At 39.7% G+C, this 144,179-nt stretch overlaps 1 protein-coding gene across 3 annotated transcripts; it reads left to right on the top strand.

Annotated features, from left to right (window-relative positions):
• Window positions 1–8,518: 8,518 nt before the first annotated feature.
• PIK3C3 (phosphatidylinositol 3-kinase catalytic subunit type 3) lies at window positions 8,519–75,024 on the top strand. 3 transcript variants are annotated; one of them, XM_079330155.1, is made up of 26 exons: window positions 8,519–8,674; window positions 10,664–10,852; window positions 11,323–11,466; window positions 13,819–13,948; window positions 17,832–17,918; window positions 19,808–19,903; window positions 25,722–25,793; window positions 26,220–26,309; window positions 26,894–26,998; window positions 27,424–27,516; window positions 27,703–27,888; window positions 29,169–29,323; window positions 30,543–30,630; window positions 31,841–31,908; window positions 34,893–34,998; window positions 35,844–35,960; window positions 37,464–37,595; window positions 39,611–39,739; window positions 40,074–40,143; window positions 40,754–40,818; window positions 43,072–43,156; window positions 44,241–44,315; window positions 52,058–52,226; window positions 57,719–57,809; window positions 70,347–70,472; window positions 74,295–75,024. In XM_079330155.1, exons 1-26 carry the CDS (start codon window positions 8,607–8,609, stop codon window positions 74,307–74,309), a joined length of 2,751 nt encoding a protein of 916 aa, XP_079186281.1. In that variant the 5' UTR covers window positions 8,519–8,606; the 3' UTR covers window positions 74,310–75,024. The 3 variants fall into 3 exon arrangements, with proteins under 3 accessions (XP_079186281.1, XP_079186282.1, XP_079186283.1); XM_079330156.1 differs by lacking the exon at window positions 26,220–26,309; XM_079330157.1 differs by lacking the exons at window positions 70,347–70,472; window positions 74,295–75,024 and adding an exon at window positions 63,962–64,081.
• The last annotated feature ends 69,155 nt before the right edge of the window (window positions 75,025–144,179 follow it).

The following is a 144,179-nucleotide window of genomic DNA, read 5'->3' on the forward strand; positions in this document are numbered from 1 at the left end:
TGGGGTCTGACTGCTCCTCTGGATTTTGCAGAGGCACATGAGACTTTTTTCCCTTTGTAGCCAACATGAGCACCCACTGGAGTGAGGCTTATACCCATACCATGTCACTGCAGAGGCGATGTGCAGAGCCTTCCACATAGAAATGGGATCTGTAGTAAATATGGTTTGGTCACTTAATAGATGGCCTCAGCTGCATGCATATAACCACAGTGAAATCAGCAGTGGATACTTAAATGGGACCAAGAGCAGAATTTGTTCCACAACCCGAAGAAATACAGCTTAGGCAAACACACATATTTATTTTCGTATCTCCCTTTATCAGTCACTGCTTCATTTGCATCTCATCCTGAATAAAAGGTTAGAGAAGGCATTTGTAATGCCTTCATTTGTAATGCCATTTTAAAACATTTAAATAGTCTGCAGTATAAATTGCATATTCTAACTGACTGATCTGGTGTAAATTTCTGAGTCCACTGAAAGGAAGAGAGGCAGCATTTGCTGTGTTTATGCAACAACTTCTTTGCTTAATACCAGATTTGTCTGTGTCACAGCTAAACCAGGATTAGCAGCAGAAATGCTAAATTATGTTAGAATTCATACACTCTGTCTAGCCAATGTAAAACATGGAAATACTGTAATGTCAAACAATCAAACAAACAAGAAAACCAACCAACCAACAAACAAAAAATTCAAATGTCATCAGTCCAGTATCTAAAACCAGGAGTTTAAAGATAGTTTCTGTCTAATGTCGGAATACAAACCTTGTAATAAAGACTTATCATCCCTGTTCCTAGCTCAGCTTGTGGTTCATATGCCTGGAGATCGCTAATTAAAGCTGAATACTGAACATCCAGACTAATGAAACCCAGTGAATTCTCTAACCTTGGGTTTTCTGAGCAGGGACCCCCACAACCTGCACCTGAACACTTTAGGGTCATTTACAGTTTTGTCCTTAATGTTGGTTGGAGAAGAAAACATTGAGCTTCATATTCCCAGCTCCTGACCATCTTTCCTCTGTGGCACAGAAGATAAAAAAATCCAACACACCCTGAAAAAATTTGTACATATCTGGTGCTTGGAGAATTAGCACTTCCAGTATACCCTTTAGTGATGTGGAGGTTACAGTGAAAATACATAAATCTTAGCTAAAAGAGGGGATTCACCCCATTTAACATTAGCTTATAAATGCAGGGTTTAATACAAGCAGGTCATCTAGGCTCCCTTTACAAGCTCTCTGACAAAAACAGGACTGAATGGTGGTACATCCTGACCTCACACAGTTACTGAGTGTGACTGTACTGCTCTTGAATATTACTGTCTCCTTCCTTGAATCTAATCTGAGACTATCCCAAACTAGGGAAAGTTATGTATCCCAACATAACAATTTAATTTTAAAGAAAATAATAATATCCTTATTTGGATTTGGATACTATGAAAATGGGAATCTTCTGTAACTGGATGGATGGACGGATGGATGGATAGCCTTAATTTTTCTTTACTGTATGGTCAAAACCTATGTTTGTGGGTTCGATGTTTGTTATTTTTTAGAAGTTGTTATTATTATGCTTCTTATTTTGAACAAACTAAAAGAAATGTTCAGCTACTTAGGGGACACATGGGGTGCAGAGTCAAACTTGTTTTACCTAAGTTAGTTGAAAGTGATGTGCCCTCATTCCCATGGTAAAGAACATTTCCTTTAGCTGCTGACAAGTTTTTCAAGGTGTTTCTGTACATCCCGTAGGGAAAGCAAATTGTCATCAAAATTGAAAATTCAGAATATGTTTTTTTTTTTTTTCCCTGAAGGTCCTTAGGGCTCTTGAAATGCTAAGCAGAAAACTGAGCTCAATGCATATGGAGGAGATTTTCATATTTTAAAAGTCAGACAGAGTGTCAGGCAGCAGACACAGCAACTCCAAGGATCTTCAAAAAGGCAGAAGCAGAAAAGTTTACTGCTTGTTCGATGGACACATTATTTTAGCCTGTGTTCTGCAGATTGAGAGGCAGATTGCCTAGGGTCAGAGGGTGACCCTGCCCTGCAGCATGAGTATTATTCCTCCTTTTTTTTTTTTTTTTTTAAGTGCAAATTTACATTTGGCTGCAACCTGCCACCTTAATGATGGATCAGCCTTTTGTGCAGGTATAAGCTCTGATTGATGGGGCACAGGGATAGGAGAGGAGAATGGAGAAAACAAGTTTATAAATTTGACATAAGATTTGAATCTCAGCAGGAACTCTGCCAGTCTCCTTAGGCATAAAATTGGACTGGCTGGAGATATGTACTGCATGTGTGATGTTTCAGCACTTACTGCTTTCATTATATCTTTACTTACTCAGTTAACAGACTACTGAACATGCAAAATCTAGCAGACTGGTTTTTTATTTTTAAACAGATTTTATGATGCAGGCAGGGGAGAAAGAACTGAAAAAACTAAAATTACGTACAGATCATATCATAGGATATGATCTGAGGTAATTTAATACAATTTACTTGATTTCACTGAACTTAAATTACATCGATTTTCTCTAGGTGATGACCTGACTCCTGAGTATTCTGGTTTGGTTTCAGCTGCTTTTTTTTTTTTTTTTTTTTAATATTTTTTCCCCTTCTGAATTGGCTGTGTTGACATTTCATGTTTCCTATTATTATTATTATTCCTTCCTCTTCTTTGTTTTGGGAATTATATGACTTATTGACTAAACAGCATTAGAAACCTAAAGTTAATGGACCCAACTCTTCTCTAGTGCAACTTTATTGAGTTCCAGTTATACAGAGATGAATGAATTCAGGAACTCCCCCAAAGAGAGTTATTTCAGATGTTTATAATATAACAAAATGTAAGTCCAGAGCTTTGTTGTAATTTCAATGGAAATTAAAAGTTTAAATAAATCCAGTGCTTCATATTCAGCTGATGTGATGTGACCTGAGAGTATTGAGTACAAAAATGTAAAATCATACCTTGTTTTAATTGATTAGGATAAATATCTCACTATTATCAAAAATTCACTTAATAATACTCTTATTCATGTCTACTTGTTCACTGGAGAACTCAAGCTGTAAGTGTAACTCAAGTGCATATCTTCTCCATCATTCCCTTATTTTTTGGAGGGATTTTAAAAGACATGGAGTTGTGGTACATGGGGACATAGGCTAGGATAAAGCTTGGCATTGCTGGGTGAATGGTTGGACTTGATTTCAAAGGTCTTTTTCAACCCGAATGATTCTACAATTTTTAAGTTCAATCAATGGCAACTGAGGGCAGGGCTGACTGACTGTTATGACAAATGTCCCAGGGAGCAAGATAAAACTGTGATGATTGGGCTCTTAAAATTACCAAAAATGCACTAATCTGAATTAGGGTCAGATAGGGGGAGGGTCAGAATTGGGAAGGGAAGGGAAGGGAAGGGAAGGGAAGGGAAGGGAAGGGAAGGGAAGGGAAGGGAAGGGAAGGGAAGGGAAGGGAAGGGAAGGGAAGGGAAGGGAAGGGAAGGGAAGGAAGGGAAGGGAAGGGAAGGGAAGGAAGGGAAGGGAAGGGAAGGGAAGGGAAGGGAAGGGAAGGGAAGGGAAGGGAAGGGAAGGGAAGGGAAGGGAAGGGAAGGGAAGGGAAGGGAAGGGAAGGGAAGGGAAGGGAAGGGAAGGGAAGGGAAGGGAAGGGAAGGGAAGGGAAGGGAAGGGAAGGGAAGGGAAGGGATGTTTTCTAAATCTCCATTCTTATCCATTTTAAAATGACAATCATGTGCTAACCACCCCTCCACTGTGGCTCTGAAAACCTGACCATCACTGTGGTATTTGAATAGCAGAAACTCTCTCTGCTGTACATCCAGCATGTAAAGTCTTTCCCAGGATATTACTAGAGGGAAAAAGGCAGTTGCCAAGTCAGTTTTGTTCCAGTTCATTAGTGAGCAAAAGTCATTATCATCTGACAGATGCACTAAGAATTATGTATAGCTCCTAGTTGTCTCAGTCCAGTTTTTAGTAGACAGATGTCAACATTTAGGAAAGATAAAACTAGTCTGACAACACAGCTACTTTCAACTTTTGCTGAAAGTCTTTACAAGCAATGTGGGATACAGCTGGACATCTTATCAGTGCTCTTCCCTACCGTGGTAGTTCCACCAGCAGAAAATAGATGGTGTATGAGGAATCAGTGTTGTCCTCTGGAAGATGGTATATATTTTTTGGTGGGATTGAGAGGTTACACATTTCTCTGTGCCTATCAGTGGAATGTGAACTGCAAGTGACACTTCTGCTTTAAAACAAGAAAAATAGCTCCATTCCCTCCAAAGAGAATTGTGTCAGCAACAGACCTCTCTATTGCTCCCACTGTTTTCACAGTGCTTCACCTCATCAGACTTCTGGGAGCTGACAAACTAGCACACTGAAAAACAGAGGAGGGGTAGGGGAGATTCTAATACATGAGCAGAGCAATGAAGAGTGTCAATATCAAGCTTGCTGTATTTTTTTCCAATTACAAGAATGGCATACTGTCAGCAAGTAACTAAACAGGTGTAGCTAGCCAGTTACTTACAATCTTCATGAGTTAAAAATAGATTTCTCCTGGTGTACCTTTTACCCAAAGAAATTTTAAACACTTACACATGCTAAGTTAAATTGGTGTTTCAAGATCAAACAGATAAGTAAATGTTAGAGCACTACAAGAACATGTTTCTGAGCTGTCCTGGGGCAGAAAGCCAAGGGCTCTCCCCACTGCATCTCCCAGAAAGAAGTGAAGACTTGTAGTGTTGCCTGGGCAGGTCCAGACCAAGGCATCAGGCACATCTGTGGGGACAGGACATCAGTCTAAGAATGGGAAGTGGAGTCCACGGCTGGGTCAGGCAGGGCTGTGGTAGGGAAGGAGACTGATTTCTGTGGCACTGCTTGGACACAAAGCTCCCTGAAATGGGATTGTAGGCCATTAGCAGGAGGGACTGGCCACCAGTAAGTCTTAAGAGTCCTTTATATCACTCTCAGCTTTATTCCAAGCCTAGAAGGGATAGATGCCCCGTCTTCTGTTGGCATAATGAAGGTCAGAGTTTGCAGCAGGAATCTTGACACTCTGGTTTGCTTCCAGAACATGTTCCTGCTATCAACATATATGTAGCTGCATACTCATTCGCTCCTGGGATCTCTTGTGGTATATATCTATTAGTCTCCTTAGGAAGAAACCCAAGCAGAGCTGCCAGGAGTTTGCTTAAGGGTGTGCTACAGATCAGCAACAGAACAGATGTGCCTCGTTTGAAATGCAAACACTTGGAATAATCCTGCCCTGCTTCAAGAGGCCGAAACAAGAAACATGCAACCACCACAAAGTGCTGTCATGGTGTCACACCACAAAAACCTTCCTGCAGGCAGTAAAATGACCCTTAAGTCGTATGATCAAAGAACGGTTTGTATTGGAGAGGATCTTAAAGATCCTCTAGTTCCAACTTCCTCCTCCTCTGCAATGGGCAGGAACACCTTTCACTGCACTATGCTGGTTCATGTTCCATCCAGCCTGGCCTTGAACATTTCCAGGGACACAGCAACCAAAACCTCTCTGGGAAACCTGAGCCAGCACAGTCTGCTACTACATCAGGCAGGTTGAGCTGGAAAACACATACATAAATAACCACATCTTTTGGCCACAGGAGTGGTCACTGAAACTTAGAAGAGAGAAGAGCTGGATCAGTTGGGATATGGATGGGCCACTCTGCAGGGGCCAGATCAAGAGAGGGCAGCCATGAGTCACATAAACTGACTAAGGGGCAACAGCCCATGGTGCTTGCTTTCATCATTTAGTACAGATGTAGCCACAAATGTTTGTGTGCCCTGAAGGACACGGAGATGTGGCAGCAGAGAGTAAAACAGCAAAATGTCCTTATCTAGCTCTGCATCTGCTCCACAGGGAAGGCCCCATTCAGCTTTTCTAGCTGTAGGTGTGTGGCAATACAGACACCAATCCAGCCAGAACTATATCAGAGCACAAGCAATGGCTCTGGATGTTCATCACTGCCTCTTCCAAGCACCTCAGGACCCTTCAAGGTGAAAAATACTCTTTCTATCTGCCTCTGTGGCAGTATCTGAGGACCTAGAAATGTAAGGTTATTAATATAAGAAAGTGGTATAAAGTGACATTTCTGATTGAAATAGCACCTTTCTTCAATTTCATTGTCAAAAAAGTCTCTCCTGATAATTTTTCTCTTCTTTTGCCCCATCTAATTTACTTATCTAGTTAGACACATCGGAATCTGAAAAAGTTGAGAGATAAACCACTTCAAAAACTTTTTAATGCCTTTTTCGAAGGCCTTCTGTAATTTTTTCCCTTAGCTTTTTTTTACTTTCTTTTTTTTACACAAAGCTTTAATAATTACCTAAAAATGCTTGTAAGTGGTGCAATAGACTGCAATATTATCAGAGTGATACTACTAATTTCATTAATTGAGAAATAACCTATTTTTTCCTGACCAAAAAAATCATACCAAAACAAGTATACACATGTGAATGTACTTATTGTTTGTGCACAGAGACATACATTGCTTAGCTTTAAAACAGTGAGATTTGTCTTTTAATTTTTTGCAGATTTATGTTTTACTTTTTCTACACACCCAAGGAGAAAAATATGTTTGCTTATTCCTGATATGGAAAGCAGAGATTTTACATTTAAAAAAAAAAAACAAACAAAAAAACAAGGATGGGATCAAAGTAACCAACAAACAGAAATCGTTAAAAATTATGAGGCAGGCAAAAAACAAATGGCAGCTGCTGAAAATGTAAATGCAACTAGAAAATGGACAATTAAGACAGAAAAGGTGAATAAATTATCACCTTTACTGTGCATAGGAATTTGTTAATTTAATTATACTTAAGTTTTGCACTCATGATACATGCCAGCATGGTAGTGGTGGAAAGCAAAGACATAATCTCAGTGATGTAGGTTCTGGGTTATGGACTTCTCTAGTTTCCTATTTGCTTTGGAAAAAAAGTAAGGAAATACCTTCTAGTCACACCACCTGAGGGAAAAAAAAAATAAAAAAGGGTTGAGGTGAAAAAGTCCTCCTTCTCTTAAGAGAAGCATTGCTCCCCTGCTTTGGCCTCCTCCCTCATACCTGCTGACTTGCAGAAGAAGAGTAGCTGAGATGTCCTTCCACATGCACCTGTTAACCCTGTCCTGCTGTAAAAATGGAACAGCAAACACTGTTTCCAGGTGACAATTATCTTTTTTTTTTTTGAGCTATGACGTGAGAGAGCACCTGTCTGGATACTTTCTCAGGACGAACAATGTTCTAAGTACAGTGAGCTAGTGCAAAATAGCACTTTTCATGCTTTTGTTCAGCAGTCCTGAGAAGCTCAGCATTTATGGTGGATCATAAAACACAAAACTTCTGTTTGTCAGTACTGGCTGCTTCGCCTACATAGAGAGTATAAAGTACAGGATAATAAGAATGTAGTGCCTGTATTTTCATCACTTAAAGGTGCTCACAATCTGTATTAATTCTCAGAACACTAATTTATTTTCTTTCTTTCTTTTTTTTTTTTTTTTTTTTTAATCACATGTTAATTTGTAATATTTTAGTTGTGGGTAGTTTCTGACTCCCTGTGTCAGATGAAGAATTATCCTGTGATTCCTGCCCTGGTGAAGACAATTCCTTGAGCTGAGATTACCTAACTTGTATCAAAACTACTTAATTAATCATAATGGAGGAGCTTTCCTGGAAAAGTTATTAACTCTGAAGTTCTGTGTATAAATAATAGTGTAGTTGGATGGAGCTCTGAGCTCTGGGGGGAGCCCTGGTTTAGAGGAAGGTGCATCTGCCCATGACAGGAGACTGGAAATAAAGGAGCTTTAAGTTCCCTTCCAAGCCAAACTATTCTATGAGGATCCACCTTCCACGAGGATGTGGAAGGTCTGGAGGTGGAGCATTAAGAGCATCAGCAGAGGTCACTTGGTTTGTTAGGCCTGGAGGAGAGTGAGGGGTCACCTCAGTGTGTTCTTTGAGATCCTCATGAGGGGGCGAGCAGGGGCAGGTGCCGATCTCTTCACTCTTGTGACCAGCTATAGGTTCTTAAAGAATGGCATAAAGCTGAGACAGGTGAAGTTTAGGCTGGATTTCAGGAAAAGGTTTTTCTCCCACAGGGTGGCTGGGCACTGGAGCAGGCTGCTCAGGGATGTGGTCACAATACCAAGCCTGTCTGAATTTAAGAAGCCCTTAGGCAATGCTCTCACATGGCTCCTACCATGTAGCTGGGGTATCTTGTGCAGGGCCAGGGTCCGGACTCGATAATCCTTGTGAGTCCCTTCAAACTCAGGACATTCTGTGAGGCTGTTGCCAGGCTCCAGCCCTCTCCGCCCCCAGGCGGCGCGGGAGGCATCCCGCGCGCAGCCGCTACCATCCCCACCATCCCTCCGCTGGGCGCTGCCGCCGCCATGCTCCGCGCGCACCCACAGCGCCGGCGGCGGGAGGTGGGAGAGGGGGCGCGGGCTGGCGGCCATTTTGGTCAAGGGCCGGCACCGCTCCTTCCTCCCTTACTCAAGATGGCGGCGGCGGCGCATGCTCGGAGCGCGGGCGGGGAGGCCGGCGCTGCTGCCCGCGGGCGCTGAGGGGGCGGGCGGGGAGCAGCGGCGGCGGCCATGGGCGAGACCGAGAGGCTTTATTATGTGTACAGCTGCGACCTGGACATCAACGTGCAGCTGAAGATGTGAGTGAGCGGCGGCGGGGCTCAGTGGGAAGCGGTCGCTGCCGCCCTGGGGGGTACCGGGCCGCCCGCTCCTCGGCGGGGTGCGCTGGTGCCGCAGCCCGGCGGTGCCCGGGGACGGGCGGTGCTGGCTCAGCTCCGGCTGCCGCGTCCCTGCCAGTGTCCCGGCCCGCCGGGAGGCGACGGGACGGGGCGGCGAGGGGCCGGGCTGGAGCTGTGCTGTGGACGCGTGTCAGATGTGCCGTGTCCTCAGGTGCTCCAAGGCAGCGATTGTCAGTGCTGCCTCCCATATGTCCTCTTATCTGTCATAGAATCACAGATTGGTTTGCGTTACAAGGGACCTTTAAAGCTTATCCTGTTAGACCCCTTGCCATAGACATCTTCCACTATGTCAGGTTGGTCCCAGCCCCGTCCAGCCTGCCCTTTAATGCTCCCAGGAATGGGGCAGCCACAGCTTCTCTTAGCAGCCTGTGCCTCACTGTAAAGAGGTTTGTTTGCTTTCTAATCAATCTAAAGCTACGCTGTGTGAAGCCGTCTCCCCCGGCCCTGTCACTGCATGCTGTTGTAAGTAGTCTTGCCTATTCTTTCCTGTAATTTCCTTTCAGGAACTGGAGGGCCAGCACTGTGTCACAGCTCACTCCTGAGTGTTAAGGGAGGGAGATAAACTGGTGACACTCTTCCTGCTTGTTTCCATGCTCTTGTGAAAACACGGGGCTCTTAATAGGGTGTTTTACTCTAGGAAGATCCAGGTGCTGCAGCATGTAAATATAGTTCTACTCGAGTATGTGGAAGCACTTTTATTGGAGCTGGAGTTACCACACAGTGACGTCATTTTTGGTTTGTTTATAAAGTTACTTTTCCTCATCACACCAATGAGAAGTTTTGCATAGGAGGGATGTGGCTGATTCTGGAATGGTGATACATTAAAGTATGTTCCACTTTTCTGGAAAAATAGCTTGGAGAAGCTTATTAAGGGTTGTTTAATTTCTGAACAGGTGATGGTAGTGGAAGGTGGTCCCATTCATGACAATTATGGATGATCTTTAAGGTCCCTGCCAGCCCACACTGGTCTGTACCAGCAGGAGTCAGATTCTTGTGACCTCTTTATAGTTCATTCCACTAAACAAAATTAAAACTAGCTTTTGTTTGTTTTTTTTAGCACATAGAAATGTATGTCAGCCTTAGAATATGCAGTGCCAGTTCAATGCAAATAACTTGTTCATCTACTCTGAAATGGTTTTGTGGAAACAAATTGATTTTTGTTTGGTGGACGATTGGTCTTATGTGTTTTCCCATCACCATCACCTCAATTTTTGTTTTGTTTGTTTTTTTAAAATTTAGGCATCCACAGACAGATATCTAATGTACATGACTGTTTTCATTGTGGTGTTCCATCAATTCCTCTTAACTGTAACAATGTGCAAAGTGTTGCAAGTCTTTAACCAAACTTTATTTGAATAGTCTGCTTAAGTGAACTTTTATTTTGTTGTGGATTTGATAGATGATTGACTTCCAAAACCAGTCATATGTTTCATAGATCTTAAAAGTTAAGATTTACGTACCATAGTTTTGCGTTTCATTTTTCCAAATAGTATTTGGAGCATATATAATCTGTTATTTGTTTTATATTTTTTAATAATAGCAGCATATGTCTTCTCATTTATTATTGCCCTACTTAAGGTCTGTCTGAGAATCCACAGGTTGTACTAGAAGTTACCTCTATTTAAAAGACAAACAAGTGATTCTTACCTTCTCTGCTGTTCCCCACACCCCTGCCTAAATCAGTACAGCCACATATTCTGTGTTTGCTCAGCATTTCACATCCTGAGTTCCTCTCTGGTGTTTGGATTTCACTACAAACAGATAATGCAAAGTGAGAACAGCCTCAGTAGGATAGCTTAAATATAAGCTACAGAAATGCATTAGGATTTCTACTATAAGTAAAATAAATTCTGATTTGTTTATGTTTTCTCCTTTTCCTCTCTCCCATAGAGGAAGTCTGGAAGGGAAAAGAGAACAGAAAAGCTACAAAGCTCTCTTGGAAGATCCAATGCTGAAGTTCTCAGGACTGTACCAAGAGACTTGCTCTGACTTGTATGTAACTTGTCAGGTGTTTGCAGAGGGGAAGCCTCTTGCTCTTCCAGTTAGAACTTCCTACAAGGCTTTTAGCACTAGATGGAAGTAAGTGACTTGCCTTTTATTTCATATTCCTCATGGTTAGTGGGACATCAAGTATTTATTTCTGTCAGAAAGATTTGTTTTCTGTTGTCTTGTTCAAATGACTTATGTTTCTTCAAGTGTCCTTACGGTTAGTGTTATCCAGCCAGCACAAAACCAATGTTTTTGTGTTAAGGGTAAGTGATAAAATTGTTACTTGTGTGCTTGGGCATGTCTTGCTGCATAAATAACTTCTGGGGCCTGGAGTGATTTTTGTGCTGTCCACTGACAGCCTGATCCTTGCTACTCAAAATTCTTTTCTTTTGGTCTGTGGCCTTTTAGTCATGCTCCAAGCAGGTGTTTGAATGGTTAAAGCCCTCAAGTCCATCTGTCCTAAGAAATTTTTATTCTGAGGAGAATCTGGGTTGTATAAACTAATAGACAATACCTTGAATTGTAAAGCTTTGTGACTAATAGATAATGTTTCTCTGCAGCTGGAATGAGTGGCTGAAGCTGCCTGTGAAGTATCCAGACTTGCCTCGAAATGCTCAGGTGGCTCTGACCATCTGGGATGTGTATGGACCTGGTAAAGCTGTTCCTGTGGGAGGAACGACGGTCTCGCTCTTCGGAAAATATGGGTATACAGCTTCTTCTTCTCTGGTGCACATCTGAAGCTCACCTGTGAATAGTAATGTGGCACAGATTATGAGAGATAGGTTTTAAAATATTTTATAAGCTAGATTAACTGTTCCATGTTTGAAAAATCAGATACATAGGTGATTTGCTCCATTTATTCCTGGGTGTGATTTCACACATGCTGCAGTGTTGTATAAAAGAAGTCTTCTGTGTAACACCTTTTTTTTTTTTTTTTTTGTTTTTTTTTAAACTATATACAAGCCTGGATTTTAAGGTGACTAGTGCTGAAATAGCTTCACAACTACACCCTTGTAATGCATGAATGCCAGTGAACTGATTACTTAAAAAAATTATTTCATTTGCTTGCAGTTAGGCTGTGAATTCACTGTTATTTCTAGGGAATAAAATGTTACTCAGTAAATCAGCACTCTTCAAAGTTTATATGCTATGATCCAATAGAGAGTGTATTCAGTGAATTTGTAGATGGTAAGACTAAGGTGGGAAGGATTGTGAGTGTGCTGGAAGGTGAACAGTACCTCAAAATGGTCTCACCTAAGTGCAAAGGAGACTGAAAAAGTAGTTTGTGGTCTAAGCAAGATAATGAAGCATGAGTACATTTTTCACAATTGATTGTTATCACATGTAGGGTAGGGAGCAACTGCCCAGGAAAACAGGATCAGATTTGTTGTTTGGAGTGAGTCTTAAATTTTGTGTGGTTGAGCATCATGGTGCTCTTGTAAAATGTGCATGCAACATTGGCTGCATAAATGGTTTACAAGTATGTGCGTCAGAGACACTGTTGTACCTTTTCCTTTCCTTTTCTTATCCTTTTATTTTCCACTCATCTGGGGTGTGTTTTGTTCTTTCCAACCAAATTCAGTCAAATTTCTGGCTACTGGGAGTCTTTATCATTGAATGTCTAGCAAATAGGTGTAATGGAGGAAGTGCTATGGCTAGTCAGGCTGGAAAAAAAAAAAAAAGTGGGAACTTTTTTCTAGTATGTACATACTGTGGAAAAATGGGGAGAAATAGCTTGTTTATTCTTGCCAGTGAATGAGAAGTAGTAAGGTTAGACTGAAGTGCAGGAAAAGTTTAGATTACCATTAGGAAAGCTGCTCTAATGATGTTTGAATGCAGAGAGTGACTGTATAGAGATATTGTATCTCTCCCATTGAGAATACTGCTTTAATGAAAAAAAAAATGACGCTGCCTTAAGATAAAAAAAATGAACCTAATCAATTGGACTGTGCCCCAAATCTGCTGGTACCTGTTAAAGCCTAAAGCACAGAACCTGGAAAAAGATAAAAATAAATTTCATTTCTAAGTCTTATTTCCAGCATGTGGAATTTAGATGAAATAGAGGGAGAGAAACTAACAAAAAATTTTTGAGATACATAATTTTTAAATGAAAAGCCTTGTAGTAGTATTCCACTAAGTGATGTGTAAATTCAAGGTGAGGTGGTCTTTCTAATTGCTATTTCTCATTTTTAATGGTTCACGTTTTTGAATGTTGTTGTCAGTTGTATTTACTTTAAGTTGTTAGATTTAAATGATCAGCAAAGGTGATGTACTTGATTCGTTGGGGCACCTTTATGGGTTGATCAGCACAAATATGCAAGGTGAGCAGGGTTTTGCAGAGAAATGATGTGGTCAGTTGCCCTCCAAAGTTCTGTGCACTGCACACTTCCAATTATCAATTAAATTTCACGCGTTGATAGAGAAAGTGGTGTGTGGAGAATTGTGGCATTTTTTGCTTGTTTCTGGTGGGTTTTTTTTTTTTTTTATCTTTGTTTTTTGTGGGTGTTCTTTTTTGTTTTTCTGCGTGGTTTTTTGTGGGGTTTTTTGTTGTTTTTGTTTTTTGGGTTTTGTTTCGTTTTTTTTTTAATTTGGCAGCTCAGAAGGCTGCTTTATGTCTGTTTACATTCAAATACAACTTAGGTAGTTTGCTGACTTTTTTTTTTTTATAATGGCAGACCTAAGGTTACTGTTATAATTTGTAAGTCAGGCGGAATACTTTCTGCTTCATTACAAACAGTAAAATTATGAAGGTCAGACTTTCTCCTCAGTTTGTATTTGTACTGCCCCACTGACTTTGGGAATGGCCCATTTTTATTCCACTTGCCAAATAAGTTATCTCTGACTTCGCAATTTTTTTCTGAGTTTCATGTGCTGGCAAAATAAAGGCTGTAGAAAATGCAAGGTGCAAGGCACTTTTGCAGTAGAGTTCAGTTATGCCATTTTGAAGTTTTGGCAAAGGAAGCCATTTCATTTTCTTGCAACTGCTACTGAACTTTGACTCCTGACAGCTGTATTATTTTGGATTTACTGAAGTGATTCTGCATATTTCCCTCTAGTATGTTTCGGCAAGGAATGCATGACTTGAAAGTCTGGCCCAATGTAGAAGCTGATGGCTCTGAGCCCACCAAAACTCCTGGGAGAACCAGCAGTACAGTCTCTGAAGATCAAATGAGCCGCTTGGCAAAGGTAATGGAATAGCAAGTAACCTTTAAAATGTATGTGACAAGCATGCACTTCACTGGAGAGAAATGAAGAGAGCTTCTTGTGCTGTTTTCTCACGTGAGAGCTCTCTTCCTTTGGTTATTTCAATGTTTCACAGGATTTATACAGAGGAGTAAAGCAGATCATATTTATTTGCTTCTGAAGTATTTTTTTAAAAACATTATAATACACACAGTATTCTGTTAGAACAACATAAGATCTAAATTCTTGGTAAAGAATGAAAACATGAATATACCTTGAGGATGCTTAATGCCAGAATTCCATCAGGTTTAATAGAGCATTTCCTAACAGTGACTTGTGAGGACAGTCTGGTTTCTTTCAGAAGCCATCCATTAGCTTTGAGGCTTACTGGCACAGTGTTCAGAAGTGTGTGACATACCTCTAATATTAGAAAGAACTTGAATAGAACTGCAAAAATTAACCCAAGTTTCATTCATTTAAGCTCATGAATATGTGTGTACTAGTATTATCACCTTCAAGCTTTCAATGGCAGAGTATGTTCTTGCCTCTAAAACTACTGGAATTTATCAGAGTGTGTTAGTTACTGAACTGTTTTACTGGCTGACCTGTGATTATTCAGGTAAGCATACCCCAAACTTTCCAAACTGCTCAGTACACTTACTCAGTGAGCCTTCTCCTTAATCTTGGTCTTCCAGGTTTTGTGCAGGAGTTTGTGGGACTCCCAATGAAAGAACCATTTTCTCATCTAGAGATTTATGACAGTGATAAATTAACTTTCATTTAAGGGTCTCTGTTTTATTAGTGCAGTTAGCACTGAATTTATAATGGAAAGCTCATTAAAGCTCATTGATCATAGTAGAATAAATGCCCTCTGGCGAAAAGAATCTCTGTAGAGAGACACTAAATATCAAGTCTTACTTCCAGTTCATCACGTGGTTGTATGATGGATGCAGTAGGTTTCTGAGAAAGGCTTTGAGATTGTAGGCCACCTCTTTCATGTTCTGTTACACAAACATTACCATTTACTTTCTTTAGCTCAAAGAGCACAAATACAGTAGAATACTTCAGTCTTAAAATGGCTCTTCCTGTCTTAGCCTGTTATTTTGGCATTGCGAAGATGATGCCCAAGGCCTCTGAGGAACAGGGGGGAATTCTTTCAACATCCCTTTTGAGAGTTGTAGTTAATGTCTAATAGAAAGCTAATGTCATCACTGCCCCCATTTTTCTCTTCTGAAAGCTATTTTGGGAGATGCTGATCTCCGAAGGAGGAGTGTTTTCACTGGTACTTTGTTGTGGTCCTTTTCATAAAACCATTTTGCCATCAGATGCTAGGGAAATTAGTAGGGTGTCTGGGTAGTGTGTCTCTGGGAGCTTTCATTTTCACAGCTGTTTACACAGCAGAGGAGGTTCTTGTGATGTGTCTTTCCTGAATAGCCATTGTTCAAACACAAACAGCTTCAGTTGTTCTGTGACTTTTTCATCAGTTTCTGAATGGCTCCTCATGCTACTCTGTGTGAAGGTACATTTAAGTACAGGTAAAAGGACTAGGACTTAGGTACATTCATGGCGAGTTTGTGTGGGGTTTGTTGTTCTTGGCTTGGTTTTTTTTTTCTGTTTATTGAAAAGACCTTTTCCAGTGTTGATTGGTGTTTCGTACCAGAGCCCAAACTAGAGTCCTCCAGATAACAGGTAACTTTGCAGAAGATCTTGTGAAAGATTTTTTCTCCGTCTGAAAGAAAGCTCTTTTCTTGACATGGTTCTGAGTTTGTCCGTATGTGTTTTTTGATGTTGCATGGAATCTGTATAAAACCAGTGACTAGGTGGTCAAGGAGTTGCATCCTTTTACCCTAATTAATTGATGTTGTGGCAAGTCTCCTCTTTCATGTTGAGGTACCATATGGTTGTGCTCTCACAAAACACATGAAGGTTGCTAGTAAAACTGCTAGTGATGAAAAAACACATGGTTTTGCATTCTGGAGGCATTGTGAATGCAGATTTTTTGTGTACTAAGGAATATTAATGGGAAGACTGTGGAAGATTTTAGCGTGCTCAAACATGAATGACATTAAGATGTTTCTCCCACGAGTGGTGTGTTAATTTATTCTACTTAAACTAAAAGTACTTTTAAGTTCTTTTTGATCCATTCATTTCCCTCACACCTTCTGCTGGCTGAATTAAATTAAATGATAATAATATTGAGATATTATCTAAAGGGATGCATCTTACTTAGCAGCAGATGATGAATGCTTCTTTCCCTGAAGGGGATATACTAGCTTCTCTCTTACTTTAGACTTCAAATATTAATTCAAGACAGCCATTCTTCATGTGTATCTCTGTGCTCACAGATCTTTCAGGTTTTGTATGCAGACCTAATTAATTGTTGTATTGCAACTTTTTTCCTCTATAAGGGAGGTTTGAAGGTTTAAAATATTAATAATTTTCTTCTAAAACACACAAAATTGCTTTTATTTTCTTTATTCTCTGGTGCAGTGAACAAGAAAATGAACTAAGAATTTGCAACCAAGTTTTTTCCCTCAAGGCTTTGATTAGACAGACTTTAACTCAGCATACTTGTGCCTCCTGTACTGTTCAGAGAATTTGAGAGAGAATAATGAAAGTGTACAATTGGTGCAAACTCTTGAATTCTCTATCTTCATATCCACTTTTATTTTTAGTGTACCTCTACTTGAGCTATGGAAGGTCTGATGCACATATCTGACAGATTGTGTGACCTAGACATCTCCCAGTCCCAAATATCCCAATTCTTAAATCTTCTGCATTGTTGTTCTGTACTAATGCCATCTCCAGATGCCATCTCCAGTTCTGTGTGGAAGCAGCAGGCTGCTGTTGTGTTTCCCTGCATCCAGTACCTTCATTCCTGCTATCCCAGGTCTCTGCATCTTGCCTGTCCCCTAGCTGGGCAAGGAGTGACAGTTTGTGTCAGTGTATGGCCTGTTCACATTCAGCTGCTCATGGGTGGGCAGGCTGACCACAGAACAAAGTTAATGAAAAATGGTTGTGACCTTTCCCCTAGTAAGAATAATTTTGAGGGGTTCTCTTTGCTAACACCAAAAGTGAATGTCTTTTCTAGACATTCACTACTTTCTTTGGAGATGAGGGAACTTCATGTCTTCTAGTCCCTCTGCATCTCTTGCGTTCTGCAATAATTACTGATTTTCTTAGCAGCTGAAATATGATCTTCATATTTGTGTGATCTACTGCTGGATGTTTCATAAACAATTGTGTTAGTGTATCTGAAACTGCAAGTAGCATGCACTCATCTTATCTGGTGTTCTTAATGAGTCCGTAAAACAACTTTGTTGCTATTGCTACACAGTTTGTAAACATAGGAATAAAACTGGAGCTACTTATCAAATGACTGAAAGAGAGAGCAAGCTGCCTTTAGCTTTCTCTAAGATCTTCTTCTGACCTAGTTATAGTCCCAGTCTGGAAACCTGTTTAGGTAAGGCTAACACACAGGCAGAATTATTCAGTATGGTTCGTTTTTGAAATACATGTTTTTTGTTTGGCTTGGTGAGTTTTACTTTATGAAACATAGTCATATAAAAAATGGCATATCTTTCCTAGATGACTTTAGTTAAGAAATAAGTTCTTGTTTTTGTTGTGTTAAAAATGCAAAGATGATCTGCTTGGATGGTTATTATGATCTTTGCTGGGATTGGTGTTTTAGATAATAGACTTATTTTTATGGCATGTTTTGGCTGTTCACAATGTGTATATTCTGTTACTATGTACAAGGTGAGGGATTTTTCGGTTCCTTTATTTTTTTTCCTCTGATTTCATATTAGTATCTCTTTTATAACTTTGGTGTTCTTTTTCTTGCTCAGAGCAATTTAAATGTTACCACTGTGTTTTTTTCATGTAGCTCACCAAGTCTCATCGGCAAGGTCACATGGTGAAAGTGGATTGGCTGGATAGACTCACCTTTAGAGAAATAGAAATGATCAATGAGGTAAGTCATTGTACATCAAGTTTGGAATTTTAGGGGGTTTTATTGTGCTAATATGAACCTTCACTTGTTTAGGAGACTTAACTCTTAACTGCTTGGATTTTTTTCCTTCAACTGCCAGTGCATATGGTAAAGGGAAAAGTAATTCTTTGGAACTTGAAGTTGATTTTACTTTAGCAATAAGGAGGATCACAGAATAGATTGGTTTGGAAGGTATCTTTAAAGATCATTTTGTCCAACCCCTCTGCAATGAGCAGGGACATCTTCAATTGGATCAGGATGCTCTGGGTCCTGTCCAGGCTGACCTTGAATGCTTTTGGGGATGAGTTTTCTACGATCTCTCTGGACAGCCTGTGCCAGTGCCTCAGCACTCTGACACTAATGTCCTCTCACTCCATGCCCTTGTTTCCAGCTTTCTTGCAGGTCTCCTTTAGGCATTGGAGGGGCTTCTAAAGGCCCTGGAGCCTCTTCTTTTCCAGGCCGAACAGCCCCAGGTCTCCCGGCCTGTCTCCAGAGCAGAGGTGCTCCAGCCCTTGGGGCATCTTAGTGGCCTCCTAGATTCCCTCCATCAGGTCCCCATCTTTTTTGTATTGAAGTCCCAGAGGTGGATGCAGCTCTGCAGGTGGGGTCTCAGAGTGCAGAGGGGCAGAGTCCCCTCCCATGGCCTGCTGCCACCCTGCTGAGGAGCAGCTCAGCCCAGTTAGTTCTGGGGCATGGCCAAGTCGGGTCCAGCGTTTTATCCACTGTGGTACAGAGCTGTCTTAGCTGTATTCAGCTTCATGTGAACTTGACCGTGGAAGACAGACTTGATTAATAGTTTGGAACATCTTGGACAGCAACTGTTAGGCATGACTAACTTAGCTCTAGGATTTTAGGTTGTGATGGGAAGCTTTTTGGACATTTAGCTCGTACTCTGTTCAGCTTTATTTTTTAACTTTGAGTGCTGAGGACAGACATTTGTAGTTTTGAATCAATATATTTTAAAAAGAAAATAATCTGGTAGTTTAATTCATAAATGAGATTATAACCCTCATTGATCAAAATCAGCTCAAACTGTTTAATTTGTTATACTCATTTGCACCAAAGAACTCTGTTTTTTTTCTGTGCCCTGAGATTTTTGTTGTCTTACTGGTAACTCAAGCTTTGGAAGTCAGATTCTTTTTTTAGCCAAAATCTCTGTTTTTCTAAACCTTCATGAATATTTTGATGCTTTTTAGAAATTACCCTATCATCTTTTTTAACCTTTTTTTTTTTCTTTCATATTTCCTCTTCACTGATGGTAAAAATAAAATGAAATAAAAGTTTCTAGACCTGTGCTTTAAACAGAGCTGCTTTGTCTGTGGTACAAAGTCAAACCATTATGAAATTACTCATTGTTAAACTTCTTTCTTGTTTCCCACACCTCTGAAGATGAATAAGCTGCCAATCTAATCTTGTAGTCCAAGTTTATTTTGTCTAACTTATGGTGTTGGTTTAAAAAGATGATTTTTCTTTATCTTCTCTTTTTTTTTTTCTTGATGTGCATAATTGTAAATAGTGAATTCGGAAAAAAAAAGCAAACACCAACCATCCAGTGGCCAACTGATTATTCTGCATTGCATTTCTTTATACCTAGAGCCCACAGCTGAAAGCTGCTGATGAAAACAGGTTTTCATCTGTTAAATGTGAATGTGTATCATGAAGTGGGAATATGAGGTAGAAGGAATGTCAGAAAGGAGGTGATATGGTCTCAAGTAGTTCTATGAAATGATTAACTAAATAATTGCTACAACAGCTGATAACCTGATTAATCAGTTACAGCACAAAGGAAGTAGGGTAATTGCTGTACTGAGAATGCTGAAGATTAATGCCCTGCAATAAATGATACACATCTGTGGTGGCTCTTTCCTCAGAGGGAAAAACGAAGCTCCAATTTTATGTACCTGATGATTGAATTCCGTTGCGTCAAGTGCGATGATAAAGAATATGGAATAGTTTACTACGAAAAGGTATGTGCCCTGCAGGCTTTATGGTTGTCTTTAAAAAGCAGCATATGCACCTAAAATGAATGGGGTTTTCTGCTGAGATGAAATATTCTGCTGCAGTAGAACAGCAGACAGCTGTCAGTGGCAACTGTTTATGTACATACAAATCAAATAGTATAGATGCAACAAGATTGCAGATGTCAGTCATTTCTGTAATAGAGTTCAAGATTACAGAATTTAACAAGTGTGAGTGATTAAAAACTTTGTGATTTATAGTTCCTTTAGTCATCCAGCAGTACTTTTCGAGTAGCTGTATGTAAAATTATGACTTAGATCTGGAGGAAATGTACCTGCATAGAGCGGTAACTTTATAAAATATGAGTTATTAAAACTTTGCACAGGAGCTCTGCTGTTGAACATTTCCTGTAAAATGAACAAATACAGAATTTTAAGTCTTTCATACTGAAAATGCTGTGGAGTCATTAAGTAAAAGACTTCTGGATTGGAATGTCTTACATCTTGCTCTTTATGAAACTAATCTGCAAAGCAATGCCTTCAGTATTTTTCGACAGTTAAAATTTATTGGGGTGAAGGGTTAACAGTGAACTTGGCAGACAATGTGGTATTGGAAGATATTATCACTCTTAAGGTCCTATATATTGTGGAAAGACCCACTGAGATGAAAAAAGCAGGATCTGTAATCTGGTTTCAAATAAAATTGTTTCTTAGATTTTTCATCATGTTTAGATTCATAAGAAGTCAGAAAGTTACTGAATAATTTAGTTTCATTGGAAAGAGAAAGAAGGTGGAAAAATAAACTGGAGTATTCATGAGACCAAAGACACTAACTTTATGTAGCATTTGTTCTGTGAATTTTAAAAAGCTTAATTCAGTACACAAAATGTTGACGTAATGGAAAATGAAGATTACAAATATTTCTGTGTATGTGACTCTTGCTGATTGACCTAGACCAAAAAAGATGTGACTTAACTTAAAATTCTTAAAGGAAAGCAGTGAAAAATACAGTAATAACAAAACAAAACAAAAAAAGCAAACAAAAAAGAAGGAAGATCGGAATGTGCTTCATCTGTTTGATATATTGAAAGTTAAGTCTTGAGTTTTTTTGGCTTTTTCTGAGGGCACGGTTTGGTTGGAGCTGTTTTGTGGGGAGAGGCAGTTGGTTTGATTTCTTTTTGTGACTTTGTTTTGCTTGAGTTTTTGGTGAATTTTGGTAGTATGGGTGAAAGTCTGCTTAAGCAGCTGTCTAGGCTACCTTTTAAGCATTCTTTTTGAGGACTGTAGTTGACAATGAGACCTCTCCACACATTTCAAATTGTTTTGCCTTTAGAACAGCATTTTTCATAGCGCTTCTGTACACTTATCCTAAAATCAGCAATGGTAGAGGGTTGTGCTGTTGCCAAACTATCTTATGTTGCAAATCACAGTGAAGCCTACAATGTATCAGATTTTCCCATGAACAAGATAAAGTTATTTACATTTATGGAAATAAAGAAAATGCTTGTCTGGAGGGCATAACTCCATATATCATATGATCAAAATACTGAAACTTTTTACTAACAGCTAGCTCTTTACATGAGAAGGTGCTATACTTTTTGCAGGTGCAAACATAGGAACATGTAGCTTTGTGTCCTCTTGGCTCTTTTCTTTTTATAAATGAACTTGACATTCCTAAAAATTACTTCTCTCCCTTACCTCCAGCAACCTGCCATTATAGGTGAATTATTCCTGATGTACACATGACTTCGCTTTTTTTTTCATCATTGTGGTTTTATGATATGCATGATACAGGAAAGAAGATTCAGACTCCATGCATGCATCTTTCTTTTAACACATGTTTCTGAAAGATATTAAAAGTGCATGGAACAGAGTAACTATGAATTGCCTGCTTTTGAGGAAATAAAGTAATTGAATCTGTAATAGTACATATCAGAGCTACAACTAACTGCAGTTTGAAGGATTTGTTGTTACAAAGTGGCTTTCCAACTAGTTCTTGACCCTTTTCTGACAGCAGTAGGAAATGGTACATAAATTAGTGCCCGTTTTCTCAGTTTTGTCATGCTTCCAATTACAGCCTGCAGTCTGTGTGTCGGGCATCGCTAGTCCAGTGCGCTGAGCATAATGAAAGAGGCTTCTGTTGTCACCTGCCTGTGACCGATAGTCAAAGTGGAGATTACTTGTCACAGTTTTGTTGATGTATTTGTTTTCAGGTGTTTAGGAAGAGCTAGCCTGTTAAACAGCGACTGATAGGATTTGAGGTTCTTTGACTTGACATTCAATTACAATGAAGTGAGGTGGCAGTGTCTCTTCCCGTGTTCTGTGTTAACTTCATTTAAATACAGCATTCAAGACGTGAGAGGTATGTTCTGCTAGTAATGACAGCATCACTTTTGATTCTCCATTTAGGCTGAAATTCTGTGTGACTTACCAAGTACAAATAACAGCAACATTTATCACTAATGGATTTTTCTGGAGATTTCAAGGGAAACATGTCTATGGGTAAATGATTGCACTGCTACATCCTGTTTATTTAAGCAGATAGATAAATTTGATTATCAGAGATCTTTTCATGGATTTAAAGAAGAAGTAGTGTCTACACCACTGATTGTCTGTCTGTTTTTGGTGGAGGAGATGTTGGTTTGCATTGGTGTTACTTTAAATGGTGTTTTGGTTAAGGAATAAGATAAATAGAATCTCCTTGTTTGTTTATGCTCTGAAACTGATTTTTGGGAAAGTACAGAGGAATGTTGCTGGTTTGGAAAATTCTACAAATTTTTCTAGTATTTCTATAAACTCACACAAACTGACTTTTTTGTAGTGAAATATCTGCAGAGCTCTGTAACATGGGAGTTGAAAGCAAGTTAGTGCTGCTTAATATTGATGTTGCTTTTGTTTCCTGATTGCAGAGTAGCAGATTGTCTCAGGTTCTACCTGTGCTAGGAAGGGTTGCAGCCAAGAGGAGCAGATCACTGAGGGAAGAGGCTGCTAAAGGCCCAGTGTTGGCATCATGTTCTTGTCCTCTGGTCTGTCTTTCATCATATCCACGTGGCTGTTGGCAGTTAGAGGATGTCAGGAATTTCTGAGATTTCCATGACATGAGCTAATGCTGCTACATGGGCATGATCAGGAAAGACTCTTCTAAAGCATGCACTGGGCCAAATTCAAGTGCTAATTTAGGCACTGGTTTGGTTTAGTAAGTTTGTATGGTCAGGGTTGTGGTGCTGCACATGTTGCTCTCAAGGTATAATGGAGAATTACAGGGTGGTGATTAAACAGCTGACATCCTTCACAGGACAGCTAATTTCATTGTGCCTTCTTGAGTATTTCATTGAACAGTTTGTTTCAAAATGTTTGTTCCTGGCACGTAACTTGTCCCACGAATGCTTGGACAAACTTTATTTCATGACAGGTTTTAGTTGAGCTTAAGGCTTTGTTCTGTCATGTAGTGAAACACTGGGAATGATTTTCCTGATGCTTGAACTGAATAGCTAGAACTTTTCAGCTTCACTCTGCAGCATGATCTGACTGCATTCAAAGACGTTAAAATAAACAGACATTATTATGATTCTTTTGAAATGTTCCAAAAAGAGTTGCCAGCAATGTGTGTACCAACAATTAGTTTAACATTAGTCTTGGGGAGAAAAAACTCCTTAGCCTTCATTTATAAATATTTTGGCATGACATACTGGAAGACTTTGCTCTTTTAATTTTATTTTTTTTAATTTGTAAATAAGCAAGCTTTAGACAATAGTGCTTTTGTCATTCTCATCCTAGTGAGCTTTGAATTTTTTAATGTCTGCCTCAGACTTCTGATTGGTGGGGTAAGTGCTCCACTTCTACCAGTCTGAAGCCTTTTCTTTTTCAGTTAATGTATCTGATTTTTTTTTTCCCCCCACTGAGGGAAAGATACAGCAATGGTCGTTACTACTGCTTATCCCTAGAGAATCCTGGTGGGACCTGGATACCTTAAAGAGTTTGAATGCTTGTTACTAGCAAGTTAGTAGCTTGTTGCTACTGAAACCCTGCCTGTGTCGAGTTTTTCATACACAGTTTTCATGTGAAGATTCTGAAAAGAATGGAGTCATATCACTGGGACACTGGAATCTTTTTTTTTATAAAGGCATACTCAGATTGTAGTCTTATAGTTTAGAATTGGAAGATAGAGTATTGGTAGGTAGAAATCCTGTCTGTCATTAGATGTGTTTATGTAAAGAAGAATTCCTCCCACCTGCAACAATTTCATTGTTTTTTATGTAACTTGACTTTATGAAACAACTGTGACGTGGTCTGAGCATTCTTCCTGGTGTACTAAGCAGAGGCTTAGTACAATGTGAATGCTGATCTGTCACTGTGACTCCAGCCCAGTTCAGTCTACTGTTAGTGATGCAGCATGTTCTGTTATTGTGGAGATACTTTGATACTGTTATTTCTGTTCAGTGAGGTCAGAGCTAAGTTTGTTATTTGGGCAGTGTGCTTTTAGAGTAGAGATAGTGTAAGCAAATGTTATCTTTGCCTCTTCAATATTTGCATGCACTTTTTTTTTAAAGACTAATGAGAAAAGCAAAAGAACATGGGCAAATTCTGTTCATGTTCTGGGTCTGTCACCAGCCACAGGCAGATTGTGTTTATTTCCCTTAAATAGGAGGGATATGTGTGTTTTGACTGCTTTTGCTTTAACTTTTGTCAAAATTGTTACTTCAGAAAGGCACGGGACTCTACTAAATGCAATTCAAAATGTCATTCAGAAGAAGCATTTTAATAATAAGAGGTTTGTTACTGCAGCCAGCAACACAAAATTTATGTAACTAGAAAAAAAATACGTCTCTTCTGAGAGGTTAATGGCAATTTTAACTCACGTATCTTGTTAGTTACGAATTTTTCTCCCCCTTGAAACAACTTCTTCTTTGAAAGTAACATTTGAAAAGTATGAAAGTAAAGCTATGGCAAAGAACATATGTGATTGAAAGAGTAGAGGAAACAAAAAAGAGGGTCTGGGGAGAAAGAAACCTGAGCAAGTTACCTCAAAACTTAGTTACTGTGGAAAATATGGGTATGTGAAAAAAAAAAATTATTCTAATCTCAAATTTACAGCAATATAAATGAAAACAGAGTAAGTATAAATATAGCAGATTATGTTATGCTGAGCTTGTTTTGTTCTGAGTTTGACTGTTTTATTCTGTATTTTAATTGAAATGTCCTTTCATAGCTTTTATTAATGCTTGGTTACCCTCTGGAGGTTTCAAAGCACAAAACCACACTCTTGTGTGTCTGGAAGACAGAGCTGCTAGTTCTGTAATGCAGTGGCAGGCTTTTAATTTTGTTTTCTTTGTGTCTGGTTCAAACAAGAATCTTTCAGCTTCTCCCTTCCTTATTTAGGCAGCACACATTAGACTCTAAGCATGTAAAACCTGTGATAGATCATGTTACATATATCTTGCCATATTTGTCTGTATTGAACTTTTAAGAGATATTTTCTGCAAGGTGGTGGTTTTTTCTAGAATACTGTTTTTGTTTCTCTTCATGTCAGAAGACATGTGACAGTGGTGGCAAATTTTTCCACTCAGCTGTGTGCCAGCATAGTAGTGAGCTGTCAAGCTGTGTCTTCTCTGGCGGACTTCCATCTGTCTTGCCATATCATTTGTCATCTGGGAAAAACACAAACAAGAAAAATAATCTGGGTTTTTTTTGGTTTTTTTTTTTCACTTAATACTCTCAGCATTTGAATCATTCTTCCACTGTAGTAGAGTTCACAATGCCTAAATATGGTACATTTTCTCCATAAAACTTGGAATGTTTAATATGCCTTCAACTTTTTGTCATTCAGGATGGTGATGAGTCATCTCCAATTTTAACAAGTCCCGAAATTGTTAAGATTCCAGATCCCCAGATGTCTATGGTAAGCATGCTCCATGTAATGCCATCTGTATTACAGAGTTACTGTTGAACTTTTTATAAATGTAGATGAAAGCTTGCCATCTTAAATGTTTTTAAATTCCAGGGGAAAGATATATTTAACCAGCTGAGAAATATCAGTGGGTTTGAAATTTTTTTTTCCTATTTCTGCTGCTGCTAGATTAAAATACAAGGATTGATTTAATACTTAATGTACACCTCCTCCTTTCCATTTCTAATGTGCTTGCTTCTGAGGTGTAAGAAAGCTGAGAAAGGGCATTGCTGACAAAAAGAGGTCAGAGGGTGGGAAGATAAGAGGGAGCTGAAGAACAGGAATGTAGAATTTAGAGACTGGTGCAGTAACTCTTGGTCATTTCCTCTGTTAAAATATTTTCTCCCTACACTCTCTTGTATGTTGTCTTTCATGTAGACAGTGCCTAAGTACAGTTCTAGAAAAGATTTCCATTATTGTGGATGCCAATTCAGTGGGACTGGTATTGGCAGCTTTGGGAACCTTAATGTAAGTGGGCTTGTACTGGCAACACTGTTTGAGCACCGTGTAATCTAACACTGCAATAGCAAGTCTGACAATGCTGGAAACTGCCTTGGCTGCTGAAAACTCGTTGGCACTGTGGCTCCTATTGTGGCTCCTACTGTTGCTAACATGGTATTAACAGTGGGACAAGTTTTTGAGATGTTTTTTCTTGCATACAAAGCTTTATGCTGCAAACGTCATTCTAAAGGAAATGTTTATAAAGTGTCTAGCACGTTTGAGTGCTGTCAATCATGGATGTGTTGACTGAAACGCTTACATTTTGAGCAATTCACCAAAGGCAAAGTGGGGTTTGTTAATGTTAAGTCTTAAAGCTGAAACAGACCCTCAAAACTCCCAACAACCCTCCACATATTAAAGGAGTTTTTTTTGTAAATAAACGAACGAAACGAAAACAGAAGATGCCAGAAGATGCTGTACTTTCAGATTTGAATTTTCATTGTCATGCATTTTTCATGAGACTGATGAATCTTCACTGGATGGTTTTGTTTCAATAGTATTTTTCCCTGAAATTTAGTGTTTATAAATACTGACTTATTGTCTGCGTTTAGGAAAACTTAGTAGAAAGCAAACATCACAAACTTGCTCGAAGTTTAAGAAGTGGACCATCTGATCATGACCTGAAGCCTAATGCAACTACACGAGACCAGCTTAATGTAAGTCAGTCATATGATAGTTAAGGTCAGGTTTATTAGGTAGTTGGTGACATATATGTTGACTGTTTAAGGAAAATACAGTTAATTTCAGTCCATAGAAAATTATGGATTGAATGTTACATAATTCTTAGAAAAGAGTACAAGGTGCTTGTTCACTGGCATTTTTGAAACCACTTAGGGACGTTAAGAATGTGCATGTCATGTAGGTGTGAATGATATACTTAAAGCAATTGTGTTTGCTTGCACTGTCAATTCAATCAACCATGCAACTGGGGATCATAGCTTTGTGTTGTTGAAAAGGTTTTTTTTTTTCCCTAGCTACTTTTGTGTTGTCAGTGTTGTGCTTTCTCGTAGTATACTTTGTTAACTTGTTGATTATGCCTGTTCACATTTTTAAACTCACTTTCTGACTGTGTATCAAATAGATCATAGTGAGTTATCCACCAACAAAGCAACTAACATATGAGGAGCAGGATTTGGTGTGGAAATTCAGATACTACCTTACTCATCAAGAAAAGGTAAGTTGAGTCATTGAACAGTTTGGGCTGGAAGGGACCTTGTCTCTTATATCAGTAAACTTTTCCAGGTCTGTGCTTACGTAAATACAATTTGAATCTAGTTCTACTTTTGTGTGAGACATTAATTTTTGAAATAATTTCTTTTGGCTAGTGTTTTACTGATGAACTGTCCAATCTCCTGTTTAGGCCTTGACAAAGTTCCTGAAGTGTGTCAACTGGGATCTACCCCAAGAGGCAAAGCAAGCACTGGAGCTGTTGGGCAAATGGAAGCCTATGGATGTGGAAGACTCTCTGGAACTTCTGTCATCTCACTTCACCAACCCAACTGTGCGGCGCTATGCTGTCGCCAGGCTTCAGCAGGCTGATGATGAGGTATTCACTGGTCTCTGGGTATATGGAAAAGTCAGCTGGTCTTGGGATTTTTGAGTCTCGTTGAGTGCTTGAAATGTCTGTTATTCTTTACAAAGTTTTAGTGAATATTGGTAAAGGAAACCAAAGATTGTTCCCCAGAAACATTACAATAAATAGCAACACAGTGAACTGTCTTCACATTATTAAGCGTCACACATTGATAATTGTTTTAGCATGAACGTCCAGTAGTAGCTGGTTTGGTTAAACAAGGTAAAACTGTGGTATGCTCTCACCAAAAATCAGTGATAAATTTTGAGTGTTAGCCTGTGAAAGTGCTCTGAACTTAAATAGTCAATGGAAGGATTTTCTGCAGATCCGTCTGGTAAATTGAAGCATTGTATCATCATACTCTTTTGCTAAGGAAAATTAGTAGAAGATCATCTGTGGAAATGAGGTCTTTCTAATTGTATACTAATTAGAATATGAAGAGCTGCGATTATGAATAGAGCCCATTTAATAGAATCTAATATGTTAAATATCAATGATTATATATTTTATTTTGACAATTAAAAAAGAAAGCAAACCCACATTTGAATGTATTACTACAACTTTTGAATCTTTGGCAATCAATAGAGTTTAAAATGAGGAGTATAGAGATATTTTTTCAAGCCTAGTTCAATAGCCTAGGTCATACTGCTTTTACATTAAAAATGTACCTTTTACAAAGTATAAGGAAAGTAGCTAAAAAGAAGTTGAACAGTAACGGCAACAAGTTGATTTTAAACAGGAAGTGGTTAAATTCTGTTCTTGAGTCAAAAACAGATTAGATATGTGGTTTTTCTGTTAGATCCTCAGCTATACAAAGGATAAAACAAGTAGTCCATAAGAGATAGTCTATATTCATTCTTGATACCATAGTCCAGATTTTATGCTTGAGTTTTCAGTTTTCTTCTTGTGAGACACAAATGGAAAGCTTTATTCTGTGGATGCTGGAAGCAATTAGGGCAGCGTAACTAAAGAGAATTTTAAAGTAGTAATTGCACTTGAATATTCACTAAATTAGCAGAGTCAAAGAATAGTAGAATAGTAATTCAGTGGTTTTTGTATGTCAAACTGCATCCAACACCAGTGTTGCTATAGTATATTGCTTGTTTAGGGAGACCTCAGTTTCTCTGTTGTTAGAGGTCACTAAATCCTGACTTAGTTTGTCTGTTAATTAGAATTTTGTAAACAGAAGGTGTTCTAGTTTTCTTTGACTGACACTCTTATTTCACTTGGATTTTTTTTTTTTCCTCCGTAAGGATTTGCTGATGTACCTGCTACAGTTAGTCCAAGCATTGAAATATGAAAACTTTGATGACATAAAGAATGGCCTGGAGCCTAGCAAGAGAGACAGCCAAGGTTCCATGTCAGAAACGATGACAACATCTGCATCTAATGCTGCAGAAATAGACAGGTAAGAAGTTTAGACTTAAAGCAGAAATGCAGAAACATATAACATTCCTAAGGCATCAAATTGTTTCTTCTTTTTAGGGGAGCTTTGCATATTCAACATGTTATTTTATAATCTGAACATTAAAAAAAAAAAAAGCAAACGCAAGAATAAAAGCAAACCCAGCAAATCCTGAGCATTCATATGAAATGTCTTTCCTGATTATACAGTTTACTGAGCAAACAGTGTTAAAGTTGTGGCCTTTGATCTTACTACACAAAAGGAAGAGAACTTTTGTAGATCAGGAAAGCCACTGTCTTGCTTCCTTCTGTATTTGCAAAAGTTGTCTCCACCAAAATTATATGAGATCTCACTTCCCACTTTCATCAGAGAATGTAAATCTAGAAGTCCAATCAATTTGAAGTGGAAAGAAATGTCATCCTGCTTCTGCTAAAGAAGGTGTAGAGGAGACTTTTGGAAGCATATTTCTTATACTTGTAGGAATCCAAAAAAAAAGACTGAGGTAGGTAATAAGGTATTAAGCAAAGTGCAAACAGACTTGTTAACCAAAGTCTTCTGTGACTATTTGTTACAGATTTTCAGGATTTTTAGTCTTAAGCTTCTAATGGCTTGTAACACGAAGGTGTATTTTTTGTGTTACTTTTCATTGATATTTCTGCAAAGCTGTAAAAGTGGGTGTGGCGGGAAAGATGGTGTATTTTGACGCTGCAGTGCTGCTTAGGAGAGTTATTTGATTACTTCCTTTCAGGTAAATTTACCATCTGAAAACTTTGCCTTGCAAATAAGCATTTGTCTGCTCTGTGTAACTGCATTCAAAAGACTAGTACTTGCAGGTGTTGTGTATTAGCAGTTTCATCTTAGAACATTTAAGAAAGCTTCGGAAAATGCAGGTTTGTTGAATTCCTATCTATGTCTGCTTATTTTGTATGGAAGATATAATAAAATGCAAAGTTTGTTTAAGAGAATGTCCTTCACAGGCATAAACTGTATAGCTCTCCAGGCACAGATTTTTGCTGTTTTCAGGAACTGCAGCTGTAAAAGTTGCTGTTCATGCAGTTTGTTCTGAAACACAGTTGGAATGCTACCTTCAAAGATACTTCTCTTCCAGTTTTCTGAATTTATTATGCTGTAGAAATGAAATTCATTGTGGTTTCCATGCATGCTGCTTGGCCCCTAAGCAAGAAATTTGAATCATGCCAATTATATGCTTTCCTTTGTGTAGTTCCCAGATTATGAGTCCTATTCCACCTGTTTCCTCTCCACCTCTTACTTCTAAGACGAAAGAGCTTCCAGAAAATGAAAACCTTGATGTAAGTCACACTATCTACTTGGTATTTATTATACTTTTCTAGTGACCTGGTACTGTTTCTTGCTTTTGTTTGTGAATATTTGGATCCTTTGGGTGTATCTTACTGAATATTTAAAGTTCCCAAAGAACATAGATTTAAAGCAAATGCTAATAAAATAGCAATAGCCTAACTGAATTACTTTATAGGGCGTCTGTTTGTGCACATGATCACAGTATCCAAAACTAGGGGACTGGAAATTGAATTTTTCATGAAATTAAAGTACTCTTCTGTAAAGGAGAAAATTATTATGTGATAGCAAAGGCTGTCACACATTGATTTGACACTGACAACTGCATGTGTTTGAGGTGTTCTAAAATAGTCTTTTAATAGAAAACAGTTATCCAAATATTTCAGTCTCTGCAATCTGTTCTTTCTGTAGCCTATTCTTTGGCATGTCATCTTTTTTGAACCTAAGTGAGACACTGTGTTGATTTACTTCTGCCAAGGACTATATTCAGTTTATGCCAGAAGTAGACGAGTAATAGGAATGGGACTGGAGGAAGGGAAAGATAGAAAGTAAAGACATTTTGAAGGAATCTGATTTTAATCTGATATGTGGATTGATTGGTCGTTGAACTAAAGATCCATTCCCCGTTGCAAACTGTCGATTTTGAGTCTTAATATTGCATAGAAAATACACCTCAAATTGAGCATATCAGTAAAGATATACAGATTTCTTACTACCTGGACTATTAAGCCTGAAAGAAGCAGCTAAATGCTCTGTATCCTATACAAATTTGTTTTCTTGAAATGTAGAACATCTTCAAGATGGCTAGATGCTGTGGATGCAAAACAGAGTGGGAAATCTCTTTGGGAGTTAAATGTTATGGTATTTACAGCAAGATGTAATTGCATAGGAGGGAAGAGTAACATATTATAAATTGAAATTACATTAAAGATGTCTTTTTGGAGAACATCGTGTGCTTTTTGTATGTTGGTAAATACATCACTGGAGTAGGAGACCTTTCCCTTTTAGTGGTGTTGCTGGATTTAAAGTAATATTTAAAATAATGGGTTTTAAATATTAAATTGGATCGGCTTCAGATTTTAGAAGGGCATGTAACTCTGACAATTCTTGCATTGGTGCTTTTCCTTAACTTTGTCTCTCTCTCAGATGCTTAGATTTCTTTATTATTTAATTTGTTTTTTGCTCTTCTTAAATCCCTTCCAGCAAGACCTTTGCACGTTCTTGATATCACGGGCATGCAAAAATTCCACACTGGCAAACTACTTGTACTGGTATGTTAGAAACTGTTTATTTCTACTGTATTAACATACAATTGAAATCAAATCTGTAACGCCCAGAAGGATGCTTATCAAAAGATGACCTGTCTTGAAAGCTTCAGAATCTCATTTTTTCTCAGAGTAAAGTAGTAGATTTAAAACAGTATGCATTTAGACATAGTAATTTCTAAACAGAGGCTTATAAAATGCAGAAATGCGCTTTTCTGTTAGATAAGAGGGTGATGTCTAGGACATTAGGTACAGTGTCACAAAAAGCAGCCTGTGTTAAAAGTTGTCATTCAAATTAGTTATGGTGTTTGGGAGGACATGAGGTTCACCTTTTCTCTGTTTTGCTGTCTGTGTGGATGTAATTTTTGTGCTTATAATGTTTGACAGTATTGGCTGGAATATTGAAGCTATAAACTTAAATACTAATCATAGTTTTATGTTAGGAAGATTCATAAAGCTTTCTCTTTTTTTGTTGTAACCTAATTTTAGTTTTATTCCGTATATGGTTATGAGCACAAATGAAATCTCATTGCAGATGTATGCATTCTTAAGGGACAACTTTAGTTGTAAATATTAGTTCATCTATACAGTGGAGAGGTAGAATTGCTTAGCTTCAGATCTTAGCTCAGCGGCTTAAGTGTAAAATTAGATGCCTAAGGTAGTAATCTGCAGACCTTCTGAACAAGCATTTGCAGGTAGGGATTTTCTCATTTGAAGCAAGGTGAGTAGAGCTGTACTGTGTGAATGTGTGTGTGTATTAGTGCACAAACATCTGCATATGTACAACACTCATAGGTATTTGCTTGTATATACACATGTATTTTAAAAGCAAGACCTTGGGTGTCTTTTACCTGGCTGTGTCATGATTCTCATTTATAACCTTTGTAGCTGCATCAAATAACTAAAAACACTCATGCATATGATCATATCTTAGTGTGCTAAGAGCATTAACCACAGATACATTGTAAATTGGGAACTAAGTGTGACATTTGATGTAAACATAGCAAAGTGCTTTTATAAAATTCTCACAAGAAACCTATAAATTATGCTGAGAGATTCCATTTATAACTTTCTAAGTTTTATTGTGTAATTATTTCTAGTAGGTTGAATTTTAAGATAGTTAACTGAACGACTTAAGTACATTTGCAAGCAGTAGTTACGTCTGTTGCAGTGGCCAAAGATAATGTTCAGCTTCATTAAGAATTACTATTAAATATAAATGATTAAAATAATTATAGGCTTTATTGGTGTGAGTGTAAACCAAGTGCTTGACTGATCTAATATTCTTCATTAAGATAAGTGTTGGTAGCTTAGCTTGTTTCTATCAGGTTGATAGAAACCATTCTCTTACATTTCAGACAGTCTACAGAAAGTTCAAACGTCCATAACTCTGTGAAGTTTTTGACTTATGACTTAAAAAAAAAAGTAAAAAATCAACAAAACAAATAAGAAAAGTCCACCAAGCCAAAAACCCTAGTCAATTTATTCTTTGTTTTCTTTCCAGACATCTCAATTTCTCAGTGACAAAATACAAATGTTGCAGCCACTGTTTGAGCTGACATAGCCATAAATCCTCATGGCTGCTGATCAATTGTATGTTTCAACTATCCAGACACAGCATGCAGCTAAAATAATCAATGGAAAAAAGTACAATAACCCTTAAAAATGAAACCTTCTGTGCATTCACTTGTCACTGTAAAGCTATCCTGTGGCCTCAGAAGGCAGTGCTGCTGCTTTTTCTGTCTCCTCTTTGGACATACAAGATACCTGCCCAAGCATGAAGCATTGCTCTTACTCATTGTTTGAAGATAGCTTTGAGAAACTGTTCAGGGCTTTTTAACAAATGAAAATGAAAATGGAGTGTTTCAGCCCTTTGCTTTGAAGTTTAGGTGCACAGACTTAGGACCTAGTTTATACACACATTTGTGAGAGAACAGTCTATAATGCTGCATTAATAAGGCCCTAGAAGGAATCTTTAGTTCTAGATTTCATTGGGGTTGTACACATGGAATAAGTTACGTATGCCTTGTTACAGTGGGTGTAATGTGTTACGTATTTATAAATAAGACTGCTCAAATCTGATCAGCTGCAAATGACAGACCTCTAGTCTTGTCTCACAGTTATTCTGTCACAAAGGGATTCTGCACAAGTACACATGGAAAATGTAATTCTTGCTGACAGTGTAGTGTCCAGAAGACTGTCTTTAATTCGTCACTTTTGAATCCAAGTGCAGTGTTTGAAAATTTACTGATATGCTAATTTCTTCCTTTTTTTAAATAGTGTTTATTATATGTTTTTAGTTTATTATATGTTTATTTCATGTTTTTGCTGGGTAGTACTAAGAGATACATTGACCAACAGACTGAAGATACATAATGTGTCTTTCTAAAAATAGCTACTTTTTTACTTGTCAGTGCTGCAAATAGAAATTTAGACAAAAGCATTCCAAGCGAATGCTTAACATCAGACTACATTTTCACTTTACGTGTTCCAGATTGTAGTGTTAAGTTTTGTATCTGATTCATAATTCAGAAATGGAAACTCTGGCGTGTAGATTCTGCGGAGCTGCTTTTCCTTCTACCATTTCTAATGGTAAAATAGGAAGCAGGTAGGGTGAGATTCTCCTTGTATTGCAGGTGCTCTTGAATAGCAAGTTTGCAGCCACTAAATTATGTAGCAGGTGGTATCACAGTGGAACACATGCTTGGTTGTACTTCTCGGCCAGTGTTCATATGATTTGGACTTCAGGTGTGTCCTCTTGAGTGATGGCACTTCACAGTAAGTGAAAATCCACAGACACTATGATAAACTCTCCTGATACAAATGGAATTGGGAACTATGCAGTTTTGAGAGTTCAGCTGTTAGTTGAGGTAAAGGTCTCAAAGATCATCTTCATTTTTTGTTCCTCATCTGTAATACAGGGCTACTGTGTTTCACTCAAATCATGTAGCTCCAAGCGTATGGCATAACTTGGGTTGTTTTTATTACAGGTATGTAATAGTGGAGTGCGAAGACCAAGATACTCAGCAGAGGGACCCAAAGACTCATGAAATGTACTTAAATGTGATGAGAAGATTCAGTCAGGCTTTGCTGAAGGTAATGCCTCTGTGTAAGGAAGTCCATAATGATTTGGGATAGTCCTTCCTCTAAAGGGTGCAGGTGTCTAGGAGAATCAATTGGGTTTTTTGTGTATGTGTGTCACATGCATTGAAATTTTACAAAAGCTTCCACTTCTGCTTAAACTGCCCAAATACTGAGAACTCTTTCTTCTTTTTTTCTTGTTCCTGTTAGTAACACACTGGTTCTAAAATACTCTGCCTTACATTGGGTCTAAAACCTTATAAAAGCCTTGTGTAATCAACGTGATTTATTTACTATTTATTTATTGTAGACTCTTGTCCTTGAAGCGCAAGTGGAGGGAGAGATTTGGAACTCAGAAACAGCACTTGCTGTTCTGTTTGTCAGCAGCAGAGGGTGCTGGGGCAGCGGGTAAAAAAGCTTAAATCAGAAAAAAAACTGTGTATTAGAAGTTTTACTGTATATCAGATATGTATTTTTTCCTGGATTTTCACATATCTCACACTTAACATTATTTCCAATTTTAGAGGGGCTTTCTTGAGTCTGACTCTTGTGCTTCTTAAGAATATTTCACAGATATCCTTGCTAACTTACTTTGGCTGTGTGAATTGGTTTGTCATGCATGGCTGTTCACCACTGAAATTGTTGAAGCAAATTGAAATGCACTGTTAGGTCAGATAATTGATTGCCAGCTATAGTGACTGTGATTGTGTTTTACAGAAAATACCTTTTGAATTGACGGGAAATTGATCATTATTCACTTAACCTCTTAAAAGCCCAAAGGTCTAAGAACAAAGGAATGATTTCTAGACAAAATAATTACAGAATGAGGAATTAATTCTGTTTTTTTTTCATTCTCTTAGGGTGATAAGTCTGTCAGAGTGATGCGCTCGCTTTTGGCAGCCCAGCAGACATTTGTAGATCGGTTGGTTCATGTAATGAAAGCAGTGCAGCGTGAAAGTGGGAATCGTAAGAAAAAGGTAACTAAAGGATGGAAAAGCCTGTCTGTGGCTTAAATTTGACAATGGGTAGGAATGTTAGCTTTTCATTACAGTTCCTTAGCTCTGAGATCTGCAGCAGATGTCCATCCTTTTGTAATAATTTTGGTTAACTGTGAACAAACTTTGGAAAGGTTTAGTTCAAAGTTCCAAAGGGTGTTCAAAGTTTGTATATAGAACAAAAGAAGAGGCCTTTGAGAACACTCACGGGGTGTTTTGGCCAAAGAAGGATATGAGCATAATTAAATAATTGGTGATGTAACTGAACATGTTGGGGGGATGTGGGAGAGTATCAAGTTGTTGTCATGTGAGCGATATGCTAGGATAGATAGTGAGAATCAATTCACAGCAAGGCTTCATTTGTTCCAAGAGCAACAAAACTATTCTTCTATAAGATACGATTTTACCAGAGCTCAGCTTTCTGTTGGGTTTTCAGGAAGAGGCTTTCTTTATACATTCTAAGCAGCTTTGTCCTTCTTAGTTAAAGTGTTTTAAGTCACCTGACAGGCAGGTGTGGGAAAGAAAGGGGAAATTGCAGAGGGATTTCTATTTGTGTATAACCTTTTCCTTTGACACACATCAGTATTTTCAAACATGAGGTTTTCAGTGTGACAATTTCTTTCAATGTATAGAGTATATTTATGCAGAAAAATAAAGCACTTAGTAACAAAAACTGAGGCAACTTTTCTGTCTATCAATAACAAAGGCTAAAAGAAGAGGAGATTTTTTCAATTTGTAAGATTCTGTTTCCTTCTTTTTCATTGATAGTGTTCAGTTGTTTATTCTTTTAGAAAATTTCTGTAAAACTAAGAAACATTGCTTTTACTTTTAGATTGTGATCCAGCTAGCAGCAATTAATCTCTAGAACTATTCCTAATAGATGTGGGCCTCCTTGGTGTCTGTTTGTGTCTGTTATATTCAGCTAGGGAAAAGGCTAGAGACTTTAATGTATTTGACCTTTATTATGTAGGACACCGAGTGTACTCAAAAAATTGAAGAGTTTTGTGTTTCTTATAACTACAGATGTAGAAATGCCAAGCAAGTCTGGAAATCAGATCAGTTCAAGCTATTGGCCATTTGGTTCCTTGGTGGAATTGAGGGATATAAAATTTCTGAGTTGGATTTCAATCAATTTCTGAAACATAACTAATATTTAATTTTGGTATGGAAAACAAATCATCCTGTGCTTTGTGCCGGCAATTTAGAAATTAGTCTTCTTAAAGACTGTTATATTTAAAATTTATAAAATTGCTTGACTATACTAACACCAGATGTAATATTTCCTTTGTTATTCAAATTACTGCAAATTGAGAGTTTTTATTTCCCTGGGTAGTATGAGTGAAAACTTGATTCTTTGTACGGATAAAGAATTAAATAAATTCAATATTTTTTAGTAATGCATCCTTTGTTTATGGACTTCTATATACTTAGTATGTGTTTTATGTTTTGTGAGGTTTTTTCTTAAACAAATTTTAATTTTTTTAGAATGAGAGGCTTCAGGCACTGTTAGCTGATAATGAAAAGATGAATTTAGCAGATATGGAGCTTATTCCACTTCCTCTGGAACCTCAGGTGAAAATTAAAGGAATAATCCCTGAAAGAGCCACACTCTTCAAGGTAAGTGAAAGCTTCTGAACAGCTGAAAAACAAACAAGTCTTGTGAATCCTAATCTTAGAAACATCAGTTGAAAGATTTAAAGTGACAGGCATAGTCAAGACAAAATGCAACTGTGTCATGCTCTGAAAGTGGTTAAATAACTCCTTATTTTCTGTTGTTTTTCAATTTAATTTTTTAAACTTTAAAGCAGCTTTTATAATAGTGATACAGAATTACAAAGTTCAGAATTTCCCAGAATTTTGTTCCTGTGTTCAACAGAAGTACCACTTTAAGATCAAAATCATGCAAATGAAGGCAGGTATGCTGTGTCTCATTTAGATCTGTGGGTCTATTCCATTGCTTTAAAAAGGTTCAATTAATAGAGAATGGAAAGCACTATGGTGGTCCATTTCTTGCAGTTGCAGTCAGCCTGACAGGTAAACCCTATATCCCTGTGGTTGATAAAAAAGATGTCCTGTTGAAAGGGCTTATTTTGTTTATTTTACTGCTTGAAATGTAAGTTAATGCTTGCAGCGTTAAGTTATTACCTGTGCTCAGTGGTGTTGGACCATTTTATAAATTTGCATTCAATTCCTATAGGTGACTGCAGTCTAATTTTAGAATAAGGAAAATTTGCTGTACAAGTCAAGCCTGTGTCCTGGAGGCCTTTGTCTGCCAGTTAAAAAATTCATGCAGGCTGCTGTGACAAAGCAGTGTTAAATCTGTCCTCTCTAGTAGGTCCTAGATTTATTATGCACAGTAGTTTCATCAGACTTCTTGTTGACTATGTTGTAATTTGAGTTTACTTAAAATCAGAGATGAATAATTTTTGCTTATTTTTCTACCAGTTTTAGCTTGCTTCTTCCTATCTCAAATTAATTCCTTTGAGGCATAGGCTTCTGCAGTTACATGCTCTTGCACCTTTGGTTGGAGGCACCATTGAAAAGACTTTATCAGGAAAATAAACTTTTGCAAACTCAAATCATCATTTTGTATGAGTATGATTTAAGAGTCGGGGAAAGAATGTAGAGAAGAAGATTGCTGGAACAGCAGCTAAATATTTCCTATCAATAATAATAGCTGAAGTTCTTTGGGACAAACTCAAGGCAGTCTTTTACCTTTTGGTCTTCTGTAGCTATGTAAAAAACATAGGACCAAAAATGTGAGATGTAACTTGTTTCAAAATCAGAGAGTTTTTTGCTTCTCCTAATTCTGACAGTTTACATATTTCCATTTAACATCTCATTCTGGGCTATGAGATAAAAACCAAACAGACTTGAAAAGGGAAGACTTACTAATTTTTGGTGCCCTTGGACATGACATTAGCTTGTGTAAGACTATGTAAAGAGTAATTTTGCCTTTACTTGTGGCACTTAAAAATTTTGTGGTATTAATTTGAAAATCTAATCTAACTGCTCAAGATTAAATTCTGTACCTCGATTGTTTTTGTTTGGTTTGCTGTGGAGGGAAGTGACTTGGTCAGTTGCAATAGGTTATATAATTTATGTAGGTAATTGATCCCCATTGATCCATTTTACTTGGAGAAATTGCAAACAATTAAATGGGCTTTCTCAAATAATAATGTAAAAAAGCATTTTTGCTTTTGCTAAATAGATTTAAGGAAGCAATTAATTGTTTAAGATGACTTGCCCCTAGGAATTCTTTGCTGCTTATCCTTTAATTGTGTCACTTTTTGATCTGATCAGTTTAAATTTGTTTTGTTGTGACCTTTTGCGTAGTGCCTCCTTTTTGATTGGAATTACATGCACACAGAAAAAAATTGAATACTTCTTTCCTCTTCTGCTCTTGTGGGGTGCAGGGAGGGAGAATGTATCCTTGATAAAAAAGGAAGGAAAACATTAAGGTATTTTTCCTTTTGAAATACAGTTGCACTGTTGGTAATTGCATTGCCTCAATGGTATGGAGCATACCAATTCCAAATACAATGCAAAGATTGTGTTTCTGTGCTGCATTGTAGCATGTGTTAATATGAGCACTGCTGTGAACCAGCTTAGTAGAATATTTCCTTTTCCAGAGTGCCTTAATGCCTGCTCAGTTATTCTTCAAGACAGAAGATGGAGGCAAATATCCTGTAATTTTTAAGCATGGCGATGATTTACGTCAAGATCAACTTATTCTTCAGATTATTTCACTCATGGATAAGGTGAGAGTTACTAATCTACATCCTTGTCTCTCTGTTTTCTTGATTTTCCTTGTCAAAAGCAAGTCTGTTAAACACCATTAATGCAGCTTCTATCACTAATAATTCCTGAGTTCTCAGATCTCTAGGTGTCTTTTTTTCTTGTCTATCTAGACATGCAATTATCCTGTGTAGCTTAAGGGAAAAAAAAAAAAAAAAAGTATTGCCTAACAGGCTTTCACTCATTATCAGTTTCAGTGAATAACAGTGGAGATCAATGTCCAGCACACATCCTTTTAGTAATAGGATTGCCTTTCTGTTGCATTCATCTTTGCTTTTGTGTATTGTTTTTTCCCAGCTGTTAAGAAAAGAGAATCTGGATTTGAAGCTGACACCCTATAAAGTGCTGGCAACTAGTACAAAACACGGTATGAATACATTAATTTCCTTAAAATACAGTATGGAGAAGAATGTCCTTCCTGTGTTCTTAGTATGTAGAAAGACTTAGAAAGTCTTAGAAAGTCTTATTAGAGTGTAAGCCATGGAAGTAAACAATGTGAGTCACCACACTGTTCCATAGATGACGCAAATATCTTCATAAAAGAAGCGTGGTCTGGATTCATGAGTTTGTGACAATCAGCAGTTACCAATCTTTGGTGCTGGCTTGCAGTGTGATTATGAATAAATAACTGAAGACTCCTATTTAGAGATCTTTGCATGAAATTGAGAAGAAAAGCAAAAAAATCAAACTTGGCTGCATTTGGATACAATGGATAAATATTTAGGAAGCCATCAAAATACTTTCATCTTGAAATCTTGTAAAAACGCACCTTTTGCAAGTCAATTTGGTGATAATGACAAGTTGTTGTCAAAGTATGGAAGGCAGGAGATTAGAAAATGGGACAAAAAAGTGGTTTTTCCTATGAGAAGCAGTAGCATGACTGTGTATTAGTTCTGTCCATTCATAAACATCTATAACAGAGTATCTTGAAAGTCAATGTGTTGAAGATTTTCTCTTTTATCTGTTTTCTGCCATAGGCTTCATGCAGTTTATTCCATCAGTACCAGTTGCAGAAGTTCTTGCTACTGAGGAGACTATACAGGTATGTGATGGGGGAGCTGGAAATTGTCTTCTGATTAAGCCATGTAAGCTGAAGGGTTAGATCTAGTGCAAAATTCTCTTACCTCTCAGCTGATTTTTTGATCTGTTAGATTACAAATTACAGCTGGAAACATTTGGGGTTATTACAGCAGATATTTAAAAGGGTATACATAAATGATGACTGGAATATCTCATGTTCTAAAAGTAACACTATTTAAATAAATTACAGTGGAGTTTAGTTATGATATTGAAATCCTCAGTTTGCTGTGATGATGAATGGAACATACCTGACACTTTTTGCTACATGTTTTGTTTCAGAGTGTCTTTCATTCGAGATTGTCAAAATTGTTTTGATTAGTTCTCTTACTTTTTTGATGAAACAACTAAATAATTTGTTCATATAATTTATGAAGCCTGTTTCTGCTCAATAGTGGATGTGTAGGTACTGCAACTTGGTTTTGTTAGCAGATTTTCTTAATTCTCATGGATTTGACTGGGGACACACAACTGAATAGTGGCACATATAAACTCATACTGGTTTCAAGCATAGCACACAAGCTAGGTAGCAGAGCTCAGCTGGTTGAGATAAATATATCTGGATAAAAACATACCAAATTGCTATATAAGGTGGGTAGCTAATGGGTTTTTTAATGAAAGCAGAGCATATTTATTTGGGTTTGATTTGTCATGGTAGCTTTTTTCCTTTTTTGTAGATGATATTAAAATTTGCATTTTTTTTGTAGCTCGGCAGCTGTAAGTCCAGTCACTCTAACTCTCAGCTCTTATTGTAACATATATTAAAAATTCGAAGATTTAAATTATTTATAATTTTTGATTATCATTTACTTGACAAATAAGTTCACCAAGTACTTCTCACATATAAAAAAATGCTTATCACTAATCAGTGACCAGCATCGATGTATGTAAGTTGGAGTATTTTTATCTTTCCATTGCATAGAGGTTTAATAAGGTACATCTGCACAGTCAATACCTTTACAGATTATAAAGTGCTTTCTTGACAATCCTTTGTAATCTTGGAAGTGTACTATTCATAATTTTAGTCCATTACATGCTTTTATCAAATAATATGTTTAGAAATGCCTGTAAAACTGTTATTTTTCAATTACTTATGACATCATATTATGACTGGAAATAAGTGCCCTATTGTTTCAGTTTTTATGCAGACACAGGGAGAAATTATACCTATGAAGAATTATTAAACTAAATAGACAGTACACCAATAGACTAAGTTTTTCTGTGCTGAAACATGATAAAATAGCAGGACATTGTAGGCCCAGGAAATGAAAAGTAGTTGAGCACTTTTAGGTGTTGTGGAATTTTGGTTTACCTTTTTTGGAAACGTTGATTTTGGACTTCACAGCTGTTCTAGTCAATGTGAGCACTTTATATAACTTCTGTGTTAACAACTGAAAAGATTTAAAGCCAGTAAACCAGTGCTGGCTGGTGAAATGCAGATCTGCAGAAAAGAAAAGGTGTTTTTGTGTTTCATGAAATTGCATTTCATGTTAATTAACATAAGGGTCTTAGTTTTTCATTATGATTTTTAGTAGCTTACATGCCATCCAGAGGACTATCATACTCCTCTCACAGTGTTTTCTTGGATTGTACTTACTGGAAGAAACTTTGCTTAGACTTGGAGATATAACTGAGTTTTCTCTTAGTTAAGAAGATTAAGAGTTTTCTTCTGGCTGATGGGAGGATTGTTTGGTCCTGTCCACATTGCACAGGAAATTCGAATTTTCCATTTGATGACTTAAGCTTTATTTTTTTTTTTAAAAACTCTCTATCAGCAGTAGGTTTGATTGAGGACAGGGACATATAAGGATGATAAACCCTGTAAGAGCATGCTCCCCAAATGTAGTTATAAAGCAGGACTGTTAATCCTGTTTGAGTTTTTTGTTGATAAGACCTTAACAGTTTGCTTTGTAAGTATTGTCACTTGTAGTTACTGATCAGCAACTTTTGAGCGCATTGTTAATTTTCTGAAGCCTTTAATAAAGGAAACAGCTTTTCAGTTTCTGTGTTGAGTATAAGATTGTTGAGTATAAGACTGAGACAAAATATAAATAAAGTGATGTTAAATTAGATCTTACAAGGTGTTTTGGGGGTGGTTGTTAGTTTAACAAATTGTCATAATAGCCATGTGTAGTCTTGATTAAAATTTTTTTTTTTCCTAAAGACCCAGTTTCGTATAATGTGGAATAACTAAATATCTTCATGGCATTCTCTCCAGAACTTCTTCAGAAAACATGCCCCTAGTGAGACTGGCCCTTATGGAATCAGTGCAGAGGTGATGGACACATATGTTAAGAGCTGTGGTGAGTTACAGTCTGATAGCTGGTAACTTCTTAGGGAAGTCTGTAGGGTGTGGTGGATGAGGTATTAAGATATTTCAGTTTAGATGGCTGCAAACAGGGCACCATGCATGTATGTACTTGCTATCAGAAATGCAGTGAAAAGAATCATTTTAAGTCTGGCATGTCACACACAAGTCTGCTCTTGGTGGCTCTTAAAGGAGAATATGAGTTAAACACTCTCTGCTTTCCAACAATAATCTTATCTCTGCCCTCTCTATGTCGTCACTTGAGATCTTCATAATGCAGACACATGAAAAGCATTTAAATGATAAATCATCTGTATCAAATTCTAATTGGTTTTGAAAACATAAGGTTTTTGGGGGGCTCTGGCTACATTTGTATGTAAAGAGAAAGTGGTAGTTTAGTTCACGTTCAGTAAACTGATGACCGTGTTAAAATATCACGTTTGCTGTCCATAAAATTAAAGCATCCCTTCATTCTAACAAAAGAAAAAAAACCTAAAAGAGTATTCAGGTTCGACTCCACAATATCTTCTCCTTTGCCCTTCTCTTTTTGATGGCGCAATCTTGCTTGAACTTGTTTGGTGCTTCAAACTCTTCTGGTTAGTGGGTGAAAGCAACAATTAAAACAGTTGCTCTTTATCAATTATGATCTTGTGAATGCTGCTGACATGGTTATCCAGGCTCATATCAATGCCTAATACTTGTTTATGGTGGCCTTAAAATAGCTTCAGTTCAAAATGTATACATTCACTTTATTCAAAATATTTCAGCTTTTGAAGTACCTTTATCCTAATACTGAACTAATTTAGTCTTTCAGTGTTAGGCATGTAATTGTATAGTGAGAAATTAAAATCTGGACCGTAGTGAAAAAGTTCCAGAGTTTTAGTTCTTCAAATATTCTTCATAGTGCTGGTAATCTTGATTATTCTTCACCAGAACCTCTCCTGCCCCAGGTCTCTGTGGTGTATTTATTGCTAGTGAACTAGAACTAAGATGATGTAATATGCTGTTGTTAATTGTGTGGAACTTGTTGCTCTCCAGGAAAGGTACTCATACTGATGTTTACAATTTACTTGTTACAGCTGGTTATTGTGTGATTACTTACATCCTTGGAGTTGGAGATAGACATCTGGATAATCTGTTGCTAACAAAAACAGGTAATTCTTTTTAGCAATATAATTTTATAGCAACAGTTGTTTAATTTCTAATGTGTTGATACTTTTTTGTTGCATTTTCCTTGTGAATATAGCCCTCTGAGTATTGCAGACTAGATTGTATTTTACAATATAAGTTATATTGTCTCATTTAAGGTAATATTTGCTCCAGTGTGTAATCAGAAGATGATTTCTTAACTAGAGGAAATGAAAGATTTGAAAATAAAGCTTCTTCAACGATTATAATCACTGCTTTGGGATAGAGGGAATTTCAGTTGTTGTCATTGAAAATGAGTTTATGCGTAGCTGCATAAGCTTCTCAAAGTTTTGACAAATAACATTTCTTGTAGAGGAAAGTCTTTTGGAATTTTTATTTGGCTTATTTTTACTTGCCTGCTTACTTTTGAACTACAGCTTCCCTAGGAGTTCTGATTGCTTGAATACCTTCATTGCATAGTGGTGGAGAATTAAGAGTTACGGTTAAGTGTTTATTATGAAGTGAAACATTTATTGAATGAGAAACATTAAATAAAAAATGTTATTTGGAAAAAGAGACCCATCCACATGGAAGGCTTGTTAGTTACAGGTAAGGCTGAAGCATAAACTGCTTTTAACCATTATAGTCTGTCTGAAAGGGCAGAAAATTAACATTGGCCTTGATTTCTCTTAAGCTCATGAAGGAACAACTAAAGCAAATGTATTTTACCTTATCTGTTTGAAAATATACAGACAGCCATTTAAAGATCTGTCTTGAGAGGTCTCTCATTTATCTCTGGTGGTGGTATAAACCTTTCCAAAGTGGGCTCTGCTTGCATGCTGAGAGTAGTAATAGTTCAGTGTTTTGGTTTGGGGTAAAGTGCATCTTACCTGTCTGGGCTGAGTATAGCACTGTGGTTTAACTGGAAGACTTTGGGGAGTACAGCAGAGGGCAGTGCACACCCATCATATATTTCAAGTCTGAAAACCCATGGTCTGCCACAGACTGAGAGATTTTGTGAGCTATCAAGAGAAATCCTTATGTTCCCCATTTCTAAGTATAACAAAGAATTGCTAGCAAGGCCTGTTTCTTGCTACTGAGAATCCCTTATCCTTAAGTTGAAAAAAGCTAATTTCATTCTTCCCTTGAACAATGCATGCTTCAACTACCTCTTTCAAAACTATATGACTCTGTATGCATCCTTTCTTGATGGTATTTATGTAATGAATTGGAGGTTTTCAGTAGGTTAAAGAGTGCTGAGTACCAGTTGTGGTTCACATATTTCTTATATATCACTACCTTTTTTTGGCTCCACCTTTTTGGTGGAAAGTAGCCACATCTGTTAGACTCCTTCCTAAAGAATTAGTGCATAATCTTGTAACATACAGATGTCTATGCTTAGAATAGATACAGTATAATTTTAATATTAAGCACTAGATATAGAAGTCTATAAAAACAGTTTTAGAAATTTGGGGTTTTTGCATGAGATGTCAGTTATCTAATGAAATAATTTCTCTTGTCTTTCATGAATCTTTTATGCCTATAGTTCTAGAAACAGAGTCGCTTTTTTGTAGGAATAGTCTTGAACAAGACATCTGGATTTTCAGATTTTTAAGTGCTGTATCATTATACTTCAAGGACAGCTGTGGAAGTGTGTTTGGAAGGAGATGAGTGGAGCCTTCAGTCAAAAACATCTTTATCTGTCAGTAATGTTTAAAATTACAAAAAGGCTTATCAGTTTCATGAATGTATCTTGGCTGATAACCCAAAAGTCACATTATATACTCAGTACTGCATGACAGGGATATTTATTTTCTCTGAAAACTCTGAACTTTTTGCTTCTCATGGAGACAAAATACATTTTCAATTGCTCTGTGTTTTAACATCTGTTTCTAAAACTGTAGCAGATATTACTGGGATTTGTAGATAACAATTTCAGATGTATGCCCAAGTTTAGGCAACATCAGTGCCTCCTTTTAGGATTACAGACTGATTTATATATTGAAACTGGCATCTGATTTAACAGCTACCATTCCTTTAGTTGCCTTGGAAGGAAGATCTGAGTGGTTGTGGATATACAAGGTGTAGCATGTTTCAATTAACTTCCATGGAATATGCACCAGCCTAGTGTGTTGCAATTATGCCATGCCTTCCCCTGAGAATACTTTGCTCTGCAGTTCCTTACACTCTCTGATTTGATTGTAGAGTAGAATCTAGGTACTAATAAAATATCCAGATATGGATGTCTTCATATTTGCAAGGCAGTCAGTAGAGTCATAAGGAGAGTTGGAAGGTATTTTCACCTTTCAAGTCTCCTGTCCTGTTAGAGGTTTCTTAGTAATTTCAACTTGCTTTATAGACATGCAGGGCTTTAACAAAGGTCCAGGCTATGTGTAGATATTGTAGGATATCCTAGACATTCAAATGGCTTTCTTGATAGCACTGCTCATGTATGTGTCTGACCAATTTATTATCACCCTTGTGAGGCCAGTTTATCTTTCAGTAACCTCTGGTCACCTGCATGAAAATGCAAGTTCCTGTTATGAGTGCCCAAAGTACAGCAGCTTTGACCTGACCCATACACTTGCTCTGTAGCAGGAGGAAACATTGATATGTGGATAAAATTAGGTTATTGATATCTAAGAGTAGGTCAAAGACTGGGTGCTCAGAACTTGAAGATCACATTTGCTTTTGGCATCACGTGTAAATAGATGAAAGATTTGAGCTGTCTTGTCATTTAATGCTTAGAGGTAGAACTGTGGTCACTGACTGACATTTATTCTTCAGTCTTGGTTAGAAAGGGTTGTCAGGAAAGACAGCAAAGACCTGAACAGATTCATATATGAAATGACAGCATGTGTTTGTACTTCCTGTGTTTTTCAGTCAAAAAAATCTATCCCAGAGTAGGTCTGAGATGGTAGAAATGGAACACCTGCAGGATTCAAACATTCACTCTATTTCAGTACTTAGAGAGGTAAATTGTTAAATATGTTTATTAATGTTGCAAAATAGTATAATGTGTAAAAATACAATTTTTGCAGATATTTTTCAATGTTAGTGGTCTTAATAGAGGGACATCCTTACTTTTTTAAAAATAAAAACTAATCCATACTTTTGTTCTTTAGATTTCTCTCTGGAATTCCATTTTATGTGGTGCTTACTGCAAAAAGAACATAATCTTCACCTCTTGATCTGCTAAAACACTTTCTCTTCTAGGTACCTTGAACAGCATTTGTCATCTAGTAATAAATATCAGACCTGTTTTATTCTTAAAATATGCCTGAATAGAATGTATTTTGAGAATGGACAGCTTGGGGAAGGGAAGTGAGTTATAATGCTTAAGACAAACTGGGCTCTTACCAGTCACATGGGTGACAGTTCTAAACTTCACCTCCACATGTTGCTGCATGCTGACTTCAAATCTGTATCCTGAATATGTTCATAAAATTTCACATTACTTTCATTGCTGTGTAATCTTGGAAAAGTTGTAAGATGCTGCTGCTGAAAATTATTACAATAAATTAAGCATTCTGATTTTTTCATCATGGCAATGGTCTGCTTGCAAAAGACAGATTTTGACAGTAACATCAGAATTTGCAGGGAAAGCCAGAAAAACAACCCATTCATCCAGTCATTTTCATCAGAGGAGTTTTTATCCTATTTCTTCAAATTTAAAATAGGAGTTCAGTTAAAATAATCACTAAATTGTACATTTTTTTTATATGGGCCAAGTTAAAATAGTGTTGCTTGAGGGCTACAAAGAAATAATGGATTTTTGGGCTGTTTTGATTGGTTGTTTTTTTTTTTTCTTCCCCAACAATGTGAACAGAGGAGTTTGAAATAATTTGCTTTTTTACTGTTAAGAGACAATTGCCATCAGACTTACTTTATTTCAGTAATTGCATCTAATTTTCTCTGTCCTCTGTGGGTTTTTTTTAAGGTTTTGAGAGTGTTGTCTGGTTTTCAGTGGTTTTTCCTAGCAAAATGAAATAATTTCTGTGCTGCTGTATAGGAACTTTCTCCTGTATTAAAATCTAGGTATTAGCAGTGAAAGTGATGGACAGACTACCCTCTCCAGCTGCACTCAGGTGTTACTGGCTATTGCAAGCACCAGATAGCAATTTTTATTCTCTACAGGTCAATGCTTTGCTTAATCAAAGATCACTCTCAAGGCTGAGGGGAAGTCAGATGGACTTTGAAATCTCTGATGGCCTGACTGGTAGTCAGGATAACTTTCATGTTTTATGCCATATCCTTGAAGTCTCCAATGGCCTGTGCTCTTTATTCCATATGAAAACCAAGCGTTGAGTGGAAAAAGGCAGTCAAACTCATAAAATTAAAAGTTATAATTAAAAAAAAAAAAAATAATCTCAAAAATATCCATTATCAGCTTTTAGGTTTTGAAATCAATAATTTTATATATACATGCTGAGTACTCCTGGAAACTTCTCATCTTCTTCCACTCAGGAAATGCCTTGTGTCCTGCTTTTTCTACAGTAAAATAAATGGGGAGGGCAGGGTGATTCCTAGTGCATTTGTTTTAAAAATGAGATTCACCTGTTTCACCTGTTGTCTTAAGTAACTCTTGGTTTTAGTTTAAATTATGACTGAAACAAACAAAAACCCTCACCTTTATGATTTAGCACTCATTTGGGAACTGTAGTAAACCAAAGTGGAGGTTCAGTTCTGAATGTAATTTATAGGCATGTCTAAAGATTAGGAGCCCATCTAATTAAGATGTAATAAATCAGAAGAAGTTGATCATGGTAAAACATGGTGGTCTAAGAGAGAGAAGGGTATGCATTATGCAGTGTATTGAGGGAAAGACATGTAATTGCTTTGTAAAACATGGCAGTTCAAAGCATTTAGAAAAAGTGGTATTGCACAAAGTTCACATGAAGGCTGGATTAGTGGGAGGGTAGGTGATTATTGTATATAAATGTCATTATGTGAGTATGAACTGTTACAGGGAAGTGTCTGAAACAGGCTGTGGAGAGACCATCCCTGGGGATACTCAGAAGCTGCCTGGACATGGCCTGGCTAAGGCACCTGGCTGTGGGTGTCTCTGCTTAAACAGGGTTGGACCAGATGTCCTCCAGAGGTCCCCTTATTCTTGCAGTTGGAGTTATGCTGAGTGAAAATTGTTACATTCATTAATATAAGGAAAGTTGAACATCAGTGTAGCACCCTGATACAAATGACACTTGGGATGATCACTTGAGATACTTAAAACATTTTTATCTTGATATTAAAAGATTTGAAGTAATTGAGTTTATTAACTTAATAAATTTATTATTTATTTACATAAATAAGGATATAAATGTCACCTATTTTCAGTATTAAATATATAGGAAATTTAATTTGTCCAAAGCAGGCTTGTTCCTCACTTTTTCTGTTGTTAAGACCTGGAGGGTAACATGAGTCATGGTCTACTGTAGAAATCTCCAGACCTTCAGTGTCCCCTCAGGCTGCTGCTGGTGTAGCAACTTTGTGCAGGCACCAAGGAGAGCCTTTTGTTCATGTTCTATAACATGGAGTGCTGGTTTAATCTTTCAGAAGCTGAATTAAAAATATTCAAGTCTTTGTTTAGTAGACAGGCTTAAAAGGTTTGAAAAATATTTATTTAAATATAAGCTTGTACATATAGTTTAAGTTAGTCTAAAAACCAGCTGAATCTTGAAGTACAGCTAGAAAGCCTGTAATGTTAATGCAGGATGGCCTCATCTCACTTTCTAGTGTCTATCACTCAACTATTGGAAATATTTTTGAATGTTTTAGATGTCTTTGTTACCCATGTAAATTATTAATTGTCATCTTTTATTCCGTATCTCCAGAGAAAACTGAAAAAAAAAAAAATATTTACTGCTACAAGAGTTACTGTTTTATTCAAAATGTTGTCTCTTGACTTTTCAAAGTGACTGGTTTGAATAAGTGAACAGAAAGCTGATCCCCAAAACTTCTTCGGTAAACATGTTTTCTGGCCTCATGATGGAAGGGTTGTGTATGTGGTTACCTCAAAAATTTGGTGTACAAAAATGAGCTCTAAAAGAATCTCCTGTACCAGCCCAGAAAGAATGAAGGCTTTTTAAATAGTATAGTTAGTTATGCAAATTGTAATGGTTGTAGCATTTATCAGTCAGCAAATATTTTGCCTCTTGTTCAGAATACTTGTGATCTCTCTTTGAAATTGGACTGTCAGGGAATTTGTTTCTTGGATTGAAGACGAGTCCTTATGATAGATCTCAAAAAGCCTTTTCTATTGATACTACATTATTATTCAATGAAACAGTCAAAGATGGGTGATTAACTAAAAAATATGACTGCTTCATTTTTTTTTCCAACAGCAATGAGAACATAATCTTAGGAAATCTTAAAATGAATACACATGCTGCCGGTTAAAATCCCATAGCAAATATACCCCTGTCTGTAATGCTGCTCAGTTCCATAATTCTGAAACAAGACTATCTTCTGTGCTGTCTGTGTTTGTCTAGATAACAATCATGCTAATAATTTTCTACCTTCTTATTTAAAAGATCTTCTATCTTGTATCTGCATGCATATCTGCAATTCACCATCTTTTTGTATTGTAGTTGTGGTATGGCTCAAGTCATTGCTTAAATTACACATTCCAAACTGAAAATTAATTTGCAGAACAAATTCAGAGACTTTTTTTAGATTTTAGTATTTAAGTGAGTCAGGATTATTCCTTAAAAAAAAAAAAAGAATTATGAATTGTTTTACTTTTATTTCTATTAGCATAATTTTTGTGTGTTTGTAAAATATCTATTCCTCAGTTAAACTAAGTATTTTAGGTTTTTCGAAGTTGCTAGTAAACTAAAGTTTACCAGGGGAAGTTTAGTTGTTCATTTTGCCACCAGTAACATCTCATGCATAGTTCAGTAATATTGGAAGAGAAAACTTGAATTGTCCCCAGTTAATGTGCGAGCATTATGGTGAGCAGCATGGCAGGCTCTTGATAGGAAGGGCAATTGCCTTGTGCATTTGAAGAGAGGAGACATATACAAGTTTTTGTTGAGCTAATGTGGCAGAAGTGTTCTAAATGCAGTCAGTTGAGCTGAGAAGGGAATAGTAGTGATGAAGCAGTGCAATTTATTTTAGTACTGAAAAAGGGTATGACAAACTTTTTGATGAATTTGAAGTCCAGTTTCAAATTTAAAGTTGGGATATTTAAAGTTGTAGTGATGTTTCTTCAGTGTATTTCAAAACCATTGATAATTTTTGACCCTACTTGAACAACTCAAAAGACTTTTGAAACAGCATTGAACTCTTCTTAACTCTTCAGTGGCTTTGAAAGGTTTATAGGATTATGAGTCTTACATTCTCTTTGTGACATTAAATTTATCATATTCATGCCACAGCAATCAAATGTGAAACACACGTTAGGCATTATTATTTAAATTTGCTAGCAAATTATAAAGAAGGTGCAAAGAATTAGTAGTATCTATTATGTAAACTATGCATTCAATATCTACTGGCCAGTTTCAGTATTGGTTCAGTCTTTATGAATATACTCTACATGTTTAAAAATCAAAAAAGTTGTTGGTACTCTTTATGAATTTGAAATCAGTTTTGTTTCTTTAAAGCGATCATTTCCAGTTAACAGCTGAAGATGAAAAATGTACTGTTATATACCTTACAGAAGGAGAACTGCTTACTATCTTCTTAGTGATTCTGTTTTTCCAAGTTTTGCACCAAGAAAATGTTGCAAAACCATTATGTGCAGTGTTTGCCTTTCCTTCTCCTACAGGTAAACTGTTTCACATTGACTTTGGTTATATTTTGGGCCGGGACCCCAAGCCCCTTCCTCCCCCGATGAAGCTGAACAAAGAGATGGTGGAAGGCATGGGAGGCACCCAGAGTGAGCAGTACCAGGAGTTCCGTAAGCAGTGCTACACAGCCTTTCTCCACCTCCGCAGGTAACAGCACTGGGTGGATGCCAAAGCTCATTAGAGCCACTCCAAAGCAGGAGAGGAGACAAGTAAATTAATTGCTGAAGTGTTTCTGTTGAAAATTCAGAGGTTGTTCAAATGCGATCACAAGAATTGTGTGAAAGGAAGGAATGAAAACATCACAGTATTGGTGTAATGTGGAGGCTGAATGTAATGGTTCAAGTTAAAGCCCCCAATTTTGCTTGTTTAATAACTTAAATAGCTTCATTTCAAGTGGGATATTAAATTGTGTCTCTTTTTGGGTGTATTTTTGCCCTTAAGGTTCTTTTCCTCTGAGTATTGATGATCAAGGAACTGTCATTTTAATTTAAGTCGTTACTCATTTGCTGCTTTATCCTCCTCCAGTTTAAATTAGTGATGATCAAATTCTTTGGCTTGAAGATGACACACACATATGCTTAGTTCAGTTCAGCTCCAGTGGGACAAAAATTAGCAACTTGTAGTGACAATCAAGCATGTTAGAAATTTCTTTAAATACCCAGAATTGTGGCAGCTAAAAATTCTTTGGAGTCTGGTGTTTGTGAACCAACGGATCTTTCTTTTAAATTTGGAATCAGCTTCATTCTTTTGCAGTGACTGTATTACTTATCCATCAAATTTCTGAGCCTAGTAGCTCATTTTTGTTCTGTTTGAACAGAGCATAGGTAAGCACTCCTGGTCTGTCCAGGGATTTGATTTAGCACATCTTCAATGAAGAGGAAAGATTTTCATTTTAATATCAAAGATACCTAATGGAAACCTTCAAATATGTGTAAGAAATTGTTATTATGGTAAGCTTATGTGAAAAGTACCTGGAATGTAGAAAGCAGCCAGTGATACAAAATAAAATGCTGCATGTAGTTCTTCAGCTGATAAAAGGAGGAAGACTAAGGAGTTGGTCTAGGAACTGACATTATTAATAGGTTAAAAAGCTATTCAACAATTTGAAGAAATAGTGACATGTTATCAGCAGGCAATATTTGTGGCTTCAAGGAACAGTCCAACTTCTGAACTTTGCTTAACGCTGTTTTGTAATGCTGTATTTCTTATTTGTCATGTATTGAGTAACTGTTATTGTTTAAACCTAGCTGTTTCAGTGGAAAGGTCTGTTGTGTCAGTGAAAGATTATTAATTGAATTAATTTATGTAATGATTTGCTACAAAGATCATCATTAAATGTGTAGTATAGTGATAATTTGGGCATACAACTCAACTGTAAATCAAGAGGGTTTCATTTTTAATGTCTGGAATTGTAGTTGTAATTATAGTATTGCCAATATTTACTCACTTTATTGGAAAATATTTTTAAATGGTTCTTGATAAATATCCTTAAGGCTTTCAACAACAATACTGTATGATAATATTCAAATTACTGTAACTATTACTTTAAGCAGCTACAATGAAAAATACTTAAGGTTATTTGTTAAAAAATAATCATGTGGAACATGTAGAACACTTTAGGTCAAACAGTTCTGCGTATTGACAGAAACCCACTCACAGACACATCTGGCCAAGTAGTGTGAAATCATAACCTCTGATAGCTAAGGCAAAATGCAGACTCTGTGATCTCCATCAGATTGTGCTTTATTTTAGTTCTTTATTTCCCTGGGGAGTAGACAGTTCTCTGCATAGTTCAAGTACTGTATCTTGGTGAATGGGGATTCCTGGTGGAATCGATGTTGCATAAGTAAAAGTAAGGAATTATAAAGGTACAAGTGAAAGAATAGTTCTGTCCATTGTTTTAGGTTGTAAGCAGTTTGCCATATGATCATTATTGTATATTCTTTAGTTAGTTTGGGGTTTTTTTTTGGGGAATAGGAATAAGGAGATGCTTTCTACTTTTTTGAGCAACAGTAATCAGGCGTGTGTGTTTGTCAGCAGTGCTGTACTGAAGGAGCAGCTGCTGCGTTATGAATGTGTTGCAGGGCAAATTGTGGCTGTCAGCAGGACTTGCATATTCACTTAGGCTGTAGCAGCCTTTTAGGTTTTCATTGTACATGTTGAGCCTGTTTAAAGATGTTTAAATCCTGCTACATGTCAGCATTTCCTTTCCACCGAGAATTTCCTGCTCTACACCTGCTCTATTACCTTCTTCAGCAGGTTCCATTGTACCACAAAATGGATCATTTGTCCCAGCTCTCTGCTCAAGGAGGGTTATCCCAGAGCACATGGCAGTTATGTTCAGAATGTTCTGGAATATCTGCCCTGAGGGAGACTCTACACCTCTCTGGGCAATCTGTGGCAGCAAATAATCCAGTCACATCATTTCAAAATTTTTTTCCAGAGTGAGGCTCTGAATTGTTTTGTTCCTTCCAAGTAAGGGTTTCTCCTGCATTAGTTGTGTGAGAAGCTTGTTCAGTTTGAGTTAATGGGCACATAGGTAGGGCAAAGGAGTAGGAAGTAAGTAGGAGCTGGGACAGAAGCTCTAGTTTGGGCTGAGATTTTTTTCCTCTATGTAGGTGGGGTGGTGCATCTGGCTGGAGCAGTTTTTCTCCAGCCTGTTCTGTTTAGTGACTGAGGGTCCTGTCCAGGCCTGAATGGAAACACTGTGTGCATCAAATGGAAAGTTGTGATGGCACTTGGGAAGTGCTTCTCCTTTGGAAAGGTTGTAGCTAGGCAGTACAGGATGTGGACAGTGTTCTAAAAGCTGGGATTAGATGGTGAAGAGGGAAGAGCAAAAGCAAAACTGGAGGTGATTAAGTCCATATTCACTGAGTTTGGACTACAAGAAAATACTTTGGGAAGAATAAATGCCGTAATTTATTATAGCCAACTGTGACATGACAATGACTAGGGAGTATTCATGCTCTTGAGAAGAGAATTGAGTTGTGGGGTACCTCACGTTCCACTGAAATAAAGGTAGTATCCTTAAGGCATTTTAAACTTAGGCATTTTGAATTTGACCAAATAAGCAGGGCGTTAGTTTGGGACTGCAGATAACTGTATACCCTTCTGTCCTTGTCTTTGTAGTAGATGTTTGTGATGTGGATGTTTGGATTTGGTAGAGCATTGCAAAGTCAACACCCTAAATATTTGATTGGTTTAGGACATCTACATGCAAAGGAACTGGTAAATATTAAAAAAATGAATAAAAGAATGCTTAGGATCAAGCAGCCATTTGAGATATTAACTACTTGAAAACAAAAGTTGCTGTTCTCAGAAAGCATAACAATGAGAATTTGACCTTTTCTCTGATGTGGACTTCTTTCTTGATATATGAGATCTCTTCTATGTAGAAGTAGAGTTTTTTTGTTGAATTTCTTTAACAGTACTTCATCTTCAAACCAGAAGTTAATCAGCCTTCAGTACAGCTGAGTCTCCATTTGTTTTGTGAGTTAACTTGTACTGAGATTGAGGAAAGCAAAAAATGATGTGAGAAGTATTTAGGTTTCGGTTTATGCACTTCATTAAACCTCCTTGAAACTAGGAAAGCCTGGCTCAGAGTTTGTTCTGGCTGTGGATGGATGTCAGAGGTCTTTGTAATGTAGATGACAGAGATGAATGACACCCATCTTTGACAAAGGTGTTTGTTTTTAACAAGTCAGGCTCCTAACTCAGGTGATTCAGCAAAATCTCTCCTCTTAGATGAGCTTGGGCTGTAAACTCGTGTAAACCTCATGGCATACTTGCTGAAGATGTTGCCTGTAAGAAGGATTGCAGTTGATTACTGAGTTATAGAAGTTTTGGGGTGAGGGGCAGAGGACAGACCTGCAAATAGTATAAAGAGCAATTTCTTCCTGAATTCTAAATTATTTTTTTTCCACTCCATACTCACCCCCAAATTACCTTTTCTTGTTTGGTTTTTTTTTTTCCCCAAATGAGTTTCTTCAGGTGATCTTATTCTTCAAGAATCAGAAGACTTCAGACTCTTCAGTCAGAAGACTCTTAACTGGCATCTAACAATGATGCCTAGACCTTTAAATTTTTTTTTATAAGCCTCCATCACATAAATAGCTCCAATAACCTGTAGTGCTTATAAGCTCTTATCCTCTTTGCATTGAAGCACAAAAGGGACTCTGACACTTTGGATTCTGTGTCAGTTTGAAGGGAAAACTGACAGAAGGTACCAGTAACATAGGAAGAGAGACTTGAGAGCATGTACCTGTAACATTTAAGCATGTTCAAATAGAAATTCAGTGGTTTCAGGGAAGTAGAAGAAAAATTAATTAAAATCTGTGGTGTCTGTTCCTACTAGCAGAGCAACCTGACTGCCAGATTTCTTATCCAGACTTGAAACAAAATGGTAGATAACTTTCCTTCTTTTCTTTTAATTTGTCATAAAAGTAATTTTCCTGACTCCTGCCCCTGGAGAAGCAAAGTACACAAGGTACTGAAGATTTCTAGCCAAACAGTTGATTTTAATGCTTTTCTTATAATGTCTTGAAACTCATATTAGAATGTGTTAGGTAGTGTTAATTCCAGATAAAGTGTCAGGAGTTTTTGTTGGAATTAAGTGTTTCTGGAGAGATGTCTTTTTGAGCAATATTTACCAATATTTATTTTTTAAAATACTGATTTGAAGCAGACCTTTTGTTTAGTTGAAATACTTTGCACTCCTTGCAATTGTCAGCAATATATATTCAGCAGCTTCCTAATAAACAGGTTTTGCTGCTAAGAATTCATTTTCTATCATCTGTGAAGCTCCTGGTTCTCTTAGCAAAGCAATATTTCAAATGGTGAAGTCAGTAACATATTTTGTGTCTTAAAGGGAAATAGATCTTTTTGTAGAGGAAGGGGAGTTTCACTTTGTGTTGAACAGCTTGAAAATTATCCTTTGAAAAAGAGACTGACAGCTAATTTTCTGCAAGGGCAAAATGGGGTTCTTTAAAAAAATTGTCATGAGTGCTTCCAACACCATTTTAAAGCTGAAAACTCTTCTCTAATTTGTCTTTTATGATGGTTGTAGATGACATTTGTACTTCTTAAGTGTACTGTGCTACCACTATTACTGGAGCTTAGCTGAGCAACTGAAGGCTTGGATCTGGTTAAATATTTAATTCATTATGTCAAAAGCCCTTACAGTGATTGGAAAAATAATTTTTTGTACTTATGAAGACTTAATCTATTTGAATATATATCATGCTGCTGTATCACTTCTTAATAAAAAATAACCTTTGAATCAGTACTCTAGCATATGTTTATCCTACCAGAGAAAGAAAATGGCATTAAAACTTAAAATATATGAAATTATTGTTTATATTTAACATGTCTCAGAGTAAATGTTCTGACAATTTTAGAAAATTGTAACAAAATTAGAGCATTTTATTCCATTTTGGCAGTTTGAGAGATTTTAAAGGTTAAACTTTGATAGTTAATGTAAGTGGCTTGTGTTCTTTAGCATACTGTCAATTAGTATTACAAATGAATCTCTGAAGCATTAGCAGTTCTTTGTAAAATGATAAGTTCTTAGATTAAGATGTTTACAAAATGTCTTTTGTACAGTTTACAAAGTGCTTATCCTAATTTTCTCTTCTGCTTAGGTATTCCAATTTGATCTTGAATTTATTTTCCCTCATGGTGGATGCCAACATTCCAGATATTGCTCTTGAACCCGACAAGACTGTAAAAAAGGTAATTGTGAAGCTTTCATTGTCTTTCAGTAACCCAGGGCATCTCATTATGAAATTTTCAGTCACTTAGGGTGATGACTTATTTGTATCTCACCTCAAGAAATACTTGCTCCTGTTTTGTAATTTCTAGAATCACTGAAGTTAAACATAGGAGAGTATACTTGGAGAACACTTAGCACATGTGCCCATGAATACATAATGGCTTTTTATCATCCATGCAATGCTCCACACTCTGCTCTGGCACTCTGTTCCAGTGGGTATTTTAGCTAAAAACAGCGTTTCCACCTTATCAAACTTAAAAGTGAAGCAGTCAAGACTGACTGTATCATGAAAGATTGTTCCATCTAGTCAAGAAACCTTTAAGTCATGGATGGTTCTATGAAACCAGTCTTCTAGTTATAAAACCAGTCTACTGATGATTGAAAATCAGTAGGCTGGTATATCTTCATCAACAAGAAATTCTTGTTTATTGTGAAGACACACTTGTGTCCCATAATCCTAACTTTGTCTTATACCAGCTTAAGCCATTCTTTTCCATTTGGTGTTTGAACAATAGTTGACATGAAAAATACTGGATACATCTCCATCTAGATTTCATTACACTTACATTTTAGACAAATGTTGAGGTTTTTATAACCTGATTTATAGTGAAGGGCTATCTGTTTTAATTCCCCAAAAGACTTTGTGGAGCCTGTGTATCCAATGGAAATTAGTTCAGTGTTATTTTTATTCAAGTGGTGGATTGTCTCTCAGGTAGGCTATTCTTCACTGTTTTCAATAAGCTGTGATAGCAGAGATTCAGAATCTTCAAATAAATATTTCATGTTTTAATATAATTTCCTTAAAGAAAACTAAATTGTGACTGCACAATTTTTCCCTTTCTCTTCAAGGATCCAACCATTTCTATTTAGAGTTTCTTGGTTAGAAATCAATGCAAAGAGTTCTTGCTGCTGTTCAGTTTCATAACCAGGAATCTAAGCTGTGTTTTGTGGTAAAAATGACAATCTTCCTTCCACTCAACTGTTTTCCTGAGAAAATGAGAGCAAATTATTTCTTCTTATCAATACTTGAACCTCTCCTCTGTCCCTAAATGCTCTACAGGTTGAATAGGTTACTTACGTAGAACTTGGGAGATAAAAGGCTAAAGTAGTCAACTGAAATGGTTCAATACCTGCCAAGTTCTGGAAGCAACTACACTTTTGCAGAGAAAGTTTCTTTCCAAGGAAGTGACCTTCCCAGCAGTATGCATGTCCTTCCTATTTGAAGAATTTCATCTTTATAAGGAAGACACATTTGGCTCTGCCTACCCTTTGGGAAAATGGGTGATACAGTAGGGAGGGGGTAAATCTTTTAGATTGAAAAATCTATTGATAAATGCACCATAAATCCTAGTAAAAACAGGGGCTAATCTGGGGCAAGTTTGTGCATGACTGAAGCAGTCATCAGGAGCTCAAAACAGTGGTTTCATTGAGCTTCAGAAGTGCTAGTTCTTTAATGTTTGCACCAATAAGTTTGAGAATTATGATGCATTTTAATCTTACTCATTACTGGTCCAGGGTTCCCTGTCATTTGATCACAGACTCCCAGAATGAGTTGGGCTACAAATCTCATTCCATCCCACTGCTGTGGCCACTTCCACTAGGCCAGGTTGCTTGTGTGAGTGTTGTTCATCCTTGCCTTGTATGTGTTCTTGTGAGCTTTGATATTTTTTACCAAGAGTCTTCTGATACTTGCTGCAAATTAACTTGTAATATCCTTGTTTCTTATTAGTATCTTGGCCTTGCATTTTGTGGTGGAAAACTCTCTAGAAATGCTGTCCAAGGGTATATGTTTTCAATAATTAATGATAATAGGATGTTAAGTTCTACAAAATACTTCTAAAGGATGGTTTTAATATAGCAATAATTGAGTATTTCAAATACTTCTAAAACTCTTTTACTCTCTGTAAATTTCCAATATCATTTTATTGACTTAACGAATCAAGGTACAGAACTGAAAGCCAGAAAGTATTTTCTACAGCTGAGAAGTATGTTACATTTCACTTATGTGCAATTATTAAAAATACAGATTATGTAAAGCATGACAGTATGGCATGCATTTGGAGATCATGGAAGGCAGCAAAATCTTAAAGGTAATTCAGAATCACAGAGTATTCTGAGTTGGAAAGGACCCACAAGAATCATCAAGTCCAGCTCTTAAGTGAGTGGGATCAAACCCACAATTGTGGAGTTACCAGCACACACTCTCACCACCTAATCTCTGAATTAGATCCCCGTAGTTACTTCTAAATCCCATTACAAAGTGGAAATGACTGTGCTTTCATTGCATGAAAAGAACAGGAGCTTAGTTGTTACATGACAGATCACTGTTAGATCAAATGCAGCAATTAGTTACTGGGGTCCTGAGCTCTGACAGTGCTGCAGCTTGTGAACTGTGACTTTTATTCTTATGGGAGATTCCAGGCTGTCCATTCACAGAGGCTTTAAAATGTGAAAGCAGATAGAACTGAAGCAATAAGGCAAGTGTTTCTGATACGGAATGCAAATCACTTTGAGAAGGAAAGGCCCTACTTCCCCATGTCCTTTTAAGTTATTTAGAGTGTGCTTGTTCCTTTAAAAAACAAAACAAAACCCACACAGTAAACTCTTGTGAGGAAGATAGCCAAATTTTTCAGCTCTCTCAAGTTTTTTGTTGTCTTGTAGAAACTTTTTTTCTGACAGCTAAGCTGTTTCAGACCCCTGTTGAGAGTTTGGTCTTTTTAGTTCAAAGTTATCCTTTAAATATACTCTTTAAATTTGTGCTAAAGTAATACATCATGCTGGGATCTCTAACGAGTGGGTAAGCGGAGGAGCCTTCCATAAAGCAGTTGTTGATGTTACAGTCTGGTGGATGCTCATGACAATGTTCAAAGCTTCTGTAAAAGGAATTGTTTTCTTTTCATTTTACTATTTTACTTTAAAAAGATAAACCAGAAAATAGCTTTAAATGGGCTAGGATCAGAATCATCTTAACCTCTTATACAACAGTGAATAGGTCATTGTTGTTTGGGGTGTTTTAAAATAATGTGCTAGAAAACTTGTTTGGGGTATTAAATACCCATTAGCCCATCTGAAATCAGTTATAAGCTTTGTTAGAACTAATAAAAAAAGGAACAAGGTGCCTTGCCTCTCTTGGGGTGAGTGGCAAGTTGATTCAGTCATTTAACAAGGTAATACTGTACCTTGTTGTAGAAAAATTGAATAAATGCTTTCAGCATCTAAATTGATTTTTTATTTTTTTTCCTTAAAGCTTTAACAAAAAATCCATATATATTTCAACAGACTCAAATTAGGTAAAAATCCATTTTGGACTGACCTGCAAAATTAAATTACCTTTGATGTGTGAGACAAGTCAATAGCCATTTCAACCAGGGTATCACTTTCACAGAAGACAAAAGGTGGAGATTTACAAATGTTTCTCTATCTAAGAAAGTGTCCTGGTGAAGGTAGAGGTGAAGTTCTTAGGCAGCATTTTCCTCATTGGTGCTCTAGTGGCAGCACTCATGCTCACTTTTCTATAGAGCCCTTCTTTTGCATTAGGAGCCAGTCAGGCTCTGACTTTACAGACAGCAAGGTAGGTTAGCTTCATCTCAATCTGGAGATTAATAAGAATACTGGTTTGATGATTAAACTGCAAGAAGAGTAATTTCTGTTTTTATAAAACAAAGGAATGCTTACTAGGTAGTATAAATTATATATCTTACAATGCCTTTTGAAATATTGCACTGCAATTATTTTGTCAAACAATTGGCTTGGCATAAAGATCTTTAGTAGGTGTAGCTATACTGCTGTTATGAAGTAAACATGAATTATTTTAAAGGTTGTTGTTAAAGAAGGATTTTAATGGCAACAATTTTGTTTCCTCAAAGGAAAATTGCATTGCAATGTTAGGCAGTAGCTGAACTCCCAGTCTAATCTTTGTCTTCACAGAGGGATGTCCTGTGCCACCAGTAGGCAGGAAGGTGCTTTGCAGGAAGTGTCTGCCTGCTGGTTACAGTAAGGACTAAAAACTGCATTCAGAAATAATTTTTGTGTTCCCCTTTTTTAAACTTTCAGCAAATAATCTACTTCAGTCTTCGAACCAGAATGAAAGTTTTATTTCAATAATCATATACATATTCTAAATAGAAGTAAAATTTGCATCTACCATGTGGTAGTGATGGCTAGAATAAAATAAGTTGAAATAAAGTAAGTTGAAATAAAATAAAGAACACTACTTTTATTTTCCCTGTCTTGATTTGTTCTGTTGTCTCTCATCATTCCCTGTAGTGTATAGGTGTTTCATAATGGGATGCTCACTAGTTAGAGTAGTTAAGAGAAGATGTTGGAAGAACTTTCTTACTTTTAGTCAGAAAAGGAAACCAAGTAAGATCATAAGAAAACTTCAGTGAAACATCCTCTTCGGTGAGGCCTTGGATGATTTGAGTTGGGATTACTTTTTTTTTTTTAAGATTTTAGCACTGATATGTTAAATTAGACATTTTTAGAAAAACCTCAGTGCAGAAAATATTATTAAAGACTGTAACTACTAACCTCAGGAACAAAGGAGGCTTTTTTCCAAATTATCCTCTACCATCTAATAACAGTGGAACATCTCAGGGAGGTCACTAACAGAATGTAGCTGTATAATGAAGCTTAAAATCTAACAGAAGGCATATTGTCCTAGTGTTGTTTCGTTCCAAAATTTGTGAAATTTCTTGGGAGAAACACAGATCGAGCGAAGGCAAAATTGGAAGAGTAGCTTATGTCATGTACATAAATAAAATAAGTATAGATTGCACCTCTTTGACATGATTTATTGGCACAGGATGATCTAAGCACATCTGAGTGCTCTGTTTCCTGTCGTCCCTGAAAGAACTTTCCCCATCTTCTTGTTCAAAAAAGAGCAAACTATGCAAACTGATTTACTTACCAAAGAAAGATGGCAGTGGGAATAATTTTTTCCTGCTAGCATGAAAAGAAACTGAAGTTCCCTATGGCTTTACCTGAAGATACAGATTTTGAGCACATCAGAATTTGGCAGTACCTTCTTACTTGCTTTGCATAGTATTTGTTTTCAGAAATTAAATCAGTGCTGACCTTAACCGTGCATTCTTACAGCTAAAATTGGACTGAAAATAAGTGAGTCAGCATTGGCCTGAAAGCAAACAAAGCTCTGTTTGAAGTTCCACAACTATTCTTGAAGAGCATATTGAAAACTGGTTTCTGAACCAGCAGTTTGCTTGCAGTGGGTATACACAATATCAGTCAGTGAGTTTACCCAGTATTTATGGAAAAATAGACTAGTACTTCCCAGTTGACAGAAAAGCTTGTTGTACTGACTCACTTCCCTCACTCCAGTTTTGATCATTATTTTCCCCATAGGAAACCAGGAGACAGGGATTACCAGCTGCACGAAATCGTTTCCATTCTCAGACCTGGAGAAACCCTTTTCTGATTCATGATGTTTAATTTTATAGTAAAAAGCTTGTCAGCTTTTGACCAAGAAAAAGTAACTGCAAAGCTTAAAATTAGATGTCTTTTTGATCCTTCCATCTCCTTTTGTTCTCTCCATACTATTTATAAAGAAAGCTGTCAGTGCGCTTCATCTCAGGGTTCATGACACCATCTCCTACTTCCACTCTCTGATTGAGACTTTTCTGAAAACCTGGCTCAAAAATGTCACAAAATGGAATTAAACTGAAAAGCAGCAGAGGATTCTCCTCAGTTTGTGTCTTCCTTTCTTTGGCCTCTGAGATAATTGCCTTTAAATTTTATACTCTTCACATATGCTTTTCCATTTCTCAGATTTCAGGAAGAAGACTGGGCTAAAATCATTATATTGACTCGTCAATGCATAACTGATAATACAATGAAGATATCACTACACTCACTTTTTTTTCCTGCTATTGCTCCTTGCTTTTCCATTTCCAGCACAGCTGCAGTGCTAATTGCTAATTGTTGGGCTTTTTAAAATTAGCCAGTACTATAAATTCCAAGTAGTAATGACTAAAATCTGGAGTCAATTATGTAGCCAGTTTTGCGTAAGGAAGAGGTGCACCATCACTCTTCAAATGCAGCTAATAGATTCAGCATTGTCACCTCCTAACAAAAAAAGCTTTTTATTTTTCTGCAGGAAAGCCAGATGGTTTCTATCTGTCCTTCATAGCAGATCTGACCTTTACATGAGAAATCATCAGGGACCGGTGATTCATTGGCAGACAAAGGACTCAGCAGGCATTAAAGGACAGTGTCCTAATTGACTGAGCTCTGTTTCAGATGTCCATTGATTAAAGAAGGTGCTGCAAAGATGCTGCATTGTAGGTGAGGTTATTGTGAGCACAGACAGCATACCTGGCTTCCATAAGCAGGAGCTTAACTGCTGTTTGTGAAAGTAGCCTCATTCATTTTTGGCACCACTTTTGGATAGACAAAAAAAGGATAAAAATCAAACTGTCCAGAAGACAGTAAAGTCATCTGTCTGTGGGCTGTAATACTGAGAGCACACTCTGTGTTTCCATGGCTGTCTGAACACTGATGGGGGCTCACCCCCCTTGATAAGAAAAGGATCAGTCTGATTTTTTGGAAACTAGCAAAAAGAGAGAGCAGTCATGTGTTTTTTTTATCTTAGTATTAAATATGTCAAAATTATTTTTATTCTACAGGAATAAAAGCTGAAGCAGAGATGTGATTAGAGGTACAAGAAGCTTCTGAGCTACCTTGTTTCTAAAACTGAGCTAATTTTTCCTGGTTTTTTACATCTGGCTTGTATTGAAACTCTCACTGCTTTCCCCCTCCTCTGTGCTTTTCAGTCAGCCAAAGGATAATTGAGTGTTGAGTTCCCAAGTTAGTGAAATGGAAAGAAATTTCTAAGTTGGAGCTTGATAAGCCTTTTAGGCAGTGGATATCTGTCCTTTTTCACCTGACCAAAAATAGTGTTTGTTAAGAGCTGGTGCAAGGAAATCTTCCAGAGCTTTATTAATGCCACTAGGAAATTTACAGGAGAAGTAAACTCATTTTTGCTTGATTAGAGTCTGTTAGTTTCAGTAGTATTTTCTTGCTGCTTCAGGGAGGCTTGTGCTTTGTAAAAGTGTCACATCACCACAGAGCTTATTTTGCCTCAGCAGACGTTCATCTTTCTGTCCATTTGGGTAATGACGCTGCAGCTGCGCACCCAGATTTTTTGTTTCTAGGCTGTTGATTTTTCATGCATATTAATTAATTTCAAAATATTGAAAAAATACAGAAGTTGGAGTAAACACCAAAATATGAACCAAGTGAGAACACTCTTATGCTTCTGTTGCATTATATCAGTCTCTAGTTGATTGTAAGTTTTTGGCCAGTGTGATGAAATTCTGAGCTGGAACGGTGTTATCTTTGATACCATAGTGGCTAAACCCCCAGTTCTCACAGAAGTTCATTTTAGAGACGTTCACCAACATATTTGTTGTCTTACTATTATAAAATGAAAAATAAAAAATAAAAAAATAGAGAAGCCCCTAAAGGGCTTGTTTATAAACCACATTTTGTTTAAATTGAACTCTTGGAAACAAAGACGTTTGTCAGAATAGACACTCAAATAAAGTTGTTCATGCAAATAAAGCATCTGAATAGTTTGTGGTGTGAGTTGTTTGGACTGCAAGCAGCAGGGATAGCAGGAAAGTATTTACTGAAAAAGATGAAATGTGATAAGGATTAAGCCAAACACTTAATGTCAATTTCTACCACATGAATATTGGATACTAAGTACTGTAATAAGTACAAAGCAGAGCAGTAAAAATAATAATGAAAAAATGCTGGGTTTTTTCTTTTTTTGCTGTTGATTGATCTTTGTCTCATTTTGGTAATGTTTATATCCATTATGTTGTGACCCACAGGAAAGGGACAATGAAGTTTGTTTTAAAAGCAGCTGAAGTTGAAATGAGCAATCCCATACTAGTGTGATACAGTTGTATAGAACATAAGCAGTGTTGCTTGCTGTTGCTGGAAGAATAAATACTATAGCATCTACCAGCCTTCAGAATGTCTGAAGAGTAGGTTTTCTGAAAACTAAACAGGATTAACAAAGAATTCTCATATGTACATCTCATATGTCACCTTAAAATGCATTACTACCATCAGCAGTAATTCTGAAAAACAGTTACAAGTGTCCATGAAACATGAATTTGGAGGCTGCCCTGCAGATTCTTAAAGCTTCCACACAATTTCCAAAGTTGAAGTACCTATCAATTAAGTTTAAGTAATCAATTAAGTTTAAGTATCCAATCAATTTCAGGTAATGTTTTACAAGTGAGAAGATACTTGCTAGTGAAAAATTTCTGAGTTTAATATGGTAACTGTGGTCCATATTGTACAGCAGGTCTGATTTGAGGACAGAAAAAGTCCATACAAATCTGCTCTTTGGTGGAAGGGAGAGGGCAGTCTTGTGCTTCAGGAACAAAAGGCCCAAGTGAAAATCTTGTAACTGCAATCAAGTGCACTTACCCACTGTACTACTACTCCCAACTGTATTTTCATATGATTTCTCAATCCTAGGCCTGTCACACTTCCAAAAATACAAAACAGCAAAAGACAGAAGGTTGAGCTTGGAGATTCATTCAACTGAATGAAGACACTGGCCTGCCAATTTTATCAGATCTTCAACTACCATTCTTAATAAGATGATTAGTGTTTTCTTGAATATTTCATCTCCTCTCTTCGTCATCATTTTCTTTCTACTTCACACACCTCGGTGGGGCTTAGTGTGAATTTTCTATGAAATCAGCTTCTCAGAACATCTTTGATGCCATTTTCCAAATGTTACTCATTTTAGTTCTCCTTGAAGACACTTCAAGGAAAAAAATGGAGTCTGAGTTCACGATCAGTTAACATTACTTGATATTCTGGTAAATGTTGTGCTGTTTCCCTCTGTTAGATTTTTGAGATAATTGTGGTGTAGTATAATCATGAAGTAGTATTTCTTTCTTTTACTTCCTGTAAAATATTTTTTCTCCTTCTTTGACTTGTTACCTTGCTAAGTTCCCATCTTCTGATTCTGCTGCAAGTGATGATCACCTTTTTTCATCATCAACAGTTGAGCCACAAGTAAATTACACTGACATGCTTGTCACCTCACTCTCACTCCCCCATATTTTCTTCTAAAGTGTCCTTGATGTTCTTTTCCCCTTTTAATTTTTGTTGTTTGAAAAATAGAAGTGGTATCAGGGTAACTGACAGAACTTCCTTACAAAGTGCTTCAAATTTAACTGAAGTATAACAAAATTTCTAGTCAAACAGTTTCATACAACTCTTCAGGCCTCTTGTTGTATGCTTTCATACTAAACTATTCTCCGTTAAGGAGGAAAGAATGACTTTAGTTTCAAGTTGAATGTCAATATCTTGACAGACTATTCTTATTCAACCTCTTCATCCATACAACATTCAAGTTCTGCTGTTGAGCTTTAATGTTTCAAAGGAGTATATGTATATGGAATAGGGCTTAATGTTTCCTTTTCTGGAAACTTTGGTTTGCTTTGCAAAAGTTCAACTGCATCAATCAATCCTATTTTTTCTCTGTTTTGCAAATCCTGAACTGTAACGATGCACTTGATTTAAGTATCAAAGCAGGAGCACTAACCTACTCTTCAGGTGGAATGTCTGATGCCTTCATGGTGATCATCATTTGTAAGTGTGTAATAATAATTGTTTATCTCATCAGAATCTTACCCCCCAAATTCACCTCTATTTTTAACACCGTGCAAAAATCTCTTCCTGTTGAACTCATTTGTGAGAAACTATCATTTTTTAGAACTCAACCCACATTGGAACTCAAGAGATTTCAAATAAGAATCACCGTTGCTTTCCTGCAGGAACTATAAGTCAGTGTGTATTAATCTTGCTGCTGTTGCAGCTGAAGAGGTAATTTGTAATTTTGCCTTTTTTCTTCTCATCTAGGTTTCAGCAATCAGTTTTAATGCAGGGCTGAAAAGCTTTCATGCAAACATCTAATACTGGGCATCATTTGATCTTTCTGCTAATTGCCAACTGATTGCAAGATCTAACCATGGGTGAATTTCTTTGCACATATATCAGTGTGCCCAGTGTGTTTTGTGGGAAGTGGGTTTAATTAGTCATTCATTGCATAGAATGAAGCTGCATGTTAATATAACTAACTGAAAATTCTTCTATGGGCAAATTAGAAGATTGCCAAAGTGTTTGATTGCTAAAGTTGTTTAAAAGAGTGGTACAGAGATTTTTTTTTTTTTTTTTTTTTTTGAAACTGGAGTTAGTGATTTTGCTGAATTCTCATTAACATCACCTTTTCTGTGTGCTAAAATAGATCTGAAAGAAAACTCTGCTGTAATTTGAGGATGTATTTAAGCTTTTGCATAATTGCAAGCATCTGAGTAGTCCATTAAATTCTGTTGGATTCTAGTGTGTGCGTCATTCACTGTCTAAAACTTCTGATGTGGGAGTTAATAAACTTCCTTCTCATCCTGTGTGTTATGAAGATGAAAGTTCTTCATAACAAGAACTTCTTGGAATAATCTGCTGAATCTCTCAATGGTAACATGCTTCATTGAAAGTTTGAACTTTTTTAGCTTAATCCATTCTTTCATATTGATCAAACATCTTTCTGAGAGGAAGTTGAGGGAAAACTCATTTTATGCTTACTTCAAACATACCAGCAACATAATTATAATGGTTATTTTGAAAGAAGAAAGTTTGTTATTATATAACTCTTTTCCAACTTAGAGGATTCTGTAATTCTATAATCTTTCCATACTGTGCTGGCTAACTTAGGCTTTTTATTACAGTGGTGAAGAGCACTATTTTGAAATATGTTGTCTTTGAAAGGAACACAGAGATTTACTAAACTGAAACCAGTTGACACTCAAGTGAAATCTTGGAGCATGTTTGCTGTCATAGAGTGGTTGAGTATGTGTATCTTTAGTGCATAGAAAACATACAAAATAGGATATGAAGGTAGTATCACCTTAGAGATGATGAAATTTTATAAATTTTATTATGAAAATTGTTGAAATAACTTGACTCACATTTTTGTCAATGGCTAAAAAGTAGTGAATTTATGGAAAATGTTCAGGAAATACTTGACTTTTACAGTCACAGCCACAAGAAGGTTAAGAAACAAATCATTTGATATTTGCCTACATGAGAGATATTTCTGATTGACAGCTGTTTAATATAAAAGGTTTTAATGAGCTCAACTGTTTGAGATGGAAATTGGACAAATTCAGATAGCAAATAAGTTACAGTTGTTAAACAGGGCAATTAATCATTGAAACAATTTACCTATGATGTGAAACATTCTGACTTGGCATAAAGATAGGGTAAAAGAAATTTTTTGATGTCATTTTACCTAGTTCATTATGCAGGAGGCTGAAATACTTGAATGTGATGGTCTTCACAAGAGTTTGAATTGTTTGAGATTTATCTGTATGAGAATAAAGCATGTGACTACATGGCAGCAATAAATCTTCTCAACTAATGTGAATTTGCTGGGCAATTTACATACTGTTACCAGCACTACTTTGCAAGTTAACTAGTACTTTAAATGATGGCCATAGTGTTGTTTAGGCAGTGTTAGGATCTAGGCTTACCAGAAGAGATTTCAAGGGGTGGTAAAGCATAAAACCAGGCTCAGTGGAGTTAGGGCTGGGCTCCAGGATGTTAAGGAAATTTGCCATGTGGATAAGTTCTGAACAATTTTCTTGGAATTAATTGGAAGTCTCAGAAAGGCATCTACTGCCCCTTCATAAATGTTCTTGGCATTTCCAAGATGGAAATAGGAAATTACAGGTATTACTGCATTCTTAATTACTGTGCATTCAGCTTTTAACTCATGTACAAGCTGCAAGTACTAAGCAGAATGTGTTACTGGTACAATGTTGCTGTCAAAAGAAAAAAACACATAATGGGTAGCAGTGTCTCCAACCAACTGTTCATGGACACTGGATACAATCAAAGGTAATGAAATGCACACTCAGCATACAAAGGTCAGTTTTGATGGGGTTGATTTGCTCACACTTTCCTCCCATTCTATATTCTTTACTTAACTGCCTTACAGTTTCTGAAAGATAAATACTACCTGAAAGTATCTTTAGAGTAACGAAATGTTACATACTTTCTAAAATTATTAGATCATTCTTCCAACTTTGTATTTAATATGTAAAGTTCTGTGGTTTTGCTCAAGTGGCATTTAATTCTCTAGTGAATGTTGAATGTTATCTCTTTTCCTCATAGCATATCAGTCGTGCTTAAATTTGTATTTCTGAGTGTTCCTCTTGACTTTTTGACCTTGAGCTTTGAAATTAGTGGTTTGAATTAGGGGACCATTTCTAGCTCATTTAAACACTATTTTTTATTAAACAATTTGAAATAGGTGTTTTAAATAACACTAAATTTCCAGCAATCTGCTGTAGCTTAGTCAAAATCACTGTGTCTTTTTCTGTATATCTTGATAGAATAATGTATGTTTTTAACTGTTTAACTAATTTTAGCCATTTCCACTCCCATTCCAGGTACAGGACAAGTTTCGTTTGGATCTGTCTGATGAAGAAGCTGTCCATTATATGCAGAGTCTAATTGATGAAAGTGTCCATGCCCTCTTTGCAGCTGTCGTGGAGCAGATACACAAGTTTGCACAGGTGAGGTATTTTCCTCTCAGTTGCTGTATCTGTGGCAGCTGAGTAAGGTGAGAGGCTGTGAGTGGTAGGTTGAAGGCATGACTTCACTGTCTGATGTTTTAGTTCATTCGTCATCATCCAATGATGAAACTGAGTTTTAGTTGTAAGGGCTGGAGAACAAGCTTGTAGAGGTCCTATACATTTTTTTAAAGCACCTTAGCAATCATGCAAGGTCTGGTGTCTGGGACGGAGCAACTTCTGATGCCCATCCAGGCTGGAGAATGAACAGACTGAGAGCAGCCGTGCTGACAAGGACTTGGGGGTGCTGTGGGTGAGAGGCTGGACATGCCCCAGCCATGGCACTGACAGCCCAGAGAGCCAAACGTGTCCTGGGCTGCATCCAGAGCCCCGTGGGCAGCAGGGCAGGGAGGGGATTCTGCCCCTCTGCTCTGCTCTGCTGAGACCACCTGGAGCACTGCACCAGAGCTGGGGTCCCTGCACAGGAGGGACAGGAGGAACCTGCTGGAGCCAGCCCAGAGGGCTACAAAAGTTATCAGAGGGCTGGAGCATCTCTGCTAGGGAAACAGTCTGAGAGAGCTGGGATTGTTCAGACTGGAGAAGAGGAGGCTTCAGGAAGATCTTATAGCAGCCTTCTGCTGATGATCTGGGTTGACAATAGATTATTGCCTCTGTTATTTTTGTTATTACAATATACATTGTATGAAGAATGAAGTGTTTAACCTAACGTCTCACTCTGTGCTCTCTTACTACAGTACACAGTAAGACAATAAAATACTTGATTACCATGTTAAACTGTGTTCACAAAAGCATTTCTGATTTGAATTTCCAATTTTTTTTTCCTTAAAACCATCTAACATTTGTTTTGTATTTATTGGGGATTTAAGATATTACAGTTTGCCTTAAGTATTAGACATGACAAGAAGTGGAATTAAGAGGAAAAATTAAACTGTTTTGAAAAGTCAGTCATTATCCTGATTTTTAACTGATTCTTTCTTCCAAAGTCTTCTTTAGTCAAAATCTGATGTGAACTGAAGAGAACTATTGTTGTGGCTATCCACTTTTCTAAAAATCATCTATTAATTTCTTGAAACTTAGTTTTTTATTTTGAAAAATTGCACCGTAGTGCAGAATAAGAAGAAATAATGTCATTTCCACCTATGTATATATTTAAGACAGATGAAGTTTTATTAGATGAGAAAAAAAGAAGTGTAATTATATGGAAATGATGCAAAATTTGTTGTCATTCACGATGGATTACTCTGAACTTCGAATAGAAGATAGTAATTCCATAAGAAAAAGTGAAAAATGCCTGGCATCTGCCTACTAGAAATATTCAAGAATGAAGTTTTAAATTTATCCAGTATGTTCATAGACCTTTCCTTTCATCACACACTGGCTGTCACTTTTTTTAAAGACATGGTTTTTTACTTCATTGGCCTTAGGTGAATGCCACACTCTCCTAGATAATTGTTACTGCGTTTGTGAAAGTGTATTAGTAAGTCAGAGTTTACAGGTTTGATTCAGGTAACCTTTTTCCATTCACCCTTGCTTTTGCTTGATCTTTCTTCAGTTCTTAAGCCTCCTTGTAAAAACACAGGACAGATTTTTTCAGAATATTTGAAAGTACCCAAGAATGTTATTCAAGGTTTCTGTGGGATGGGACTCTGAGCAACTGCCTATGCCAGAGGGTTTGGGATTTGTTGATGTTTAAGGTCCCTTCCAACCAAACCATTCTGTGATTGTAGCTCCCAGGAATGGTGTTCTAAGCAAAAAGCTGGTACACATTCCAGCAGGCACTGATTGCATCTTCCATTCATATTTTTGCAAGTTAATGTACAAGCCCACTGGTATAGTACACTTTGGATACCAAATAAGCAGATGTGACAGCCACTAATGTGGGCCTGATGCAGTTATCTTGTTTTGGGGCTTTTTGCTCTTCAGCTGGCCCATGCTGAATTTCAGCACAGAGATATTTTCCTGAGGCTTGTACAATCTTTGTGCACTGCTGCAGGATGTGCAACTTAGGTACTTTCAGCTTTCCTTTCTGCTTTGGGCATCTGGTGCCTAAAATGAAAAATAAATGTCTTGATTTGTAAGTATTAAAAGCATCTCATGACTCCATGTGATTTTAGTTTTGGAGTTCCAGTTACTGCCTTTACTCATACTCGAAAAAATTTAGGCTTGCAGGTTTTTTCCTGCAAAGATACTGGATTTCAAGTGTGAGGAGAATGTAAAGAAGAACAGACACATATTAGTCAGCAGCTGACACATCTTAAGAATCTGTGCTGTATTAATGTATTTTTTAAAAAATACTTCCAAAAAAACCATAGAAAATTAGTGTAATAATGTCTATTCTCTATATTATGGGTGAAATAGGATGATTTTTAGTGTTGTTTATTACTTCATCAGTGAAAATCATTATCTTTTTGTCTGAGGCAGTCTTAAGAATTTGCTGCTGTAATCTTCATGGAGTCTGCAAATCGTTAAACAAATGAACAATTAGTAGGTCATGAATTTGCCATAAAGGGGTCATCTTACTCAATGGCCAATTGAATCTTTCAATTTGTTTATCTTTAATTCTGCACTGAATTGCCAGACTTTGTTCTTCATAGTACTATAAGTTGTCTGGAAAAAAACCCAGCACTACACAGGTGTTATGACACAAGTGTAAACAGATTTTCCACACAGTATTTCATTTACAATGCTGTTCAATACATTTTTTGTTTAGCAGTAGATATTTATTCTTTTACTACCTCCAAAATAGACCTGTAAGGAATCTGCAGTCTACTGTAGCACTTAAGAGCTTTTTAACAAGGTTGGTTATTATAGTAACCATGGTGTTTCAGTATTCTATATGTCAGTCTGCAGTAAGTAGAGCTCTTGGATAAAATACTCTGGATGTTTTGGAATCAGCTCAGTATTGTTCTTTTATAACAATATTCTAAATTATGTTCAGTTTACAGCTGTATTATGAAGTCTTTAGTTTAGTTTCTAATGTGTCTCTAATCTGTTATTTTATCAGATATTTTACAGACCTTTTAGTGCACTGCCTGTCTCCTTAATGGTTATTAAAAAAAAAGTTGTCTCAAAAGTAAATAAATTCAGCATTTAGAATAAGCTAATGGTGTTGTGCAATAGTTCTCAAGAGGAGGAAAAGGTGCATACTAATTTTAGTTGATACTAATGAAGACTGGATAGCCATTCCTCCCTGGAGAGTCATTTTCATTTTAGCAGCGTTATTTATTTCTGCAGAGGAGGAAACAATCTACAGTTGAAGTGTCTAGTTTCACATTTTATTTCCCTTGTAAATCTACAAATCAAGTCAGTTGCATTCAGGGCTGAAATGGTAAGCAGTGATTAGAAAAATGAAAGCTTGTGGGATGTGGGGTGTCTCACCTAAAGTGTAACTGTACAGTTTGGGGAGTTTATTAATGCTTGTCTGATACCTCTTTAGGAGCAAACTCAGTTTCAGCTGCAGAAGTTGCATGGGTTTAGAATATATCCAGGTTGTAACCCCAGTGCTTCTGCACCACAGAATGCAGGCAGCTCAGGGCTGCTGTTTTTCTTCCCATTGGATGCCAAAATAAAATAGGGAATGTCTACCAGCAGGAATGTGTGTATTGGATGAAATAATTTGTCAAGGGACATATAGAGTTGACTTCCATACTGCTTTTTCCCTTAAAAGGTCGTGAAAATCATCTACCTTTAGGCATTTCACCATGTTTTTAAACACAGGGTTCAATTTGTACATAGCATTTGTTCTTTGAGAGTAAACCAGATTGAATAATCTCTATGCTGTTGTATTTTTTTATTTTCTTTTAGTATTGGAGAAAATAAGCTTTCTGCCTGCTCATGGTGGAAACAAGAAAATGCTCAAAACAGAAACTTTCTCAAGCCCTTGTGGACTTTACCAAACAGTTTTGGAAGACAAAAGCTGCAGATTTATTAGCATGAAGAACTGAGAACTCAGAAGATAGAGAAGCTTTTCGAGTCTCTGTTCATTAAAGGTTTAAAACCACGCGTTTTTAAAAGGAATGTGATTGTTTGTACCATCTTGGGAGCCTCAAAGGTTGAAGTAAGCAACTTCCTCTCAAGCCAAAGATAACTGGAAGAGGTTGGATTTAATGATGAATTCTTGTACGTGTTTATATATTTTCTTATTTAAAAACTTAATTAAATACAAAGCTAAAGCAGGGAGGCTACAGTTTCTTGGTGCAGAAAAAACCCTCACAAAACTATGGCAGTCCCCTTTCATCCCTCCCCACCCACTTTGTTCCTTGAGTAAGTTTTAAATGTAATTCATATGATCCTTTTTTTCCTGCCTTGGGCAATGTTATCGTCTAGAACGGACAATCATTTCTTGCCTGCTTACAAAAGTGTTTTTAAAGTGCTGATAAGTTACCCCAGCTGTAGACAGCCACATAAATGATCACTAACAGGTTCAGCAATGGGAATGCACAATGAGCAGTTCAGTATTTCACGCTTTAACTCTAAATGTTTTCTGTACAGTGATTATATATTCTTCACTCTAATAAAAACCTTTGTTGTTGCAGTCTTGAGGTGTTCTGTTTTGTCTTTTTAATCTTACCTGCTGAGACATGGCTCACTAGAGGATTATGTTTGTAACTGCTGTCTGTTTGCAAGGATTTTCACTTCTCAGTTTACTTGATGCAGGAATAAGGCCACGCATGAAATTACTTTTGTGCCACATGTTGAGTTCATAATGAGTCTGGTTTGTATGATCAGTAATGTAATTAGCTCTTCATAAATGTGTGGCTTTCTTCAAAGGGTGCTCTAAAATAGTCCTGTATTTTTTAAAATAACATTTTAAGTCAGGAAGAAATCCTTTCCAATTAGAAAGATAAGAAGGAACTGATTTGAATATGAATCTGACTGGTATTTGTGAGTCAGTTTTGCTTTGTGTTTTTGTCCTTTTTTTCTCCTGTATGTGTGACTTAAGAACTGCATTACCCTAGTTGCTTAGTGCTCACGTTGTCTAGGAACACACAGTGCCACAAAGGAGCCACAGTAGTACCTCTCTTAGCTTTAGCCTTTCTTTGGGGAAGTAGCAATTATCATTTTCTTGTGGTTTGGTTGTTTGTTTTTTCCCTGTCAGACTTACATATTCCTCTACTGTTTCTGTTTCACATGAACTTTTTCTACATACAGTGCTTTGTGGTGTCTTTTAAGTATAATTCTGAGAGCCTGGACTTCACAGTTTTCAGAGAGAATTCTGTAAAAAAAAAAAAAAAAGTCTTTTTCGTTCTTTTAGTATGTTTTGAATGTGCATCCTATGTGTTCAGACACCTTCTGATCTTTATGAAGCAGCCACACTTTGACTTGAATTCTTCTCTCTGACCCCCCAGCCCTTTCAACTGTATCCTGTAGGATTTCTCATCTATTTCTTTTGAAGGAAACTTCCTGTTCCTCCTGTTCAAGTCTAATTATGAAGGATATGGGCATGACCTACTGTGTACCAGTTGACCAGACACACCAAGATTGTCTCCTTATTAAAACCAAAAAGACTTCATCAGCTCCATCCTACAACACATTTCAATTTGCAGAGATATTTATAAACTGTTAAATATTGACCTTTATAAATACATTACAAATTAATGCATAGTTGTTAAGCATGTATTGTGTTTTAGAATTAACCTGTTCATATGCTGGACTATGCAACAGCCTATTAAAACTGTATTTTTGAGTTATAAATGTTAGCATGTGAATCCAAGTGTAACATGTTTACAGTAGGTAAGGCTTAGAAAGAACCAAATTTCGCTGTAATTCACTGTCTACTTTTTATATGGAGCATATCAGGCACAAAAACAGAAAAGCTTGCCTGAATCAATGGAAAAAAGTCCAACCAGTGCATTCATCTGTTTCTGCTTGTTGAGTGACTCTGCATATATTTTCAGTGTATTTTCCAAAGAATTTGGTAAAACAGTGAGCTCTGACAAGCTAAGTGGATATGTCTCTCATCCAGCTAGAGGATTTTTTTAGGCTGATATGCATATTCTGTTCCTAGCTCTTAGGAACCCTTATGGAATGAAGAACATAACAGTACTCAGACTGCTACAACTTATTAAATGTAAATTTGCACTTCAAGCCTGTCTGCTAAATACCAAGTATTGCTGAAAATTGAAAAAAACATCAATAGGTTTATTTTGTTTTTAATAATATTTTACAAAATTCTGACTTGGTTCTGTAAAATATGATGGCTCTTAGCACTTCACGTGGTGTTATTTATTTAAAGTAAGACAGTTGAAGAAAAATCAAATGAGCTGAGTTGCTGAGGGGAAATATGTTACTTTGTTTTAAATGAAGGATTTTCTTTTTTTGGTATATCATCAAAAACTTTGACTTACTGGAGTTAATGTATGTAGTAGGTTATCTATCATGGCTTAATAACCACTGTATAATAGCATGAGTGTATTATCTGTCTTTTGTCTTTAATAAATTCTGAATCCTTTGAATAACTACATAAAATTCTGTCTTTAGGAGTACAATTCTTAAAGGTGTCGTTCACTGTTGGAGTTTTGTTTTTTTTTTTTTTTTTTCTTACCTTTAGAATTTTTCCCATGAGTTTTTGGAAAATGCTGATTGCTGGTACTCATTGGTACATGGGTTGGCTGGGACCAGGTAAAAGGAAGTGGGTTGGGGGATGTAGCTGCTACCTCTCACTCTGCAACTTCATGAAAAGGATGCTCAGAGCTGTTGTTGCTCAATAAAAAATAATTTGCTGTAGCCCAGCACTCTGCGGCTTCTGCTTCTTCTGCCCCTTTTTCTTCTGCAGCTTCTCCTTCTTCTCCTTCTCCTCCTTCTTCTCCTTCTTCTCCTCCTTCTCCTCCTTCTCCTCCTTCTCCTCCTCCTCCTCCATCTCCTTCTCCTCCTCCGTCTCCTTCTCCTCCTCCGTCTCCTTCTCCTCCTCCGTCTCCTTCTCCTTCTCCTTCTCCTTCTCCTTCTCCTTCTCCTTCTCCTTCTCCTTCTCCTTCTCCTTCTCCTTCTCCTTCTCCTTCTCCTTCTCCTTCTCCTTCTCCTTCTCCTTCTCCTTCTCCTTCTCCTTCCTTTCTCTGCCCTGCCCTGCTGGCACTGTCTGCAGTTCCAGTCACTGTGTGCAGTTCTCTGATCCATCTCCACCAGCCTGGGATTTCTGCTCCTTCCTGCCGATCCATCTCAGTGCTCGAGCCCTGCAGGGGCACTGGCACCGACTGCCCCAGGGTTTGTGAAGCAGAGCCTCTCCTGCATCCTTTCCATCTGGGCTGAGAATGCTGCCACGGGGTCCCTGCTTCTGTTTGTTAATTCCGTAGTTGCTGGTGGTTTTGTTTGCCTTGGTGTACATACTAGTCAAGAACTGATATTCCTGTCTTCATATCTTTGCCTGAAAGCCCCTTAATTTCAAAATTACAATAATTCAAAAGAAGATTCACATTCTCCAATCAAAAAAAAAAAAACCCTGCCTTTTCTAGCAGACATCTGTTTTCCAAACCAAGACACTCAAAGGTAAAACCCCAGTCAGGTGAAGGTCCCCATGGGAATGTCAGACAGGAGATTTACCCTGAACTTGTATTTGTGTGAGTGCATAAGCAGGGAGTGGACACACACACACTCACAGACAGCTCTGCATGGAGTGAGGCAGTCAGCTCCACACAGATCCTGGTGGGAAACCAGGCTGTACCAGTTGTGTCACAGAGTAACTTGTCCAAAGTCACCCTGTTAAGTCTCTCCAGGAAGCATTACAGAGCAAAAGAAATAAAACAGTAATTTTGCCATGGACATATTTTGACCACCAGTTTTATATAGGTAGAGATAAAAAGTACAGTAAAACAACCTTGTAGGTGCTTAATTTGCTTTTCAGCATTTATCTTGGTCTCATACTGATTTTTTTTTTTTTTTTACTTACAGAATCTACAACAGTTCTTGGCGATTGACAGGGGGGAGAAGCAAATGAAGTAATTTCATTTTTCCTTCCCTACTGTAGACTGTCATTAGTTTTTTTCAACTGCTAGTGCATCAGAAGCAGAAAGTGCCACAGCACAGCAGGCTTTTCTTTGGGGGTAAAGGAGCAATAATTGCCAAAGTAATCTTTTTGGGGAAAGCAGAGTAGGGGAATGATAAAGATGTGGATATGCTCTGTGCTTTTAATACAAAAGGCCTCTATCCTTTTGACAAGAAACCTCTCTGTTCTTAATAGACAGTTACCTGGTTTCGTTGTTCTTGTGTGTAATTTAAAATAAAAAGTGCTTTTGCAAGGCTTTACAGGAATAATGACTTTAGAAAAAGGAAGAAGGAACAGCAAATGGGAATCTTAACACCGCTTTGCAGAGTGGGGATAGCAGAAAGAAAGGCAGTCTAAATGGCCTGCCTTTTGTTGTCAGGAGAGGTTTTACTCACAAGACCTGGTATCATCAGCAGATGGTAAAATACTGTGGTTATTATGAAGGATCTGAAGCGCCTACATTTAAGGAGTCTTAAGGGAGTCATTGGAAACAGATTGCAGGTGGATTGTGTTAAAATAGATTTTTGTAACCTCTTCAGCTGATGTGATGATTCTTTGTAATAGTGAGGCTACTCCAAGTGTGATATTGGTGCCCTACTGTCCTTCCATCATTTTGACTGGACCCTGCAAGGGGGAAAGAAATTTCATTTTGGAGAATAAAATGCCCAACTCCAGTTGCTTCCTGAGTATTAGCAGTGAAGTGATTCACCTGCCAGGGTTCAAACCTGAAACAGCAAGAACACTGCTTGGGGAAGAAGAATTCACAGTCATGCACACACAGGCATTAATCACTTCAGCTGTATGTGGGACAGTCCTATCCAAAGGGAATTAAGCTATACCCCAAGGACCTACTTAAATTCCAAATAAAACGCCTCTGCAATTAGAAGCTGTGCAAAATTTAACAGAACCATTTGGAATTCCTTCCCTTGATAGAAGTGTCCTCTTCATCAGTGGTGAGGGATCAAAAGGTGGCAGCTTAAAAGGGTCTGTGTTCATAACCTGCAGTATAGGAAAAGTGATCTGAAAGTGTGGCAGAATCAGTGTGAGCACTCTAGGTAGCTTTGGGATCCCTTCTTCCATGGTCAGGCAATTCATTCTGCTTCAGCCTGTAGCCCTCACAGTGACAGTCAGATAATTCCATTTTCCTTGTCTTGCTCTGTGTTTAGATCTTTATTGGATTATGTAATACATAAATTATACAGATACACATCCCAAACTGACAGACAAGCTTCCTTGTCTCTACCTTGTCTATACAGTCCTTTTTTTGGTGTGTCTTCTTTCACTGGGCGCCAGAATATAAAGGTAATTGTAACCAGTTTTCTCTCTCCTGCTTAATTTAACATCACTCACTGATTACAGACTGAAAACCTCAGTTGCCAAAAAGTTTTTAAGTAAGTTTAATTTTTTGCACAGACATGTGAACAGTTTTCTAGCTGAGAAGTAATTAGATGGAATTTTTGCTTTTAATGAACCAGCCACAAACTTTGTCTCTTTGAACTTCAGATGGTTCTGTGTCTGGGTGTGCATCTTGCCTACCTGATAGCAAGGTGTCACATGTCATCCTGAGTCCTCAGGGCAGAGACAGAGCTTTTTTTCTTTTCCAGTAAATACTGGATTTTTTCCCCCCTTATCTGGTGATGTCAGTTGTATTTACTCACTGCATTCAGCTGTCCTGTCATTTTTCTAATGCTCTATTTTCACTAACTGACATACAAGTGAGAGATTTCTGATGAAAGCACAACTGGTCTAGTAGCAGTGTCTATTCCCTGAAGTAGGTAGCTCCTGTTTCAGCTTAAACTTGGAATTTTTCTCCCTTTGTCTGTCCCTGCTGGGAGCCATTCCTATGTAGATAATTCCCCTGATCCTGCAGTGACAGACTGAGATGCTGAATTTTCTGCCTCAGGGAAGTTAAGGGGAGATGTTAGTGGTTGACTGAGAAATTCACCAACCTCAGGGATGAGAACTTACCTGGTATGGCAGGAAACTTTCTTTAAAGGAATGGTTGAGCTGAGGCCTCTGAACAGGTTCTTCTTTTCCAAGGGAAAGCACATCTGCAAACCTTGGGACAGTGAATTAGGTTGTCTTAAAAGCAAACTATATGGCAGAGACCTGGATATAGAGACTTGTAAGACCTGCACTTGTTGAAATCCTGAATATGGAGAAAAATGTGGTTTACAGTTCAGAGGTGTTTTGCATACTTAATTTAGTAGTTAATTTAGTGATATTAGGTGATGTATTTTGAAGGCTATTGGGCCATATTGTACATCTCTTTTCCAAGTTGCAGTGTGCCAGTAACAAGGTGCTGTGTGGCATCTTACTCTGCAAACAAGGAGATGACAAGTCTCAGCCCCTGTTCTGCTTCTAATTTGACAAATACTACTTCTGAAACGGGAACTGAAAGGCTCTGTGCTACAATCATGGCATGTTGTCCATTGGCCTTGAGGATTTTTCCCTTCTTGAGCTTCCATTTCCCTCCCAGGTCTGTAAACTCAGTGATGCAGAACCCATTTTTAACTTGTCTCACACAAAAAGTACCACAGCTCGAGGCTTTAATTTGAGATGGATCTAGAAAGTGCCATTATAACTTGCCAAATAGCAGTGTGATTTGATTGCCTTTTGTGTTCAGGCTTGGTTCATTGGCTTTTGTTTGTTCCATAGCTTGAGCTCAAAGGTGCCTGAAGGAATGTATTTGCTGAAACCCCCTGTTCCTGTCAAAACAGTGTTCTGGCAATTCTCTCCACCCTTCCGTCTTAGAGAGCTCTGGAAAAATAGGGAAAATTAATATGTTGTACTGCTTTCAATAATTAATTAATCCTACAGTTTTGTACATGCACAAGTAAAGCTTAATTGAAATACAGCAGTTTTTCAGCTTAAGGAAGCAATAGCCACAAGACACACTGTCAGGCCTTTTATTAGTGTCCATGTTTCCTGCATCCATGTTGTCCAGCTTAGAGTGTACCTGGTCCTGATTTAATATGTCATAACAGATAAATTATTTCATTCAGTGAAGTGATACAGCCAGGACAGTTAAAAGCTGTATGATTTTTATCTAGTTTATCACCACATGGAGCACAAAAGGAGCTATACAAGAACAACTGAGAATTATGAGTCCCAAGGATTATTTTCTTGTTTAGTTTCACGTGTGTAAATGAGCAAGAACAACTCATTTAAAACTTGGAAATCAGAACAAATATGAATGCCTACAGCTCAGTCTTACATCTCTATTATGTGTATATACAAAGGCTTGTTTAGCATATGCTTTTCCACTATTTCATCATTTGGTTTTCCATGTTTATATCCCTGATTATGTACCTACTAATGTTCCTCAATAGTTTTAGTGTTGAGCCTTTTGTTCAGTCATAAAGATTCTTGGTTTTGTTGCTCAGGCTGGGTTCTGTTGTAGCCACTGCCATTTTTCAGCCCTGGTGTCAGCACTGGGGCAAAGGCAGGCACAGCTGTGGTGGTCATGTTACCAGCTGTCCTGAGTTTTGTGACAGCAGTGTCAGTCTTGGATTAGACTCTCTCTGAAGATGCAGCCACTGGTTAATGCTTGAATTCTGTATGCACAAAATATGGTCATGCAGGAGCATAAAAAGGAGGAATCTGGGGCCATTGCAGTTGCTGCCACATTGACATGGATTTGGGGCAACTACCCCCTTTATTATTATACTAGATTAAAGCTGCCAGCTGTGTACATGTTCTGTTCCTTTATGTTTCATTATCTGTTCAGTTCTTCACTCCTTGTCAATAGTTGCTCAACAATCCCATTTGCCTTGCCAGACATGCACCAACTTTAGCTTTTTATTTGGATCACAGATTAGGGTTTCTAAAGCAGATTTATTCAAGGTAGGTCCTCTATTTAACCACTATTCCTCCTGTACTCCAGGAGGAAAATCCATGCAGCAGCATGGATTGCCCATATTTTCCATGTCGTCTTTGTCACCCTGCCATGGCAGTCTTGGTTACCTCAGGCCATTTCAAATGGCACTGTGTGCTTCATTTTAGCCAAACTGGATCAAGGCCCACGTGCTTGCTTTAGCATGAGCTGATTCTGAAATTACTGAATTCAATCACAATGCTGGGTAGATTTCCATGGGCCATTTTGGGAACTAAATGCAGGTATTTCTATGAAGCCAAAACACACCTGTAACAGTTCTGCTTTCCAGTACTGGCATGTTCCTTGCAAGAACCAGAGGATACTCCTAACTGGATGTCCCAGCCATGAGAGGTTTGGAAATTTTAAGAAAGTCAAGTCCTCCTAGTTGTCAGCAGACAGGTTCAAGGCACTGGGCCATTTCCATCTCTGAGAGGAGGCCATAGCCATGGGATGCAGACTTTGAGCAGAGGATTTCACTGTGATGTGTGGATTAGTTGTTCACCCAGCTCATGTTTAGGCTTTATTTTGTTTGACTCTGTAGTCACACACTTGCTTTCCAAGAGGAGTACAGGAATGTTCAGGGAAAGGGTTAATCCTGTCACATTTTCATCCAGCTTGTTACCTTTGTTTCCTTGAGCCCAAAAGTTTCCATGGGCCCATCTTCCCCAGAAATTGAGTCCTTCACATACCACAAGGTATAAGGAGAACAACCCCCATCACTGAGCACTGTGATACTTTTCCTGCACTCAAATGCCCATGGATGAGGCTTGGAGCAACCTGGGCTAGTGAAAAATGTCCCTTCCCATGGCAGGGGGTTGAAAAGAGATGGTCATTAAGGCTCCTTCCAACCCAAGCCATTCTGTGATTCTGTGATAGCTACAATGAGCAGCCCAGTCTCCCCCCAGAATCACAGGAGATGGTGGTGTCCCAAGAAGACAGACTGTTTTTCTCTAAATTTATTAGTGGATGATGTTGCAGCAGAGAGCACCAGGTCCTAGAAATGCCATCTTCTGAGAAGCTGGAGCAGAGTCAAGTGTATTTCACACAACTGAGCACATCAACCGAGCTTAAATCACAGAGAGATAATTACATAGCTCCAGGAGATCAAGTAGCTATTTTCTTATGCCCAACTTGGGCTCTCAATCTTCCCATGGCATCCAGTTGCCTTATTGCTAGACTTCAGATGTGCTTTCTCTGATCTCTCTTATTTACCTGCTTTCAGGTGTTTTGTGAAACTTAAAATAGCAAATGTGTTCAGTTTCTGTTTGCATAAAGATGCCAGAGAGGCATAAATTATTAGCTTTTCTAAGGTTGAGATCTGCATGAATTATGTGAAATTAAACATGAATTTCTACTCATACTGCAGTTTTCACGTCTCTTGAGGATTTTATTTATTATTCCCTTCATATTTTGTTTAATTCTAAAAACTCCAGCATGACTGAGGATAAGAAAGAGGATTTTTTTTTCTTGTTAATATTTATTTTAATAACTGAAGAAATGAGGTTTACTTGAATTTGAAATAATTACAGTGAATTCCTGCTGGCACAAGAAAGGACAGACTTCATCCCAGTGCTCCATGGATATCATGCCAGCTGTTTTCCATTTCACATGTATGAAGAGTTTTGCCAGTCTCCTTTAAATCCTGTATATCTGGCATCAGGGATCAGGCATCCAAGTGGTTCTTATTTCATCTGCTGCATCCATCTGTGTTTTCTTCTCTTGACCTTTTAAATGTGCAAGCTCTTCTGAGCAAGGATCATATCATTACATTTGCATAGTGATTATTACCAAAAGTCTGGAATCAATGAACGTTCCTGTAATATAAATAGTTATGGAAGAAACAAGCAATCCAAGCCCAAATGACAAGGCATTTATAAATAACATAGCTAGATCCTGATAGTTAAATTAACTGTAAAATCAGAAGGGACACTGGGTGTCTGCATAAAAGCCTATGAAGAAAATGTTCATTATCATCAAAGTTTTCATTTTGATCATCTTGAAAATACCAGAAAACAGAAATTAAGGTTTTGGTTTCTAATTCACAGTGAGAAGAGCTGTAACTATTGGTTTTAAACCAAACTGTGTAAGGACAGTAAAAATTTTTAGTCAGATTTCTATACTGCACCAAATAACTTCTGGTAGAGAACAAAACAGGTAATATATTCAGAGATCTTAGCATTACACCGGATAGAGCTGGAAAGAGACATCCAAAAGTGAAGCCTGAAAAATGTTATTGTTAAGGGGGCAGTAATGCCTTCCTGTGACTGACTCTGCACCATGAAGCTATGTGCTGGATTGAAAAGAGAAAAGTTATCCACGGTTTATCTGCAACAAAATGGTGGAATTATAGAATAGTTTGGGTTTAAATGGATTTTTACAGACCTCCACACACCCTGCCATGGGCAGGGACACTTTCCACCAGCTCAGATTGCTCAGAGCCCCATCCAGCCTGGCCTGGGTTACTCTCAGGGATGGGGCAGCCACACCTGCTCGACTGACAACCTGCCAGAGCCTCACCAACCTCATTGTAAAAAATTTCTTCCTATTACCTAGTCTAAATTGACCTTCTTTCAGCTTAAAAGCACTATCTCTTTTTTCCTATTGCTAGAGACCTAATAAAAAGTCTGTCCCCATCTTTCTAATAAGCACTCTATAAGTTTTGAAAGTCTGCTCAGTGGAGCACCACATCACCATAAGGAAAACTGGCATTATGCAGCTCCAACTGCTGAAATGCTTATTCAAGTAAGAGATTTCAGAGTTCTAATACCCAGAATATTTTAAGGAAAAAAAATCTTTTCATGCTCAGTAGCAGTCAAAAAGCAGTTGAATATTAGGATTTGTTAGAATTAGAGAATATACAGAAAATATCCTCGAAGGGAGGGAGGGAGGGAGGGAGGGAGGCAGGAAGGAAGGGCACAAAGCCCAACTGGACATCTCCTCCAAGTGTCTTGAGTGGGTCCTTCTATCATAAGGTACTATGAAAATCCTGAATTGTATGGAAAAAAAGCAGTAAAGAACACATTACTCTATTTTTCTTAGTGAACAGATGGTATCAAAAGGAAATTAACAAGACAAAGGTTGAAAACAAATAAAAGACCTTTTTACACAGTGTATAATTGAACTGTGGAACTCTTTATCATAGTGTTTGTGGATGCTAAATAGCAATTAGATAAATGCATAGAAGAAACATTCATCAAGGTCAGTTAAATATAGTATTACCCACAATTCATGGATTTCCTGAATCTACAAGTCATTGGAAACTGAGAGAATAAACAGAAAAATATTCATATATTCCTACCAACGTTGTCTCGCTCTTCTTTTGACTTTTGTTACTTGCCACAGTTGAGGATATGACATGAACTTGCATTGGTGGTCCTGTGTTTAAACGTACAATGCATGTGCATTTTGTAATCCATTTCACTGCAAATGCTCTGTTTAAAAAAAAAAAAAAAAAAAAAGTGAGATAAATCAGTGTTTCTCTTGGAAGAAAATATGCCTTAAGAAGAGAAAAATTATTTTAATAGAGGTCAGGTTTGTTCAGCAAGAAAGTTCTATTCTTATATCTGCTTTTGGTGAATGCCGAGGCTTTTTAAAAAATTTAATATATAATACAGTAAATCCCATAATGAAAACTATTCAAGCATAAGTGAATATTTAATATGTTTTTCAGAGGCTTGGTCTATTTCTAAAGTATAGAAGTTTCAATAAAATTACTTAAATGACTATGTCAAATAGGAATTAGGCAGTCTGTGACTTTTGTAAAACATGAGTATATTAAGAGACAGCAGATTTTCCTGTTTAAAAAAGCAAATCTTCAGTTTTAAGAAAATCTGAAGTATATGCTGAAGAAATGTTTTATCATAATTATTTTTTAGGCAAATAGGGAAGAATTTGATATGCATAAGACAGAAGACTGACTATCTCTGTAATGGACTAAAATTGAGGAGATTGAACCCTGGGTTATCTTTAGCTTTCATTATGTCAAAGAAACAAGTTAATAAGCAGCTACACTACTGCAGTAGTGCAGCAAAGAAAAGGTCTGGGCAAGAGTTTCCATACTTCCTTTTTGGCTGAAGACCCATGTGCTCAAACAGAGAAGAGTGGATGCAACAAAAATTCTGAACAAGACTGAAAATGTTGAGAAATTGGACAGTGTGGGGATTAACTGAAGTCTGGGCAAGCAAGTTTTCTCTTGAAGATGAGAGCAGCTGAAGCTGCCTTTGATCTGATGTCAGTGGGACACTTTGATTAAATACATTTATTTTTTAAAGCCGTGCCTGTGGAGCAGTGATTATGAACCAGATCAATTACATTTCAGTATTTGAACTCCAGGTTACTTACCCAGGAAGGCTGCTAGTTTTGTTTGGGTAGGAGGAATCCCATGGAATATCTTCTCTCCTTCTTCTTCTAAATTTGTTTAGAATATTCCAGCTTTAGGTTTTGGGGTTTTGGTTTTGTTTTCTTTCTTTACTTTATTTCCCCCCCATATGTGCTCTGGGTGAATACTGATTTTTGTGGCCAGCACCTGGGCCTGTGTCTTGAAGCTGTTGAGAGCTTCATCTGAAGAGCTCAACACAGCTGTAACTGTTCTGAGTCCCTTTGTCTGCAGTTTGATTGCTTTGATAACATTCTTCAATTGTGTGTGATGATAATTAAAGAACATTTAAAGCATTTTACACAAAAGAAGTGTGTTACTGTGCTGCAAGTGGGATAAAAATTCCCTTTATTTAAACACTGAGATCACAGGGGGAAAAAAAGGAGGAACTCAAGTGCTTAAAACAGCTTTAAAGCAGAATTTGAGTGTCTGTGGTGCTGACTCCCCCCACTGAGTCAGATCACTTTGACAGAACTCTCAGTCATTCTCTTTGACCTTAAAGTTTGTGCCTCATGTTGAGCATGATATCATGCCTGTTTTGCTTGGTTTAAACACCACCAGCACTTAAATCAGGGCTCTGAGAGCAGGTGAGCCTCTCAGTTTGTGGCAGCCTCAACCTGATGGGTTTGCTCTGAAGAAATACAAAATAAACTGTGCTTCAGGAGAACCAGACACCACGCAGAGTTCCACAACAGTTGTCAGCTATTGATGAAAGTTCTCCAGAAGGAGGAGAGCCAAGGCCTGTGTCCTTCCTGGTCTCCAGGATGACATAATTTCCCTGAGTACTGCTACTTTCCATAGGCTGTGATTTCCCTCAGAAATCTCTGTACTGATGAAAATACCACCATACTCCAGGGACTAGAGCAAGGACATGGCAAGAACTTCTCTGTGTGGCACAGACCCCCAAGCTTTGGACTCCTCATTCATTAAAGCTCATAAAAGCAGCTAGATTTGATGACTGATTGATATTAATTACCTCTAGGATATAATCCCTCCTGCCTCCAACTATTTAAATACTCTGCTGAAAAGTCAAGTGAGAACAGGAGGAAAAAAAATCCCTCTTGGAAACAGCTTCCATATCCACTGTTCCTAACCCATTGGCTGTTAATTATTCACTGTGTGTGAGTTCACATTGTACCTTGCAAAAAAGGCACCATGAAAAATGTTATAGATAGCATTCATGAACACAAAGAGCTTTATAAAACCACTTGTAGCCCACAGTAGTCAAGACAAGCCTACACTTCAGTGAGTCAATTGCCCCTCAGATGATTTGGACAGACTTTTCTAAAACTCAGCACACAGTGATTTTGTTCTCTTTAATCACTTTTCCACAGAGGGACCCACTATGAAAGCAAACCCCTGGCACTGCTGACAAATATAACTGAGTTTTTCTCCCTTTCCCAAAAGAAGTCAAAACTACAGATATATATTTTACATGTATATTTTGTCAAGGCTTGTTTTCAGCATAGTGTTTTCAACTGGTGGAGCTGTTTGATTAGCTGAAATTAACTGTAGTATATGGAAATTATATCTGCCACAGGAAAAGACCCAGGGTGACACAGCAGGACATGAGAGACTGCTCTGGAAGAAATAGTTTTCCCTGAAGGCAGCAGAGCTCATTTTGGGATTCCACTTTAATCATGTGCTGTGGTCTCTCAGTATGCAAAAAAAGGCCCCAGTCAAAAGAGAATTACTGCCAGCAGATCACACAGTCTGAGAGACATGAAAAATGATGAGCTGCTTCTGTGGGGAAAGATTTACTGGCTCAGCACAGGTCCCTTAGAAAAAGGGCTTCTATAATTTTGTTTCTTCCTAAAGGATGAGGAGAGGACACCTGTGCTGTGGCTCAGAATAGCTCTTAAAGATCTTCCTCACAGTGAGTTTCCATGTGAGATTGTCTCTAGCAGCAAACCCACTTTAGGACAGCCTTTCCTTTCTATTGTCCCCCAGCTCATTCTTGCCTCTGTGTTACACTGTGAGATTATGTGCAATAAAATCATACTAATTAAGATGAAATACAGTGAAAAATACAGGGCTCTCCTGAATGAAGAAATTGGATGAAAAAAGTTTAATTGAGAGATGTGATGAATGTAGTTAAAGTACTTCCAATTCAAAGGAAGATATGCCTTGTTAACGCTTAAATGAAGATAAATCAGTTTCTGTGCACTGCTTAGAGCCCCAAAAAATGTGATATGAGTGAAAAAAGCTCCCTACATGTTGAGGAATGCATGTAACTGCTGAACAGTACTGTGGAAGGCAACAGAGACCACAGATATTTCCCAAACCTTGGGGAACATCTCTGTATTTTGGAAAGGCAGCTGAGCTTCCAGAAGAAGTCCAGTTCTGTCTCCATGATCCCACTGCCTTCTAAGGGCTTTCTGTGATGGGTTGAAATGCTTTGGAAAATTTTGTGGTGGGCTGAGGATGGTTTAGAAGTTTGATGCTCATTCATTTTGATGCTTAGTCTTTTAATAGTCAAATAATTTAGTGGGATAAATGAATGGCAGAGAAACATTTAATGGGATGGATTAAAACTCTTGGAAACAAGGGGTTTAATAGCCATTAGAAGTCATGAAGGTCTTCTATTTGCCTCAGGCACACCAGAAAAATTATTGGAGACTGCTGTGGAGTTTGAATTAGGTGAACTGAAGCTGTCTTCTAGGAGACATGCACATTTGAAGGGAAGTAAGCAAAATCAGAATCAATTACAAAAGAAGAAAAAAAGTCCAACAGTGTTGGCTTTGCTTCCTTCTGGGCACAGATCACCCAAAATACAGCATTGGAACAACTGGTTCTTTGAGCAATGGAAATTTGAAGAGTGGAAGACACTGATCTGCTATAGGGTGGTCACTCAGCTGATTTTTCAAATGGTGACAATATTTCTTGTTTTAGTTTTGGGTTTTTGTCACCTAAAGCCAGGGGGATTACAAAAATTTCTGCCTTTTTTTTTTTTAATGATTCTTACTCTACACAGCTCTGCAGCTGTTTTAATTAGCAAAGAAATTAATATGGTCTCTTTTCTTGATTAAAGATTCATTTCCATGAAACATGCACCCATAAAATCTCTTTGTGACCTCCTCAGTCCACCAGATATAGTTGAAACCAGCTGGCAGCTTCAGCAGTCATACTGTGAGGAAGTTTAAATGGATGAAAAGTGATAACATACACTGTCCAGCACTGAAAATGTTCTCCTTAGCTTTGGTGACTGTCAAACAAAATTATGTTAGCTGATTTCTCCTCTACCAATCCCTAGAAGGAGGTATATTAGGAGCTTGGATTTTATATTAAAAAAAAAAAAGAAAAAAATCTCTGAACCCAACATGGCATTTTATTGAAAAATGCTCTTTTATCATCTTGGATCCAAGGGCAAAACCATCACCTTTGTTAGAAAGCATTATCCCTCACTACTACAAACTGCTTTTTTAGACACTTTATTGCTACTATTATATTTTGTAGTTTCACCTTCTGAGTGTGCCCTTCCCACTGTCCCTTAGTCTCCCATTGAAGACTATGGGAAAAATTTGGGCAGCACTTTCATGGGATCAAATGGAAAATATACATGATAGAGTCTGGACCTGTCCCCTGCAAGATAATCCTTGTCTACATTTTATTACAAGTAGCTGGAGCAGTCTGAGCCTGGTGAAGGATTCAAAGTCCTTCTCTGCAGCCTGAGGAGCTCCTCAGCTTTACAGACAGCTCAAACAGGACCAGGAGTTGCACATGGCTGGGACTGCACCAAGTCCAGCCAAGGCACAGCAGTTACAGCAGCCTTGTGCAGCTCTGGGATTCAGGCTTCAAGCTTTCCAGTGAATTACTGTTTCTACAGCCTCGATGGTCTGCAATTTCACCTTCCTCTCAGAGAACCCATTTTTCCCAAGTTTCAACATCTGCAGACAAGCTTGAGTGGCTGTAGGTAAGACAGGGAAGCAGAGGATAATCCCTCTGGCTAAGGCAGTGAGCACTTAAGGAAAGAGTAATCTTTCTCTCTTAGAAGTGATGGGAAAGCTCCATAAGGGAGCAGACATTCCCTGAGCTGCACATATGCCACATTAATGCTGTCCCCAGGTGTTCAGGGGGAGCTGTTGAGGAGCTGAGCAGGATATGGGAGCGTGGCAGGAACCACCAGCCCGGCACACGGGTGAGCTTTGGGAACAAACTGGATCAGAGACCAAGGGCAGCACCAGGCTTTGATGGAGAGGCAGCAGGCTTGGGAGGGAGGAAAGGCAAAAGAAAAGAATAATTAAATTAAGGGGTTTGGTACAGCAAGAAGTGGGGGTAGTGCTGAAGATCAATGCACCTCAGTGCAGGGCTTTGAGGGCACTCAGTGGGATTTGATGGAAACCCCTGATGATATATAGGGAGGGCTGTTCCTTGACCAGGCTCTCTGATACTCCTGCTGCTGCTGGTGCTGCTTCAGCAGGTGCTCAGGTGCCCAATTTGCTTCCTTCCATGAGAGCCCAGCATGCAGTCTGGGAGGGGAGGAACAGACTGGGGAGCTCCAGGAATGTGTGTGCTCCACAACATCCCCATTGTTGAATCACTGAATTTGGAAAATATCTCTAAAATCATTGAGTACCACCACTGACCCAGCACTGAGTTGAAACTTTCCTTGAGCAGACAAGATACAGATCCTGCTTTTCTGACAGAGGCAGGAGTCTACAGCACTCATTTCATACTCTTGAGCTGCTGCTGGAGAACAGACCTGTTCCCCCATTGGAGGATATGGAGAGCTGGACACATCAAGGGCCCTTCCCACCTCTGATGCCATCTTAAAATGAGCTACATCCCACCCAGGGGCAGTATCTCTTTCTAATCAAATAAGCTTAGCCACCCAAAAGCTTTGCTGTATTGGGCTCCTACTACTGCAGAGTGTTGCAACATCTGCCTGCAGAGTTTGTTTGGTTTGTGCAGTTACGCACTATAATCTTTGAGCTCTTGTGCAGACTGAGCAAATGCTTTCTGCATATTAAGCTGTTGAACTGCTTCTGTTTTCCGATGTAACTTAACAATGATGTGAAAACAGTGTCAGTTCTGAGTTTCCAATGGAGTTTGGCTTGTTTTGTGACCATCTGTCTGCATTACTGACTTTCAAAACTGTAGGCTGTGAGATAAAGACTGATAGTTTATCAAGCCACCTTTCTGATGTTCAGCTGTTTTTCTGGCAGACTGATGGAAATGTGTGTTGAATCCTAGTCCTAGTCCTTAATCCTGGAAGCAGAGAGTCAGCCCTAGAGTAATGAAGCTGAGACAGGGAAGGTTTAAATTTTATATAAGGAAAACTTCTCCAAAAAGGTGGTCAGGCACTGGAACAGGCTGTCCTGTGGCAGTGGTGGAATCACCAGCTTGGAAAATGTTCAAAAATTGTTTAGATGTGGCACCTGGGGAGATGTTTTCAGGGTGAACCTGCCAATGGTGGGTTAATGGCTGGATTTGATAGTCTTAGAGGTCTTTCCAAACTTAATGATTCTGTGTTTCTAAGTAATGCCTGTTCTGTAATGCCCTAGAAAAGGCTAATGAAGTGGTTTAAACCTCATTGCACTGGGTTTTGTATGGCTCTTTACGTTTTTTAAAGGAGAAAGTTCAAAACAAAATATACCCAAAAGGCAAGAAGAGGAGGTTTTCAAGAAACAGTAGTTTCTCAGGGGGAAAAAAAAGGTTCTGTAGAGGATATGATGGCTCTGTGTTTTTAAATCAGACCTTTTACATGATTTCTGATACTTAAATATCAAGAAATACATTCAGCTTCTCATTCATCATAGGCACCAGATGATGCTGGCTGGATTGCAGACATCTGAAGTATTCTGGGCTGTGTATTTTTAGTTTACAGAACACCCTGTAAAGGTGAGTTTTGTGCTGTTTTATACAGGAGTAGACTTCAGAGGTTAGTATTTCTAGCCTGCCTTCTACTCTGTTGTTGGGGGAAGCACAAAAGTGTTTCCAGTAATAAATTGAGCATTTATCTAATTCACAGTAATTTTCATAGCACCTTGTCTTGGGTCTTTAGGTGACTCTTCAGATTTCCACATTTTCTGTATAATTTCTTCTTATACTCATTTAGATTCTGTAAAGTCAAAATTAGATTAGAGACTCCAGTTTTAAAAGACCATTTATGTGCATTAACTCAGGGAAATAAAACCCCACACACAACACTTTGGCACTGAGCAAGGTCCTAACTGCCATGCAATTTCATTGAGCTGAATCTGTCCTCAAATTTGTTCTCCCCAGGCAGAATGGGCACAGCAAACCATTTGTCTGAATGGTTCTCCTGGGAATAATTATATCCTACATTTTTTCCTGCAGCTCACCAAGTTCCCTGCCATCCCTTCAGCCCTGTTGATACAGCTGCAGTTTAAACAGGGTCTGTGAAATTATTTGGGTTAAAACAAACAGCAAAACCTTATTTACTGCATTATTTTTATGTTTTTGCTTTGTTCAGCATCACTGTAGGCTCTGTTGTGCTGTTACAGCAGATGGAGGGGAAGGGGAAGAAGAGAAAAAGAAGGGGAAGGGGAAGGGGAAGGGGAAGGGGAAGGGGAAGGGGAAGGGGAAGGGGAAGGGGAAGGGGAAGGGGAAGGGGAAGGGGAAAGGGAAGGGGAAGGGGAAGGGGAAGGGGAAGGGGAAGGGGAAGGGGAAGGGGAAGGGGAAGGGGAAGGGGAAGGGGAAGGGGAAGGGGAAGGGGAAGGGGAAGGGGAAGGGGAAGGGGAAGGGGAAAGGGAAGGGGAAGTTTCCTTCAGAGAAAGAAATTGAAGGAGTGTCTGTACCTCCATCCCTTTTTTCAGTGCTCTTTCTTTTCTTGATAAGCAAGGGTTTGAGCCAGGCACAATCAGTAAGAGCCAGTTCCCTTTCAAAGGGGAAAAAAAAGATGTTAGTGACCCCCAAGATAGAAAGGAAGTACAGGAATGCTGTGTAGTGCATGCATCTTCCTGCCACATATGATAGATTTCTTTTTAATACCCCCAGCATTTTGTAATTTGAACTGCTGCCTGCTATTTGTTTTACTTTAATCTGTGTCATTTTGCTGTGTTTATTATCTTCCTTTCCCCTGTCCCTCAAGTTCTGCATTTCTACCCAGCCTCCTGCAATATTAGCAAGCCTTTTCATGAAGGGAGGACTGTTTGTGGCGAAAGAAAACTTCAATAAATTACCCATGCAATTTGTAACTGTCAGAGAACAAAACACAAAGTACTTTAAAAAAAATAAATAAAACAAATGTTTGCATTTACATTCCATACTGGGAACTTTTATTTTCAACTAAAACTAAACCCTTTATCTGAGCTGTCAATGTTATAGATGGTGCCTTTATATATTTAAAGATTTGCATAGTTTTTATCAAATTGATGCACTTAACTGATTTAACATTCCAGTTGCTTATTTAGAAAGGGGGGAAAGATAATATTTTAGAAGAATATGGAAAATGGATTGCCTTTATTCAGGTCAGTTCATTAATCTGCCTTGCATTAGTTCACTGCAGATATAGCAGCTCTTCTTGGTGTTTATTCAGGATATAGTGTCTGAGAGATGCATTCTGGGATTGATCATCCATCTTGGTTTTAAATTCTATTTATAAATTGTCACTCCTCCCATGCTCTTTTGTTACCAGAAATCCACCCTTGCCCGTGGTGGTGAGTGCCCAGACCAACAGTAAAGATTAATTCAGGAACTGCAAGTTGAACTAAGGAGGTGTGGGTTGGTTTGGTTTGGTTTAGTTTGATTTGCTTCCTTGTATGTTAAGTTCAGGATTGCTTTTTCAGATACTGAGATCAGCTTTAACCTAGTGACTACTGTGTGTTTTGTGATCCTTCTGCAGATGGTGATCATTTACACAGATGGTGTAAATATGCAGTGGTTCCCCAAAACTGTGAATTCTTCACAGCCTAACTCAGTCTGTCAGAGCTGCCTTTCCCTGTCCTAGCACCAGGTAAGGCCTGTGGCTCGAAAATTCAGGCAGCAAGCTAACAAAATCATGATCCGTCACTTTTATAGTATTGGATTTCTTATGGCTGAACTCACTGAACTGATTTACTCAGTGAGCTCAGGAATGCCAGGGGTGGTGCAAGTAGGACAGGGTATCTCTGTGGCAGACCCAATTTAATTTATCCTGCCATGGAGCAGAACCTTTGAACTACTTCAGACTGTTGATACAGAAGATTTTTGCACTGAACGTGTCCATTTTGGTCCCTGGTGGCTGGTGTGTGATAGTTTGTTTAATAGTCTTAACCAGGGAAATTACATTCAGGAGTGTTCAGTTCAATGCACTAAAGCATAATAAAATTGGATAGCAGGAAAGTGAGGTCAAATAAATTCAAATGGAAAAGAATGAATTCAGTCAAGGTGTTTAAGCACATTGTAAGCTTGGCCAAGAAGGTGGTAAATTCACAGTGGAGCATTTACACCAAGACTGGGTGTCTTACTTAATGATAAGCTATAGTTCAGCCACCAGCAAGTTATTGGGCGTGATAGTGTTCAGTTAGGGAGAAAGAAAGAATAATTCCCTCCTCCACAGTAGGTGAAATCCTATGGCCTGTGTTAAACAGGTCATGCCTGCAGAGGGCTATGATCAATTCTCCTTCGAAATCTATGAATCTCTGCTGGTAGGTGTTCTAGGTTTCCATTTGCTCTATGTTTTACTGAATATGTGAAGTCCCAGACCTCTGTATGTGACATTGGTAGCAGCTGTATTAATATCTCAAAAGCTCCCTGGCCTTTGAAAACATACATCTCAAACAAACAGTGACAGACTACAGTGTCATCTAGGCACTCCCAGGTTGCTGAAGCCCTAGAATTTGTGTGACAGTATTAAAAGTTTAAATCCTGTTTCTGAGAAAGAAGTGAAGATTTGACACGGATTCTTTCAAGTTTAGAGTTTTGTATCCCATCATCCAAATCAGTTTTGGACCCTCAGTGTTACACAGCCTGGATTAACATCTGGGAGAATCCAATGACTGAGGAAATGCAGCACAGAACCCATAGGAGGTGAGATGTGTCTGAAAGCAGTTGGTATGTGCAAAGTCCAGCTCAGGGACCAATAGTTCTAGTACTTCTGTTTGTTTGTTTTGTTGTTTTGTTTTTTTTTAACCTCATGAAGCAACAGTTTCCATTTTTCTACCTAATAGTTGCCACAATGTGGGTGGCTGTAGAAAACCTCTGAGGTTTCCTGACTTCAGGTGAGGGTGGAGGTGCCTGGAAAACAAACACTTTAACTGAAAACAGAACAAACAGTACACACTACAGGGTCAAGCTCCAAAGACCAAGAAATGGGGTAGACACAATGTATAAGGTAGGTCCAGAGGAGAATCTGGGGTAAAGCTCCAATCACAAACTGGGATTAGAAATATGCAAAACATTACAGCAAGTAACAACCATTTGGGGGAGAAAAGTGGAACTACTTAGCATAACAACCTCAAAGGCTTCTGGGAGCAAATCTCACCCTGACCTGACAAATGTTTCCTTCCTACAAATGTTTCCTTCCTGGTCCAGGAGCAGTAAATTCCTGCTGACTTTGATATTGAAAATAGGTTGGTTCTCATTAATATGGAGTATTATATCACTCAAGAATAGGAATTCAAGCTGTGTTTGGTTGGCCTGATGGAGTTTGTCCAAAGCACTGTGTGTCATGGAATTATTCAATAGCCTGTCTGGGAAGAACGCGCAACAATCATTGAGTCTAAGTTCAGGCCTTCCACAGGATAGCTCACAAATTCCACTACATGCCTGAGTGTATTATCCAAATAGTTTCTGAATGCAATCAGGCTGAGTGCTGTGACTGTTGCCCCTGGAGCCTGTTCCTGTGAGAGAAACCAATTTTATTTTCATCTTTGTTCAACATATGTTACGTTCTTACAGGGGCTATATGCATGTGCTTTCAGCCCTGTCCCCAGGAAGAGCTCTGGCAGAGCAGAAAAATCTTGCAGGGTCGGACTGTGGAGAAAAGTGCCCACCAAAAATTCCCGCCAAGTGAGGCTTGGGAAGAGCCTGAGCCCAGAAACCCACAAAACCAGCGAGCTGCAACACGACAGGGATCACTTTATTTGGTTCCTGCAGGGAGCGGGTGCTCGCCAGTGGGGTCTGCTCTGCTGTTTTCCTGTCACTCTCACCTTTTCCTCTCTGTGGTCCTGCTTCAGCATGCCAGCAAAACAGCAAAACTGCAAAACAGCAAAACTGCTTGTTATTGCCACAACCGCTTTGCCGGGGCACCGCTGCAGCCACCCCCACTTGCTGGCTACAGCCCGGAGCACAGCCAAACACAGCCTGGAGCACAGCCCGGAGCACAGCCCAGCACAGCCTGGACCAAAGACAAATACAGCCCAGCCAAACACAGCCCAGAGCACAGGTGAGCACAGCCTGTCCTTTCTTGGGCTCTCCAAGCACGGTCTAGAGCACAGGCTGTCCGTGCTGTGTACAGCCTGTCTCTCTTTGTTCTTCCTGAGCACAGCCCATCCCTGCCAGGCACTACCATTCATTGCAGTAGTAACAAACTAAATCCGTTCTTCATGTTGTTTCTCCCTCTGTCTGACTACTTCTGTTCCCCCTACTCTCCCAGTGGGTTCGCTCTTTCTAGTCTCCCTTGACTCAATTTTTCTAGCCCTTGCTGGTTCACCTCTCCTGATCCCCATGCTCTCTCTTGCAACTACCACTATGATCTTTGTCTCAGTCTTTTCTTCCTCTCTCTTAAGATACACCTTCTCTGCTTCTCTTAACAACTTACTTAATCCTTTTTTCTTGCCAATGGTCTAACTTCTGTCATTTTCCCCTGATACCCACCCAGGCTTTGGTTATAAACCGAATCTCCACCAGCACTTGTACTTCTGGACTCTCTGGGTCCACACTAAAATACAATTGAAAGTTCCCCTTTAATTCTTCGAACCATACACCAGGTGACTCATCCTCTCCCGCTGGCCGTCAAACGCCAATTTAGCACTATCGGACCCAGGAACTGCTTGTTGCTTCCCTCTCCCCATTGAAGTTCTGTAGTTTATCACACTTTCCCTCACATCCTTCCCCCATCTAGATCCCAATTCCGTAGACCTCGTGGTATCTTCCCCCCTCCTCTAGGACTACCTCGACCCTTCCCCCCCAGGACCCGAGAACTGATTGAACTGTTGTGACATTCCCATTGGGTCCTTCAATAAACTCCTGATCTCATTCCCAAACCTGCACACTTCAGAGGCTGTCAGTGGAGTGTCTACAAAGCCAACTCCCCTAGCTACCTCTCCCATAGGGACTTCTCACCCTCTTGGGGAAGAGTGGGAGATACGGGAAGTTGTGGGCTTGTAGGATTAGATGTACTTGCTTCTCAATTATGAGAAGGCAATGGGATGAGGAAAAAAAACTGAGTTTGTAAGGAGGGACACTGGAACTGAACTCAACTATTAAACAACTAAAACTCATTCAGCCCTTATGTAATTATAGTTCTAGATTATTTCACTAAAACTGTAAGGTGTCTCTACCCAAACAAAAATTACAGACAGGCAAAACAACTATAATACTGGGGCCTGTAATTCTTACTTGTCCCTGGGGTTAGGTCCCAAGGGTTAGGGCTCTGGTTACCCCTCCCTTGCACCCCTTTTCTGGTTTTCCAGGAGTTAGGTCCCAGCAGGGCCCTGGTCACCCCTCCCTACACTCCTTCCCATCCTGGGGTTAGGTCCCAATGGGGCTCTGGTTGCCCCTCCCTTGCACCCCCTTTCTGTCCTAGCTACCTAAAACCAATTCATGCTGTTATAAACAGGGCCAGGAGATAGATCTCCTTTCTAAAGGCCTCTATTAGAACAGCTCTTTTGGAACAGCTATGGGAGGGGAACTCGAGGAGCTGCGCACACGGCTTCTGCTCCCATCAGACACTGCAGAGGAGGAGGTGCAAGCGAAGTCTGCTGCTGATGCTGCAGAGTCCTCACAGGGAGCTGCCAGGATCTCAAAATAGCTCATTGTCAGGGGGAGGTTGTGGTGGTAGATCACAGTTTATGTGATGGTGAGAGGTCAGAGCAGTTTCGGATGATGATTTTGCCTTTCCCAACTGGCAAACCCTACTTTTAGTCTTGGATGTTGTTTGGGCTTGTTGTAATAGGGGTTTTACTTTTTCAAAAGTGTCCTGGCATTTCTTGTGTTTTGCTTTATTAGCATACGTTCTACTGGCATCATTTCCTCTTTTTGCCATCAGTGCCATTTTGGGGGAGCAGCAACAGAATAACCCAACGGGTGAGGGGAAAGGAACATGAGGCAGGACAATTGGGGTGAAACAAGGTGAGGAGAATAACTTTTAACATTAACAATTAACATTACCAGCAACTAGGAACATTTATAGAAACATACAGGTAGAAACATACAACTGGGTTTTCCTTAGAGTTTATCCATTACACATGCCACTCACACCTAGCCCAAGCCACCACACTCCTGGAACCACCCAAGCAATGTAAGCAATGCCTACCACTCACACCAACTCTCCCTTGCATGCCCGGGGGGGTGTGGTCCTCTCTGTCCCCCGGAGGTGCCTTACTCACTCACTAGGTCTTATTAAACCTCTCTTGCTTCCCCCCGTTCCTGGCCGGCCCCTCGCAGGAGTCTGGAACTGCAGTACTAAGGGGTCTGCACTCACTTTGGGGGATCCGAGCTGCCAGCCCCCGCCTCACTCACACAGCACTTGCTCACCTCCTTAACACGCTGTCGGCTCAGTAGTGTGCCAGCGCTCCTCCTTGCTGGTCCCAGGCTGTCTTCTTTGGTCTGAAACAGCCAGCTGTCCCTTGGAGGCCCTAAAAGGGTGGACGACCATCCCATCCTCGGTCTTCCTCAAGCGTGGCTATCCCTGATGAGCCCCCAAGTTGTAATAAAACAGGAGACCAGCTCCCTTTTAAGGCCTGTTATTGAAAGACAGCCCTGGGTGGCAGAACCCAAGGGGGATGCACACACCGCCACTTGTTCCTGGACAGCATGGAGGAGGAGGAGTTCAGCTGAGTCTTCACAGGCAGAGCTGGGTCTTCCATCCTCACAGGGTCCCTAGGAAGACACTGTAGGCTCATAATCCAGGGAGGGGTCACAACAACTGAGTGCCACTCAGGTCATGGTGAGCAGGTGAGGGAGGGTCCAGATGTTGGCCGTCTTTCCTCAGCAGCTTTCCTCACCTGAGAGTACCATTCCTAGTTCTTGATGTTATAGCAGCTAGTGATTTTAAAGACTGCTTACTCCTGGGTGCTGTTGTTATAACCTAGACCAAGGCTTCTTATCTGAGAAGCACTTGGTTACTAAAAACAGAGCAGAGACTCTCTTGTAAAAACTGGCACTCATTTATTGGTAAGCAGGTGTAGAAGCCGGAGGACCCAAGATAAGCCCAAGTCCCCTCTCAGCTGGAAAACGATACTGCATCACCACCCCGACACGCCGGGTGCTCCCTTGGAAACAAATTCTGCAGAAGAACACAGAGCAGCCACCCAACACTCCCTCTTATAACCCGCCCTCAGTTTAGAATTGATGGGATTGGGATCCTCGTGGTGATTGGTCCGTCTCTGGGGCTTCCATTGGTCATTAGTGGTGTTCATTCCTGTCCAATCATTCTAGCAGGGTGCCGAGTGATTGGACACTTCCTTCCACTTGTTAGCCTGTGGTGAAGATGTCACTGAGCTAACTTCACCCCAAGGTGTTATGTTACCATGACCCTCTGGAAGAAGCCACACCACATCCTGGACCCTTTTAAACTGTTAACTAACATTAATTAACTTATTGCAACACTTCAACCAACCCCCAAAAACAATGAACTCCGCCCTCCAGAGCTACAGCTTTATAACAGTTAACTTAGAAAACCAACAAACACCAACCCACAAAAAACATCAACCAAATTTTACTTATAACAATTCCCCCCTCTAAAATTTTGATCAGGCTTAAGCTCACATCACCTCATTCAGTTTTTAAACAGTCTCTTCATTAATTTTGTCCATCTTTCTAAGTTTCTCGTATTTAATGTAAATCTCAGCTGCTGCCTCGGGGTTTTGATTTTCTTCTTGCCTGTTTTCTTGTATTAATAAAATGTTCTCAGTCTTTGTTATTTAGTCCAGTTTTAAGGCTCAGTTTGAGGGAGTTCAGCACAGTTCTTGTGATGACTCGGATGAGGCAGGGGATCATACAGGGAAGAAAAAGAATACTAATTAAAGCACCCCCTGCAATTATTAATGCCTTCTTCCACCATTTTCCTTTTAGGAGTTCATCCCACCAATCCCACCAGTTAGTTTTTAATAGTGGTGTCCACCTCTGGACAGGAACATTTTCTGATGTTAGTTGTTATATTAGTAATCACCTCTCTATCATCATCGATCCCTGCACAACACTCTGAGGAGTTGATTTCCCACAGAACACCACCCTCTGCTGCTAGTAGGTAGTCTAGGACCAATCTATTTTGGTAAATCATGGTTCTCATTTGCCTAGACTGGGCATCAAGGAGGCCTATGGTAAATGTAGATCGGTTGGAAATGATTTCCAGCAAATTATCCTATATCCTATTTAACATATATAGGTGTTTTATAGCCCCATGATCCATCCTGGGCCCAGGTGGCAGGGCCATAAGTGGCTATAATTCTTTCAGGTGGCCATTCCCCTTCCCCCATTTTTGTGTGCCCTCTATTACTATCTCCCTTTTCTTTCTTGTTAATTCATCATAAAGGGGCACACAGATGTTGTCTCTCAACGTGGGGAAGAAGAAAAAAGGAAGGTCTGATGATGCAACTAGGGTGCAACTCCCTGCCCAGCCTTTAGGAAGGACTACATATGCTGTTCTTCCAGATAACCAGTAAAGGCCTTCTGGGGCCTTCCAATGTTGGGGTTGCTTTTCTACTTCAAGACTGGTCTTTGTCCACAATTTTGATATTTGAAGCACATCTAGGAAAGGGTTAGGTTCTTGGGTGATGCATTCATATAATCTCTCTTTTAATATAAGAGCACCCTGCAGCCTAGACCAATATAAACTCAATGGTTTATGGATCCACCACTGGTGAGTGTTTTTTAATACATAATATCTGTTACAATTTTCTCACCTAGATAGGTGATATAATCTGGACCTCTCTTCCAGATACATTCTTCCCCAATTCCAATTACCTTGGACCTCAGGCTCCATACTTCAAGTCAGTTATCTGGTCCAGGTTTCTCTTTGTCCAGTATTCTTAGTATGTTTGGTGGATTTAAAGGGATCCCTTTCCCTTCCTATGGCCAGACTTCAGCCCTATGAGTGTCTCCACAAATCCAACAATTAGATACATTAAACTTATGGATTATTTTCAGTGCAAGATCTAGAAACAAATTCTTTCTACCCAACATTTGGATTTCTGGGACCTTCTTGACCACACCTGTTATTTCTTTTTTCTAATCAAATCTGGTTCATAAACCCCATAATTCGTTTTTTGTTCTATTGGTTTCTTTACTGAGCAAATCCATTTTTCTTTCATAGGGCATTCCCTCAACAATTTCTCTTTAAAATTCTGAGAAAGTCCATCTTGCTTTTTTTTAAAACACCGAAGGTGGGAACCCAAGATAAGCCCAAGCCCCACTCAACAAGCCAGACAGAGAAATAAATAACTGCACTGCACAGGGTGCTTCTCTGGATCCCGAGTTTCATGGAAGAAGGAGAAAAAAAACAGGTGCTGGGCACCTGGGGTTTTTAAAGTCTCTGGTGTTTCCTGGTTAATGCAATTCTCAGTCCTTGTCTTGACTGCTCCATTTTCTGTTTGTCAGTTGGCCCGTATTGGGATGCAGTCTTGACCAGTCATTCCAGAATAGTCCAATCCCATAGGCAGTTCATTCTCTAGCCACAGTTCAAATTGCCATCATCACCCCGTAAGGCAATTCTCCAGAAAGTTCTTCTCACTCCACCAACCGAACCCTCATCAACCCCTCCTTAGTGGCCACACCCACCCACAGCATATAACAGCTAATTAACAATTCATACATAACTTCTCTATACTGACCAATAACTTATAACTCCATGCTCAAATGCCAATTCATTTATAATACTTTGAACCTTTTCCTCCTGCAAAAAGAAACCTTCAGATGCCAAAACATTGACCATTTGGTCAAGCTCGTGCTGAAGTACATTGTCATTGGGAGCACACATAAGCACATCCTCCATGTAGTGCAGGATGATGGCTTCCACCGCTTTGGTGCACACAGGGGAGAGCAACGAGGTGATTGTGGTTAGACAGAAAAGTTTGGTCGAAAGATTGCCCCGATGTACGGGAAGGCAGGGCCCCACCCCCCTAGATTAATTAACCAATAAGAAGTTAGTAATAATGTAAGCAGACCATAGTTATATAAGACTATGCAAAAAGGAAATAAATGCCATTTTGCCATTCACCATATTGGTATCTGTGAGTGATTGGCTCGAACGACCTGTAAGTAAGACGTCGTGTCTTTCTCGAACTGGGTCGCTCTGCCTTGAAAGAGACAACAAGTGGTGCCGAAACCCGGGAATCGCCCCCCGGCACATGGGAAGGTGCAGCCAGGGGATCGGGAATCTCGCCAGACGAGTGAAAGGCAGCCAGAGTGGCGGGGCTGACTTCAGCGGGGAGGACACTCCCGTACTGACGAGATGGAAGCCTTCATCAAGGTAGTGTTATAAGTGCATAAGAAGTGGGGCATCAATTGCAAGGCTAAAGATTTTGAGTGTGCAGTCACACGACTGTTGCAATTAGAGGCCATTCACCGCCTGGTGGAGATTCTTCACTCAGAGTGCTGGGAAAGATGCATCAAGGCACTCGCAGATGATGTTATGTGCTTGGGCTCTGGCAAAAGCCTCAAATCATGGGGGAGGGTGACGCAGGCGCTGCAAAAGGCACTGCAGGAACAAGAAACTTGGAAAGCAAATCAGAACTGCCTGCATGTCACTCCAAGATTGGGAGTTGGAGTGACCACGTTTGATGGTCGTTCTGCTGAGTGTACTGACTCACCACAAGAAAATAAAGAACACTTGCCTTTATCTTTGCGACCTCCCAGTCCTGCCCCCAATTCACCCGCGGAACCGGGGCAGCGGCCGAGTTTTGAGACTGTCAGTGAGGTTGGGAACTCTGCTGACAAGACAGACCCCTGAGGAGGCTTGGAACAGACTCCCACCCTACACTCCACAAAATGGCGCTGATCAGCATAAAGAAGAGTGGGGTGTAAAGTCTTTGCCTGCTACAAACTCACGCGGGCGAGAAAAAGAGGGAAGTTGGGAGGAGAAAATCACAAAAATGGGCGAAGAGGGGGAGGAGGGCACGCCCAGAGACACAAGGTCCAATCAGGGAGCGTGCCCCAAAACATTTTTGTATAGAGTAAGAGCCTCCCCGGCCAGGAGGCAGAGAGACCCAAAGTGGGGGGGAGAAACCCACCAGCAGGAAAAGGAGAGGGAGAGGGCAAAGTCCAATAAAAAGATACGGCAATCCAGAGTTGTTTTACCAGTCGACTTCCACCTCTGACTCAGACTGCAGCTGGGACGAATGGTCACGCAGCTGGGTCACAGTCGACTCAGATTCAGACTCACAAAATGAGAAAATAAAAGCAAGCTTTAGTGTTATTAAAAGCTGGGTCCCTTTGCACATGGCTGAGAAAGGTCAGCAAAAAGATATACCCCTCACTGACTGGAAAAAGATTCAGATCGCATGTGCCAATTGGGTTCCACCTGCAGTTTTGACGTTCCTGGTCCGAGAAGCGAACGGCCAAAAACTTAATCTCCTGTAAATCCAGAAGACGCATAGGTGATTGTCAAAGAAATTGCCAACAAAGGAATTAATTCTGCCATGGTCTCCACCTTAATTGACAGCGTTTTGGGAACAATGATATGCTTCCCTTTGATATTAAACAAACATGTAGAATGATTTTTGATGGAGCAGGGATGATAGTTTTTAAACAAAAGTGGGAAGATGTTACAGAAAGACAATTGTGCAAGGGCACTGGCTCAGGTTGCAGGAGAAAACCACCATTTACAGGGGTCCAGCTTGCAGCTGCTAATGGGCACAGACCCGACAATGATTATGCCTCAGCCACAAGCTCAAAACCTAAGAGCCCCAGAAGTCACTGCTACCACTCGTGCAGCCAGAGAGGCCATTTGTATAGTATGCAGAGTAGTTGCTAAACCAGCCTCATGGTCTACCATAAAGCAGTGTGAAAGCAAAAGCTTCACTCAGTTCATAGATCTTCTCTAGGCAGTGGTAGATTCTTCAGACTTGCTGACAGAGGCCAAGGGCCCAATTGCTACTGAGTGCTTACGCCAACAATGCAATCTAGCCACCAAAGAAATCCTGCGGTTTTTGCCACGTGGTTCCAGCATTGCAACGATGATTAAAGATGTCACAAGGGAAGAACACTTAGCCCCAATCCAAGCTGCAGTCTGCACTGCTATTGCTAATATAATGGCTGTGCAAAATCGTCCTGGCACAGACGCCCCAGCGTCACCTGCTCCTCCATCACAAAATTGTGCCAGAGGGCCATGTTGGGCTTGTGGCAAGAAGGGACACATCGCCCGAGAATGTAAATCAAAGAAGCAGGGAAACGGGCAAGGGAGGGGGTATGCAGGCCGCATGCAGCCCCCTCCCAGTTGGGATATCCAGCGGCCCACCTATGAGAACCCCAGATGGGGCGAGCAGCTCCCAAACCTGTTACGCCCCCGAGAGGCAACCAACTTTATGGCCCAGCCAATGTCCCCGCAAGAATCAACTATGCCCATGGTGCAACAAGGCAACATACTGGCCTTCAAGCTGGAAGCTAGAAGATGCTCCAACTGTAGGTAGAGTTGGAGGAGTTTCAGTTGCCACAAAGAGTGTAGAACTAATAGCAATAACCTTGCACACTGAAAAGGGCCTGGAAAGACTGTTGAACTTTATGTTCTATCAAACATCCCACCTTTATTGGGGTGTGATGCCCTATCTCAGTTAAGAGTCAGGGTGACAAATTTACCCTAAGGGCCACTAGAGCATACCCACCATCCCAAATCAAGTTAACCTGGAAGTCATCTGACCCGGTGTGGGTCGGTCAAGCAGTGGCCCATCCCTGAGCCTTGAATGTCAGTTCTTCTTCAGCTGCTTGAGCAAGAATTAAAAAAGGGACATATTGAACCATCTACCAGCCCATGGAACACTCCAGTCTTTGTCATACCAAAACACGGCAGCGAAGGCTTTCGTCTCCTCCATGACTTGCGTGCCATGAACAGGGAAATTCAACCTATGGGTCCTGTGCAGACAGTGTAACCTGCCAATTCCATAATCCTAGAAAGCCAACCATGTGCAGTACTTGATATTAAAGACTGCTTCTTTTCCATACCGTTGCACGAACAAGACAAAAAGTGATTTGCCTTGTCCGTAGTGTTCCCCAATGGCCAGCAACCTAGTTTACGATTTCAGTGGAAAGTTCTTCCCTAGGGAATGGTCAATTCTCCCACCATTTGCCAAGTCACTGTGGCCCAAGCACTGGCGCAATCCGATTCGTGAACCCGAATGCCACTTTAATACAATACATGGATGATATCCTCGTTGCTGCACCAACGCCAGATCAAGCAGACCATCTTGTGCTAACAATATCAGAGGTCCTGAAAACCAGTGGCTTTGAAATAGCAGATGCAAAAATAAAGAAAGGACCTTCAGTTAAATTTTTAGGTGTAAAGATCACTAAGTCCATCGTGATACCAAAACACTCCATGATGCACAGCAATTAGTAGGGTCCTTGCAATGGCTGTGCAATGTTGTCCTAATCCCACCAGAAACCATGTCCCCACTGTATAAACTCCTCAAAGTGAAACACCCGGAGCAAAAGACTCTCACCGAAGAAGTCGCACGTTCACTTGACTTTATAGAACAGCAAATGTTTACTGGTGTCCTTTCCAGATGGAACCCAAGTGTACCGTTGGAATTGTACGTGCATTTTAATAAAGAAGGGGGAGTAGGAGCATTGGTGCAAGGACCCACTGACACAGCTAAACCAATACAATGGGCGGTCCTCGGGAAAACATAACGTGTGTTCACCCCGGGAGTTGAATGCCTTGGAAATCTTATCATAAAAGCCAGGAAGCTCACCTTGAGTAACCTAGACTTCAAGCCTGCAAAGATATACTTACCCTTTCGTAAACAGATTTCAGCCTCGTCTGTGACAATCTCAGAGCATCTAGCTCTGGCCCTCTTCGGATTTGCAGGAGAGCTTTGCCTCACCACAAAACCACCATGGACTCAGGTATTGGCAATGGTAGACTTCAACCTTCCACAAAAAGTCATGGTCCGACCTTTACCAGGGCAGATTGTCTTAACACATGCATCATCAACTTCCTTTACTGTAACCGTGGTGTGGCACATAGAAAAACCTTCTGTGGTTTTACTGTGGTGGCAGTGTGTCAAGATGACGGACAAGTCACTGTCAGTCCAACTGTTAAAAGCATCCGCTATAGTATTAGCACGTGGACTGTTCCAATCTAAGCACCTTAACATTGTGACAGACTCTATGTTTGCCACCAAGCTTTGCCAGGCAATGTCCAGACCAGGTGTTTTGGCATCTTCTGCAGCCATCATGATTGAATGATGGCAGATTGATTGAATGACTCTTTGCAGCAAGGTACCATATGAGGCATTCATATCAACAGCCACAATCCCGTCAAGGAATTTTTCCAAATCGGAAATGACAAAGCCAACGCTGCAGAAAAGGACTTTGGACTCTGAAAGATGCACAACAGTTACATGAATCACTCTACGTTGGAGCCAAGGCACTTGCAAGAAGGTGCAACATTCCAATCACAGACGCCAGACATATAGGGCCATTTGTCCTCATTGCCAGAAAACACCTCTGTGGTCCAGTGGAGTCAATCCTAGAGGCTTTAAGGCCTCAGAAATCTGGCAAACAGACTTTACTCTCTCTCAAATATTGAAGCCTGGCTTGCAGCGACAGTGGACACATATAGTGGCATGATTGTAGCAACCCAACATACAAAAATAAATTCTAAGGCAACTATTCAGCATTGGTTAACAGCAATGGCATGGCTTGGCATCCCAAAGCAAATTAAAACAGACAACGGCTCAAGCTGTATTTCTAAGTCAGTTCCACTATTTGCCACCAAGTGGAACGTCACTCTGACACATGGCATTCCACACAACAGCACAGGGCAAGCCATTGTCAAAAGAGCAAACCAGACCCAGAAATCTAAACTGGAGACTAGCTTTGCAGAAGGGTTCACCAAAAACATTCCCCCAAAGGAGCAACCACACCTGCTAGCCACTGCCATGTCGATGTTAAATCAGTTTCTCAGGAGAGATGAGACACATTGCCCCACTAAAAAACACTGGGCCACTCAGGCACTAGAAGAAGGCCCACCAGTCAGCATTAAAAATGAACTGGGAGAGTGGAAATCAGGGTGGAAATAGTTCTGGTGGGCCGGGGTTACACAGCAGTGAAAAAAAGTAACAACATCAAATGGTGTCCACTTAAATCAATAAAAACAGTGTTGCGTAACAAAACTAATGAAAATTCTAAGTTTCTCTTACCAGGACTAGAGTTGTAAATTTCCTCATCATCTCTGCGTTCCAGTAATGAAAAGTGAAAACAAGATGAGCAACACTTCCATGGCATCCAAGACGCTGGCAACGGTAAACCATAAGCAGTGTTTGTACCTCTGTATTTTCCTGTTCCAGTTGTTGTGTCCTACAGGGCAGTAAAACTCAGATTATCATCCCTATCGGCCATATAGGTGGTTCTTTCGCAATCCTACAAATAGTAGATTGATAGCAAAAAAGACCATAGCCAATAACCCCAGTTTTGTTGTCAACCTCAAAGATGTATTTCAGCCACAAGGCATTGCTCAACACATATACTGAGAAACCTATTGGTGTCCCAGTTCAAACCCAGGAAAAAGTTATTGAATGGTTGTTTCCTGTTTCCAGGTGTAACAAAAGTAGTTTTCTTGACACATGCTTCTATGATGTCCATCAAGGTTGGTGTTGGATTGAGAGGCACCCCTAAAATGATACTTCAACAGGCTGGATTAGCGTTGGTTTTTGCTAATTCTTCTAACAATGCAGGATGTAGGCTCAGGTCTTCAACTTGTTTTTTAATTTGTATCCTTAATCTATTAATAAAACTAAGAAATATTTCAGTGGCGAGCTGCCTAAGGTTAGAAAAACTGATTTGGGGCTCACAAGATGGTAGGGAGTTGAAGGCTTCCCACAACTCCCCTTATGTTCTCAAGGATTCATTCAAGGCCTTAGCCTGGTCTTTAGCTTGAGTCCATGCCCTCTCACTGCTCAGGTGGTCCATTGTACTGACATTGCCAAAGGCAATTAAGTGTGCCGTCTGAACTCTCAGAGCTCAGAGCAGATGGACCAGAGAGTCTCTTTCCATGGCCCTTCCCACAGCATATATTCTGCTGAGGAAAGGAGGACTGCAGATAAATCTCTTATGTCATATGGGACCAGGAGGTTGGAAGAGAGGGTGGCCTTCAGAAGGCCTTCAAACTATTCACTTTCTCTTCCAAACTTTTTCTGAGCTTTACAGAGGTCTTTTTTGCTTTTATCGGAGAAGAGTTCCCATTCTGGGAGCACACTTCTCTGACCACAATAAGTAACAGGAGCAGCTGTGGGGAAGGTCTCCCATTCTGTGTGCCGCTCACCCACAACCAATAGGAAAAGAAAAGGAAAGGAAAAAATAAGAGACTGGTCAGGAAAGGACACTACACTCACAGATGGTGTCCCTCACAACAAAATCCTTCCCCACTTGGGAGACACTCACCCTGCTCTCCAGACTATGTGCTGTGGTTGTGATCTCAGCCCTGAACACAATCCCTGGTGCAGCAGGGGTTGTTGTCTTTGTCCCTGGAAGCACCACTGAATAAAACTGTCCCACCAGGGTAGCTGATGTCCAAAGAGCATATACAGTCCAATAATGGCTGTGTCCATTCCTTCATGGGGTCTCGGGCCCTCAGGGAGGCCCCACATTGGGCTGCCAGCTGACGTGGCCCACCAGAGCTTGGGCTAGCTCTTCAAAGGCACACCAGCACCGTAGCAGGTGTGGGGAACTGCCCCAGGGTGAAATTTCCTGAAGGCAGAACCTTTAAAGCTAGTAGCTCTTTAGTGTGGCTCCTGTCTAGGGCTGGGTAAAGGAGGCTCTTAGCTTCTGAGGTTCCAAAGGGTTTATTAGGAGTGGAGGGTTCAGAGGCAAAAAGCCTCGAGCACTCCTCTGCTCAAGGGCAGATTGGGTGGTGGGCACAACTGGCCAATGAGGGATCCTTAGGGGACGAGTGGGGGGGCAGGGTCTTACAGGGTTACAACCAATGAGAGAAGCAGGGGAGGAGAAAGGGTCACAGGAGCCAATGGGGCATCGAGTAATGGGATTTCCTAAGGGGTGGATCAACTAGGGATTGGCACAGGGTAGGATTGACAAGGAAGGTGCTAGAAGAAGGGGCTGGGTTACAGTGATGGACAAGAAAGGTGCTGGAACAAGGGGCAGGGTTACAATGATGGACAAGGGGCTGGGAATGCCAAACAAGGCAGTTTCAGGGGTGGATACAACCTGGGGACAAACCAGCTGGGGAAAACATAGGCTACATAGGAGCAAACCATTAGAACAATAAACTGACTAAAATAAAATAAACATGTGCTGCAACATATTCATACTAGAAAAACTCCAGATTTTGACAGAGCTTCTTTTAACATTATAACATGCTTAATACTCATTCAACATTTGTAAGTGCCAATCACCATATCACCTGTTTATAAAAACAGTAAATGGAGACTGTCTGGGAGTTTGTCCCAAAATCATGCAACTGCTCCAAAAAAAAAAACCAATTGCAGTCACTGCCAAACAAAATTTGGTAATCTTGTTTTTTTCTCTTACATGAATATAGCAAAGGAATATGGTGCTGCTGGAGACAGAAAAAAAGCACCAAATCAGTGCTCCATAGTGTTTCATTTTCAGTGCTCCCATTTCTAGACAAAGTCATCTGCTCTATTCAGTAATATAACAAGGTGAAGAAATGCATGTTCTCTTTCTTCAAACAATTGGCTCCCAAGCCTGTAGCTTAACTGATGAAATAATATCTGAGCACTAATCCTGTGGTGTTAAGACACTCATTATTGTTTTACTTTTATATTTACTATCTCATTTTTTAATTTTTATTAAAATGTATTATATTTATTTTATTTCATGGAAGTTTTAAGAGGAAATACCTATTAGAACAGATGAAGTAGCAACTAATGGGATCAGTAACTGGGAAAAATAATATTTAAAATACTTGTAAGTGTTTTTACCGTAAGATTTATAAGTTCTCTTAAAAATAGGGTAAATATCTTCAGTCAGATGATGGAATGTCATTTAATGGATTGTATTTTATTCATTGCGAAAACCTTGTCACTGGTTACAGAGAGAAGGCTGCCTGATCAAGGAGTTTTGGAAGTTAGGACCACAGCTCTGCATTGATGAAAGATGGAAAGAGTGACATACTTTCTAAGAGATTTAAGATGGTGTTTGAAGGATCAAACCTTTCAGCTTGATTCACTTTCACTGTGTCATTTTAAGTAGCATTTTTTGGGTTACTAATGGGGAAAGCCAAGTTAGACTGTAGTCCACGGAGATAGATGCCCTTAGAGGAAGAATGAGACTAGTAGTGCTCAATTTGGAACATACTGTCTTTTTTTCCCCCCATTAATATTGTAGAGAGTCCATTGAGCTGGGAACAAAAACAAAACACCCCAAATATTTTGGCCATATATAGAGCATGTACTCGTAAAAATATAATAGCTTTTGTAAGTTTTTTTGAGATCAAAAGCTCCTAGAATTAGTTAATTTCTGCTCTTGAATATTTATCTAAGAAAAATAAAGTGTAGATCTGAGTAGTGTATGTCTGTTTACTTAATTTCCAAGATCTCATGCCTGCTTTATTGGCCGAAATATTGTCACCAAACCTTTCTGTCAGACACCTTTCATTTCTTCAGGACCATTACCTCTGCTGCAGCTAATGTAGCAAACAGAAATGGACAAATTGATTCTTGAGGTTTTTTTCCATGGCACAAAACCTTTAAAATGAACAGATATTGACTGAAGTCTTCAACCATATTGAATGGTCAGAGCACTTGCCTTCGTGTACCTGTTGACTCCAAAAGCAAAGCAAGCAAAAATAGCCCTTATGAAATATAGTATTTTGCAGAAGCAGCACAATTCTTATATTCTTTCATATTGCAAATGACTGAAACCAGAATCCTCATTTTTAATTCATTTGAAGACAGGCTATATTCGCAGGTGTTTAAAATAACACAATAAAGGCAATATTGATGACACCTCAATGATTTTCTAAATAAACAGAAACTTCTAGTGCTTTATTGAATGAATTTTTCTGTGTTAGAGAAAGACTGTTACTCAAAGTTCCACTTATCTATGTCTTTTCAATGTTGGTAGATTCCTAGGGAACATTCTGTGTTACACTGCTAAAGCAGAGGGTGGTAATTAACAATAACTGCAGCAAAGTGTTAATAGCAGTGTGAATTAAGGAGGAACTGTTAAAATCCATCAACAAGAGCTGTATTTTATTTTTAAAAACTTAAGCCTCCGTTATTATTTATATTAGATTTCTCTCAGGGAAGTCTACCAGCAGACTAGCAGAACCATATATGTGGATATTTCTTTCTTCACCTGTTGGGTCAACAATCTTAGTGTGACACCAGTGGGGGCTTTCCTACCTCTCTTAACTTCAGCAGAAGGCAAAGACTAGTAATTTAACCTACTATCAAGGCCATTATTTGATTTCATTATGTATTATATTCATACAATCTAGTGATTTACCAATTTAATTTTAATTTTAGCCTCAGTTTGACCATTGTGTTGTTCAGTCTTTACTTTTCCCAGTACAAATGTGCTCTTAATTGAACTGGGACCAATGGCTCTGGTAGCATGTGGCACCATGGCACGGCTCATCACAATCATGGCAGGGACCAGCACGCCTGCCCTGGCACTAGCACGTCCCCAAAAACCTGCCTCAGGTTATCATTGAGTGCCCTTTTGTCTTCCAGCTTCCCTTGCAGGTCTGCAGTTTGGACCTGCAGTGTCTGCACTAGCTCTTTCAGGGACATGATTGCCACTGTCTCCTCCTGCAATGCTGACAGCTCTGTCTTGTACAGCAGCAGATAGAGCAGCATCCAATGCCACACAAATGGAGGATTTCTCCTTCCCAGGCTTGGACCTGGCTTTTGCCCTCAAGGCTGAGACCCAGTCTGTGACAATTTGGACATTGTGCCAATGGTCCCTAAGCCACTCCATTCCAGACACAGAAGGTCTTGCTCTGAAAGCTTCTAAGAAGTCCAGTAAAGGGATGGATGGGTCTCTGTCTCACTCCCCCATCACAGCACCAGCACTCATTGTTTCCTATTCATTCTCAGGCAGAAAACTTTTGGGGAGGGTTACACTCTAAATCTTACATTCTTTAAGTGCCTGAACTAAGCCCTTCCCCAAAAGCACACAAAATGTTTTTTTAAAAACATGCACTCCAGAAGAGAAGGGGTTAAACAGCCTTCCAAAGAGAGTCACACCTTAAAACTCTTGGGAATCCCGAAAAAGCACTCCTCAGGGGAACCTCACAGCACACAGAAAAAAGGCAAAATGCTTCCCTTCCACTGCAGGCCAAAAGCAAACATGGTCAAACCTCATCTTGCATTTGTAGGCTGCATTTACATTGGTACTGGACTGGGGTCCCAAGTGTAGCATCAGTGTTTAGGTTTATCCAAAATATCCCAACTCTAAAACTCCAAAAAGTGCTGTCAGGTAAGTTTAGTAACCTCACTGTCTTTGAGGTTTGCATTCTGTAGGGGGTTGACCTGGCCAAACACCAGTGCACTCATGAAAAATCATTCACATATTCTTCTCTGCTATAGTTAAGGAGAGGAAGAGGGAAAAAAATTTGTGAGGTGAGATAAAGATTAGGAGAAGACACTTTGAGGGCAGAAGAGGGAAAAAAAAAAAAAAAAAAAAAAAAGGTATAAGAAAAATGTATTACATTAATTACAAAAAAATCAAGAACTAGAACAAACCTTTAGAAGACCTTTCCCCAGCCTTTCTTTCCTTCCCACCAACAGCACAGAGAAGTAAAACATGAGATTTTTAGTAGTTTGTTACTTCTAAAGATCTTCTGTTTGCTTAGAGAGAGGAATCTTTCGTTACCCCATGGGTTCTTTCCCATGGGAGACAGCTCTTTGTAAACTGTTCCAACATGGTTTAATTTCACAAGTAGCAGTCCCACCTGACCTGCTACAATGTGAACCTCTCTCACAGGCAAAAAACATTCTTCCCACAACTGTTTTTCCATGGACCATTAGCTCAATGAACTAATTAATTCAATTAGTAAATTTTCCGTAGTTCATTAGTTCCATTTTTAAGGTTGAGCTGTTCTAGCATAAAAACAAGGGTTCTCTTCCTCTGTCTCTGAAAGCAAGAGTGACAGAAGAGATATGACTGACACCAAAGAACTTGTTCAGCACTTTTTTGTTCTTCAGTGCAACCTTTTATACCTTTCACCTTACATGCATTACACCTGTGTGCCCTCTCTCCCCCCATTTGTGACTGGTCAGGACATACTCCATATTTCACAGCCTTTGATACTGTTCACCTGTCCTACACAGTTGTAGCCCATTAGGGATGAGGCTCAGCCACAGCCCCATTCCCAGTCTCCAAAAGCATTGTGCCTAAAGAGTCGTACAAGAGTCCACAAGCGTTGTGTACTAAAGAGTTCTCTCTCTCTCTGTTTATGCCTCTCACCAGATTAAGCTTCTCAGCATCCACATGTTCCAGCATGAGTCCCCTTTTCTGCAGGTGAATTCTGCATCCCCCCCAAACACTTCATGAATTACAGGGAAATAGTTGGCTGTATTACAGTCCTCACCTCATTGCAGAAGAATCTTAGCTCTGAGGCTTGGAACACCTCCTCCCCCTTCCTCCTTTGCCCTGACCTTGGTGTTGTCATGTTGTTCTCCTCATGTGTCTTCACTTTTTCATTCTATGTGATTCAGGAGAGAGTTGGTGTCTGTAGGTTTGTCTGAAAAGGTTTCATGGAATTCTGCAGCACTGAAAAGTTTATCTTTTCCAGGCCTTGGATCGGGGAATCCCTTGCTGTGTAATCACACATTCCCTCCTGGCATTGCAAAAGCTGCACTGGCTGCTCCACGCTGAGGCTGTATCCTTTCCTCTCTCCAGTCTCCAGGCTAGCTCCAGACCAGAAAGGGAATCCTCATGGACAAAGGTAAAAAACCAAAAGGAGGCAATCAGTCCTGGGAAAACATCCGGCACTTTGTTCCCAAAGCATGTCCAGGGAGAGAGGGAGACAAAACTCCGGGGGGATACAGTGCAAACCATTTTGTCTGTGCAATATAAAACAATAACAATGTATAACAATGCAATGCAACACCTCTCTGCACCTTTTTTCATGCGGGGGCACCAGAAAAAGAAAAGCTGCTGTTGCCACTTTTGTCTTTCTGTCTGCTGGCTAAAAGCAGCCCAGCAAATAAAGTCCATGGTGACCATGCTGAGATAGTCGTGACCGCGCAGTGCCACCCTGGTCACACCAATTCCAGCCCCATGGCCACTCCCAGACATGGTCACACCAACTCCAGCCCCATGGCCACTCCCAGACATGGTCACACCAATTCCAGCCCTGTGGCCACTCACAGACATGGTCACACCAATTCCAGCCCCGTGGCCACTCCCAGACATGGTCACACCAACTCCAGCCCCATGGCCACTCACAGACATGGTCACACCAACTCCAGCCCTGTGGCCACTCCCAGACATGGTCACACCAATTCCAGCCCTGTGGCCACTCCCAGACATGGTCACACCAATTCCAGCCCCATGGCCACTCCCAGACATGGTCACACCAACTCCAGCCCCATGGCCACTCACAGACATGGTCACACCAACTCCAGCCCTGTGGCCACTCCCAGACATGGTCACACCAATTCCAGCTGTGCAATCCCAGCCCCATGGCCACTCCCAGACCTGGTCACACCAATTCCAGCTGTGCAATCCCAGCCCCATGGCCACTCCCAGACCTGGTCACACCAATTCCAGCTGTGCATTCCCAGCCCTGTGGCTGCTCCCAGACCTGGTCACACCAATTCCAGCTGTGCATTCCCAGCCCTGTGGCTGCTCCCAGACCTGGTCACACCAATTCCAGCTGTGCAGTCCCAGCCCTGTGGCTGCTCTCAGACCTGGTCACACCAATTCCAGCTGTGCAGTCCCAGCCCTGTGGCTGCTCTCAGACCTGGTCACACCAATTCCAGCTGTGCAATCCCAGCCCCATGGCCACTCCCAGACCTGGTCACACCAATTCCAGCTGTGCAGTCCCAGCATGTGGCTGCTCCCAGACCTGGTCACACCAATTCCAGCCATGCATTCCCAGCCCAATGGCCACTCCCAGACCAGTGTGGCAGCAGCCACATGGTTGCTTGCAGCTCCAGGATGGCCCCTGGTAGCATGGCCAGGTAGCTGCACTGGATAGAGTCCAGTGGCCACCTCCAGGATCTGCTGGGAAGGAGCCCAACAGCCCCCACCACCCCTCCAAGAGCAGGGAGAAGGAGAGGTTGCTGCAGTTTCTATCTTTCTTAAATATGTTATCAAAGAGTCATTACCAGCTTTTCTAATTGGCTTAGCAGTGTGCCTATTCTCACAGCTAGACAGTGATTGGTTTTGCCAGGCACAGAGGAAGCTACTAGCAGATCCTCACAGAAAAATTACTCCTGTGGCCAAGTTTTTCCTTCCTCCCCAAAAATCAAGTTATTTGAAACCACCACATATCCCCTCAAAATACAAGAGTGGTGGACTCAGACTCATTCTTCATTTAGTTTAGCACTATTTGCAGATGCTTTTATATGTTTCCAAGGGTGCTTTTCAGTGCTGTCCAGATGAGAGGTCATAAGGCAAAGTTTAATACCAGATATGCTCACAGGTGAAACCAAAAGGTTTTTCTTCATGGTAGGTGTTGGAAGAGGTATTACCTCATGTTTCAGTAACTTCACTCTTGATTTTTTTAACAAGACGGTGAAATACTAATCTGTGTTACCTGGAAAAATAGTGTAATTGTACATCCCCAACAAATCACTCATGCATGAGACAAGCACACATCAGTCATACAACCCAGTCTCTGGTTACAGGATGTGGTTTGTACCTTGCCCTTAGCCAAACCTCTCCCAGAGTGCTTTATGTTGAGCTAAAATGGACAGGATTTATTGTCTCCCACAATCAGGAATTAAATTAAGTCAAATAAGGCAAGTCTTGTATCTGAGAATCATTTATTGGTAACGAAAAAGCAAAATAAAAAGGAGTTACCCTTCTAAAGAGAGCTAGAAAAAACAGAGCAAGAGGAAGAAAGATGGGAGGGAGAGAGGGAGAGAGAGAGGGGGGGGGGGACTGAGGGAAAAAAGAGGGTGTTACCACTGGAGGTTGGGGAGTTCTCTTGATGTCTGCAAGGTGGTGATTGTGCATGCTGCCTGCCTGTGGATGGCTCCTGAGCTCCCCACACCAGGTGAGGAGCATTCAGGCAGGAGGTCCAGGAGTCTGGGCAGGGTTGCAGTGAGGATCAGGTGGTGGGTAGGCTTGGGAGGAGGGCTGGATGCAGGTGACTCAGGCAGGGATGCAGAGATGGAGCAGGCAGGGCAGATATGAGGGTGAGCAAGAGCCAACAGGTAGGCTGTGCCCAGGGCAAAAGCATTATATTCATTATAAGCATTATAAAAGCCCCCAGAGCTTGTGATGCTGTTACTCTTTATGCCCCTGGCTCCTCCCAAAGTCCAGCTGCTGACGAGAGACCATTGTCCCAGTCCAGTGTCCCACTGCAGTGCATTGCCAGACACCTTTGCCATCGATTGCAGAGTGTCTGGAGGGCTCAGTGACTTTGGTGCTCCCCTGCTGACTGCCTGTCCCATGTGAGACATGAACTTGTCCCCTGGAAATGGCACATGTGCAACCCCTCCCTGACAGGCCTCTGACAACCAGGGTTGAAACAAATCAAAGGCAAACTGGCTCCTCCACATAATCCTTTTAAATAAATCCATTACCAGTATACAGAACTGTTTTATTCTGCCTGTCTGCAGTGTGGGTCACATGTTCTGAAGAGACAATTAACCTCAAGTGAGAAATTTGCAAGCATTAAGTTATTGCACCAAAAAGTAAAACCAAGGTCTTTTCACCTTACTGTGTAAGACACTATAAAACCTTCAGTTTCTTGCTAGATAGAGAGAATTTCCAGAGCAGAGATTAAAAGATAGGATAAAATTAATAGAAATGCTGAAGTTTGGTGTTTTCTTCTTCCCTTTCCTGCTAGGATATCACTGAGTGAATACAGTTCCACTGAGGGCCCATCTGGTGGCACTGTTTGCTGAAGTCTTTATTTCTCTGGCTGAAGGACAAAATCCTACAGGGAGGAAAAGAGAAAGAAAAGGACAAATCTCCTTAATGGAGCTTTTCATATTGCAGTGGTCAAGTGACATGGTCAAGCCTCACTTTATGTGCCTGTACCATCACATTCTTTTCAGTTCCATTCCCAGATTTCCTGCACAGGGAGTATTGATCTTTTTATTTCTCTTTTTTTTTTTTTTTTACCTTTTTCTTTCTTTTTTTTTTTACTTCCTTTTATTTTTTATTGTTTTCTTTTCATTTACAGCAAATACCGAAGAAGAATATCTATTTTTACATATATTCCCAAATGTGTGAAAATCTACAGATATACATGTGTATATATATTGTATACTCTTTTTCTTCCTATGATAAATACGGTACCACTGAGCCAGCTAAACTTATTAGCATTCCTAAATAGTAACTCAGAAATTTGAAATGCAGATGTGCTTAACATATAGCTTGAAATCTCTTGTTTATTAGTTCCTATTTTATACCTTAAAAAGCATTCAATATGCTCCTAATTGGAACTTGTGAAGACACTTCTGCTTTTTCACACTTTATGCAAGAATTAAGAATTAATATATCCTCTTTTCTTGGAGGGAATACAGCCCTTTAAAGTCACTGATATTACTGAAATTTAGTGGCATTACTTGAGACAACTGGTGGAGAGATTCAGGTGCCTAAACATACATGTGCAGGGCATTTAGATGCCATGGGGCATCCAAGACACTCCTGTGGGAAAGACACAAGAAATCTGGGGCATCTAGAGTCCCACTGGAAAGCCTGTGCTCACCAATTTGGAAGCCACATGGGATTATCTTTCTCTGAGTGTTACAAGACCTTTGTAAAGTCAGGATGCCTCAGGCTTCGAGGGAAAGGATTCAAAGGCTGCTCACATTTGTGTGGCACTGGGGTAGGAGCTCCTTCCAGCTCCCCCTCCTGGGTGTATCCTCCTGTCCAATTGTTTGGTGCTGCCTTCAGCATCCTGAGGGCTCCATGTCTCAGGGAAGGAAAGAGTGGTAGGAGCTTTCTGCTATTTTATTTAATAAAATTGTTAATAAAAGGGGAGGATGGGAGCTCATGGCTGTGAGGAAGAAAGAAGGATGGAGACACCTACTTCTGGCAGCAGAAGCCCATTTTGGCATTTTGTCCCTTTGAATCAGCACCTCCTTTTCTTCCCCCAGAGGTCTCTGGTGCTCTCTGCAGCAGTCAGATGGATGTTTTCAGCATCTCTTGCCCAGATATGGTGGAGGAGGGTATTTGCCATCTCCCTCATCATGGCTAATACCCCTGAGTGGATCTACTCACCGAACTTTGTAGTGCTGGGTGAGTGAATTTTGAAGCTGGGGTTCATCTGCTTTTACATGAAAGTATCCCACAACTAAAATTGCAATTAGGCACATTGTGACATTTCTGAAAGCATCAGCAGATTTTGGGCACAGAACTCCAGATGAACCATTGTGAAAGTCTTGCTGTAGTCCTGTTCAGAAGGAGATGTGATAGCTCAGCCTATCCTACCCCTCTTACTTCCATACTCCCCCCTAAAGTACTCACAGCTAAGTAGGGGTAGATGTCATTTGTGGTCACTGTGAAAGTTTGACTGAGTTTAGGATCCCCTTCCTAATTAATACATTAACTTTTAAAGATGAAGCAGAGTCTTCTTTGCACAGTGTAAAAGCAATAAAAATAATTAGGGTTGGAAACAAGTCTTTGTTGCTGTCTGGGAATTTGCAGAGGAAACCTGAGTTTTGACATGCACTGTTATTGTCAAGCTGCATTGATATTCAGACTGATGGTTGCTCAATGACTCTCTCTCTCTTCTTCTTCCAGTATAATGTGAGACAAATTTGCACAAGATGAGAATATTTACGTGTTCAAAATGCAGACTTCCAACCTGATACTGTAAGAAAGGAAGTTCGTAATTGAAAATTAATTCATACTGGAAAGTGTAGTCAATAGACAATTACTGAGATACAGCTTGTGTTTATTGCTTGAGGAATTTTACACAAGATTTATAACAACTAAAACCAATTACCTTTACATGTAAAGAACAGTCTAAAAAGATGAAACTTAATTAATGTAGAAGCCTTCAAACATTCTTTATCTCCTGAAAATAATCACCAACCAAACAGTAATTAAAAAAAAAAAAAAAAACCAGGATGTGAAAATCAGCATGTTATTTGTGTTAAAAAAGATTACAGAAAAATCCCCATATTGTACATAATTGTTGTCCTATTAGTTTTGCAGAAGTATGGTGCCACCATTTTACTCCAGAAGAATAGTAAGTGAAAACTGGATATAGTGTTTGTGAAATTGAAATCAAGTAGGCACACTTTTTTTTTTTTTAAGTGCTCAGGTGTATTGCTGCCTCCTTCTTCCTCTGTACTTGCTCTCCAGACCCCTCTGAAAACCCCAAAAACATGTGAGTTTCATTTTTCATGCAGAGACTTCAGAAGAAGTTTCCCTGGATATATTAATTCCCTTTTGTGGGAAAAAGTATTTGACTCTTGACCCAAATCAGAATCAATATCCTGTTCAAAGCTCTGACAAGAAATTCCTAATGGCATCAAAATGAGATTCTTATACCAGAGGCCACTCTTCAACCCCTTTCTCCTGACCTGTAGTCATGTTCATTAAAAATACTTCCTTGGGAAATGTTGCAGTGGGGACAATTTGACTACTCTTGAGAGGACTGTGAAGTACGTTGGAAAATATTTGTCTGGAGTGTTGTGCCTAGCCCTGGGCTCCTCAGGACAGGGACACAGGGAGCTCCTGGAGTGCTCCAGAGGCTGCAAAGGTGAGGAAGGGACTGGAGCATCTCCCTGGTGAGGAAAGGCTGAGGGAGCTGGGGCTGCTCAGCCTGCAGAGGAGCCCCAGCTGAGGGGGGACCCCATCCCTGGGTGTCCCTGTGTGCAGGAGGGGCAGAGCAGGGCCAGGCTCTGCTCCAGGGCCAGCCATGGCACCAGAGCCACGGGCAGGGGCTGAGCCCAGGAATTTCTACTGGGCAGGAGGCAGAACTTCTGTCCTGGGCAGAGACCGAGCCCTGAACAGATTGTGCAGGGAGGGGATGGAGTCTCCCTCACTGGGGATATTCCAGAACCTCTGGGCACAATCCTGTGTCTGGGATGGCCCTGCTGGAACAGGGAGGTGGGACCAGATCACCCACTGTGGTCCCCTGCCATTCTTATCCCATTCTGGGATTCTGTGAGATACTGAATACATTGCATTTCAAAATGCAGTCTCAATACTTTCCTATCTAACAACAGTTTCTAAAAATAAAAGATAAAGGATCTTAAGACATAAAGCCAAAGAAGAGTCAGATCAACCAGAAGTATCAACACCAATTACAGAACATGGTTCAGAATATGAGGATCACCTAAGCACAGCCAGACCCTAAGGGCATTGGCCAAATTGGAATAGTATTAAAGAGTGGAAAGGTGAAGCCTCTTTCTCCAGAGTCCTAGATTGTTTGTTGTCCACACATCCAGAACCAAATACCTGCTGGGTTCAGATGTTGAGAGATGCTTTAGACTTTATTTCTGGGAATTGCCTTTTTGGTTCAAATTTTGAGGGAAATTTGAGTATTTCAGTTTTTTTTTCTTCTTTGCTTTGTGACTCCCATACTGAACAGATCTTGGTATGACTGAAGGGTCTTTGGCATTAGTGCTATCAGGTATTTTTTTCTTCTTTCCTCGTGGAAGAGAATAGTTTAGACACTCAATGACTGAAGTGCCTACTTCTAACTGAGGTGTGGGTTCAAGATAAAATATGGAAGATGTGTGCAATGGGCTGTAGAAGTCAAATAGGATGAAACAATTATTCCTTTCCTTTCCCATTTAAAATCAATGAAATTCAACCTGTTGACTTCGGTCTTTTGGAGAGTTAATATTTTTGTAATATTTTCCTCTCTGTCCAAAACCCTGAACAGAACATCCAAAATGAGGAGGGGAAAAATTTTCTTATCTTCCTAATTGCAATGACCACAATTAACTTTTAGATAATGCATTTTGCTTTTTTTTTTCATTTTTTTTTTTTTAATGAAATGAAGACCCATATATGAATAAGTGGATTTTGCCTCTTGAAGATCTCCAGTCTGAAACCCTGTGAGTAAAAATGTAGTCATTGCAGGGGAGTTTTGCCTCCAGGCACAGGGAAGAAAAACAATGAGAATTGCAGTAATTTTCACCCTAGAATACAAAGAAGCTGAGAATTACCTATATATGGAGAAGTAAGTGTGTGTGAGTGGAAATTTTCCACTGATCTTCCCTCTAAAAATTATTTATAAGTTTAAAGATTAATTATAATGGGGGGTGGGGGGAAGCCACAAGGAGATTTGTTCCTCTGTTAGTCTAGAGCTTGGGGTTTGTGCTGCTTTTTCTGAAGCTGCAGCAAAGTTAAGGTTTATTTTAGGTGCTGAGAAGGCACCTAAATCTTTAACAACTGCACCAAAACAGAATTTAGTGCTGAAGTGACCCAGGAGAGGGAAAAATATGCTGAGGGGAAGTGTAGTCTCCTGTGATTTTTTCCATATGAAATGTGTGAAAAGTGCAGAGCTTGTCTGTGGAAGTCACTCTTCCCCTTTCTCCTGTGCAAGGGGGGAATCAGGATAGCAGGACAGGTTTGGTGCTGTGCGAGCAGTTTTGGGCACAAAAGACAAAACGTGTGCGTGGGCTATTATGCACAGACCTCCTGGGTGACTTCTCAGCACTTGATTACACTTTAATTATTTTTGTAATGCGAAAGTGAGCCTACTCTCCTGAGGAGAAAGAACTGCTTCTATTAATCTATCAGGTTATAGCAGGGGATCAGCAATTAGCTGTGTGCTTTCTATTCTGCTGTAATTATTAATAATGAGCAGCCTGGAGGAGCCGTGTTTTTCATGGCAAATCCCACCCAGCAGTCAGATGGGTTGTTTGGGTCTGGTTTGAGAGCTGGATCCTCAGCAGTGCTGAGCTGAGCAGAGCCTGGGCAGGCTGCTCTGGCTGGGGCATCCCCTGTGACCCAGTGGCACCGACAGCACCAGACTGGGAGTGGCACAGATGGGTGCAGAGGAAGCTGCCAGCAGAACACAGCCCACAGCCTGGTCCAGGAGCTCCCTTCCTCAATTTCTGCTGCTGCTGTCAGCAGCACAGATGGTGTCTCCAGCAGTTGAAGGTACCTTCACTGCCTTTTGGAGGAACCTGAGGGAGAGAATTTTGGGTGTGGATCACAGCTGCTGGTCCTGTTACTCCCCCATCATCTGCCAACAGATGGGTGGATGATATGTTGAAGGCTGGACTTGATATTGGATGTCTTTTCCAGCCTCAGTGATAGCTAGTCCTATTAATGCACCATATTTCAAGCCACCAATGACCTGCCCACAATTTATTCAGCCTCATTTCCAGCCCAGATATCTACAGCTCTGTCTCAAAATAATTTCAGGGAAAACATTTTTTTTTTTTTTTTAATAGGTAAAACCCATTCTTACCACTGTTTTACTGAAAACATGCAATTACTCAGAATTTCTCCAAGAGAAGCTGAAGTGCCACTGGGCAAGTAACTGCAGTATCAGAAATTGTGTATGTTGGGTCTGAAAAATGCCACATGTGCAAAAGAGAATTAGGAAACCATATTTTTGACACTTCCATTTGGCTAGAACATGCCCCTTAGTAATTTTCCCTTTCTCAGCTGTTGCTTGGTGTGAAAATTTAATTTGTGGCAAAGAAAAATATATATATGATCAACTAACATACAGAACAGGCTGTGAAATAAATCCTCAGTTCTATCTTATCTGAATTTTTCAGATCTTGATACTGCAGCCTGATTTTTTTTTCTTCTAAGAGTGGTTTTGGCAACTGTTTCTGGACCAAGTAACTTCCCAGCAAAAGGGAGAATTTAATAACTGTAATTTTATTAAGGAGTCCTGCTTCTGTTTGATAACTTCTGCTAGGAAAAGAGCTTTACAAGATTAGTGTCCCTCTGAGCAATTAAGTAGCAGGGTCCCCTAATCTCTGAAGTCATACACAAAACAAGTAGAGTAGTAGATTTTGCTTCTCTGGGATCATAACAACTATTTATTGCTTTTAATAAGTCTGAGTTTTCTTGGATCTGTCAGAATATCCTTTTGTACTAGTGTCAACAGGAGTTATTCTAACAGTCCATGGTGCTGATAAGGTGAAATCAGAATTACAACCCATGTATTTTTAATTTCTTGCATCATGAAAGAAAAAGAGAGTCTAGAAAAACCTCAATGGAACTTCAAACCTTGTGAATTTCTATCTCTTTCATAAAAACTTGTTGTTTTAAAGTTTCAGGTTTATGGAGCTTCTCTCAATTTCCCCCCATAGACCAGGTTTATAGTGGACTTGCACTGTTCAGGGCAGAAAACCACTCACATTGATTTTCTTTCATGGTTTTATTTTGGTTTTGGTGCAGCTGTGACCAGGAGGGTGGGAAGGACCTGCCAAGGCTGTTTCTCCTAACACAAATCAGGCAGGATGTTCCTGAGGAAATGGAATGTGTGATGTGCTGTGTCAGTAGCTTATCATATGTTGCTGTATTTTATCAGGAGGCTCATATCCCAATGTGTGACAGTCAGTTTCTTCAGTAATTCAATAAATGGGAGCAAAAGTGGTGTGAATAATGGAGCTGGTCATGAATACTCCTCACCATGTTCTGAAGCAAGCAGGGGGACTCAGGCTCTGTGGGTTTTTGGCCATGGGAAGTTGCACCATTATTAGTGTCCAGCTTCCCTTGTCCAAGGTTCTTCATCACCTCACTTGTCTGGGCTGGAAATGTGCTAGCAGGTGGGTTTTGGCTCAGTTGTGTTTGCTTTTGGAGCCACTAGATGCCATCCACTAGTGTAACAAAACTGTGTGTACACAGTTGTTTGTGTAGTTGCTTGTGTTTATAACATACATAGGTAATAGGAATCATTTCTTGGAGTCAACAACAGCTTATTCTCTGCTTCACTGTGCTTTCTGTGCTGTCTTTTATACACCATGATTTCCCATGGATTTTCCTACATTTCTGTAGCCTTTTCAAAGCATTCCTCATCTCCTGGAAACGTTCCCACAAAAGTAACACTCAGCATGAAGGCAGGCTGTCTTGGAAGAATGGATATGTTTGAAAATATATTTTCACAGCCATCACAATAAATTACTTTCATGATGCAGCCTTCAAAACTTGTGAGTTTTTCTTGTAGGACACCTGGGTAATATCTGGATGCAAGGTGTTTTCTTCCAATGCAAAGTATGTTCTCCTAAGAAGCTTTGTCCAGAAGCCCATTCTCTGAAGGAATTCAGTAAAGGACAGAAGCACCAGGCTATCAGGGTTAGGGGATTTCTCACTCAATAACCCTTCCAGCTCCCAGTCCTGAATCTCAAGGGAAAGCTACTCTGCACCCCACTCCTTCCAAACAGCCCCACACAAAATTGTATGAAAAACAAATGTGTGAATTGGAATTCAAAACTGCACTGGGCACTAAAAATCCTGGATTTGGTAAAACCACTGGCTTGAGGTGTGCTTTGTTTTTCTCCTTCCTTTGACAACCTTCCACCTTTCCTAAAGGTGGTGAATCACCTGGCTCTGCTTTTCCCCATAGAAGATTATCACTTTTTTCCCTGTGAATGCTAATTTTTGCTGTACTCTCAGATGATTTAACAGTTTACCATAACAAGTGTAACACAGAACGGTTGTTCTCCACCCGAATTTAACACTGACAGGTGCTGCTTTTCTTTCAGGTTAAGAGAAGAGCTTGTGTGTCAAAAAGTTTGGCTATTTCTCTGTGCATAGCAGATATTACCATTCCCTGAGCCCTCACTAGCCCTTAAAAACACTGAAGATCCTTAGGGCTGTCCTTCCAAGGCCCATAATTCATGCCCTGAGGATTATGGCAGGTATTTTAAATGCAATTATTTGATACAATGATTTCAAATGAATAAATTACCTTTCCCTCTTTCACTCTGGGTTGAAACCTTGATGAAGGGAACAAAGAACTTTGTTTCAAGGTGGCTTTGCTGACCCTACTGGGAGTGCTGGGTCTTTGAGGCTGAACAGTTAAATATTGCTTGGGGGGTCGCAGGCAGTGGATGTGACTCATGTCAGGACTGACCTGGCCTTTCCTGTTTGCACAGAGAATGAACTTTCTGTCCACTGCACAGCATAGAGTCTCTATGTGTTATTTGCACCAGGGAAGGGAATTTTTAGGTTGCCTTTTTATTAGTTTTTTCTTGATTAAAGGCAAATGATGGTAAGCAGAGCTCTGCAGAGGGTGAGATGAAGGACACACAATTGGTTACTCCTGAGACCATCAAAGGAGAAGGATCATCCCATTGTCCCTCCTTTGAACCTTATCAAAGGGAGACAATCAATAAATTGTCCCCAAAAACATTTCAGACTAAAAATTACAGGGTTCTGTGTGGCCTTGTGTTGCCTCCATGAATACAAGATCTATCTGAGGGTGTGTAGGGAAGAGAGGTGGGGAAGTGACTAGAACTTATGGTGGCATGTTTTAGCTAATTGTGGGCATGATTAATTAATTGGGTGATATGAGGAAGGACAAAATGTGAAGAAAACTGTGCCACAATGTCCCACCCTTCCTGGAGAGGCATTTGTCTCTGCATTTAAGTTTGCCAAAAGGTTTATGTGAAATTGTATGCTGTGATTTCCATCAAGTTTAATGGTGTTTAAAATGTAACTGCTCCAACAGCAATGTTGTGGTTCCCATTAAATCCCTATAAACAGAGGTGTCTGCAGTTGCTGCAACTGTTTTTCATGCTCACATCTTAAAGACCAGTGAGATTAAAAGTGCTGTAGAACTGAAGAGCTGGAAAAATGCCTGTGTGCTCATTCAACTCTCTGGGCAGAGGGCTGGTCCAAGCTCCATGAAAGCACATGGAAAATTCAGCTTCAGCCCCTGGTGATGTGAAGGTGGGCAAGATCACACAATCAGTCACAGAATCACAGAATCACAGAGTGGGTTGGTTTGGGAGGGACCTTAGAAGTCATCTTGTTCCAACCCCTGCTCTGGACAGGGACACCTTCTACTAGACCAGGTTGGTCAGAGGCCCATCCAACTTGTCAGAAGATTTCAGGGGATTCTGACCTGTATTAACAAATGGAATTTGACTTGAGGCCAATGCTAACCAGATCAATCAATTTTTGATGGTGTTTGAGATTCTGATTGTGAGTTCTTTAGAAGGAGCTGCCCAAAATCAACATTCAGGTACTGATTTGCAGGTGTATCACTATGATAAATTTTAAATGGGAACCAAAATAATGATTTTGATGTCTCCATGTCACAGTGTGACTTGGATTTGCCAATTTTAGTACATTTAGTTTCTTTTAGTGATAGGATTCAGAAGCAGAGGCGAAGCAGAGGCAAAGCAGGCTTAAAACTGAAAAGGGTATAAGAAGAAATTTATTAATAACACAAAAAGAATTCAGAATAAGATTTCTAGATAATTCCCTCCTCCCCCTTCCTTCAGTCCACATTTCTTAACAACAACATACAGAACACACTTCAGTCAGTTATCTATCTAAATAATCATTTCCGTTCATTCTGTAGAGAAAAGTCACTTTTTTGGTTTAGGCTTAGGGGGTGTCTTCACCTTCATAATCTACATCTGCCCGGGAAAATACTGCAGAGTATGACTCTCCTCTCATCTCCACAGTCCTTCCAGAGCTGTGCCATGGGTTATGTTACACACTTGGGGTACCACTTTTAAAGGCAGGCTGCTGAAAAACAAAATTCTCTTCATCTCTTTTTCTATTGAATGTCTCTGTCCATATTTCCAGCCCCAAAACAGAGAGACCCATTTCCTCAAAGCATAAAGGTCTTCTTTTCAAACACTTAAACCTCCCCAAGTATATTTCACAGTTTAAAGGAATTTTAGTGTACTCACAGTCCCCTTATAGCTCCACAAAAAAGGCTTTCAGCTATTCATCAGTTGCATCTTTTCAATCTCAATCAAGAACTTTATCTTCATTCCACTGACTTCTGTGGACTCCATGCTTTATTTCTTCTCATTCAGGGGAGCTCAGGAGGTCAAGAATCTTATCCAGGCATTAAAAGAGTTAAAATTGCACCCAGATAATGAAGAAGCCACATGGGGAGCTGGAGGCCTCTTCTCTCAGAACATGGTGGGAGGGGGAAGGGAGCGCCTTTGGTGGCTCCCCAATTCCCCAACTTGGCCACGCCACGTGGAGAGGGGAGCCGAGCTGAGCTGAGCTGAGCTGAGCTGAGCTGAGCTGAGCTGAGCAGAGCTGAGCCGAGCCGAGCTGAGCTGAGCAAAGCAGAGCAGAGCAGAGCAGAGCTGAGCTGAGCTGAGCTGAGCTGAGCTGAGCCGAGCTGAGCTGAGCTGAGCAAAGCAGAGCAGAGCAGAGCAGAGCTGAGCTGAGCTGAGCCGAGCTGAGCCGAGCCAAGCTGAGCTGAGCAAAGCAGAGCAGAGCAGAGCTGAGCTGAGCTGAGCTGAGCTGAGCCGAGCTGAGCTGAGCTGAGCAAAGCAGAGCAGAGCAGAGCAGAGCTGAGTTGAGCTGAGCCGAGCAGAGCAGAGCCGAGTAGAGCAGAGCAGAGTTGAGCTGAGCTGAGCAAAGCAGAGCAGAGCTGAGCAGAGCAGAGCTGAGAAGAGCAGAGCAAAGCAGAGCAGAGAAGAGCAGAGCCAAGCAGAGCCAGGCTGAGCAGAGCTGATCCAGGGGCCACCAGGGCAGGGCAGGGGTCAGGGATGTGCTGGAGCCCTGCTGGGACTGAGCCTGAGCCCAGGACCGGGGCCCTGGCCAGAGCCACGGCACCTGCAGAGAGGTTGTAAGTGAAAGAGAGCGGCCACCCCCACCAATGTGATTTATGCAACCCAAACAACTCTCCCATTGAACACCTGGGATGCCAAACACCAGACCAGCCCTGTGACTGCCCCGCATCCCCAGGGGAAGCTCCCAGAGGGGACAGCCCCTCCTGCTCCCCCAGGCAGCTCTGCCCCCCACCCTTCCATGTGCAACCAGCACACTCCATTTGCACACAAATCCAAACACTTAAAAAAAATGTTGAACATGAGACAGCTCATGTAAAATCAGCAGTCATTGTCTCTGAAAATCTACCTCTTCTTTCTCTCTACCCTGCCATGCTCTTCTTTCATGTGGTCTGCGTGTTTTTCTGTGCATTTTTTAGTGCAATTTATTAATGCATGAAAAAATACATTAGACCCAGACATGCACCATCTGTTTTTTAGCTAAACTGCAGACAAACCACTTAGAAGTCAGGACTTCTCAATTCTAAAAACACTTTTTTTTCCCCCCCTCCACAAGCATTCACAGCCTTTATTTACCTTTTAGTATAGTAGGAACAGATAAATGGAAGGTGAATTGTAGCCATGTTGTTTTTCTCCAACAAAGACAAAAATTTCTTTCTCAAACATTACTTAAGCTGAGGTCTGCAGACAACAAATTACCCAGGATGTGATCCCTAACCAACCTCCAAAATCATAATAACCCATACTGTTCCTTTTCAAATAAAATTATAACACTAAGAAAGTGTGGTGTTGCAGTAAATGTTTTGAATCTTAATAGTGATCCACTTCTTTGAGAATTTAAGCTGCAAGTGCCTTGCCATTGCTGTTACACTGTCCTTTCTCTGTATAATTCAGAAAAACATTTAAGGTGGATAACTGTCATTTGATTTTTTTTTTTTCAAAAACCTGTTTTAATGAAAAAATGATGTGTTTAATAATTTTCCTAATTTTCCTTAAGAAGCATTAGGTGTTTCAAAGTTGTTTTTTGTTTTTGTTTTTGTTCTTTTTTTTTTTTAGCAGATATTAGAATTCTATATGTGTGTTTATGCATGTACATGCAAGATTATTTTATTTTTCTCATTGCATATATTTTTGGGGAGAAAAGAGGAGAAAAGAAAATATCCTACTGTAAAGACCATCAATTTGAGAGAAGGTGTAAAGATTAGAAAGCAAAAGTAACCTGAGGTCTAGCACCTTTCCAAAATTACTTAAATAGGAAAAATATTTATTTTCTCTTTTATTATTTTCATTTAAGATAATTTGTGATTAAGTTGATTCTATTTATCTAAAATGGCAAACATAGGGTGATGATACATAGTGAAAAACACCCAAACTCTGGGGATCTAATTTGATGGCTAATGTGATTACATCAGACAAGCTTTATCTAAAATCTCTGTGCCTTCAGAACATGCTGTGATTTCACCATTACTCAGAGTCTGGATTAATTTCATCCATCTCTGTTTCTTCCTGGAATTTAGCGATGCCCTTTGTAGCAAGGCTGTTCTCATCACGGTGATGTTGCTATAGACATGTTGGCCTTTGATAATATTCTTGTTTTCTGGATGGTGTCCATCCATTTGAAGGGGATGCTCTGATTTAATTACAGACTCTTACTGTACTGGTTACTCCAAAACTCACAGGGCTCTGAGCTTCTCTCACCCTTCCCAAACTGAAGCAGATTGCTTTTCTAGTTTCCAGGCTGATGTGGAGCAGTTAGTTGCACAGCTGAATTTGCAAATACCTTTATATACCGTGTGTTTATGTTTACCATTCCTCCAGCACTAAACCATATCCCCAGATGCCACACCCATGTGGGTTTTAAATGCCTCCAGGGATGGGGACTCCACCAGTGCCATGAGCAGCCTTTGCCAGGGCTTGACCACCCCTTTCAATGCAGAAATGTTTCCTTATATCCAGTCTAAACTTTTTTTCAGGAGCTAGGTGATGCCCCACACTGAACAGGGGACCTCTGCAGTACTGCCCCTGAAGTTTTGGAAGACTTCTGCTGATGTGTGGAAGCCACACAAACTGTGGTATTTGGGTGTGGAGAAAAAAAGGGGAAAAAAAAAAAAAACCAGGAAAAAATCAATATATAGAAATTAATGTGCCTTTGTGAAGATTCAAAACAGATGGGGAAAAGGTCAAGGATTCTTTGTTGCTAAGTGTGTTTCTATGACAACTGCAATGTGTATGTTATGAGTGAGCAGTCATTTGTTCCAGCTGCTGGATCATTAAAGGGGCTGCACTTCCCGCAGAACTGGGAATGCCAGCCATGGATTATTTACTTTTTGCTTACCCCTCTGCAAACCAAGTTTCAACAGGTAGGGCCCTGAGCTCCAGAGTCAGTCACAGCTGCACAGCTACACCACAGGCTGGGATGAGTCTGGTCGGGTCTGGAGGGCAAAGTGCCCACCTTACAGGATGCTGGGGGAGCTTTGTGAGAAATCCTGGGAGGTTAATTAAGATCCAGTCCTGCAGTTCAGTCTGTACCCTGATGATGAGATGCCCTGTGACTCCATAATGCTGTGCTGAGTTGGATGTGTTTCTGTAGGATTTAAGGCATAGCTTGAGGGACTTGTGCCTTCTCTCACAGCGTGCACAAAGGCGTACCAATATGTTTGGTTATAGCTTTAGAAAATGTTAATTAGTTAAAATGATGGCAGAAAATGATATTTCTTCACACATTAAAATAAAGGAGAAAGCTGTAATCATGTAATCTTTGCCCATTGTTTAAACAGCGTGGCAATGTGGTCCAAGAAGAAGAGATTTTATTGCTCATGGTGTGGTGGATTGACCATGGTTGGGTGCCAGGCATCCATCAAAGCCACTCTCTCATGCCCCTTTGCATGTGGACAGTGGAGTGTAAGTGTAACAAAAGGTTCATGACTGGAAAAAAGGACTGGGAGAGATGGCAAACTAGTTATTGTCACAGTCAAAACGGACACAACTTGGACATATTAATGAATTTATTATCAATGAAAATCAGGGTAATGAGAAGGAAAACAAATTATAAGAACACCTTCCCCTATCTCTCCCTGCTTCCTGGGCTGTAGGTTTCCCCCTCAGCAGTGCAGGGTGATGGAATGGGGGTTTTGGTCAGCTCATCACTCATGGCTGCTGCTGCTGCTCAGGGAGAGGAATCCTTTCTGTGCTCCCGTGTGGGGTCCCTCCCACAGCAGGCAGTCCTCCATGAAATTCCAGTGTGGGTCTATCCCATGGGCAGCAGCTGCCCATGAGCTGCTCCAGCTTGGGTCACTTTCCCCCAGAGCCTGATCCTTCATGCACAACCTGAGCATGGATGTTATTATCTTATTTTTAGAGAGATGTCTCTACCTGCATTGAGGTGCAAACAACCCAGAGCCAGTAGTATGGGCTTTATTTAGCAGCAAATATGAGTCAGAGAGAGAGGGAGAGAAAGAAAAAGAAGGAGGAAGGGGGCAAGGGTGGGGTGGCTGGTTGGATTAGGGGAGAGAGGGAGAGAGAGAGAGAGAGAGAGAGAGATTAAATAAAGAGATACCACCACCCATGGATCCAGCTGTGTTCCATTGGTCCTTCTTCCCCTAGGCTTCTTAGTGGTGAGAGTCCAGAGCTTGTTCAAAGCTTTTCACTATTTATACATTTTAGCAAACAAAGGAATGAATACTTGTTGGTTTAATTTACAGTCCAGGTTCCAAGTATCCGTACTCTGGGCATATTTGGGGTGCTGGGTTATGCTTCAGTGTTTATTGGTGGTTGCAGATGATATCTGTTCTGTAACTCAGGGTCAGATAACAACTCTGCCTGTCCAGTTATATGTGTACAACCAGTTGCCTCTCCACATTTTGCTGCCGTGGGGACCCTTCTTTGTGTCTATTACTCAGGATGTGCCAGCCAGTCCTCACCAGGCCTGGAGCCATCACCCTTCCACTGCTCCTTTCCATGCTTACCTTGTGGCATAGTCCTTCTGTGGTCTTACTAGTGTTGGAAACAGGAAATTGTGGTTTGTAAGCCTCTACAGTGGTTCCCTTATGGGGCCACAGGTGCTGCCAGGACCCTGCTCCAGCACAGGAACACTGTGGGGTCACAGCTCCTCTGGGCATCCCCCTGCTCCAGCACAGGAACAGTGTGGGGTCACAGCTCCTCTGGGCATCCCCCTGCTCCAGCACAGGAACAGTGTGGGGTCACAGCTCCTCTGGGCATCCCCCTGCTCCAGGCTGGGCTCCCCCAGGCTGCAGGTGGATCTCTGCTCCCCCGTGCCCTCCCTGGGCTGCAGGGGCACAGCTGCCTCACCATGGGCTGCTCCAGGGGCTGCAGGGGAACCTGAGCTCCAGAGCCTGGAGCAGCTCCTGCCCCTCCTGCCCTGCCCCAGGGGCTGCAGGGCTGCTCCTCTCACTGGACTCACCCTGCTCTTCTCTGGCTGCAGCTACATCTGTACAATAACTTCTTTCCATTCTCAAATACTTTATCTCAGAGGCTGTACTACAATTGGTTTGTCTTGGCCTCAGAAATGGTGGAAGCTTCTGGCAGATTCTCAAAGAAGCCACCCATGTAATCACCCCCCTAGCCCCCTTCCCCACCAAAATATGGTCACACAAACCATACACAGATAGAAATTAAGTTTCTGAAGCTTTTCCATTCACCTAATTTTACTATTTCCCCCCTAATATTTGCATTAAAAAATAAACAACAACCAATCAAAAACCTACCAAATAACACAGAAACACTAGAAGGAGGGTGATCATGAGTCACCATACACACTTCCATTACCAGTTACACTGAAAAATTTGATGTAATATTTCTGTTCTGTGGCTAGTGAATCTGGGAAAGGTGACAGCTTCAGTGTGTTTGGCACCAAAAAATGGGATATAAACTCTCCAACCAATTTGCTGTGTTAGAAATCCAACAATGCTGGATGCATGGGGAATTCTCAAAGCACGGACAGCAATCTAACAGATCAGGTTATACCCATGAAACTGGAACCTGTTCATCACATTTCTATTACTCATTCATTACATTTCCTGGATGTATACATACATGCAATTTGTTTCCATGAACTTACTTTGGTATGAATTAAGTGTCTTTTGAGGATCTTTGTCGCTCATTTGGGAAGATCCTATTCCTCAAAATTCCCTTTTATGGCACTGAATCCTCTAATGAATCTTTTTTTCCTTGAGAGTATCTCTATTATATGGTTATGATACACTTATCACTCTTTACTCCAACACTCTATCTCTGTTCTCAAAACTAAGATATCAGTGAGCACATATTAGTCACTGATATAAGTAAACAAGGAAGCATTGGATAGTACAAGACTTATTAGTCACAGTGCAGGGAGTTAACACAAGGCCACAATAATCTCTGGCATTTGCACTAAGCAGTGTGTGGTACAAAACTGAAAATTACCCACAAATACAGGAATTATACAAAAAGTGCTAAAGAATTTTACAACATCTTCCCTATTACACATTAAGGATTTTATAACATCCTCCCTAACTGCTTCACAGAGTTCTTACTACAGAGATATAAGCTGCTTAGTAACATCTCTGATGCTGTCAGATTCTGCTTGTGGCACTGTGCCATTGCTGGGCTGAATTGCAGTGCTCCAGCTGACAGCCAGAAAGTGCTGCTCTCTAACTTTCAATGCAACCTCTTGTTGGCTTCTGGCTGCTTGTACAGTTTGTCATTCTTCCATAAGATGGTTTGGGGTTTTTTTTGTTGGTTTTTTGTGTGCTTGTTTTGGGGTTTTGGTTGTTGTTTTGTTTGTTTGTTTTTTGTTTGTTTCTTTGGTTTGTTTCTTTTTCTCTTTTTTGTTGTTTTGCTTTTTTTCGTGGTTTTTTTTCTCTTTTTTGTTTTTTTTTTTTTTTTTTTGTTGTTTTGCCTTTTTTTGGTTTTTTTTTCTTTTTTTTTTTTTTTTTTGTTTGTTTGGTTTTTTTTGTTTTGTTTTGTGTTTTTTTTGTTTTGTTTATGGGGTTTGTTTTTGCTTTTGTTTTTGTTTTTTTGCATATATTCATGCAATAGAAAACATTGACTTCTACTTATTGATTAAGAGACAAAGGAAAAGCAAACCATCACCAAATGTCCCCTGGGACTGACTGCTTCTCTAGACTGAGAGGGAAGACTTTTCTAGACTTCTTTTTGACCTTGTCTAGGAATTAAAAGTGTTTTGATAATTCATGGGTTAATAAGATTTCCTTTGGAAAAAAAAACAAAAAAACAAAACTTACAAACTTGAGAAAACTTACTTATGCCTGTGTGTATGTGTTGCCCCTAAGAAATTAAATTAAAGGGAATGGATATGAGGGAAATAGCTTTATGCAAGAAACATTAAGAATTTCTGAGCCTGCATGATGGCAGATAGGACACTCTAGTTGCCATTGAAAGACTCATTGTCACATGAGAAAGGGAAATTGTTCCATTGCCATGACTTGCTTTGGCTAAGCAGTAGAGCTAGTGTTATAATGTTGGGAAGTTCAGTTTTGGGCCCCTCACTTCAAGAAGAGCATTGAGGGGCTGGAGCGTGTCCAGGGCAGGAACGGAGCTGAGAAAGGGGCTGGAGCCCCAGGAGAGGCTGAGGGAGCTGGGAAGGGGCTCAGCCTGGAGAAAAGGAGGCTCAGGGGGGACCTTGTGGCTCTGCACAGCTCCTGACAGGAGGGGACAGCCGGGGGGATTTGGGATCTTATCCCAGGGAACAGGGACAGGAGGAGAGGGAACGGCCTCAAGTTGCACCAGAAAAGGTTTAGGTTGGATATTGGGAAAATTTTGTCACTGAGAAAGTGTCTAACTGTGGGAACAGACTGTTCAGGGTGATGTGGAGACACCATCCCTGGAAGAATTTAAAAGCCATGTAGGTGTGACACTTGAGGGTGACATTTACTGGTGGGCTTGGCAGTGCCAAGGGAATGGGTGCACTTGATGATTTTAGTGGACTTTTCCAACATTAATGGTTCTATGACCTATTCAGTGGAAGTTGGAAAAAAACCCAGGCCTTCACTATCAGGAAGTCAGGTCACAATACAGGCGTGCCTAACAACTTTTCTTTGTCTGCTGACAAAGATTTTCTCTCTTCTGCACAGATTTTTTCTTTCTCACGCTTTCCTTGTTGCAGCTGGTGGAAGAAGAACAAAGCAAATGATCTGATCTGTGTTTTGGATTCTGGCCATCTTGCCTTTCTTCACCATATGGAGTGACAATGGACTCTGCTATTCAGATCCTGTTCTGTTCTTTGAGAAATATGGGGAGGGAGACATTTTTTTTAATTCAGTCGAGAGTGTCAGGAGCAAGATTAAGCACCTCTCAGTGATTTAGCATCTCTGGAATTAGCATCTCTGGAAGACTGGGCTCAGCTCCCCTCTGCACATCTTTATCCCTCAGTTTAATCTCCTCACAGCCTGCCATAATGAACATTTCTCCACGTCACTTCATGTAATTTTGCAGATGCAAAAGGAGTTTCATCCCCACTTTGTGGTCACAGCCTGGTGAAATAACTAATTGCATTAGTGACCTCAGCTCGGGGCCTGTGCTTGTAGATACAAAGATCTGGACTCACATCTGCTCCAAAATTAGTACAGAGAAACTTAACAGCACAAGGCTGGACTGAGACATCCCTGGGGTTGTTCCAGTATTGGATCACTTGCCTTGAGAGGACTGGAATAGGAAATGTGGGAAAAGATGAGGGACATCTCTGTTGATAGTACATTTAAGGAGGATCTGGGACTTGCTGTACAAAGATATTGAGATGGGATAAAAACTAATGTATTTCCATCTCAGTGCACTTCAGGTCAGCTTGTCTTAGATCAGCTACCTGAGAGGAATGGCACAGAAAGGATGCCTGGGTGGAATGAGACTAAAACATCAGATTTGGAAATAAAGAAGTAAAATATGGGGAGTCCTCCAGATGAGGCTGATTTCTGGAGTCTTCAGGGTGAAGTAAGTTGTGAAGTCTTGTCATCTCTGCTGTAAGAAAATCTCCTTTCCATGTGGGCATCCAAAAATCTGAGAAGACAGTTTATTTCTTCTTCCAATTTTCCCCTAGCTGAAGTGCCTTAGGTACCACAGTCCTGAATTTGGTGAAATTTGGTCTCCTTCTAAAATCTTGGAAGCACTTTTAATTTTTGTCTATTTTGTGTGTTTACACTCTTCACGGGAAAACCTTGATTAGAATATGCAAATCTTTCTACCCTTGCTATAAAATCAGATACCTCCCTTCTTCATCAATTTGTGCTTCATGGTGGAGAAGAACCAGGCAAAAAAATCATATTTATGTTGTTCCCAGTGTAGCTTAGGGACATTTCAGCTAGCTGAATATGAGTTGCTTTGAGCCACATACAATCTATGTGTCTCCTGTCACACAATTCCCAGGTGCCAAGCCTTAAACTGCACACATATGTGGGACAGGATAGCAGGGATAACCTTCTCTGCAATGTTATTTATTTACAGTAAAAAGTTAAAGCTTAAGATATTATAATTTCTGTTACTGAATCTCCAACTACAACCAGTTCTGAAATGAACACAGCAGAAAAATGAAATATAAGTTAAAGCAATAATGAATAATCTGTGTGTCTCAGGATGGAGCTAAATACTGAATGCAGAAATGTATATATTAACAAACATTTGCAAGGAAAATTCAGTTATATGCTGTAAAATGAAACTCTTTTCAGTTAAAAGAAACAGTTAAAAGAACAAGAAAGGAAACCCTCAAGATGTATTAATCAAAACATTGCATAATTCTAAATTATTTATTGATATATTTCTTTAGGGTTTTTTTACCCACTGCAAAACTCAGGGGCTCAGATAGGTGGAAAGATTTGATAAGAGCTAAAAACAAAAGAGACAAAACCACCAGACCTTGGAGGAGTCACATCCTTCTCTCTCTTCCAAGTCACCCAGGTGGCTCCAGTCAGCTCCAAAACAAAAACTGCAGAAATTAATTAGCCCCTAGGAGTTACAAGAGCAAGCTGCAGTAGCACTAATTAATCCTCAAATCAGGGTGAACCAGATCACAGTTCTCAGGGCATTTGAGAGCAGCACTGGGATCAGGGGATGCCAGGGGGGACCCAGGTCTGCACCAGGCATCTCCATCAGGCTTGGCAATGTGTGCACAGGGCTGGAGCAGCCCTGCCTCTGGAAAGAGTGCCCAGCAGCGAGGCCAGAGGGTCTGGGCATGGTGTCAAACTTCCAGAGTGTTTGGCAGCTCTTTTGGAAACCCCCAGAGCAGCTTCCCTAAGGACTGTGCCAACAGGTTGGGAAGCTGCAAGCTGCCAGCTTGACAGGAAGGTAACCTCAGGCAGCATGCTTTGAATGTCATAAACACCCCTTACATTATTTGCCCTTAACCAGTCTTGGTTCATTTTTTAAAACGAGAAATTTGAGAGCGGAAGAGATTTACAGTATTTATTTTGTTGATTGCTTAAATTTTTTTATTGATGTTCAGCTCCGGGGTCTACCTTTCCTGATTTACTGCATAAAATAAATTGTGAAATATTTTTCTTTTATCAAAATAGCTCTCTAATGACAGGATATTTTCATTCCAATCAGTAATAAAATCCTCCTTAATTCAGACGAATTGCTAAGCAAACACTTTATGTGTTTCAATACTTTCCTTAAAGAATTTTCTAATTCTAATTCCAAGCTTCTCACTTAAAAAAAAAAAAAAAAAAAAAAAAAGCTGTAGGAAGCCCAAGTGAAGTCTCTCTCACTTAAGACTTCTAGCAGAGAATTCAAATAGAACTGAGCTCAAAATAGCAGGAAGGAAAGAATCTTTATGAAATGAAGGATGATGTTTCACTCTTCAAAATTAAAACCGGAAGTTGTTTTCTTTCAAGTAGCTAATAATCTTTTCATTAATCCAAACACATTTTTTTTCAAGATATTATGAAGCTTAATTGTGCACTTCTGAGCTGTGATGTGCTGGAGAAATGCAGACTGTCATTGCAGCTTGTTAACCATTTAGGCAGTTTTTCAATTATCTAGAAAGGGTAATTACTTAAAAAAGTATTGCAATCATAATCTACCCACCTCTGCTGACATCAGTGTGAATTTCAGCTCACTAGGAGAGTTTTTTTCCTATGTGTTATTTCCTTTGTCTCAGGGTTATCAATTTCTTTTACATTAATTTCAATGCATCTGCAAATCACTAGAAAATGTCATTTTTGCTGTGATGAATCTCAGGGATTTGTTTTTCACAACGGTTGAACTTTGTGAGACAAAAATAAAATAAGTGACTGCCATGGTGGGTCTCTCATTTGTTTTGCAGGCTGAAGCTCTCAAGGCTGTAAATATGAAAAGAAAAAGTTTGTAGCTGCTGATTTCAATAATGTGCTTTCAGGACTGTGTGTATTTGCAGAGGAGAAGTGAATACATTTGCTGCTATTTCAGGGACAAAAAGAAGAGGGAGAATGACCCCTAAGATAAAGTGCTATTCATACTTAAGCAGTTAAGAGCTAAAATACTCTAAGGTAAGAAAATGTCTGTGAAGGTCTGAGGAAAGTAAATAATGAATAGTGAAACACTGTGATTGAATTAGGATACAGCTGACATGGAAGAAAGGCAGGCAGGTCCTAAAACCTCCTGGTGTTTAGTGCTCAAGGCCAGGCTTTGTCAAGTGTCAAGGCCAGGCTGCCCTGAGCACTGAAAAGTGTCCAGGTCAGAGGGGTTGGAATAAGATAATCTCTAAGGGCCTTTCCAAGCCAAGCCATTCTATGACATTTCTGATTAAGAAATGAATCGTACTAGCACTCAAACATTACTTTTGTTTTCACAAATTTTCATGGCATTTGCCAATTCCATGATGTGTCTTTTACAGTGTTTATTTTAAAGTAATGAAAAAATGGCAAAAATATGAATTCTTGTAATTACAATATTGGATACCCCAGCTGCTGATTAAAAATTTTAAGATGAAGAACATAAATAATGGTCTTAAAAAGCTTCATGATTAAAACAGATTTTTTTCAAGAAAATAAGATGCATTTGATAGCTGTTATTTTTCTGCAGGCAGCATCAGAAGATTGCAATAGATTGGACAATTTCTAAGGTTAAATTCTGCTGTTAAGAGTCAGTATGCAAACTGGTAGTAATGATAGTAATGATTTTCCATACTTATAAAATCAATATAATATGGTTATTTCACTGACAATGTAAAACACATTTTGAAGGCAACAGAGTGGTATTAAGCCACACCAGCTCACCATCTATCAGGCTCTCCATTAACTATCTTAAATTAATGTTTAAATATCTTCTACATGTTTTAACAGAGAGCAGATTAACCATCCAGCACGCTCTGACTTTCTGTGTAGAACAGGAGCTAATGATTTCTCAAGTGTCACTGGTGAAGTCTTACAAGTTTAAAGGGACACTTGCTGTGCAATCTTTTTGCAGTCTTGATAAATTCAGACAGAGATTTGTGGCCACAAATACTGGGGGAAGCTGCCAGAAGGCAGGAGGAGCACCACCCCTTGCAGGACCAGGAATTTTGGCAAGACAATGGTGGAGTTAAACTAAAGGGTGAAAGAATTTCACTGAAAATGTTCCTTGGTATAAGAGAAAGAGCTGAAGACATCCAAATGCAGAAGAAACTCTGTGAGAGTGTGGGGCAGAATGCTGAGGGCTTTCAGGAGATTAAATAGCAAATAGGTCTTTAGGAGTTTTGTACAAAAGGCATTCTTGACTGGGTGGCACTTCAATCCCTTGGAAAGTCCACATCACACCTCACTGCATCTTTGTGTGTGGTCAGGCACAGCTTCCACTCATGCTGCCCTCTGGCCTTGAGCTTTAACAACCTTGTCATCTCCTGAAGCATTCTCAGCTGCAACTGCAGCTAACTGCAGCTTTCAAATAAAGCAAGGACCCTAAGTGAGCAGATTTCAAAACACTGAGAGCAGAAATTACCTGTGAGGGTCTTTCCTGTCTCACAAGTCATGATATGTTTTCTGTCTCTCTCCTCTCATTCTCTTGCAGTGCTCCAGGGTGAAATCCTACCCTTTCTGGAGCCAATGGAAAGTTTCCTTTTGAGTCCACCAGCCAGATATCAACCTTTTTACATTGCCTTTAGCTGTTTTGGTTTCCTTTCTCCTAGTCCTATCACAGCAAAAAAATCCTCTACATTAAACTCAGTTAACTTAATTGCAAAAACAAAACCAAAAAAAAAAAAAAAAACCAAAAAACCCAAACAATCAAAACCCACAACCATAAAACAAAAGCCACAGGATAATTTAGGATAGTTTCACATTTTTGTTTTGATGCCAGAAAGTCCCAGCTGAGGTTTGTTCTCCTTACTGCAGTATAAAATGAAAGGGTAAATGAGGTGATCATGATTTTGGGGTCGAATGTCCAGAAACAGACTCTCATTCTTTGCAGATCTGTCTGCAAGGCAACATCATTAGCATGAAGCAAATGGATATTTCTTGGCACAGGTTACATCTCCATTTGGTGCAAAATTACTTTTCACAGTAGTCAGTGGATGTATACTTTAAAATATCTTGTGGTTTGTTCCTATTTACATTTATGTTATGTGGAAGCCCAAAAATTTGTTGGACTTCTGTAATTTTCTACATTAACTTATACCATTTCAACTAAATATATATATATATAGAGAGAGAGAGAGAGAGAGGGAAATATTACAAAAGTAAAAAAAAAAGTCTGTTCCTACTTTCCAAATGAATGGTTTTTCACTGGTGGCTTGGCAACCCTTATACAAGATGACCCATATTGACATCTGTAAGGACACTTACATGACTAAAACCCCTTTTATACCAGACTGAAGCTCTGAACTGTGATATAGGTAAATGGTAAATGATTTGTTGCCAACATTCATTTTTTTCTTGGATATCAGTACTGTATTATTTTAAATGTCCCAAGTTTATGGATAATGAAGTGAGTTGAAAATTCTATTTTCAACATTCAAGTGCAAAAAATCAGAGAGTCAGAAAGCAAAAGCAAATGCCTGACCCTTACCTGAGACCTCAGAGGACACAAGCTGCAGCTGCAGGTTTTACTCAGACCACTGCATGGGTGACATAAGAAGGCTTTGTGTGCCTCAGTAGATTAAAGGTGCCTGTAGGGGCTGTTTTCTGAAGGTTCAGAGTTTTACAATAGAACCAATTTCCTACATACTTGGTATCGTAGTGATAACCCGTCAAAAAGTCCCATTGTGCCACAAATATAAAGGACTAAGCTTGTTTTTTATGCCTTAGGCTTTTTCCACTCCTGTAACTGGTCATGTTGTTCTTTTTGTTGTGATCTCGCACTCTTTCTTATGTTCCTCGGGTTTTGATTTTTATTCCCCTGATGTTCTAGTTGGGAATATCAGAGGATATCAGGCAAAAATGCCAGGGGCCCTGTGTGGATGAACAAGGAGCTCATGGGCAAACTCAGACACAAAAAGGAAGCCTGGAGAGCGTGGAAGGAGGGACAGGTAGCCTGGGAGGAAAAGAGAGAGATTGCCTGAGCAGATGGGGTCCAGGCTAGGAAAGATGAAGTCCTGGAAGAATTAAATCTGATCAAGGGCAACTCAAAAAGATTCTAGAGGTATGACTATGATTACAGGGAGATAAGGGAAAATGTGCTTCCTCTCCAGAAGGAAGCAGGAGGTCTCATTGCTTGTGAAGTGCTCCAGCCACACTGCCCAAATTGCAGAAGGCAAAGGCAGGAGCTGAGAAAATTAACAACTGCCCATTGCCAAAGATTAGCTTTGAGACCATCTGAGGAAACTGAGGATCTGTAGAGTCTGATGAAATACAACTGCATGTCCTGAGAAAAGTGGTGAAATTATTGGTTAGGTCCATCATGGCTGAGAAGTCTTGGCCACGTTCTGGATCCTGCAGGGGGGTCAGGGCCATCCCAAGCACAAGAGAATGGTTTGAGAGCAAACCTGGGAACAGGATTTGGGGGTGTTGGTTTGTGAGAGGCTCCACATGGCCCAGCCATGGGCTCTGCAGCCCTGAAAGCCCCAGCTGTGCCCTGGGCTGCAGCAGGAGTGGGGCCAGCAGGTCGAGGTGGGGAGGGATTCTGCCCTCTGCTCCTCCCTGGTGACAGCCCACCTGCAGTGCTGCACCTGCCCTGTGGAACCCAGGGACCCCATGGACTTGGAGCAAATCCAGAAGAGGCCACAAAATCATCCAAGGGCTGGAGCACCTCTGGATACAGGTGGGGAGAGCTGGGAGTGTTCAGCTTTGGGGAGAGTCCAGGGAGATCTTAGAGCCCCTTCCAGCACCTAAATGGGGCTAATAAGAAAGATGAGGACAAACTTTTAGCAGGGCCTGTAGCAATAGAGCAAGAAGTAATATGTTTAAACAAAAAGAAAAACAAAACAAAAAAAAAAACCAAAACAAAAACAAACAAAAAACCACAAACCCAAAAAACAAACAAAAAAATAAGCCAAAAACAAGCAAAAAAACCCCAAACCCCCCCCCAAAAACCAAAACAACAACAACAACAAAACCAGCCAACCAAAAAAAAACAACAACCAAAACAAAAACAACCCCCCCCCCAAAAAAAAAAAACAAAAAAAAAACCAACAAAAAAACCCACAAAACCCCAAAAGGCAATTTAGGTTAGATATAAAGGAAGAAATCCTTTCTGTGAGGGTGGTGAGGCCCTGGCACAGGTTGCCCACAGAAGTTGTGGCTTCCCCAACCTTGGAAGTGTTCCAGACCAGGCTGGACAGGGCTTGGAGCAGCCTGGAATAGTGGAAGGTGTCCCTGCTCATGGGAGAGGGTGGAACTTAAAGAGCTTTAATGTCCCCTCCAACCCAAACCATTCTGTGATAACACTGGAATGTTTTTAAAGTTAATCCAGATGAAAAAGAGAATAGGAGCACAGCTATAACTTTTTTTTTTTTTTTTTTTTTTTTTTTTTTTTTTTTTAAGTACAGGATATCATTCCTGTGTATTAAGAAGGGCACAGGCAAACTGATGTGCCCAGTGATTTCATTTGTCTTGTCTGCATAAGCTACTAAGAGCAGAAATGCTACTCTGGCTCTCTTTGTTTAGGAAGGAAAGACAGTCAGCTTCCATTAGCCTATTAAAGTGCTGATAGCTCTTTCTGGTGTCTGCAGAACTGTTCAAAGAACAACTACCAGTTCATTGATGTGCTAATACAAGGTAATAGATAACAACTTCTGTGATTTTAGATACAGCTGGAAGGCATAATTAACCAGCTGTGTCCTCTTTAAGCATCTGGTGCCCCAACACTGACTGGGAGATGGAGTTTAGGACCTGATTATGCACATTAGAATCCAATAACTGAGGCATTTCCAGCCATTTGAGATCCAGATAAGTGTGAAAATACTGTGACATGATACTACTCTTTCCTAATTTTAAGAAATGTGATTTAGAACTCTTTTTGTATAATAAGATCTCAATTTGAATAAGATTTT

Source organism: Erithacus rubecula (assembly GCF_903797595.1).
Source record: "Erithacus rubecula genome assembly, chromosome: Z".
Taxonomy (NCBI): Eukaryota; Metazoa; Chordata; class Aves; order Passeriformes; family Muscicapidae; genus Erithacus; species Erithacus rubecula.

Bases quoted from the DNA above. Each gene is read 5' to 3' on its own strand.
- PIK3C3 (XM_079330155.1), top strand. From the start codon at position 8,607: ATGGGCGAGACCGAGAGGCTTTATTATGTGTACAGCTGCGACCTGGAC. The intron at 25,794-26,219 runs GTAAGCATGCTC...TCTTTCATGTAG, and splicing joins CAGATCCCCAGATGTCTATG to ACAGTGCCTAAGTACAGTTC. The intron at 44,316-52,057 runs GTAATTCTTTTT...CTTCTCCTACAG, and splicing joins TCTGTTGCTAACAAAAACAG to GTAAACTGTTTCACATTGAC.